The sequence below is a fragment of the Budorcas taxicolor genome, chromosome 1 (genome assembly GCF_023091745.1).
Source record: "Budorcas taxicolor isolate Tak-1 chromosome 1, Takin1.1, whole genome shotgun sequence".
Classification (NCBI taxonomy): domain Eukaryota; kingdom Metazoa; phylum Chordata; class Mammalia; order Artiodactyla; family Bovidae; genus Budorcas; species Budorcas taxicolor.
The window spans coordinates 52,453,939-52,598,117 of NC_068910.1; the positions used below are offsets into that span (position 1 = coordinate 52,453,939).

Genomic DNA, 144,179 nt, shown 5'->3' on the forward strand with positions numbered 1-144,179 from the left:
AACTATCTACACTCCCTTGGGCTCAGCTTTCTACCTCTTTGAGTTTATTTGTATCAAATTACAGAGTTGGGCTGAATCAGTGACTTTCAAAATTTCGAGCAGCAGAATTCCTTCTTCAGACCAATGATATCGGAGAGGGGCTCAGGGCACAGAAGAGATGCTCCGATATATAAGGGAGATGCTCCAGCTGGTTGTGCAGGTCCTGAGTCCCACCTGGTGGGCCTCTCTTTTCTCCATTCTGGAGCCCTTCGGGATCGCTGGAACACAGGCTGAAACCCCTTGAACTGAGAGTATTAAATCCTCACTGAATCCCAATCTATGTTATTGTCATTGCCAAGTTCTTGCTTGCATCACCTCAGCCACCATCACAGGCTGTTTCACTGTGGTAAACAGGTCAGACGTACAACAGTGAGACCTTCCTGACAAAAATTCATAATGATCCCTTCACTTTTGATGACCCCGCACGGCTCAGTGAGGGTCCGTCAGCCCACGGCGCTGGAGCAGAAGTGACCCACTTCACAGAAATCTGCTTTCGAGTGGGGAGACTTGGGCAAGTGACTTGAGATCCGCAGTGGTAATCCAGACTTCCCCACAAACACAGAGCACCTCTCAAATACAGGGGTTCACCCCACTGCCGCCAGGCACTAGTGGAAAACACAGAGACTAAGCTGAGTTCCCAGAGGAAGTCACCTCCAGTGGGACACATTCAGCTCTGAGTATCAGGTACTGATGGGAGCACCCAGTGACTGGGGGTGAGCAGGGTGAGTTCCACCCTGAGGTCCAGAGCCTCAAAGCCAACTGTCCTGGAGGGGGCGGAGCCACTGTACCTTCCATCCCAAGGGCACGGTGCACCAATGAGAGCCTCCAAAACTCCGGGGGCCCGCTGATCCCTACAGAGTCTCTGAAGATTAGGGAGCCCTTGGTCAGGAAACCAACTGGAGCAAGTGCCTGCAGGCTCCACTACTGTCCCACCAGGCAGACAAGTTTCCATGTGATACGATGAGGAAAGACTCCTCCCCTCCTTCAACAGAGGCCAAATGCCTACCACGTGCCCTGACATGCGCCAGGAATTAAGCCACAAACAAGACAAATATTCTTTGCAAAGCCACCAAATCCAATAGACACTTATCAGTCCTCATGTCACGGAGCTTCTCAGCATTTGATGCAATTGACCAGCCCTTTCATGGATCACTGGTTTTCCATAGATTTTTACAGACAAAACTCATTTTTCCTACCTCCCAGGACTCCCTTCTAGGCCTTTTCAGCCTTTTCCTCCCTTGCTTATTAGCCCAAGACACTACCCTAACATCTTAACATACTCTCTTCCTCTAGCTCGAGACCAAGGGTCTTACCCTGGGGTCCCCAAGCCCCTTGTAGGGGGGTCAGTGAACCTGAATGTGAAAAAAACTGCAACTTCCTTTTCACTCTCCTCTTACTGAAAGTTAGCAATTCTTTCAATTCTGAATGCAAATTAGCAGGACCTGTCACCTCATCCCCAAGAAAAATCCCAGGGATCTTCATCCCACACAACGGTTGTTGCAGTTGTCTCAAAATCTGTATCCATCACTACTCTGCAATTAGAGCAATTATCAGAACTGCCACTGGGTATCGTTATTTAATGAGTTAATAAAGAAGCATCTATACATCTATATCACAAACTTATTTTTAGTTATTTTGATAGCTGTGTTTCAACATAATTGGTCTCCATTGTTACCTTCTACATGTTATGTCACACATTTAAAATCACAGGCATACCCAGACTGCCAAAGGAATCCAAAGCACACAGAGAATGAAGCGCTGCCACCCGTGGGGGACTAACATATGACCTTGGCTTTAGATACCAGCATCTCACACAGGTCTTTGGCTCAGACCCCTCCTCTGAATGCCAACCCTGAAAAAATGCCTGCTCAAGAGAAACTCTGAATATCTCCAAGTTACCCTAAACTCATCATGTTCAATGCCAAGTTCCAATGGCCCCCAGGACTTCCCTGGTAGCACAGTGGATAAGGATCGGCCTGCCAATGCAGGGCACATGGGTTTGATCCCTGATCCAGGAAGGTCCCCCATGCTGTAGAGCAACTAGGCCCACATGCCACTATGCTCCAGAGCTCAGGAGCCGCAACTAGCACTGAACAAGCTCTCTAGAGACCGTGCTCCTCAACAAGAGCAGTCACCAAAATGAGAAGCCCTCAAACCACAATGAAGACCCAGAAAAGCCAAAAATAAATCAATTGATTTTTTCAAGGCAGCCCCCCACTCAGAGAACCCCCAGTGCTAACTCCCCAAGCCTGCGCTGTAACAGAGTCCAGCCGCTCTCTCCCTGCCCTCCAGCCTTCCTTGTCAGTCATTCGTACCCCACCTTCTCCCTGCCCCCAGACGTCTGGTCACAGAGGATCCACCCTGCCCCCTCAGCCTCTGCCTAGTTGACATTGAGTTTTCACATCTCAGCCCTCAGCAAAGCCTTCCTTGCCCTCCCTACCTATCAAATCCCCCATGGCATCATATAACCCTCCTTTCAGAACCACCTCTACAGCAGTTTTACTTGTGCTTTGTAATTACTTATTCTGTGTGTGTGTGTGTGTGTGTGTGTGCTGTACCATGCAGGATGTTGGCTCTTAGTTCCCCGTCCAGGGACCGAACCGGCACCCCCTGAAGTGGAAGCACAAAGTCCTAACCCCTGGACTGCCAGGGAAAAACCAGTAGTTACTTCTTACCGTTGGTGCCCCCAACTGATCATAAGCTCCCTGAGAAAGGAACTGGGTCTGTGTTTATCACTGCCCACATCCCCAGCACAATGCCTAGCACAGAACTGGCATTCGATAAACATTTAGTAAGTAGATGAGTTAACTAAAGTCCGTGGAGTCTACAGGCTATGAGAAAACAGATATGACACAAACATTCAAAATAATAATCATTTAATGCCAGTTGTTGTAAGTGGTACTGAGTAAAGAATGATGTGCATCGTGAGCAGATTAGTCAGTGAACATTTTCCCCAAAAAGCAACATTTGAGCTGAGACTTGAAAGATGAGGACCAACTGTTCAGCTGAATGAAGGAACAGCATTTTAGGCAAAAGGATCGGCCTGTGGGTAGCCTCTGGAGCAGGAAGAGCTGGGCAGATTCAGAGATGGGAAGGAAGCTTTTGGGGCTGGAATGCCAAGAAGGAGAGAAGAATGCCAAGAAGGACAGGACCAAATTACAAAGAACGGCACAGGCCAGGGTAAGGGTTTGGGGCTGTGGTTGGTTGCAAAAGTGGCTACAGAACTTCTATGGTGGTCCAGTAGCTAAGACTCTGCGCTCCCACTACAGGAGGCCCAGGTTCGATCCCTGGTGGGAGAACTATTAGTAGATCCCACATGCCAAAGCTAAAGAGTTCACATGCTGCCACTAAAGATCCCTCATGTGGTAACTAAGACTGCCACGACCAACCAACCAAACAACAGCAACAAAATTTAAGTGGTCTCAGCTATTCCCCTACAGGGATCTAGCCCCTCCACAATGTGGTTTTGTGGTTCCTCCCATCAAGAAGTAGAATCCACTCCCCCACCCCTTAACTCTGACCTGGACTTTTTTCTTGCTTGAGTCTAAAGAATGCTGCTGCTGCTGCTGTTGCTAAGTCGCCTCAGTCGTGTCTGACTCTGTGCGACCCCATAGACGGCAGCCCACCAGGCTCCTCCATCTATGGGATTTTCCAGGCAAGAGTACTGGAGTGGGCTGCCATTACCTTCTCCCTAAAGAATGCAGAGGAAGCCATATGCCAGATCTGAGCCCAGGCTTCTGGGTACCTTGAGCCTCTTTTCTCTCTCTCTCTTTCTCTCTCTCTCTATTTCTCTCTCTATCTATCTCTCTCCCCCTCTCCCCTCCCCTTTCTCTCTTGGAACCCTTCTCAGCTCCTGCAGATCTTATGTAGATCAAAGTCCAGCCATCCAAGCTGACTCCCTGCTAGACCGGCCCCTTCCCAGCTGACCCACCAGCTGACCCCAGAATTATGAGTGAGCCCAGACAGGTCCAGAAGAACCACTCAAGTGAGTCCAAACCAAGTTACCAATCGTAAGCCATAAACGCCTGTTAGTTATAGCCACTACGTTTGGCATCATTTGTTAGGCAGCAAAATCTAAGTGATATCACAGCTTTCTCCTGAGAACCAAGGGACACCTCGGAAGAGACTTAATAGCTGAGTGCCAGGGTGAGATGTGCCCTTGTAAGATCTCCTCTGGCTGCTGTGTGAACAATGGGTGGAGAAGGGGCAGGACCATCTCAGAGACCAGTTAGTGGGTGCTGCTGCCACCGGGGGCGTGGGGATGACCCCCTGACCTAGGAGGTGGTAGTGATGTGATGAGAATAGGCAAGAGTGCTTCAGGAAGTGATATCCAAGGATTTGGTGGTTGATTCAGTAACGGGGCTAATGAGAGGGAATGACGCCTCCATTTCTACTTAAGCTGCTAGGAAGGCAACTGTATTAGTCAGGCTTCTCCAGAGAAACAGAATTAATAGAATGTGTATATATAGAGAGAGAGAAGGAAATTTACTATAAGGAACTGGAGCATGAAATTATGAGGACTGCAGTACAGACCTGCAGTGTGGTCGGGCAGCCCTGAGACCCAGGAGAGCTGACAATGTGATGAAGTCCGACGCCATCTGTTGGAGAATTTTTTTACTCAGGGACACGCCCATCTTTTTTATTCCCTGGACCTTCAACCAGTTGGATGGGGCCCACCCACATTACGGAGGGCAATCGGCTTTACCAATGAAAATGTTCATCTCATCCAAAAACATTCTTGCAAAAACATCCAGAAACATGACTGGCCAAATATCTGGGTGCCCTGTGGTCAGGTCAAGCTGGTACTTAAAATTAACCATCGCACTGGTACTGTCAGTGACTGAGACGGGGAGGCTGAGAGGAGCAGGCTTGTGGGCTAAGGTGCCGAACTCAGGAAGTATGAGGTTCACTGGACAGAGGCTGCTCTGGATGGGACCAAGGCCACCCAGGGACGCCTGAGCAGTGAGACTGGTTCCTCCCACCCCTGCCACCATTCGATCGTGATGTGACCCTGAAGAGACCATGGAGAGGCGGATGGCACAGCACCCATCTAGAGATTTGGACAGTCCAGTTAGAGGAGCAAAGTGGAGCTCAAGGAGAATGGATTCCAGCCGGACTCGTGGAGGAGACCCTGGGGCCACCCTTCCAAAGCAGGCTCCACTGCAGCTCTTGCAGTGGGCAGCCCAGCTCTGTTACTGCCCCGCCTCATGGCCGTGGGCCTGGGTGCTCCAGGGTCTGAGGCCTCTCTGCCTGCTGCTCCACTCGCCTTCCCCTCACTCCACCCTTCCAGGAAAAGAAATTAGAAAAGGACAATGATTAGGAACATGGGCTTTGCCTTAAGGCTGCCTGGGAGCAAACCTTCAGCCACTGGTCAAGGGCATCTCTTCCAGGACAAGTCACTTAACCATTTCCCAGTGTCCTCATCCATGAGGTGGGGATAAAACAGGGCAGACTTGCCTCTGTTGGAAACTAACTGAAATAACACTTAGCACAGTATCTGGCACTTAGTGAGGATGCAGTGAGTGGGATGACTAATTCTTGCTATCATCATTATCATCACTGTGGGCTTCAGATTCTACAAGCCTGGTCCACTGCTTATTAACTACTTTTTTAGAATATTCATATCCATTTCAAACTATTTTATTTTTTTAATATTTTTGCTTTTTTTTTTTTTTTTTTTTTTGGCCACACTGTGTGGCATGTGGAATCTTAGTTTGCTGATCAGGGACCAAATCCACACTCTCTGCATTGGAAGCACAGAGCTTTAACCACTGGGCTGCTGGGGAAGTCTCTAAACTACTTACTAACTACTTAGATAGTTAAGCCCCTTAATCACACATTCACCTACTGAGGTGAATCCTGGATATGTCATTTGACCTCCCAGTGCCCCAGGCCCTGAATGGTGGGATAAGACACTGGTTTTTCATTCTCAGAGGTTCTCTGAGAACTAAGATGGACCATTGAAAATACTGAGAACCTTCCCTGCAGCTTGATAAGTGAGTGGCATGCTTTAACCAGGAGTAGCGTGAGGGATGGAAGCTCTCAAACTGTGTCATGCTGCTTGGCTCCCCTGTGACTTTTCTGTGCAGAAACCCTTATCCATTTGTCAAGCATCACTCATCTGTGAAGCCTGCACAAGCCTCTGTTCCCCCTAGAAGTTTCCCAGATACTTGTCTCGGCCCAAGCACCCTCTGCTGGGCACACCTGCTGTGAAGGATATGCTTCTATCAGTGCCTGGGTCTCCTCACATCCAGAGCATCTGCTTACATCTCTGATCTCCACACGCAGGTCCCAGAATGGAGCAGAAGTTCCACAACTGCTGGTGAATTTCCCAGGTGGTCCAGAGGTTAAGAATCTGGCTGCCAATACCGGGGACATGGGTTCCATCCTCAGTCCAGAAGATCCCACGTGCTGCAGGGCAGCTAAGCCTGTGCCCACGCTCTAGAGCCCATGCTCCACAGCAAGAGAGGCCACTGCAGTGAGAAGCCCACACACCACGATGAGAGTAGCTCCTGCTTGCTGCAACTAGAGAAAGCCCACATGCAGCGACAAAGACCCCGTGCAGCCATACATAAAATTTTAGATGTTTTTAAAAGATCTAAAAAAAAAAATGCTGGTGACACTGAACCAACTTGGCCAGAGAACATTCTGGATTGACAGGAGGTCTACAGCCGCAGATCTGCAGCCCCTCGGACCTGAGGGTCTCTGAGAAAGGCAGGGAGTCACTGAGGCTTCAAGCAGGCAGGCAGCCTGGGTGCCACCTTCTCCCTGCCACCCACCCTCTTTCCTCCAGTAACCCCTGGCATCACCACCCCAATCCCCAGAGAACAAGAGGGAAGCCATGAAGAAGTAAGAGTACCAGCAGGTGAGGACACGCCTCAGGGCCTCTCTCCTGCTAAGTGGCCTGAGTTTGCAGGTTTCCTGTGGCTCCAGCCCAATCCTTAATGAGTTGGCAAGAAAAGATGTCTCAGCTCAGGTTGCTGCTCCCGCCAGCATCAAAAAATGCTAAACACCCTCTCTCTGCCCCACCAGGCAGGAGGGTCACGCCAGGCCTGCCATGTGTGCTAACACGCCAGTCCCCTGGGACTTGTGCGAACCAGGGCGCACCCTCCCACCACCTGCACTGGCCATAACTGGCAAGACTCTCGAGCTGGCCCTGTCCCCAGTGCTAACGGCCCCCAGCCTGGCCCACCGGCAGCTCTGTGGGTTCCCCCACCCAGAGCCCACTGTTAATGCAAAGCTCCTCGTGTCCACACAGACTCCAGGAGGTGGGCCGAGAAGTTGCAGGCTTCACACCAGAAGCTGCCCACCCATCCTGTTAACTATCTCATCCAAGCTGCTGTGTACGGGAGGGAACCAGGGGCTGGGTGGAAGAGGGCAGAGAAAGACTAGCTATTTTCTTGAAAAACCTCACACAAAACACAAACTGCTCGTTCGCTCGGGTATTCTTTGGAAATTTACTGAGTGCCCACTAAGTATCAGGTTCCGAGTTAGGCGCTAGACTCCCGGTAGTCGCCCTGGTGGGATCCGCTGCTACTGGGGCCAGATTTGAATTAAGGAATCACAGAAATGAATGCTTGATTCTGCTGTGCAAAGCTGCTACAGACTTGAGAGTGACGGCCCATGTCCTATGGAGAAGGGGCTCAGACCGAGTTGGGGGCTGGGGGTTAATCATCTCCAGAGATGCTTAAAAGGCATTTATTGATGGCTCAGCGGGTAAAGAATCTGCCTACAATGCAGGAGGCATGGGAGGCGCAGGTTAGATCCCAGGGTTGGGACGATCCCCTGGAGGAGGAAATGGCAACCCACTCCAGTATTCTTGCCTGAAAAATTCCATGGATAGAGGAACACCAAAGGCTGGAGTCCAAAGGATCACAAAGAGTGGGACACGCCTGAGCAACTAAGCACACATACACGCGTACATTCTTAGGATGATTTCATTCGTAATAAAGAGAGGAACCTTTTCACCGACTATCTTATAAACCTTTAGAAACAGTTAGTTGAGAGACTTCCCTGGCCATCCACTGGTCGGAATTCGGTGCTCTCACTGTGGGAATCCCAAGTTCGATCCCTGGGTGGGGAACTAAGAACACACAAGTTGTGCTCCACAGTCAAAAAATAAACAAGGTCAGTGGTAAAATGCTCCATAAGAAATAGCTGTCCCCAAGTTTCATCCTTTCCTTCTACAGTAATCAAATACCTGAATATTAGCAGGGGACTTGGCAACCTAGAACAAAACTACATTCTCCCAGGTGAGTGTGTAACTACATTGCACACAGTGGGATATAAAGCAGAAATGGTCTGAGCAACTTCCTGGACGTACACTTACAGGGAAGGAGAATGTCCCTGTATATTCCCGTCCCTCCTTTCTGCTACTAGAACAGTGCTTATGGCTCCCGGAGCTGGTGCAGCCACCTGGGACACAAGCGGGAAAGGAACTTAGAAGATGACAGAACAAGTCACCCTACCTGAAACAAAACTTGTTTCCTGCAGGTGGGGAGCCTCAGGTAGCAGAGCATAAATGAGATGTTTTCCAGGCGGAGCTGGTGGGACAGCCCACGGCAAAGGCGCAGACCTGCCGGACTTCCCTCATGGGCTAGTAGTTAAGAATCTGCCTTGCAGTGCAGGGGACAAGGGTTCGATTCCTGGTCTGGGAAGATTCCATGTGCCACAGGGCAACTAAGCCCTCACGTCACAACTACTGAGCCTGCGCACCACAACTAGAGAGGGTGTGAACCAGCAAGGTCCACATGATGCAACGAAGGTCCACGTGCTACAACTAATGCCTGACGCAGCCAAATAAATAAATGCATTTTTTTAATTAAAAAAAATTTTTTTAAGGTACAGGCCTGATATCTTATTACATTCTAAGGTGCACATTCTTTGCCCATTTTAACATCTCTGAAGTTGATTTTCATCTTACAATGAGGGTGCACTACAATAGCCATGTGTCATGCTTTACATTTTAACACTGTTGAGTAAGAGAGGTACCCAGCAATGATGAATATCTCGCATAAAATACGGCCTCACAAGCTGGTCATCTGAGCCCTTGCTATTCCATGCAAAGCTCTTCATTGAACCATCACTGGTGGTTTCTTGGAAGATAGACAACCTGCCAGTGAAGGTGAAGCCCTGGGGAAAATTCCAATTTTTTTTTTTTTTTGGTATTTTGAGTATTTATTACCTTTGTATAAAATTTATATTTTATCTTTAACTTGTAATACTTTAATATTGTGATGGTTTTTGCCATGTAGCAACATGAATCGGCCATGGGTATACATATGTCCCCTCCCTATTGTACCCCTTCCCACCTCCCTCACCCCCCACCCCTCCAGGTTGTCACAGAGCGCTGGTTTCGGGCTCCTTGCGTCACACTGCAAACTCCCACTGGCTATCTATTTTACAGATGGTCATGTGTACGTTTCAATGCTATTCTCTCAAATCATCCCACCCTCTCCTTCCTTCACTGTGTCCAAAAGCTTGTTCTTTATGTCTGTGTTTCCTTTGATGCCCTGCATATAGAATCATCAGAACTATCTTTGCAGATTTCATATATATGTGTTAATATACAAACGATGGGAAAAAAGCATGCTGTCTTTTTCTTTCCTTCCACCCAACGTTACAAGAGTGATGGACTCAGCAGAGAGCCAGCCAGTCACAAACACAGATGGAAGGGGATATAATTCTGCTAGGAGAGGGACTTTTTGTCTGTGGCCAGCAATCTAAGTTGACTGGAAGTCAGTACTTTTATGGCCTTGAAGAATAAAAGATAAGAAAGAAAGTTTCCCCAGGCAGAAGTGGGAATTTCAGAGGACAACGCATTTTTCCAGGGAGCAGAAAAAGGTGGTCCACATGGACTCAGCAATGAAATGTGTTCCACAGACAGAAAAGGGAACATTCGCCACGCTCAGTCATGTCCGACTCTCTGTGACCCTGTGGACTGTAGCCCACCAGGCTCCTCTGTCCCTGGGGATTCTCCAGGCAAGAATACTCGGGTGCATAGCCATGCCCTTCTCCAGGGGATCTTCCCGACCCAGGGATGAAACTCAAGTTTCTTACATTGCCTGCACTGGCAAACAGGTTCTTCACCCCTGAGCCACCTGGGAAGCCTGAAGTCCAGTGTAATCTCTGCCATGGACCAGTGTCTATCATATTCCCCATTCTCCCCTTCCAACATGCGGTGGGGTTCACGTTGTCTTAACTTGCGTCCACTGAGTTACCACATTTTGGCCGTGCTGTGATTAGATCACTTCCCTTTTCGTTCAAAGACCACCAGATCAAGGAAGACTATGTTTTTTCGCTGGTGTGGGGGGAAATGTTCTGAAGAAACAGCCTGTTTTTCTCTTGGTCCTCAGATATCTCCACCAAGCGAGTCTGTATGATTCGTGCTGAGACATTCAGAGCCAAAGTTCTTCAGTGAAGAGCTGAATATTTTATTTGTAAAAAGTTTAAAGTTCTTCATTATTTTCACTCCTAGTATATATTCTTACCTCTCTGACATAACTAACCTCAATCATAATTTTATTTAAAAAAAACAGAAATTTGACAAAATAAATTATGATTCTAAACTTGATCTTATATTGCGGATTGAAAAAACAATCTCTTATAAAATGAAGATCAGACCATCTGACAATTTCTGAAAAACAAATCAGGAGGAAAACTATCTTCTCTTTTTTAATATTTCTTTATTTGGTTTCTCCAGGGCTTAGTTGTGGCACACAGGGTCTTTAGTTGCAGCATGCAGGATCTAGTTCCCTGACCAGGGGTTGAACCTGAGACCCCTGCATCAGGAGTACAGCGTCTTAGCCATCAGACCACAAGGGAAGTCCCAAGGGAAGACTGTCTTGATCTGATGGGCAGGACCGTGCCTCACCCAGAGATCCTGGCCTTTCACACAGAAGCAGAACCAAATGGGACTCTGCCCCCAGTTAAGGGGTGGGGAGGCTCTATATAGGGAAAAGATACACAGATACTTGACTAGCCGAAGGAATTGGCTATACCAAAGGCTATTAATGATGCATGCTTCCCTAATGTATTATAATAGATAAATATCTATTTCAATTTTTAAACCAACCTCATGTTTAATGGGAAAACACAAGAAGCACTCCACGAAAGCCAGGAACAAAACAAGAATGTCCACCACAGTACATGCGTGCTAAGTCGATTAGTGGTTTCCGACTCTTTGTGACCCCTGGACTGTAACCCTCCAGGCTCCTCTGTCTATGGGATTCTCCAGTCTAGAATCCTGGAGTGGGTTGCCATGCCCTCCCTCCAGGGGGTCTTCCCAACCCAGGGACTGAACCTGAGTCTCTGACATCTCCTGCATTGGCAGGCAGGTTCTTTACTATAAACACTACCTGGGAAGCCCATTATTTACAATGGTTCTGAAAATACTAACCAATGCAATCAATAATGAACAGAAATGGAAAGTACAAAGAATTTAAAAGTGGAAGCAAAGTTATTTGTCTTTGTAGTTGGTATGATTACTGACTAATAAAAGCCCAAAACAATACAAATTTTTTGTAGGTTGGATGACTATAAAATTAATAGAAAGAATTTAATAGCCAGTTAGATTATTAAGGAAGAAGATCTCATTTGTAACAACAAAAAAGGATAAAATATATAGAAATAACCTAAATGTGCAAAGTTGATGTGAAAAAAATTAAAATTGCCCCTGAGGGATGCACGTCAAGAAAGGACTTGTACTAATGAGAAGATGTAGCATATTCTCAAACAGGAAACCCCTCATATGCAGAACAAAAAAAAGCAAAATCCAAGCAGACTTTTTAAGAAAAGTCTTCATGTCAATGTATGGCAAAACCAATACAGTACTGTAAAGTAAAAAAATAAAATTTAAATTAAAAAAAAAAAAAGACTTTTGAAAAGTAGACATTTGAAAAGACTTCCCTGATGGTCCAGTAGTTAAGAGTCTGCCTTGCAATGCAGGGGCCATGGGTTCAATCCCTGGCTCAGGAGGATCCCACGTGCCTCGGAGTAACTAAGCTGGATGCCACGACTACTGAGCCCACATGCTAGGGCCCATGCTCTGCAACAAGGGAAGCCACTGCAATGAGAAGCCTGTGCACCCCAACAAAGTGTAGCCCTCACTTGCCACAATCAGAGAAAGCTCATGTGCAGCAATGCAGACCCAGGGCAGCCAAAAATAATCTAAAAAAATTTTTAAAGCATGTGAAAAGAGAAATAGACGCACAGACACAGAAAATGAACTTACAGTCACCAAAGGGGAAAGAGGGGAGAGGGATAAATTAGGATTAGGGGATTAATGTACACTCACTGCTATATATAAAACAGATAACCAACAAACACTCTATAGCACAGGGGACCATATTCAATATTTTGTAGTAACCTATACACACACATACACTTATATGTATATATGTTTAACTGAATCACTGCACTGTACACCTAAAGTTAACACAACACTGTAAATCAACTCTACTTCAATAAAAAATAAAAGTAACATGAGAGGACTGCCAGATATTAAGATACACTTTAATACTATGGGGCTTGCCAGGTGGTGCTGGTGGTAAAGAATCCGCCCGCCAGTGCAGGAGTTGTAAGGAACCTGGGTTCAATCCCTGGTTCAGAGAGATCCCCTGGAGTAGGAAATAGCAATCCATTCCAATATTCTAACCTGGAAAATTCCAAATGGATAAAGGAGCATGGTGGGCTATAGTCCCTGGAGCCACAAGGAGCTGGATATGACTAAGTGCGCACGTGCACGCACGTGCGCACACACACACACACACAATACTACAGTGATTAGGTTAATATGGTACTGGCACAGGAAAGGATAAACAGATAGATTAAAGGAACAGAATTTAAAGCCCCCCTCCCCAAAAGATTCACAAATAAATAGACATTTAACATACAATAAAGATGATATTGTGAAATAGTAAGAAAACAACTGTTGCAACAAAATAATGTTACATGTTAGTCGCTCAATCCTGTCCGACTCTTTGCGACCCCATGGACTGTATGCAGCCCACCAGGCTCCTCTGTCCATGAGATTCTCCAGGCAAGAGTACTGGAGTGGGTTGCCGTTTCCTGCTCCAGGGATCTTCGTGACCCAGGGAGGAAAAACTAAATTACCAGAGAGCAGGGCTGCCACACTGCAAATATTTTTTCCTAATCTGCTGGGTTTGTTTTTTTTTTCACTTTGCATATGGTGTTTTTTGGCAATGCAGGTGTTTTCTATTTGTATTTTTGCTTTATGTAGTTAAATACATCCATCTCTTTTCTTATGACTTCTGGGCAAGTCTTGTCCACTTTGAGATTAAAACCATTTTCATATTTTCTACTAATACTTTATGACCTTATTTTTTTAATATTTAAATCACTGTTCCACCTAAATCTTATCTTGATGGAAGATGCGAGAGTGAGGCCACGTTTATTTCTCCTGGTGTGATTTCTCAGAGAAAAAAGGTGAGTTCAGAGAAGAAAAGTGAGTCTAGGGAATTCCCTGGCTGCCTAGTGGTTAGAACTCCATGTTTCCACTGCAGAACTGCAGCAGACATGGGTTCAGTCCCTGGTGGGGTAACTAAGATCCTTCATGCCTCGAGGCATGGCCCCAGAAAAAGCAAAAGCAAAAAAAAAAAAAAGTGATTCTTCCTTTGCTTCTAGGACAAAAGCTAGCTCCCAACCGCAGGGAATCAAATAGCTTGCGCTGGTCAAAGTCGCTTCTTCAGCTCCAGTCCTGAGAACCCTCACAATAAAACGTGCAGTCACCAGCGGCCCTGCACTGCCTCCAAGATAAAGGTCAAAGGCAGGCTGAAGGCACTTGGGACCTGGCCCGGCTTTTCAGTGCAATCCCCCTCTGGCTCACTCCCTGCCCCAGAGTGCCCTCACTGATTATCTGGGTGAAAGAAACACCTTGTGCGTACTGGAATTCACTCTTCACCACATTCCTCATCTGGTTGACTCATTTTTCAAATCTAAAGCCAGTCATTACAGGGAACTCCCTGGTGGTTCTGCGGTGAGGACTCCGTGCTGTCACTACAGGGGGCACAGGTTCGATCCCTGGTCAGGGAACTGAGATCCCACAAGGCTCACGACTCGGCCAATTAATCCGTCACAATCAATCAGTCAGAAATAAAAAGAAATAAAATAAAGTCAGTCATTACCTACCCCTGGGATGCCTTGCCTTACACAAGAAACACACACACACACATACTCCACCCACATCCCTCTTCCTGGGCCAAGACCCCTCCACACATATCACTGCCACAGCAGAAACCACAGTCCACGCTGGGCTCTGCTGTGTACCTTCCCTGCTGGACTCCAGACAAATGTGCCCAAGGCTTCCGCCCTGCCCCGACCTTGTGCACAGAGATGCCAAACGAATGATTCCAGAATGAGTGAAGGTCTTCCAACCCTGCTCCCCTGTATAAGCATTCTTCTAATGTCAAGAATGCTAAAATCATCAGGAAGAACATAATATATTCACAGCAGTAATATATGTAATGTCCAGAATAATACATACCATAAATGCTTCGTTTCTAACAGAGTGACACTTAGTCTGCCATTCTGATACACAACAGCCTGTTGGTTTTTGCAAAAATGGCCCAAGTATGCTCCTCCCTGTATCCATACCTCTTTTCAGTGTGATAGCGCAGCATCTTCCTTCCAGAGGTGGAGAGTATTTCTTTGTCCTTGAGGCTGAACTTGGGAATTGCTTTGGCCAATTAAGTGTGGCAGAATTGACATCATTCCCATTCCAAGCCTGGGCCTCAGGAGTCCTTGGGTGGTTTTTTGCTCCTTTTTTATGGAATGCGCATCGAGCCATGTGGAAAATTCCATCTAGCCTTCTGGAAGATGAAATACATACGGTCAGGTCACCTCTATCACCAAGGGGACCTGCAACACCCAGAGGCAGACAGTCTAACTGACCGGCAGCAAAGCAGACACATGACTGACCCTAGTCAGGACCAGTAGAACCGCTCAAACCCCAGCAGAAATTGCAGAACCATGGAATCATGAGCTTAATGTGGTGGGATGTATTTTTTTTAAGTCACTATGCTTTGGAATGGCTTACTACGCACTTAAAGCTAATTTACAGGGGACTTCTCTGGTCCCCTGCATTGCAAAGCAGATTCTTAACCACTATCCCTGGTCAGGGCACTAAGATCCCCCCTGCCGCGGGGCAGCTAATCTCATGCACTGCAACTAGAGAGACTGAGAGCCACAGTCTGAGCCGGTGCACTCGTGGGCCCGAGCACTAAAACAAGAGAAGCCCTCTCGCCACAACAAGAGAAGCAGACTGCAACGAAGACCTAGTGTAGCCAAAAAAAAGGCCTATTTACAACTGGTTATTGAATTGTTGGGCTTCCCTGGTGGCTCAGACAGTAAAGAATCTGCCTGCAATGCAGGAGACCTGGGTTCGATCCCTGGGTTGGGGGATCCCTCCAGAGGAGGGCATGGCAGCATGGCAACCTACTCCAGTATTCTTGCCTGGAGAATCCCTATAAACAGAGGAACCTGGCAGGCTACAGTCCATGTGATCGCAGAGTCAGACACGACTGAGCAACTAAGCACAGCGTTGAATTGCTGCCATCCTTCTATATCAGTTACTAAATATTCATACCAAATCCCCCACCAGCAGCAAAGAGACCCCTGGCTACTCTACAAACCAGCAACAATGGCGAACGCCAGGCCCAGCAGGGGTCTTAAGTACATACTGTGTCTCTATAGCCTGGTCTCTCCTGACTTAATGATATTAATGAGGTATCAGCTGTTAAACATTAACATCTGATCAAAGGGGAATAGCTAAATGAGCTCTAGCATATCAGAATATTACACTGTCACTAAAAATAATCATATGAACTGTCACTCCATTAAGCCCTGTCAGTAAGATAATGTTAAGTGGAAAAGAACAGATCACTACCGACTGGGACGCACCCACTGTAGTCACATCAAACACCCATGTGCACAATGACAAAATAGAGAATTGATATTATAGTACCAAGAGCTTGGTGTTTTTGTTCCCTGTAACTATTTTATTTTAGTGCATAATAAGAGAAAAGCAACTCTAAGTAGAATACATTTGGCAATTTGTCTTCTTTGAATTGAACTATCTCAGAGCAAAGCCCTGATGTTGAGTAGAATGCATTAAGAAGAAATATTTCATTTCTTATAGGTAACATATCCTAAATGTCTATTTAGATTTCTAACTTATTTTTAAAGGGGACTTCCCTAGCAGTCTAGTGGTTAAGACTTCCTGCTTCCAAAGCAGGGGGTGCAGGTTCAGTCCATGGTGGGGGCATAAGATCCCACATGCCACAGGGCATGGCTATAATAAATAAATTAATTAAATAGCCTATTCCCAAGCTCTCTTTAAAAAATAAAAAAATAAAGTGATTTTTTAAAAGGTTAAGATGTTACAAAATAAGAACAAATCAATATGTTCTAGAATGAATCATGCTTGTTTAAGTAAATACTAATTCACATGAGGGTTAACTTTGCTCCATCAGCTTCTCTCCCCCAACCCAACATGGACAAGAGCCTTGTTTCTTCCAAACTAGATGCCCAAATTCTTGTGATACAAAATCTAGAGGTTGTGTATACCAGACATTGCCAAATTCTTATACAATATCTATTCTTTCTGTCTCTATTAACTTGACCCTGATATTTTTTTTCTCAGGGTTGGAAGGTGACAACTTAGTTCCCCAGGATCCCTTGCTGCTAGTGATGGCCATGTGACCATTTCTGGCTAATGAGATGCAAGTGGCAATCTAATGCGTGGGGCTTCTGGGAAAGTAATTGTCTTCCTGATATAAAGAGATACAGAAGTTCTGTGTGAGGTTCTGTGTCATGCCTTTGTAACTGTAGTGAGCTTTTTGAGGATAAGGGCTGCATCACTATTTTAAAGTCCTCCTCTACACTGTTTTTGCTGAGCACACAGGAGCTTGATTGAACAAACAAGAATTAAAATGACATCAAATAACTTTGCGGGTGCAAGGTTTGAATTTTAGAATGTGGATCAATGATTCTCTGAGTTCCTATATGCTTTATTTTAAGAAATAAAGAAGATGTAGTACATATATACAATGGAAAATTACTCAGCCATCAAGAAGAACCAAATAATGCCATCTGCATCGACATGGATGGACCTAGAGACGATCATACCGAGTGAAGAAGTCAGACGAGAAAGACAAATTTCATATAATAACACTTATCAGTTCAGTTCAGTTCAGTCGCTCAGTCGTGTCCGACTCTTTGCAACCCCATGAACTGCAGCAGGCCAGGCCTCCCTGTCCATCACCAACTCCCGGAGTTCACTCAGACTCATGTCATCGAGTCGGTGATGCCATCCAGCCATCTCATCCTCGGTCGTCCCCTTCTCCTCCTGCCCCCAATCCCTCCCAGCATCAGAATCTTTTCCAATGAGTCACCTCTTTGCATCAGGTGGCCAAAGTACTGGAGTTTCAGCTTTAGCATCATTCCTTCCAAAGAACACCCAGGACTGATCTCCTTAAGAATGGACTGGTTGGATCTCCTTGCAGTCCAAGGGTCTCTCAAGAGTCTTCTCCAACACCACAATTCAAAAGCATCAATTCTTCGGTGCTCAGCCTTCTTCACAGTCCAACTCTCACATCCATACATGACCACAGGAAAAACCATAGCCTTGACTAGTCGGACCTTTGTTGGCAGAGTAGAATCTAAAATACAATGCTGTGGGCTAAGTCACTTCAGTTGAGTCTGACTCTCTGCAACACTATGGACTCTTTGCAACAGTTGAGTCTGACTTTTTGCAACGCTTTGTAGCCCACTAGGCTCCTCCAGGGGGATCTTTCCAACCCAGGGATCGAACCCACGGCTCTTATGTCTGCTGCACTGGCAGTGGGTTCTTTACCACTAGCACCACCTAGGAACAAAGCAGAAGCAGATTCACTGAGGTAGGAAAAAAACTTACGGTTACCAAAGAAGGAAGGAGGTTGCTATCCAATAAATGAGGAAGAACTTGGAATTAGTAGGTACAAACTGCTGCTGCTGCTGCTGCTGCTGCTAACTCGTTTCAGTCGTGTCTGACTCTGTGAGACCCCAGAGACGGCAGCCCACCAGGCTCCCCCGTCCCTGGGATTCTCCAGGCAAGAACACTGGAGTGGGTTGCCATTTCCTTCTCCAATGCGTGAAAGTGAAGTCGCTCAGTCGTGTCCAAGTCAGCGACCCCACGGACTACAGCCCACCAGGCTCCTCTGTCCATGGGATTTTCCAGGCAAGGGTACTGGAGTGGGCTCCCATTGCCTTTTCCCACAAAGTGAAAGTGAAGTCATGTCCGACTCTTTGCGACCCCGTGGACTGTAGCCCACCAGGCTCCCCCATCCATGGGATTCTCCAGGCAAGAATACTGGAGTGGGTTGCCATTTCCTTCTCCACGGGATCTTCCCAACCCAGGGATCGAACCCAGGTCTCCCACATTGCAGGCAGAGGTTTTAACCTCTGAGCCACCAGGGAATACATAGACAACAAGGTTCTATTGTATAGCACAGAAACTTAATTCAATAGCCTGTAATAAACCATAATGGAAGAGTATGTGTGTGTGTGTGTGTGTGTGTGTGTGTGTGTGTGTGTGTGTGTGTGTGTATACTTATACGTTTATGTATTTATATTTATATATAAACATGTTTCGTTGCTCAGTTGTATCCAACTCTGCAACCCTATGGACGGTAGCCCCCCAGGCTCCTCCGTCCATGTGATTCTCCAGGCAAGAATATTGGAGTGGGTTGCCATTTCCTCCTCCAGGACATCTTCCCAACCCAGGGATCGAACCCAGGTCTCCTGCATCTCCTATGTTGGCAGGCGGATTCTTTACCACTGAGCCACCTGGGAAGCTCTGTGTGTGTGTGTGTGTGTGTGTGTGTGTGTGTGTGTGTGTGTGTGTGTGAGTGTGTGTGTGTCTGAATCACTTTGCTGCACACCAGAAACTAATACAACACTGTAACCACCTATACTTCAATAAAAATAATAATAATAATAAAGAAATCATTAATCAGGCATATGTCTTCTGCCTTCAACCATTTCCCCTCTTCTGGTCTGGAATGCAAATATGATGCCTAAAGGTGCAGCATCCATCTGTGAGAATGAAGAAAGCTGCTGCTGCTGCTGCTGCTGCTGCTGCTGCTGCTGCTAAGTTGCTTCAGTCGTGTCCGACTCTGTGCGACCCCAGAGATGGCAGCCCACCAGGCTCCCCCACCCCTGGGATTCTCCAGGCAAGAACACTGGAGTGGGTTGCCATTTCCTTCTCCAATGCATGAAACTGAAAAGTGAAAGTGAAGTCATGTCCAACCCTCAGCAACCGCATGGACTGCAGCCTACAGGCTCCTCCATCTGTGGGATTTGCCAGGCAAGAGTACTGGAGTGGGGTGCCATTGCCTTCTCCTACACAGCCTCAATGGCAGAGCAGAAAAGCAGAAGGAGCTGCTGCTCCAGCTGCGGAACACCTTGCTATAGACTTTTCTGGAGGGAGAAAAAGAAACCTTGTACTTGTTTTAGCCATTGTAGTGAGGTTTCTGCAACATGTAACCAGACACAATCATGACTGATATAAAGGTGGGACGGGCGCTGAGAAAGAGGAGGAGACGGGGGCTTTGGACAGAAAGGCCAAGCCAGTCCATTTCAGAAAGAAGTAGATGGGAGGAAGGAAGGAGCAGGAGAAGACCCAGCCCCGGACTGCGATAAGGGAGCCAGGTAGGTGTTGGCACCGAGATCACGTGAGAAGAAAAGGCCTTTGGAAGTGTTATTAGAGCTTAGGAATCACAGCCCCTGAAAGATCACCAGCAGGGTCCTGTCAGAATGGAATTCCTTCTCAATACCTCTGGCTGCTGCATTTTATCTTTGTGTATAGTCGGGGGAAGAGTGTCTCTGCAGTGACCCAGCCAGGTGGAGCCCCAATATTTACTCTGGTGAATAAGCATCAACTCAGGCACATTCTGAAAGAGCAGGCACAAGGCAGCAGGAGGTGTGAGGTCAATCATCCTGTCACGATTCGCTACGGAATCTCAAGCCAGTATGCTGCCATGCGTGGCTTCAGGCTCGCCTTGGGGAAGCAGGGGAGCAGACCAAATGTGCGGGGAGAAGCCTTTCGGCTCAGTGCCTATAGTAGCCCAAGGGTTACTGCAAAAGAGCATACCTGGACTCCTAGAAGGATATCCCTGCTTTGGGTAGCGTTCCTTTTGGGCTTTGATGGCTGTACAGGTTGTGAAGGCAAGAACCACGTGCAGAAAGAATGAAGGTCATCCTAAGTCATGAACACCTGTCCACCAGCCACTCTGACTTGAGCACTCTGATGAAGATAGCCTAAAGAGATGTCGGAGCTCTGTAGCTGGGCTACAGCTGAGCTCTGTAGCTGGAGCTCCGTAGCTTCCCCAAAGCCCTTCCCACCTGGCCAGCTTAGACTCGGGGCCTTTCTTCCCGTTTCCCACATACATCCTCCTGTCTGGTTCCCAAGACCCCCACAGAGTCCTCAGCCTCTTATGATACTCCACACTGCCCTCTCTCTCATCCAGTCCCACCCTCTCCCTGTAGGAGATGGCTTCCCTTTTTGACCTGGAAAACTCCTACCCATCCTTCAGGGCCCAGATCAAGTATTTTGAGAAAAATGAAAGCAGCCCTGGGAGCTTTCAGCTAGTCACTGTCCCAGCTGCTACCAGCTAGGTCGTGATGTCCCCTCAATAAACAGTTTCACAGAATATCAACACCAGTTGAGAACTCAGACAATGATACCACATGGATATCATACCTGAATAGAGGGAGGAACAGAGACACTGTGCAACCAGGAAAAGGACCACATCTCCCCTCCTGGGGCTGAAGAGAGCTACCATGGCTTCTTTTTCAAGAATGTCTCTATTCCCCACTCCATTCCTCCCGTCTCCTACACGAAAGGTATTAAGACGCCCAGTCATCAAACTGCCCCTCTTTCTAACAACACTATCCCAGAACAGACCTCACTTCCTTGTACTCAAATCACCAAACACAAGCCCAAAGCCACCGTGAAGCCCCTCGGAGCCATTCTTACCCAGCACTGCACAGCTCCCTGGGGTGCGTGTTCTCTCTTCACGCAACAGCTTACAAACCCAAGTCCAACTCCACGTGCTTTCCTGGGGCCCTTGGCAAGTGGTTGGCGACAACCTCTTCCTCTTCGATCTGATTCAGTGCAGCAGAGCTAATCTCCCCTCCCATTGACATCTACTATCTGGAACATTTCTCCTTGGTTCCACCGTCTTGCTACCTCTCTCCCGAAGGGCCTGCTCATTCCCTCGTGATGGGGTCCACGTCTTCCTCTGCACTGAACAGGTCCCTTGGGTGTCTTTGGAACAAATGCCCCAAGACCAACCACCACTGGGAGTTCCCTGGCAGCCCAGTGGTTAGGACTTGGCACTTTCAATGCAGTGACCCGGGTTCAATTCCTGGTTGGGGAAGCAACACCCTACAAGTGCCACACATGGCCAAAAAAATTTTTTTAATGAATGCGAAGAGTTGACTCATTGGAAAAGACTCTGATGCTGGGAGGGATTGGGGGCAGGAGAAGAAGGGGATGACCGAGGATGAGATGGCTGGATGGCATCACCAACTCAATGGACGGGAGTCTGAGTGAACTCCGGGAGATGGTGATGGACAGAGAGGCCTCGCATGCTGCGATTCATGGGGTCGCAAAGAGTCAGACACGACTGAGCAACTGAACTGAACTGATTCTTTTAAAAGACCCCACATCACAAAGCAGCATGGCTAGGCCTCTAAGAATCTCAACCCTAAGCACCAAAATGTTCCTAACTCTTCCCCCTTCCCAGCGCACACATCACGTGGAACCACAGGACGGGAATATTAGAAAGTCTTCATCAGCACTTGCCCTGCTGCTTTTCATTTTTGCCGTGTGCGCTCTTCTTAAATTTGCAACCTTGCCATCACTGCCGATGGCCCGTCGAGGCCACCTCTGTGACTGCAACCTCCCCTGACAGCGAGATGCTGCGTTATTGCAAGAAGAGGACTGCGACGGCAGGCAAATAATAGGAGCACAAGTTAATGAGTTGAGAGTACTGAGCTCCTTCAGCAGAGGAAAGAAAGGAAGAGTCCTGAGGATTAAATCACATCCATAAAGTGTCTGCAAAGAGGCGTCACAGGGGCTACTGGCAGCCTAGGGTTGAGGTTTAACATGCACCAGTAGCAGTCCCACGAAGCAGGCTTGTGAAGTGCAGCATTTGCTAAAGTGCCCCTTTCTATTTCTTTTCCAGTTTAAACACACGGACGTGCAGGCCAGCTTCACTTCTCCTGGGCCTGGCTCGACAGGACACCGCAAGGAAAGGCGGCCACAGTCTATCTTCCAAGGTTCTCTGCACGAAACTGCGACTGCTTTCACAAGGAAAACGTGATTTTGCTCAGCCTTATGGAATGTGGAGCAAATTTTTTTTCCAAAGACAGCTTAGGTGCAGTTTTTTTCCCCTCTCTGAAATGGTTCCCTATATGACAAGGGTAGTACAAACAACACTCACTCACCAAAATTTAAAATGAAAACTTAAGTCAGACAGAGAGACAAATATCATATGATACCGCATATATGGGGATCTTAAAAGGGTGATACAAATGAGCTTATATACAAAACAGAAAGAGACTCACAGACATAGAGAATGGACTGTGGTTACCAAGGGTGAAAGGGAGTAGGGGAGAGATAAATTAGGAGGTTAGGATTAACAGATACACACTAATATATTAAAAATAGATAATCAACAAAGACCTACTGTATAGCACAGAGAACTCTATTCAAGATCCCATAATAACCTACAATGGAAATGAGTATGAAAAAGAATATGACTATATACCTATAACTGAATCTCCTTGCTGGATGCCTGAAATTAACACAACCTTGTAAATCAACTACACCTTAATAAAATTTTAAAAAAAAAACAAAATGTCTTCTCTGCTCCCATTTCCCCACTCCCTCGTACAGTATCAGACCCCACAGCCCAGCACCTTGCTCTCATCAGAAAGGAAACAGGGTCACAGACACACAGGAGAGAAGGGGCCCAGCAGGACTCTCTGGAAGAGAAGAGACTTTTTCTTGTCGTCTCTTTTGCCATAGTTGAGGGGAGGTTGAAATAGAACAAAATGGCCCCTTTCTCTTTTTTTTCCAACAAAAATTAATTCTGCAGCCACAGGAAGGGTTGTAAACCCTCAATAGTTTAAGAAACATGTGACCTGCAGAATCACCTCAATTTTGTCACCTGGAAAGTAGGGTTCTCTTACCTGACCTGAACATCAAAGGGATGTTATAAGAAACATTCATACAATATCTTTAAAGTCCCTGTGATTTCTCAGAGGAAAAAAGAACTGAATATGAGGTGAGACTGTCAAATATAGTGTAGGCATGTCCAAAAGTGAGTGAAACAAGTCTTAGCACTCACACCACAACTCGCCTTGCTGCTCAGAATGCCAGCCCAGCCAGGACCGATGGTGGCGGGGGGAACACCTGGGCTCCTGCCGGGAAACTGCCCGGTGTCGTGTGTTTCTCTGCACCTGACCTGCACTGGAATCGGGGACACACCTAGTTCCTGAACTTGGTCCTGTTTTATCTCACAGCGTGGAGGGCCTCCAGGGAGTCAGAGGGAAGGGTCGGCCCTCCCACCCCACCATGCAGTCCTCCTGGAGCCTGAGGACCATCGCTGCCAACCCATCACCCCACCATCATTACCAGCTACTCATCACCATTCCCTGCCTAGACCTCCATCACTCAACTCATACCCATCACCACCCACTGGACTACCTTCACCCTCCCACCCCCACGAGCACGTGCTAGTGTTACCAACCAGGGTTCCTGGCCTTCCTCAATCAATAGAAATTGATCGGAGGCCAGACAAGAAATTCAGACGAGGTTCTACTGGGGCCCCTGCTGCAGAAGCGGTGGGGCAAGAACAGCAGTCCCTTGCTCTCTCAGTCCCTTGGTGGAGCGGCGGCGTGGCAGGGGGAGGCGAGCTCATTCCTTACATGGCGTGAGGGTAGGGGTGTGTCCAGGGGTCAGACCAGAGGGGTGCTTAGATGGTTTGCCCACCCTCTAGGTGGTGTGTGCAGGGGGCATGCACAGTACCTGCTTTTGCTCCAAGCTCTTCAAAAGCGGCGGTTGGGTTTTTCAGTCTCTCTGTATCTTTTATCCAGAATTTGCCCTAACTGCATGTGCAACACAGTTATTTTTAGCCCCACATAGTTTCTTTGTATTTCGATGCTGGAGGAGAGGTGTGGCCAGGTACAAACGTGCATGTGCGCTCAGTCGTGTCCGACTATTTCCAACCGCGTTCGCTGCAGCCCTCCAGGCTGCTCTGTCCATGGGCTATCCCAGGCAAGAATACTGCAGCGAGCTGCCACTTCCTCCTCGAGGTGATCTTCCTGATCCAGGGACCAAACCCGTGTCTCCTGCACTTGTAGGCAGATTCGTTACCACTGGCGCCACCTGGGAAGCAAGTGCAGCAAAGGGTCCCAGGCCTGTCTCCCTGTTTCGAAAACTAACCTTATACTCAGAGGGCAGAGAAAGACCAAGGAAAGAGGCAGCCACTCCAGGTGGGGAGGAGGCAGGCATGACAAGCCAGGGAACCTACACACGAGGCTGGTCTGGGGCACCGCAGTCGAGGGCATCTCCCCGCCCACCTGCCAGAAGCTTCCAAGTTTAAACAGAGGCCTTAACATACACCGTCCAGATGACCCCAATACCTTACTCTCTCTCAAGGCTGTGTCCTTGAAACTGGCTCCCCTGAGGGGCCGTGGGCGGAAGGCACCTCCCAAGGACAAGGGAAGATGGGAGGGGGTGGCAGTGCTCAGGTCAACCTGCGGGGAGACAGCGTCCACGGAGCTACTGGTCTAGACCGTCCAGTAGACCCACGCAAACCTCTGTATTTGTCATCAGGGAACATTTAGCAAGTCGCCTAGGACAATAACAGGATAATCATACTAGCTCATAATTCTGAGTACTCACTGCGTACCAGAGACCATTCTAAGAGCTTTTCATGTGTCAGCTCATCATCACTTCATGCAGGAAGTGTTACTGGACCTATTTTCCATCTGGGGGAGCTGAATCACAGAGGCCAAGTGATTTGCTTCAAGTCCTACAGCGAGTAAGTGTCAGACCCACCGAGAGCCCATGACCACCGTGTCACACTGTTATCCCTCAAAATAAATACAGGGCACGTTAGTGAAGGGCTCTGGTTAAGTTCCCCGGGTTACAGGGGTACCCGGGCCAGAAAGCCCAACTGAAGCTGCAGCCACTCATACTCTGGGCCATTTGCTCACCCCAAGTACACCACACACTCAAGGACAAAGCTATGGTCCTCAGTGATAACAGCCAGGCATGGTGCTAGCCACGTACACCCTTGGTTTTCTTCATTCTCACAAGAATCTCCTGAGGTAGGTATAATATCTTTCTCATTTTATACAAGAGGAAACTGAGGCTTGGAGCAAATCTACAACCTGTCTGACTGGCATGCGGTAATACATCTGAAAGAACCATGTTCAGAGTGGTCACCTGGACCCGTGTGCAGAGTTCTGTATGAAACTAGAAGCCACAGCCCTTGGGTCTCTGCTGTGGCTTCAGCATCCAGGATGGAGCCTGAAAGGTCAGCTACGGTAGATGAAGACACCCATGCACGCCTGAAGGAAGCAGTGACTGAAAGAAACAGCAGTGCTCGTAATCAAAATAACAGCCAAATGTATCCAGGACATGGAACAACAGAGTGGTTCCAAACAGGAAAAGGAGTAAGTCAAGGCTGTATATTGTCACCCTGTTTATTTAACTTATATGCAGAGTACATTGTGAGAAATGCTGGACTGGATGAAGCACAAGCTGGAATCAAGATTGCTGGGAGAAATATCAATAACCTCAGATATGCAGATGACACTACCCTTATGGCAGAAAGTGAAGAGGAACTAAAAAGCCTCTTGATGAAAGTGAAAGAGGAGAGTGAAAAAGTTGGCTTAAAGTTCAGCATTCAGAAAACTAAGATCGTAGCATCCAGTCCCATCACTTCATGGCAAATAGATGGAGAAACAGTGGAAACAGTGGTTGACTTTATTTTTCTGGGCCCCAATATCACTGCAGATGGTGACTGCCGCCATGAAATTAAAAGACGCTTACTCCTTGGAAGGAAAGTTATGACCAACCTAGACAGCATATTCAAAAGCAGAGACATTACTTGTCAACAAAGGTCCATCTAGTCAAGGCTATGGTTTTTCCAGTGGTCATGTATGGATGTGAGAGTTGGACTATAAAGAAAGCTGAGCACCAAAGAATTGATGCTTTTGAATTGTGGTGTTGGAGAAGACTCTTGAGAGTCCCTTGGACTGCAAGGAGATCTAACCAGTCCATCCTAAAAGAGATCAGTCATGGGGGCTCATTGGAACGACTGATGTTGAAGTTGAAACTCCAAAACTTTGGCCACCTGATGCGAAGAGCTGACTCATTGGAAAAAACCCTGATGTTGGGAAAAATTGAGGGCGGGAGGAGAAGCGGGTGACAGAGGATGAGATGGTTGGATGGCATCACCGACTCAATGGACATGGGTTTGGGTGGACTCCAGGAGTTGGTGATGGACAGGGAGGCCTGGCGTGCTGCGATTCATGGGGTCGCAAAGAGTCGGACATGACCGAGCGACTGAATTGAACTGATACCCGGAGACACATGCACCCCAGTGTTCACTGCAGCATTATTTACAAGAACCAGGACATGGAAGCAACCTAAATGTCCACAGACAGAGGAAAGGATAAAGAAGGTGTGGTATGTATAGGCAATAGAATATTTCTCAGATACAAAAAAATAGCAATAATGCCATTTGCAATGACATGGATGAATCTAGAGATCGTCACACTGAGTGAAGTCAGAGAAAGCCAAATATCATATAGTATCACATATGCAGAACCCAAAAAAAATGGTACAAATGAACTTACTTATGAAACAGAAACAGTTACAGGTGTAGAAAACAGTCTTACGGTTACCAGGGAGGAAACGAGGGTGAGGGATAAATTGAGAGATTGGGACTGACATATACCCACTGCCATAAATAAAATAGGTAACTAATAAGGACCTACTGTATAGCATTCCACTTAATACTCTGTAATGACATTTATGGAAAAAGAATCTTAAGAGTGGTTATGTGAATATGCATAACTAATCCACTTTGCTGTACACCTGAAACTAACACAACATTGTAAATCAACTATCCTCCAAAAAACATTTTTTTTAAATCGTGCTGATATTGAACCAAAAGGGATGGAGTACCCATATTCCTAGGGATTATTCAATATTGTGATATTAAATAAAGCTAATATTTTATAGGGCTTCCCTGGTGGCTTAGACAGTAAAGAATCTGCCTGCAATGTGGGAGACCTGGGTTCGATCCTTGGGTTGGGAAGATCCCCTGGAGAAGGGAAAGGCCACCCATTCCAGTATTCTTGCCTGGAAAAGTCCATGGACAGAGCAGCCTGGTGGGCTACCATCCATGCAGGGTTGCAAGGAGTCGGACACAACTGAAGCGATTTAGCACAGAACAGCAATATTTTATAATTTTAAAATGTAATAACAGCCAAAAATCCTTAAAGGTCAGAAGAGCAGGGAGAGAGAGCGAGCAAACACGTTAATTTTAGAGTCACTGTGGCAGGTCGCTGGAGCCCAGAGCCAGCCTCTGCGGTAGGGACCCCACCCACAACATCATTTTCTTCCAGTCCCACCCTACTTCTATGTGGGGGCAAGTGAAGGTTCGCATAGCTGTTCCTCTGACCCAGGCTCATTTGTAAAAGTGGCTGCTGCCCTTTACAATGAGACACTCAGATCTTCATTCTGAGCCCTTAAATACATCCAGTGACCTATGTGCTGAAGTGTGTGGTCAAAGGACATAGTGTAAGATTGTTCCCATTAAAATCAGCCCTGGGGTAACCACCATGTCACCAAGTTGCAGGCCTGGCTGGGTCCCGGGATTTGTTCTAGAATCATAGTCTCTCTGTGCCTATAAAGTTCCGGTTGTATAAAGACCCTCCCAGAGTCTGGAGGAAAATGGATACACGTTTATGTGTGGCTGAGTTGCTCTGCTGTGCAACTGAAGCTATCACAACATGGTTAATCAGCTATACTCCAATATAAAATAAAAAAGTTAAAAAGAAATAAATAATAAAGTCCCTCCCTCCTACTCCATCTCCCGCCTCTGCCCTCCCCTCCACACAGACAAGTGCAGCCACTTCTGACAGCCGCCAACTTAATGAAAACCCTTCAGCTTTGTTTCTGTCCTAATGGAGGGTCTGTTCCTACCAGAACAACAAGACAAGTATACTCTCTGCTTCGTAAATTTGGTTGTGTGTTTTGTTTTCTTTTGTTTGCAGGGTTGGGAATAGGGAGAGACAGCAAACAAGCTGTGGGCATTAAACAAGTTCTCATCTGTAGGAGACTCGGTTTTCCTTATCACATCTTCCTAGACTCACAACACCTAGATGCCTCAGCTCATGGCGGGATATCAGCTTTAGCACCTCATCACGGGGCCTCAATTACATTGTTAACAGTAACGAAAAAAACTGGAACCAATTTTAGAACAAGAGTTAAAAGAGGAATAAGAAAAATCCCTGCTGTGATCTTTTAAAGCATTAGTTGGGAAATAGTTCCCTCCTGTGGTCTAAGTGGAAATTGCCGCTCTTACTCAGAAAGCTTTCCAGTATCTAGAGGTTAATACATTTTCTTGTGCTGCTGTGAACCAAATGGGCAGTCAGGCAAAGCCTATAGACCTCTTCCTAAATTCATAAAGCAAAATATATAGAGTTACAAAGGGAACCAATTCTATTTAGATTTATTTTCCAATTATTATAAACAAGTGGGGTCTATACTAATATTATATGTGCTTTTTTGACAGTAAATAACAAGACCTCATGGCAGGTCTATTTATCATAGATGCAAAGTAGTGATAAGTATAAATGACATCTTGAAAAATCAGTGGCAACTGTAATACGATATACAAATACCTAGGATTTCAAGAAGAGATATATCACAGGTACCAATAACACCACACTGGTCAGGATTTGACCTTTTGTTGTCATTTATAATTGGAGGAAATTCTGTATTTCAGTTGTGCGCATGCTCAGTCGCTCGGGCGTGTCCAACTCTTTGCTATCTTATGGACAGTAGCCGCCAGGCTCCACTGTCCACAGGGTTCTCCAAGCAAGAACACTGGAGTGGGTTGCCATTCCCTTCTCCAGGGGATCTTGCCGACCCTGGGATCGAACCCCATCTCTTGCATCTCCTGCATGGGCAGGTGGGTTCTTTACTATAGAGCCACCTGGGAAGCCGTATTTCAGTGAGAGCTTAGTAAATACAAAGCTCCAATTTTTCTCATTCTAGTAGAGGATTCTACTTCCTGAATTCCATCCCCTTGAGGACACTTTGGGGTTATGGGACCCAAGTAGTTAATCTACCTTAATTTATTCATGGAGTGGTTTACCCTCAGGAGGCATGGGGTTTACCAGTTTTGTAGTATTTCAGGGGGAAATGCTAGTGTTAGCTCCAGGGTGTGAGAACTGAGGAATCTGGATGAAACGGCCAGTGAAACAACACTACTCTAAAAAGCAGGACACCAGCTTCCTGTTGCATCCTGGCTAAACATGCCAGAAATGGACGTGAACTACAGCCAAATAGAAATAAGCCTGAAGCCATAGAAATGCCAACAGTTTCACCAAATTCTCCCCAAGTGATGGAGAGTTTGTGTTCGAAACCATTACAACAGCCAGCAGCACCTACCCGAGCAGGTGTTGGGGACGCTGCTCCTTTCCTGCCATCAGGGAGGCAGAGGCTTACAGCCCAGAGTCCCGCCCAGAATCACATAGGACCCAGCCCAGGTCAGGCTGCTTCTACCAACCAGTCTTCAACCTCCGCTCAGTGCTGCCGGTGGTTTGAAAATTGGGGACTTCCGGATGAAATCAACAGCCACTGTGAGAAGGCCCCTGACCCCAGGAGACCCCAGTGAATGAACCCAGGGGTTAGCCAAGGACCCCAACTTGGAATGAAAAGTTGAAGGGGAAGCCTGACCTCTGGGAAGGGCAGCTGTGAGCAGGACTCAGGGGTTAGCCAAGGGCTACCCCCTAATAGTGGAGAACGACCCAAGAACATGACAACAAAGGACCCCTAGTCCAGAGTGTCCAACCCACTTGCCACAAGGCTCTCATCTACCAAGCAGTTCCACGGCACGTCCAGATGCATCCCTTCTCCCTGCTGGGCTCCCCAAACCTCACGTGGCTGCCCCTCTCCTACCCAAACCCTCTTGGGACCTCTGTTGCCAGCGGGGCTCCCTCGCTGCCACCCTTTCAAACCCCTGGACTCCCCACATGTGGCCTTCGTCTAAACACTTCACTGCTGGGGCTTCTCTGGTGGTCTAGCAGTTAAGAATCCGGGCTTTCCGTGAGCAACAACTGCTGAGCCCCTGCTCTAGAGCCTGCAGGCCACACCTGGTGATCCGGAGTGCCTAGAGCCAGTGCTCTGCAACAAGAGAAGCCGCCACAGGGAGAAGCCTGCACTACACAACAGTCGTGCCCTCTCGCTGCAGCTAGAGAAAGCCTGAGTGCAGCAACGAAGACTCAGCGCAGCCAAAATCAAAAAGAAAAGAAAACAAAAGAATTGTGAGGAATAACATAATTCAGAAGGACATAAAGAACATCTAAAAAAAAAAAAAGAATCCGGGCTTTCATTGCACAGGTCATGGGTTTGATCCCCAGTGAGAGAACTAAGATCCTGCATGCCACCAAAAAATGAATAAATAAACACTTCACTGCCCAACCACACACACACACACACACACACACACACAGGTGAAGAGGGGTCTCCCTTGGCCATCTAGACACAGCGGGAAGGGGTGGAGGAGATAAAATGGCTGGTGGCAAGACTTGAGCTCATCTGCTGCCAGGAAAACCCCCAAGTGACAACTAACTGCAGAACAACCACAGACAAAAAAAGACTGGAACCTACCAAAAAAGATCCCTATCTCCAAATGCAAAGCCACGATGAGACAGTAGAAGGGGTGCTTTCCCAATACAATCAAATCCCACACCCACTGGATGGGTGACCTGCAAACTGGAAAAGAATTCTGTCACTGAGGTTCTCCCACAGGAGTAAGAGTTCTGAGCCCCATGTCACACTCCAGGGACCTGGGGGTCTGGCATCAGGAGGAGGAACCCCGAGAGCATCTGACTTTGAAGGCCGGTGCAGCTTGAGTGCCACACAGGGCTAGGGGAAGCAGGTTGAGAGACTTCATTGGTTTTTTGTGGGGGTTTTTGGCTTTGCTTTTTATGGAGGTTTTTTGTTTGTTTTTTGCCACACTGCCTGGCTTGCGAGATTTTAGTTCCCCGAGGACCAGGGCAACCAAGGGATTGAACCCGCAACTCCTACAGTGGGAGCAAGAAGCCCTCATCACTGGACGGCCAGGCAAGTCGCCAGAGACTCGAACCTTGCGGGGCATACGAGGCGTGTTGTGCGCTGGGACTCGGGGCAAAAGCAGTGACTCCAGAGGAGCCTGGGCCGCGCCTACCTCGGGTCTTGGAGGGTGTCCTGGGAAGGCGCGAGCAGACACTGGTGGTCGAGCCACGGGGAAGGCTCCTCAGCGTGAGCTCTCCGCAGGCCGCCGTTTGGGCGCTGCGACCTGGCGGGCACCCCCAGCCCTTACTTAGGCTCCGGTGCGGGACCCTTCAGGACCAACAACCAACAGGACGGGAACGCAGCTCCATCCATCAGCAGACAGCCTGCCTCAAGTCGTCCTGACCCCGCAGCCCCCGCTAAACGAACACGTCTGACGTCCCGGCCCGCCAGAGGGATGGAGCCAGCCCCGCCCGCCCGGCAGTCTGCAGGAGCCCCGGACCACGCCCATCCACCCCGGGTGGTCACCAGAGCCAGAGGAGCTACCGTCCCGCGTCCTGCAGAACCGAGACCACAAGCACAGGAAGTGAAGCAAAACACCGCAGTTCCTGACAAAGGCACGGGATAAAACCCCAGAAGAACTGAGGTGGAGACAGGCAGTCTACCTGACAGAGAGCTAAGAGCAATGACCGTAAAGATCCGAGCCGAGATCTCGGGTGAACGCAGTGGAAGAACCAGCAGTGGTGTCCCATTGCCTCCGCCCTGCAGGCTCCTTCTGGCTTCTTGACCATTCCAAGCCCTCCTCGGCCATCTCACCAACTGCAAGTTCTGTCTATGGCTGAAAACCTGTTTAATGTCCCAGGTCTCCCCACAGCATGCAGTGGACTCGTCAGGACACTCTTTCTCAAGCAGGGTGTCCCTTACCTGCCTCACCTCGCTGTCCTTCCTAAGCAGGTCTCTCCCCAGGGTGCCCAGGCCACGCCATGAGGATGGACCGAGGGTCACCCTTACACTTGGGATGCAGGCTCCATCCCATTTCCCGAGGGTCTGAGGCACATCCCCATGTGTTGGCCTCTGGCAGAGCCTGGTTCCCCTCACTCACTAGTGCCAGCTTTTACAGCATTGGTGCCTGGAGAAGGGATGAGGGTGAGGGTGGGTCACACAGAGCTTGGGATGGAAGGTGCTGCTCATGTCTGTCAGCACCTGTCCTAAGTGTCTGTGAAGTCCAGAACTCTCTGCGGAAGGCCCTTCTGACCTCTCCTGACCGGTGGGTGTGGACACTTTCCAGCAGGCCACTGTGTGTTTGCAAGGGTGCAGCCCCTGGAAGCTGAAGGGGAGTCTGCCTCACCCACTGAGCCTCCTTTGTTCTGAGAGCACAGCCCTGGGGCCCCTGGGATTTCATTTACACCTATGGTTTCTCAACCACCAACCTGCTGCCTCAGGAATGAGCCATGAGGAGATGCAGACTCTTCTCCTGGGACCAAGTTGGAGCTTCATCTTTCAACATCCACAGCTTCTAGTGGGCTCATTGCTACCACAGCATGACAGGCTTCCCCACAACTGAGGCAACCCCTTGGCCTGGGCCTTACATGGCATGACTGGGCTGGGGCCACCTTAGGATTCAAGCAGAGAAACATGAGTCTCCGCAGCACTGTCTCATGGGTGCTTTACCTTCCCTCCATCCTGCCAACCGTGTATCTGACCAGCAGGTGAAAGCATTCAGATCACTCTTTTGAACACCAGTAGAGGCTTCCAGGGACTTGGCCAGTGACTCAGAGGTAAAGAATCTGCCTGCCAGTGCAGGAGATGTGGGTTCGATCCCTCAGTCAGGAAGATCCCCTGGAGGAGGAAATGGCAAACCCGCTCCAATATTCTTGCCTGGAGAACCCCATTGGACAGAGGAACCTGGTGGGCTACAGTCCAGGGGGTCTCAAACAGTCAGACATGATTGATCAAGAAGCTTCCAGGAGCCCTGCTATTTCTGCTCTCCAGTTCTCCAGTGGGGCCTCAGCCAATCCAACCAAATGAATGCAGTGTTGTTAGCAGAAGGGCCTTTCCTAGAGTTCTAGACTTCACAGACAAACCTGGACACTCAGACCATGGGTGCAAGTATGAGTGGCATCAACATCCCTTGCTCTCCCAGAGATGGCCCGAATGCAGTAGGCAGCTATGAACTGAAGCTGGCACAGGTACAGAAGAAATACCTACTGACTGAAGTCATTCATTTCTGACTCTGAGGCCCATCCCACAGGGTGATGAGAAATTCAGTCTGTCATTACTGACTTCCCACACTAACACCCAAGGCAGTGGCAGGTCCTGGGTTACCACTCCATGCTGTCCAGCCTCACGGTCCCTTCAAAGACAGACGCTTCGCCTCATCTAGAGCATGATACCCTCTGGGCCCGCTGTGACCTTCTAAAAATGCTGTCCTAAAACCTATCCCCTTGGGGCTGTTGCTGCTTCAACTCCTCGCCCCAGAGACTCCAGCTTCTGCCCCCCACCCAGCAAACCAACCCTGGGTCAGAAACATGCAAAGCGTTTAAGCTACCTTGTGGCACTGAGAGGAGGAAGGAAATGGGAGAATTCCCACAAATTCACACTTAAACCTATTGTTGTTCCCAGTTCAATTTCACTCTTTCCCGGAATATAAATTCCCTGAGGGCACAGCTGTATTCCCAGCACCTAGTCAATAGCCTTTTGATATTTAATTTTTAATTATTGGGGAGAAAAAAATGAATAGGTGAATGGATAGATGGATGTAAGAAATGAGAGCAAGTGCCCTTTAAAACAATGCCAGACTTCCCTGATGGTCCTGTGGCTGAGACTCTGAGCCCTTCCAGTGCAGGGGACCCAGGTTCCATCCCTGGTCAGGGAACTAGATCCCGCAACAAAGACTGAAGGCCCTGAGTGCCGCAACTAAGGCCCAGTGCAGTCAAATAAGGAAATTTAAAAATAAAAAGACTCCAAGGGACAGGAGAAACTCTAGAAAGCCTTTAACTTCTGGGTTTTCTTTTTAAATTAATTCTTATTGAAGTATGTAGTTGCTTTACAATGTTGTGCCGGTTTCTACTGTATGACCCAGTAAACCCACTACTGGGCATATACTAAGAGAAAACCACAATTCAAAAAGATACATGCACCCCAATGCCCCAGTGTTCATAGCAACACTATTTACATGGTACCATGCCAGGACATGGTAGCAATCTAAACACCCATCAACAGAGGAATGGGTAAAGATGTGGCAAGCATATACAGTGGAATATGACCCTTTCCGTTTTTGTGGATTGTTTTGGTGGGTTTTTTTGCCTTTAACTTTTCATCTCAGTGAGATCCCAGCTCCATCACCAGCCAGCCCCAGGACATTCAATCCTTCTGTGCCCTGTTTCCTCCTGCCCTGCAAAATGTAATGAAATTAGTGGCCACCTCAATACTGACTGCTCAACTAGAGTAAGTTGCTGGATCTGAACTGCTTAGAAGAGGGCCTGGATCGTGGCGAGCACTCAGCAGACGTGAGCTCTTTTCAGCGGCAGTGCCAGCGCAGGGAGAGGCCGTCATTAATTGCTCAGATCACAGGTGGCTGCGCAAAGAGCCCCAGCTCAGCTACTCGGCAGCTGTGTCACCACAGGCAAGCTGCCCAGCTTCTCCAAGTTGACTTCCCTGTGTAGAGTGAGTATGAATAAAAATACCAATTTCACGGGGTTCTTCTGCAACAAATGAATTCTTAAAGACTCAGTAGTCCTTAGAACCAGTAAGCACATAGCTTGATGCTGGGCAAGTTGATACGTGAAATAAGAGGAGGCAACCATGACGTCAATGGAACACAGCAGCAGTGGACTAGAGACAGAAAGGTAAATTACTAAAGAGTGCATCAGAGAGATGAGATGTGGAACCACGGGACAAAGTTCCCCAAACTGGAGACACAGGTGAAGACACAGCATCACAGGTTACTGGGAGCAGAAGCCACTGGAGCCAAAATCTGGGAGGGAAACAAACTTGAGCATGAAACAGCTTTATTCGTCATCATCAGAAACCAGAAGCAACCAAGCTAACAATCCAAAGGTCATAATGTAAGAATACTACTACATTAACACTAAGTCCAAACACTGTTTACAAACGTATATTTAAAAAAAAAAAAATCTTCCTGGGGATGGGAAGGAAGAAAATAGTAGTAGTGTTCCAATTACTAGAAAAAAGACAACACAATCCAAGCAATGAAAGACTGGAAAAGGAAACAGAAAAAATACTCACTCCAAACACACAAAATGTCAGAAGATCACATAACTATATTAATAACTTTAACCTAGTTGTAAATTAAACTTTCCTCTTGGATTGCCAAAAAAAAAAAAAACCATAACTAATACATCCAGAAAGAAAAAACCAGTGGTATTAATAGTAAAATATATTAAAAAGTGAAAATGGAAGATGGTCATTACATATGAATTACATGGCTTAAAAATGTGTAGAGACTAAAACAGTTATAAATACAGGAAAACTTAAAAAGAAACACAAAGGTAATAGACTTGACCTATTTACCTGCTTCACTTGGTGTCATTGATTAAAAAGGACATAAGCAACTTTTAACCAAAAAGGAAGGCTTTCAGGAGCCACAGAGCTGACACAAGCCAGGGTCCCTTGTGGGCAGAGTGCTGAGGCAGACGACTTGGATGTGACCCAGATGGATAATTAACTACAAAGGCAAGGTCAGTCAGTGGATGGGGACCCTCATTAGCAGGGGCCAGGCGCTCTCTGGGGCACTGGCTCCAGCCAAGTTCCTGTCTGTACTCAGGCCAAGCCCACCCGCCCTGCAGTCGTTAACAGCCCCAGCGCAGAGCTGCTTGTAGTTCAGCTGCAGGTGAACCCCAGTTCTAGGGAGGGTCCGTTAGATCCCCACTGTCCTCCCACCCCACGCATCTAGGTTCCCAAGCCCCTCAGGGAGAACTTGGTAGTCTCCAACCTAGAAGCCAGGTAAGTGAAAACCAACCAACAAAGATTTTACACGTATTAGGGATTCAGCTTCTCAACTCATTCCCGGAGCTAGTTTGTTCAACTCCAACATAGTTGAGACATACAAAATCAACACATCCTCAGATAAACTGCGTATTCTGAGCTACACACTAAAACAGCTGCATCTGATCTTGAAACAGGGAAGAAGGAGGAAGAAAATAAGAAAATACAAACGTTTTCAAAGATGACCACTTTTCACCATCCCCTTTTCCCTGACCAATTGACCGTGGTAATCTTGCCAAACAATTCCAAAAAGTAACCCCTAAAATGACACCTGAGGAAGAGACTGCGCCATGCTGCGCTGAGTCGCTCAGTGGTGTCTGACTCTTTGCAATCCCATGGACTGCAGCCTGCCAGGTTCCTGTCCATGGGGATGCTCCAGGCAAGAATACTGGAGTAGACTACCATGCCCTCCTCCAGGGGATCTTCCCAACCCCGGGATCAAACCCAGGTCTCCCACATTGCAGGAGGATTCTTTATCAGCTGAGCTACCAGGGAAGCCTGAAGAAGAGATTACTCATCTGAAAGATCTGGGTTCAATCATAAGGGACGTTTGAAAACCATGATCATCTACAAGGTTGACAGCTGTAAGAAAACACTTAAACACTGTCGTCTTTTTTATAAGTCTCATGCGGTTAGTTCAAGTGGGTTATTTTTTTAATTTCCCAACCCACTGTTCAATGAAGAAATTAAGAGAAATATAAAAGCTGAAGGATAAATATTTTAAATAAGAATTCATACTACAAGGAAGTAAAAATCTTTCAACTTTTATTTCTAGGATACATTTCATCTGGACCCTTTTCTTTACAATTTTCCCCCTAAGAGAAATGAATACAATAAAAAATATAATCCAACTACCAGCAATGTTTGTAACCAGAAAAGAATCTAAATCTCTGGCGTGATAATATAGGATTTCTTTTAAAAAATATAAACTTCATACCAGAAATAAAGCCTGAATATTCTCTTTTTCTTTAAAAATATAATTTTTCCTTCTTTGCCTTTCCATGTAAATCTTATAACCAACCATTTAGTTCTAAAGTCTATTTTTAAACTTGTAATTAAAATGCAGTTTTTCTCCTACTTTGTATCCTGTTCTGCACTGTGAAGCAACTAATAGCTGCAAAAGTGTCACAAAAAAAAGAGATGGCACTAGGTTGTAGCCAGGTTCTTCTAAGTCATACTGATCATTTAAAAAAAAAAAAAGCTCCCCATTAACAAACTGAAACCTACTTAACGAAGTGCATTTTGCTATGTTTATGAAACTAGAAATTGTGTACAATGCACTTTTGCAAACTGTAAAGCTCTAATGGAAAACATTTTTTAAATCTGACTAGAAAGGTTGCTGACTGACACAGAAAATCAGTGACCCTTTTTCTCTAACTACTTATATTTGGGGAGAGGAAGACTAGAAATTGCAAAGAAGTTGGGTACACAGATCTCATAAAGATTGACTGGCTTGCAATGGCATATGACTATTATTCTTAAATGAGAATAAAAACGGAGGGGCACAGGAGTACACCATTATTTGACACCAGACTCAGAAATCAAGCCATCTGTCTCAAACTAAGAGTAAGAAATGTTAGTTTTTTTCCCCACTTCAGACCAGCTTTTCAGATCATTACTTACAGTCCATTTTAAAATAGCATTCCAAAGCCCAATATAAAGAAGTAAAACAGAAATAGTGTGCTTTAGGAAATCAAATAGCCTAACTATAAACATAGGTACAACATACCTGAACCAGAGTGACACTCTCCTTCCTTTAAATAAAAAGCATTATCCATAACTTTGTAGGGTATTTTCTGGAACACAGAAAGCAAAGGATAAAAAAGTTTGGCAACAAAAATAATTCCAGTGAGGGCTTCCTTGTTTGTTATGATGCAAAATAGACGAAAGAAAAACTTTTCACGTGTCACCTTAGTGGAACTAGACAGCTCCATGAAGACACATCGAGCAACGAAGGACTGTGAAAACCTGGTCACCTGTGGACACAAGTGACCTGAAGAAAGCATCTGCATCCTCTAAAGGAGGAGGGAACAGACAGGAGGGAATGGGCAGGGAGCCGGGGAGGCTGCCACGAGGGTCTATGGAGGCGCCTTTTCTAAAGTTTCTGAACCATCTTCCTGTGGCTCTGAGAACAAGCCCAGCCCAGCACAGGAAATGAGCCAAACAGCTTTGTAACTTCTCTTTTGGCCCTCTGATACACTTACTCTTTTCTAATAGTGCCTTCTTTCCCCAAGAGAATATTCAGGCCAATTTTGTTTTTTGGTTTTTTCTGTGTTAGTGAGAATTATAAACTAGCAATTTGGGATACCCCTAATCTCACTGAGTATCTTCTGTTGGTGATGGTACCTTGAATAATAAGGAGGAGGAACTTAAGTGCCATTTACACAAGAGTCAAACAAGTCCATGTCATATTCTGATGATTCCATATTAATAGAAGTCAGCTATGATATGTAAAAAACTATTTTGCCAAGGTTTCAACTACTGAACTTTAAAGCAATTTCAGTATTGCATGTGAAAGTCATTTATACTGAAGTAACATGCCTTCATGTTTTCTACATACAACAACAAAGTAAGATTTTTTTAAATATACATATATTTTAAACCAATTAGCTCCCTTTACAATCACACCTTCAGCCCCACATTTAAAAATATAAACCCAAACTGTCAAATGAAAACAACAATGGACCAACTGACAGCATCATTTAAATGAAACAACAATTCAAGAAAAGGTTAGCATTAAAACTTTGAAAATAAGCATAAACAGATTCACTGGAATGCTGCTCGGATGTCTGGTATGTTCAGATATGAGCCTCACATAGAACAGACCCCACTGGGGTCTCAGACAGCTCCTTCCTCTCTCACTTTCTCATTCCACGATGCACGTCTGTGCATTCCACCAGGCAAGTCTCACTGAGGTTTATACAGCACTGAGTTATCCGAACAGCACAGACTAGTATTAAATACACAGACTATTCCAGAATTGGCATATGCTCCCAACAATTGTTTTGTGTACTCCCTGAATTATAAAATAGTCCAATCTTTTAGGAGCATAAAAATGAAAGGGCTTATCATATCTAATCATACACATTGTGCATTAAATGTTACTAGGTTAAGACAGTAAGGTAAAAAAAAGGACAGAAGGGTACAGTAAATTTTCTTTAAACAATTCCATTACATTAGACAGTACTGTTAATGACATGTATTTATTTTAACCAGATTATGAAAAAAAGAAAAAATTTTTTACCAGAATCTGTATTGATTTCTTGGAGAAGTTAGTAATAAAACATTAAATATACATATTCACTTGAATATTTGAAGAATCTTTGGTAGCAATTGTTTCTTCCACATTATAAGATTTTTCAAAATAAATGTCAAAATTAATTTACTAATCAGCAAAAGAAAGATAAATTATGGTTATTATTCTTTTGGTTTTCCTATAAGATATATTGAACCTGACTATTAACTTGCATTAATCATGCACTTAACACAGGATCTGTTTAACTTATGTACACATAAAATGAGAGACTAGTACTAGGAAGAAATTAGACAGCAATGGGAATCAATGACAAAACATAACAATAACAACTGTTCTTAAGGAATTTATTTTTAAATTAAAAGATTTACAATGTTTTGATTATGCAAAATAGCGTAAGGAAAATCAAACCAAATCAATAAACCAAAAGAGAAAGATAACTTAGTTTTCTTGTATATCCGTACTTAAACCATTGTTGTAAGCATCTGATGTTCCAATCACGTACTTAAGTGTAATAATTTCAAACGTTTCACCAGTGGGTTTAATTTCTCATTTTCAACTTTTATGAACTGTAATGTAATTTAATTCAAATTCTATTATACTTAGTGTTTACACTGCAACAGCAGCAAATCGCCCAAGTTCAATCAAGTGTGGAACTGGGGCACAGCTTCTAGCTGCAGACAGAAATTATACACTGCATTCAGCACAGTAGAGGACGTTATAGTAACCAGAGCGTAGAGTTTAGTACACTTATTGCAGGGTTGGTATTTCTTTCCCTTTGAACTGAACCAGCTGAGCTTCTGAGCTGACATATTACTGCTGTGGATAGTAAGACTGCTGTGGGGGCTGAGGGAAGGGGTATGAAGGCTGCTGGGGTCCCGGGTACGGAGCCTGCCCAGGGCTCTGGTGATACACTGGTGGATACGGCATATTATACTGGCCATACGCATAAGGATTGTAGCCCATGGGCATGGGCATTTGGCAATACCTGATGGGAAGAAGAACAAAAAAAAGCTGCATCGGTAAACCAAATACTAGAAAATGAACCATACAGTAATTATTCTAAAATGAAGTTTTTTTCAAGAAAACCACATTTTCCTCTCTTTCTCAGTCTATTAGAGAACAGTGGAGAGGGAAAAAAACAGCTGTTCCTAGGTACTTGCTAGAGAAAAGAGTTCTATCCTGTTATTAACTGAAATGAAAGAAAAAAGTACTTAATACTACCCAAGTAAAGACTCTTGAAGGAAATAAGATTAAATATTCAACCATCACCAAGAATAAAAACAGAGACTCTTCATTTTACTGTGGCAATCAAAGTCCATTTCTGTTTTACAAGATTCAATGTTTACTGTAATGCTCATAGATTCATACTGGTTTCACAGGTTTAACATTTGGAAGATACAATTTACTTCCTAAGTCTGGCAGACACCTTAAAAGGAAGTTAACTGTCTGGATTTTTAAGATTACAAAAATAACAAAGACAGCTGATCTTTAAGTATATGCCATAATTAGGTAGATTCCTGGTTCAAGAGCTGATAGGAATGTCAAGACGTCAGAGTACAGGTATGTGAAGAAGGCCTTATCAGTCTTGCTAAGTCCAGAAAAGGCACCTGTTTATCACCTAAATAAAGATGACCAAGGAAGCACATTCTGAATTCCATACCGAAGGTATGTTTACTATAAACCCAACACGTAAAAACTAAAAACAAATTAAATAAACCTGGGAAATGGCTATTCAACTGCTCAAAGTGACTATAACTCACTGCATTTCTATGTGAGCTGACAATGTAGTCTATGTGGCACCTCCATTCAGAGAATGGGTGACCTTGCTTTTAAAAGACTAACCAGAGTTAGCAACATTAGCCAATTCACTAGGACATACAGAGTTTCAGTCTTACCCAGGATACCCTGGATAGGTGGGGTATGGGGGTCCTTGGGCCTGAGGCAGGGGAGCTGAACCAGGAGTCTGTGATGGAGCTGGTACAGTGGTCCCAGTGCCTGCCGGAGCCGGGGCTGGAGCTAGAGCCGCAGCCGGAGCTGAAGCAGGAGTTCGATTTGCTGGCAGCACAGGAGGTGGAGGCCGGGCTGGGGGCTGGGGCTTAGTAGGCTGTAAGAAAAAGTCGGCACTGACTACAACACAGGTCAGCTTTCTGTCAAATTGCTATCAATTAAAATGAATGAGAGTGTACGAGAAACTCCAGAATCCAACTGAATGTATTTCTAATTCCCATTCTTTAATGTGGGCTCACCACTCCAGGAATGTACCACAGCTGAAAAATAATTCTCCAATTTGTGGATATTCCATTGCACTGCTCTTTTCCTGATGCCCAATATTTAATCATTTACTGCTCCCATCTGTGGTCACACATTTGAGGGAGGAGGAAGGAACGGGTCAGATAGCGTTTTTCTCTCTTATCTCCTCCTGGCCCCATGATTTTTCATATTAAAATTTCAAACACCAGAAAACTTAAAAGAGTACTATCATAAATAATCACATAATTACCAATTAAATTTATTAATTATTAACATTTGGCCAATTCTGCTTTACCTATAATTATATTCTTATATTTATCTCTACATATTTGCAGGACCATTTGAAACTTAAGCTGCAAACTTGAGGACACTGGACTTAAAGATTTCAAGTATACAAGTCCTACTATTCTCCTATATAATCACAATACCATTTCACCCTGAGAAAATTAATAGTTACTCCAAAATTAATAATTATTCCCTAGTATTACTGAGTATCCACCCTACATTCAAGTTTCCTTATTTTTCATAAAAACACCTATAAAAGTTTAAACCAAGATCCAATTGAGGTTCATGTACTACATTTGATTATTGGGAGTCTTTCCTCTCTTTTAATCTAGAAGCCCTCGCCATCTACCTTTTCTCTTTCTATAATATTCGCCTTTAGAAAACCAAGACAAGTGTCTCAAAGAATGTTCCTGTTCTAGGTTGTCCAAGTGTTTGCAACAGCACGATTTAATTTATGGTTTTATCACTGTCTTTGCTATAAACTGGAAGTTGGTTCCAAAGACTTCATTAAACTCAAGGTAAACATTTTTTAGCAAAAATTCAGAAGTGATCCATAAATAAAGAATGCGTATTCTTCATACTGCAAAACATCAGAAGGCTGGTCACCTGATCAAAGTGGTGCCCACCAGAGCTCTACAAGGTAAAGTCTGTGTTATCCTTCACAGCTAGCAAAGTGTCACAAACACGTAAAACTTCCATCTTAGAAGGTAATGGTTGCTTACTGACCGGCATGGTTCTTGGTGCTGGAGTTGGCGGCGTCGGTGCATGCCCCCCAGCTGGAGAGGACTGATACGTGGGTGTTGGGATTGAAGGAGCACTCGGTTCTCTGGCAATGCTTTGTTGCAAGTCCCTTATTAAAGACAGAAGCATTAGAAATTAACACAATTTGTGTCCCTTATTAAAGACAGAAGCATTAGAAATTAACACAATTTTTGTCCCTTATTAAAGCCAGAAGCATTAGAAATTAACACAATTTTAAAAACCAACATCTGTAAAATCCAGATATTTTTCTTTCTTTTCTTCATGTATGAAACACAGAAAATAGAATCAAAACAATGATAGTATTTTAAAATATACTTTATATTTCTGTTCTTGGCAAGAACTAATTGAAATCATCTTTCTTCCTACTACTAAATAAAATAAAGTTAGTTTTATTCGATTTCTGAAGATAAGGGGAAAAGGTAAACTTTTCCAGAGCCCATAATTATAGCCAGAGTAAGGAACATGTTAAACTGAGCAAGCAGTCCTAAGAAACTGCCCTCTCTCTAGTAAGAGGTCAGCCCCTAGATGAGAAACTCCTAACATAAAAATCTAAAAATGATCAGAAAACCACAACTGTTTACAATCTCCTACCTAATATTTTAATCACTGTATATCAGTGTTTACAGAAAACAATGGAAATTTCTTGATGAAAATTTTCTGAAGATATCCAAAACATGGCACTGAGATACCTCATGTTAAAAGATACCTCACATAGGTAATCTCATTAAAGACAGACGTTGAAAGCACCACTAAAATACAGCATCAAAACTTTTTTAAAAATTTAAAGACTCCTCCAACAGTAAATTGGAATCTATCCCCAAATCCCGATAAACAAAACCCTAAAGTAAAATACACTCTTATGAAATATTTGGTACTGATCAACTTCTCACTGTGCTGATTCACAAGCACGGAACAACAAACACAACATGCCCTCAAGTGTCTGCGGCAGGCCCTGCTGTCCTGATGGAACAATTCCAGCAAGTATCCCCAGACCACACTTTCACTCTCTAAAACAATCCCAGTTGAAAATAAATTAGACACTCCATATATAAAAAAGATGAACACACATTCATCAAGAAATCACAAATACTTCCTAAATGTTTATAATCCGTAATAAATGCTTACAATATAAACTACAAGCTTTTAGCCCATATTAAAATTTTAAAAGGTCAGATTCTGAAACATTTAGTATATGTGTGTCTGTATATGTATCCCATATATAGTAAATATAATACATTTAATAGTTTAAGTATTTTACTCATCTATAATTATCTTAATAATTACCTAATTAGTTGAGTATATTTAATCATAAATACAATATCTAACACAAATATAGATATAAAACGTCTTTCTTTCCTTTGAAAAACCAGACACGGTTGCAGTAATTAACACATTTAAAGGACAAATGAGAGTTTCCTAGCCACTATATGAATTTCCTAGCCACTATATAAATTTCCTAGCCACTATATAAAACAAAGCTAGTAAATCACAGATCCATCTTTATCTGTTTCATGAACTGGGCTTCTCTACTAGACTGAATCTGAACCAAGAGTTCAACATCCTTGGGGGCCAAGGATGGGAACACAATCTGAAAAATAAAATTACAGACTACTTGATGGTGACTATAAAAATAATTCAGAATCTCCATAATTATTTAAATTTGGTACAATTTTACGAAACGGAAATATATTCACTTGATTCAAAAACTGACAGACCACTATCTACAAATTCTCATTCCACCATTCACTCCCACAAACACACAGACACTATACTATTCTTTCTTATGAACCTGTCCAGAGCTTCCTGATCAGAAATAAACCAATCCAAATGTTCATTTTTATTTTCTCCCTTTTTACACAAAAAGCATATTTTACACTAGTCTGTAACCTTATTTTTTTAACATAAATTATTCATCTTAGAGATTTTTGTATATTGGTAAATAGAAAACATCCTTTAAAAAGAAGCTGGATTAAATAATGTATGGGTCTGCAATTCAGACCTTACTGTGTCCCACAAAAGGGTTGCCCCACTGTGCACTCCCACAGCAGAATGAGACTTGCTCCCCAAAGTGTGCCGATAAAGCACGCTATCAAACTTCCAAATTTTGACAGTCTGAAAAATGCCATTTCAGAGTACTTATATTTATATTGAATGAGGGGAGGTATTTTTTCATATGCTTAACAGTCACTTTTATTTCATCTGCAGAATTTCTGTTCACATCCTTTGCCAATTTTTCTATTGGGTTTTTTCCCCTCTTCATCAGTATCTCAGAGTTCTTTATAAATTTGGTAAATTTGCCTATTGTCCCGGGAATAAGTTTCAAACACTTTCCACCAGCTTATTACATTTTGACTCTGCTGATCATGTTATGGTGAACTTACTCTTTTTTCTTTAATGGCTTCTGGATTTTATGTCAGAATTACAAAGACCTTTCCTATTCCAGCTTTACTAAAAATTTCTCTCATTTTCTTTTCATTTCATTTTATACATTTCAAGTATGATCTGTTTGGAACTTATTCTGTTGTAAAAATAACTTTCATTTCCTAAATGACTAGGCACTTGTTTCTTAACTTCTATGATTTAGGATTTTTTTTTCTTAAAACACTAAATTCACTTAATGATTTAAATATCTTCCTATCTTCTGTCTTTAGTCTAATGTGCCAGTACTGTGTTTTAATTAGAGACAATATTACATATATTAAAATCTGGTAAATTAGTTTCCATTACTGTTATTTTTATGCAGTTTTTCCTGGCTATTCTTGACTTTTTTCACCTTGAGCTTTAGAACAACTTGTCTACTTTTAAACGAGTATGTGGTTTTTTTTTTAAATCAAAATTATGTTGAATGGATAAATTTATTTAGAACTGACATTTTCATGAAGCTGTCTCATCCTATCTAAGGACATGATATGTCTTAGAACTTGCTCAAATCCTCTCTTGTGTCCTTGAATAGTGTTTCAAAGCTTTCTTCATACAGGTCTCATATATGACAAATCTATTCTTATGTATTTCACTTTCTCGTGAATATTTCCCTCCACTGTATCTTCTATGTCTTTACTTGTATGAATGCTATTGATGGCTACAAATTATTTTCACAATCACCAATTCTTTTATTATTTGCAGAGTCTGGCTGCTGATTCTTTTAGGTTTCCAAGATGCACGATCATAAAGTCTGTAAACAGTGACAGTTCACGATTTTTGTATCTCTCATCGCCTTTTGCCCAATGGTGCTGGCTGGTGCTGCCAATAGAACACTGAATGACAGCACTGACAGGTGGCGCTGGTCTTTAGGGGGAATGTACATAGTTCCTCATGCTTTTTCCTCATCTGTGAAGACCATCTTTTTCTCCTTAGGTGTAAGGATACTAAACCAATCACTGTATTCATGGAATAACCACCCACTCCTTGGTCATGCTCATGTTCCTTCATTAGTTAATATCCCGGAGAATACAAACGGCAAGCATTTTATTTAGAACTTTCACATCCATATTCATAAATAAAACTGGTCCGAAGACTGCTCTGTTTTACTCTTTTCAGATTTACTTACTACTAAAACTAATTTGGGTTTGTTTTTAACCTCTAAAACCGTTTTTAAAAGATTTTAAATATTTGCTTTTTAAAGGTTTAGTAGAAAAACTGATAACAAATGGCCCTGCTCTGTCTTGGGGCTGGAAGGAAGTAGCTCTTAAGCTCTCCCCATTCTTCTACAGGAAACTGTTTTAAGCACGGACAAATGAGAATAATGGTGAGGTCATCTGAGGGGCTCAAGAAAGGCTCCTGAGTAGTAGTCTCTGGGTTCTTAATATTCATCGCTAATGACCACCTGACTTTGAATATACCTGAAGGACAGGCTGGCCGGATATAAAATCTTTGTCTTATATTTGCTTTCCTTGAGTTTGAATAGCAATCATTCCATTCTCTTCTAGCATGCAGTGATGCCAGCCTAGGTTTTTTTCACCTTTTTATAAACTGAGCTGATCTGTCTGCCTGACTGCCTTAATAGGATTCTGCCATTTTCTTTTTTAAAGAATATTTATTTGGCCAGACCATGTGCATGTGAGATCTCAGATCCCCAAGCAGGGATCAAGCCTATTCCCCCTGTGTTGGGAGCACAGAGCCTTGACCACTGGGCCACCAGAGAAGTTTGGTCATTATCTTTGAAGGCTAGTAATGTATATGCCTTAATACAAATAAGTGTTAACAGTTCTTACTCGTTTTTCCTGACCAAATGACGTATACCCTTTCAACAGGACTTATTCTAAGAATATTCTTGAGTAATGTCATTAAGTATTTGTTCTGTTCACTGTTTGGGATTTTCTTCTTTGAAGGGAATTCAGTTTTACGTATGTTAGATCTTCTTTGCCCACCTTCTCTACTTTTTTTTAATCCTGTTCCTTGCTCTGGTTTCATTTTCTTTGATTCCTTCTTTGCTACTCTTTGCTCCTGTGTTTTCTTCGCTGTCTTTTCTTGCTTTGGCTCCTCCTCATTTCATCTCACATCTGTGATGGTTCTGTTCTCTTCCAATTGTGCCCTAAATCCTGACACTTCATATTTTATGACCTCTTGTTTTCCTACCATCTTCCTTGAGTACTGGCTTTGTTCGTGGTAATCCTTAGTGATTGTTTCCTAACCTTTTTTTTTTAATTCACAGTAAAATTTCACCTGTTCTGTGACAATGTTATTCTGGTGAATGTTCTTCATCTATTAGTTTTGTTAAATTTTGCTCTCTTTCTCATCTTAATGGGTACAATGCTGAGCCGGCTCTCCATTACTCCACGCAGAGTGAGTCGTATGTTGCTTGCCCAGTAGGCCCTATAGAAAGTGCTTTTGCTGACATTTTCTGAGCTGTAAATCCTCTCTCCCTCATGCTGTGCCTGCAGCTCCATTCAAGGACCCCATCTGCCTCTTCAAGGTGAACTGCTCGTGTTTACTGGCATTCCCTGAGATCGTCACGTGAGCTGTGCTGCCATCACTTCTGTGACATCACTATTCTCCCTTCATCTAGTTTGTGCTCCTTTACATCCTGTTGTTCTTGAATCATGCAGCTGGTTGTCTGTTGCTTTGTAAACCACCACAGAGGAAATGAAGGAAATTGCTAACTCACACTGCCAACCCACCACAAGGGTATCCACATGTGATTTTTCTAAAAGAGGTAGCAAGAATATAATTTTTTTTTAAGAAAAATACTTCAAAAGTACAATTTGATACAGAAAATAAACTTACTTTAAGAGCTCATCCCTTTCTGTCTTCCGTGCAAACACTATATCACTGCATTTGTTCTGGAACCTGACAAGTATTTCAGTCAGCTCATTGTAAAACTACAAGCAAAGAACAAACATCAGTGACAAACCAGAACAATTTTTAATCTAAGAGGAACACAATTTAAAGCTCATTTGTCAATAACAGTTAAAGAACTAAAACCCTCAGCATGAGAGACAGTCACACCACTTAAGTCCAGTACCTTATTGTTAAATATGACCTAAGATATTTTGAAAAAAATAAATAAAATAATGGTTAGAAAGTGCTGTCACCAAAAATTCAGTGACAAGTTAAGTTTCATGATTGTGAACAAGTTCCCAATTCCTAGAAAAAAATCTACTACATAATAAAAACAACCTATTTAAGTGGAAACATTAGATTTGCATGTTCATTTCAGAAACGCAGGCATCATTTCAGAAACCTTTCGAAGGATTTCCAAAAGCACTCTGGAGAGTTTTCTCAGCTTACCTATTTCAACAAAGCATTTTAAATCAAATTAAAATGGCATTTTACTATCCTCTCTCTTTGGAAGGTTTTGGCAGTATTTCTATGCTCTCTTTAGAGGGTTTTACATTATACCTACTGTATTAAAATCAAGATAACTTTATTCAGTCATCATTGTGGAGTTAAAGTACCAAAAGGAATTATGTACTTGAAAAACTTAAAAAATCACTTGCTCCCCAAAATTGGTCAAACCAAATATAAGCATTTCCCCAAAAATATTTAAAGGAAAGGCTAGAAAATACTGAAACATATTCAGTAAGCACTCTAAGACACAAGCATATCACAAATTTATCATCACCTAAACCATCAGCAGAGACTATGAAAGTCATACCAACCCCCTTCCCCATCACGTATCAGCTCTGACTACAACTCCTATTCCCTCATAATTCACTCAGATTGGCCGACTTTCTATCATGTAACAAAGTATTGCTGATTTTTGCTAAATCTTGCTACCTGAAATGAATGAATACGCATACTCATTCTGCAAAGTTCCCATGAAATCCACCACCTTCATTAAGCTTTCTCCCGCTTATAACAAAGCTCTCGGGGGCCAAAGTCATGAAAGCTAAAGAATTCAAGATGAAGAATGATTTGGTCCAATTGGAAATACCAATTAACTTCTCAAACTATATCCTCACGGCCACACTGGTCAGTTAGCTCTTATTTTTTGTGTGCTTCATACCTTTGTGCCCTCCTTCAGATTAGCCACAAGTTCAACAAAGTTGTCATACGCAGCAGCTAAATTCTTCAAGACTTCTTCTCTTAAATTGGCTTCATTATTAGATTGTTTCATTTTTGAAAATTCCTGGTGTGAGACCTTATGAAAAGAAAGATTTATGCAGTTATATATATTTATGAAATTAATATCACTCATGACATTTTTACTGATACTTTTCCAACTATGAAAATCACCTATGATTACACTGAGTTATTATTAGATATTTACCTAATATATTCCCTTTGGAGTAGCACAGTACTTTATAGCTTTCCATTAGTAAAATTACCCCAAATTCAGTGGGCATGAAAATATAACCAACGGTTTACAGGTTTCTGTTAATATGGAATACTTGCCAAAAACACAATCCTAAATAGATAGATTTAGCCCAGATTACCCCTCCTGTATACAGATGATCCCTTCTGTAATTTTTTAAATAAAAATCTTACTGAAGTATATAAACATTACCTGAATATTTTTAAGAAGTCCTTCCTGTTTCTTTAGAGATTCCTGGACTTTAGTTGTGAGACCCCCATAGATTCGATCCAGTTCGGTAACAGAAATAGCTTCTTCATTTATCACACCATCTTGAGCCAGAGCAGTCAGAAACTTGCTCGTCATGTCAAAATTCACTGATTTCAGGTCGTTCTCCAGCCCCTCTCTTTCCTTCTTTACTTCATCAAGATTTGTCAATAAGGATTTTAAGACATTCACCACCTATACAATTTAAAAAAACTTTTAGCTTAATTGCCCAAAAAACCAGAAGCCAATTACCAGAAGGGAATTATACAAAGGTTCACCAGGGTCAGGGAGAGATGATTTCTCAGAGAGCCAAGTATAATTCAGACATCAGGTTTACTTACATACAGACACTGCTGTACCTTTAGTGGTTCAGCCTGCAATGGCAGCAGCAATAATGAAAACAGATTTACTGAACATTTATCATGCGCCAGGCACAATCCTAAACACTTCACAGATCTAATTTAATGCACTCCTTACAATATCCCATAGAGTATGTATTTATTACCTCTATTCCACAGATGGAGAAACAGAGTCTCAGAAAAATTAAGTCACCGGCCTGAGGTTACACAGTTACTAAAGGAGCAGAGGTGAAACCTGAGACCTAAGTCTGCCTGACTCCAAACCACTCTCTAACCACATTTTTTTTTTCTTTTATTTTTACTCTATTTTACTTTACAATACTGTATGGTTTTGCCATACACTGACATGAATCCCCATTCTAACCACATTTATACTTTACTGTGTCCTCACGATGATGTAGAGGAAGGTGTGTTTTGTCAAGAGATACCCTATTTTGCCAACATAGTGAGATTGAGAGAGGGAGACATGGAGATAAAAATAGAGATAACGATACATGGAGACAGCACTCAAGAGGGGGAGACAAAGAGAGAGACAGAAAGCTCTAAGTCATACACTGATTTTAAACCCTGGGAGAGAAAGAAGGGGTAGGTCCTATCTCTCTTCACATCATGAGTTCTGCCTCTCATTCAGTCTCTGCCTAACAGCCACATGAATCATAAATGCCTAACACCCGTATGTGGTAATAGTGTTTCAGGGTTCAAGTGCCTGCCCTCTAAGGCCCTTGTGAGCTGCTCCCTTTCACTCACAGCTCTTCACAGTTCACCTGGGCAACCCCAAGCCCCCATTCTGCTTGACCAAGAATGCTCAGAGCAAGAAAGTGGGCAAAGAAGGGACCGTCCAAGAACCCCATCTCCACCCCTGACTCACTTCTTACCAGCAGCAATTTCAGCCCCAAAGGTCTCCTCATCTACTGCCCGTGCCTAAGAAGCTGCCCTGCTCTGCAGTCCATGCCCTTAGTCATCAGCTCCTTGACAGGAGGGTCCAGGGCGACCTTCCCATGTGGAAACCGAAACCTGAGGAAAAGCCTCAAGTTTCTTCTACATGTCAGCCTCTGGTAACCACCGTTTATCTCCTAGGTGTCCTCTCTTAAATGCAGAGTCTCTTAACATGTTCTAACGTGACTCCCAGAGGTCTAAGAAGCATCAAACCACAGACACTCTAAAAGGAAGAAGAGGGCAAAGAATCACGGCTGGATGGGCACAGCAAAGTCTATTAAAGGGGCCTAGCAGAATCTGACGTTAGACAAGCAGGTCAAAGTCTTGCTTGCAAATGACTTCCAGGACATATTACTAAATGAAAAAAGGTACAAAAGCATATACACTGTATGTCGCATTTTCAATGAGAAGGGAAATCAGAATATAAAGCTATACACACACATAATATATTCTGTATATCTGTGTGCATATGTATTTTTCACAAATACAAAAGCACTAAACACAGACCAGACACTAATGAATACGTTATGTATACAGAGCAGATGGGAATAAGGTGGAAAGAACAGGGCTGAGAGTTCTCTACAGGAACCTTCTGAACCATGAACATTCTTCTACCCATCCAAAACACAAAATTAAATCAAAACTGCAATACAGAAACGAAGGAATCTAGCTGTCCAGCAAAGTGAAACATGATGACATAGAAAAAATATTTCAACTCTTTGATTATACTCCCTTAGTGAATATCATGGGCTTTGTTACCGTATAACCAAGGACAGTTTACCTGGAAAATTCATCTGCAAAACAAGAATAATAATAGTACCTATATGTCAGGACAGTTGGAAAGACTGAAGTAAGTCCATATAAGTGCTTAATGTAATTTCTAACACAGGCTAAGTGCTCCATAAGTAGGAGCCATTATTATTAACTGTTGGTTATGTCTCACAGTTTAATTCTCTACTTTGCATGCACTGTGGACTAAAAAGACTTAAGCATATAAGCACTCAGACAAGAACAGAGGAAAAATGAGAAACAGACCAAGAATTAAAGTGTCCTTTATTCTGCTGAATTATAAGGATTTCTATAATCATGTAACACAGTTTGTGTTGGGGGATACAGTAGCATATATATTCGAAAAGGTTTTGATAGCTTTACCTCTTGATAAATTTAGATTGATAATGGAATCTCAACCTTTAACCCTATGTGAAGGTTGCTTGGCCATTAGGAAAGTAAGAAATGTCATTTTCTTCTATACATATGTTATGCCTAACAGAAGTTCAAAAATTTTATAGAAGTCAAGTGAAATAAAGCTAGGGGAGAAATAGGAATATGCAGAATTAATTTTTTTAAAAATAGTCTAGTAAATAAAGCTGAAAGTCAGGACTATCTTGAAACAGACTGTGTTATCTAGTATAGAAACTAACATCCTCTCAGTACCTAAAAACAGCCGCCCAAACAGAACAAAGATAAATAACTAGATAGTTGGCCTCTTCAGAAAGAAAGAAAAAACAGCCCTACCCATTATGCTTGGACCTCTTAATAAAACAGGTACCTTGTATCACGTTAATAATCAGCAATTCAAATGGCTGGGTGTTTCTCATAAGAACTCTGGCTAATGTGTCATCAACTGTGGTGACAACTATCTGAAGGAGCTTTAATAAATAAATGATGCTTGCCTTTTCTGATAAAGACACATGATGAATGAATATATACAGCACTGAAAATTGTTGGTTACCTCCATGCAGAAAATCTAGTTTCAATAAAATAACTTCATACTGATTGTCAAACTTTTCTTCCCCTATGTAATACTGTTCTGGATTAACAGAGCAGCTATTACAAATTTTAAAAAAAATTTTTTTTCCTTTTCTATAGAGAGCAGAATCAAAGAACGAAAGCCATGGAAGTTCTGAGTTGTGTATGTGACACTAAAAAGAAAAAAGGGGGGACATTAAAGAGAGTTCTAATAAAATCCAAAGAAGCCAGAACATGCTGCTGTTCTATGGGTGTGCAGTCTCCTCTTTACAAATTTAATATTTCAACCACCTTCCTTTTCTCCTCGACATCCTCAAAGCATCTGACTTCACAGTGGTTGTTCTCTCTGGCCCCCAACCAGAGATCCAGGGTCTGTGCATATCCCCTGACACCGTTTTCCCTTCACTTCAGGGGCCGGTTTCCACTCAACCTCTGGTAGCTGCTCTGCATACACTCACTCAATATTCTCGGATCCTACTCCTGTTCACCTTTCTGCCTGTCCACTGTTCTCATAATGTGCCAATGTCCTAAGAAGCCTCCTAGACAAGGGGCTCCAAATGCTGGAACGTTGAGAATTCCGTCACCTAAAGCCCCCAAACGTCTCAGTTTCTACCTGTATCCCGGTTTTCTCTGTGTATGTCTCCTCTCCTACGCCTGCTTGTGAATGGGGAGTTGAGGGCTGGCCATCATGTGTACCGAGCGCAGTGCCTTACACTCTTGGCTGAATGAATACATGAAATGCTTCTGAGCAAAGACAGATAAGAAATGACAATGATAACTTCTGAGAACTACTGTCACAGGAAATTCACCTTTTTCAAGAAGCTTTCAGCAGTATCTCCTGCCCTTTGGCTTACTTTCCTGTGTGCTTCAGGGCCCCTATCTCACCTCACAGTGATCAGTCACACCCATCCCCTTAGGGTCTCAGCCAATCACGCTCCCATGAGCCTGTAACCAGTAGAAATATCATGCCAATGTGATCCACTTATTAACATGCACACCTTGACAACCCTCCCTTCAGAGGTAGTCCCAGGGAAATATGGTAGAAGGTGGCATATAGAAAGGTGCAAGAAACAAAGAATGTGGTCAGAGGAGTATCTGGCCAATCCAGTCCTTCCCCCTCAAAGAAGTGCCTTTACTTTCAAGTTGCTCCCTTTTATCAAATTTGAATTAAACACTGTGAATATATACAGCACTGAGCTCACAGAGGAAACATTCAATAAATGGATAGTAATATAACGTTTACACAGTGTATATATATCATGTCGCTCTAAACACAACCACCTCCATGTACATCATTTTTTTTAAAAAAGGTCAGTAAGAAGAAAACTGGGCAATTCACTGTGTGTAATGGCTTGAACATAGCTGTCAGACGCGCCGGCCACCCACATCAAAGCGCACATCCTCACCTCACTGCCCTGCATTGTCTTCGCCGGGTTAGCAGAAGGGATGGCGGCATTCAGCTCCGGCTCCGGCTTACACAGAAGCGCAATGGTGTCTCGGTGAGCCTGGTAACGCTCCTTCACCTGTCCATCTGCTTGCACGGCTTTATCCAAAACGGTTCTGAAGTTGTTTCCCTCTGTAGAAGAAGAAAACAATGTTACCAGAGCACAGTAATGGTTTTAACAGTGAAGTACAGAAGCTGGTTGTACTTTCAATTTTGTTCCCCAATTTTACCTGTCTCCCTGCCAGCCCCAAAGCACCAGATGACAGAAACTGAGCTCCTGTCAGTCTTTGCATCTCTAGTGTTTTATAACCTTAAAACACCTTTGTGGTTACAATCCACTAAATAAAAGCCAACTGACATTAATCTTTTTCTACAACTCATGAATATAGAAAGATAACATTCACTCCAAAAACTGTTACAACTTATTTCAAAAATGTTCCTGTCTCAAAGGATCACTCTTTAAATCTGACTTATAAGAAAAGCAGATACATTTTTAGAAAATTCACAATAGTATTAAATACTTTTTACAGAGAAATAAAGCAAGTCTAGATATCATTTATCTGAACAAGCACAAAATCTTTATAATCAAAGTCTTAAAAATAATAATTTGGCCTCAGGTTAATTTAAAACTCATCTTTTACTACCTGGTAGTATCACTACTATGGAGAAGGCAATGGCACCCCACTCCAGTACTCTTGTCTGGAAAATCCCATGGATGGAGGACCCTGATAGGCTATAGTCCATGGGGTCGCTAAGAGTCGGACATGACTGAGTGACTTCACTTTCACTTTTCACTTTCATGCATTGGAGAAGGAAACAGCAAACCACTCCGGTATTCTTGCCTAGAGAATCCCAGGGATGGGGGAGCCTGGTGGGCTGCCGTCTATGGGGTCGCACAGAGTCAGACATGACTGAAGCGACTTAGCAGCAGCAGCAGCAGTATCACTACTAAATGAAATGAAATCACAACACCATGTATTTATATAAGATCTCATTTATCTTTTTTTATAATATGCAGAAAGCTTGGAACAGGAAGTAAGAGTTACAGGATCATTTTAATATTTTCACTTTCTTAAGAGTCTGAACTTATCATGGTGAATATCCTTGTTATTTTTTATCTTACATGGAACTGAAGCAAAACACGTGGATTTTCATATGGAGCCTAATTCAATCAAGCAAAAATTGTGGATACAAAATGAGAACTTACTCAAGTGAAAGTCACTTAGGGACATTTTTACCTGTTCTTAAAGGCTTATAAAGTTCATTGGATGGCGTTCTTTGCCAACGTTCCTTGAATTTTGCCCTTAAATCATTGTCAGTTGCTTCTTCTTCATCCAACAACCTTAATGACTTTTAAAAAGGAGGCAAAGCAACAGTGAAATATCATTTCTGGTGTAAAAAACTTTAGAACATTTTTAAAATGATCATACTTAATATAGGTGAGAATTAGTGAGCTAGGGCTATTCCTACAGTACTGGTTAGAATATAAATTAGTACAATAATTTCCATTGTAAAAATCCAAGTCATAATATACTGAACAAACATCTTGTAAAATTTAAGGCTAAGTTAGCCATTACCTTACTCAGTGAAATTAAGAGGACTAAGAGATTATGTACATCCATATACCAAAACTACTTTTAAATGATTTTTTTTAAGATTAAATAAACAGAAAGCCTTTAGAACTTTGAAGCCATAAACAAAACAAAGAGAAAACTGATTAAATCATACAAATAAAAGATTTAGACGTCAACCCAATACAATAAACTGAAAATTAACATTAAAAAAAAAAGCCTTTCAAATGCAGAGCTGAGAAAACAAGACAGTAGAGGCAGAAACGTAAGAAAGTGCTAATCCACCAATGGACTCAAGTGCTAGAGTCAATGGTACCTGTTAATGCCTGACCGTTTAGAGCAGAGATCTGCAAATCATGTGTCAAACGTTAGAGTAAATATTTTAGGGCTGGGGACTACAGTCTCACATATTCTTTTTTTTTTTTTAATAACTGTTTTCTAAAAGTGGTAAAAATCATTCTTAACTAGTGAACCATATAAAACAGGCCACAAGGTGGAGCTGGCCTACTGTCCATACTTCACCAACTCCACATTCTCCAGTGGCTCAGAGTGTACATTTAACAGGAGACAGGAAACACAGGTGGGGCTAATATGAGCAGGAGATCAGATCAAAGGCACTATCTTCCCTCAAATGGGGACTTCCAAATAGATGACACTCAGTGGATGAGTATTTAAAGGAAAACTGACCAACTCAAGGGAATCTGACCATCTGAACCCTGGCTCTATATAGAAAAGAAAAGAAGTATCACCTCAAGATTCCTAATCAAAAGCCTGAACTTAGGGCTGGAAACGACTACCTGTATGACACAAACTCCTAAAATGAATTTCAAAATAAAAGATTAACCACACACACACATACACACACACAAAACCCTCCCAAAAAAGCTTTAAAATACAGGAAACACACAAACAAAAACACTGAAATAAGAGGAAACAAACCGGTATGAGAAAAAATCAGGAAAAAATAACAAATCACAGAACCAAACCACAAAGACTACTGACCCTGAGAAAAGATAAAGAATATAAACTAAACATATTTAATATGTTTTAGAGTAAAAGTATGACAGGAGAAAGAAGATGAGAAGAACTGAAAAAGAGCCAAATAAAATTTCTGGAAATTAACGAAGTTATAAAATTAGGAAGCTAATTGATAGCTAAAAAACTGCTGGAATATAACTGAAGAGAACTAGTGAACTGGAAGACACACCAGAAGAAATCAGGCAGAAGGAAGCACAGAGCAACAGAAAACACAAGTGGCTGGAAGACCCAGAAAATAAACTGAGAAGATTCAACATCAGAGATGGAGAAAGACATAATAATGACAACTGGGAAAAACCAATATTCAAAGAAGTGAAAACTAAGAACTTTCCAGGATGGATGAAAGACACAATTTCTCAAATTCACTGAATCCCATGGAATATCAAGCAACTTAAATAAAAGAAAACCCATGCCCAGACACATCATAATAAACTATAAAAAAGAAAAGTAAGTATACAACTTTCATGCTGTTAAAAGGGGGGGGGGGGGTGAGAAAAAATGGAGGGAACTCAATAAAACCATAAAAAGTGAGGGTGAGGAGATACCAAAGAAAGAAACCAGAAATCAAAAGAGAAAGAGAAGTGTTACAGAAAAATATGGTTCTAAATATATGAATAATTTAACCCTCCAGAAAGAGATTGTCAAGCTAAAAGTAAAGGAAAAATCTTATTACCATATGGTATTTGCAAAAGACACAATCACAAAAACACACAAGTTGAAAGTCACACACACAAGAAAACTACAGACCAGTATCCCTTATGAATATAACTGCAAAATGCTCAACAAAATACTACCAAACCAGATCTAGCAGCACATTAAAAGAATTCTACACCATGACAAAGTGGGATAACCTAGGAATGCAAGGGTGGTTCACACTGAAGAATCAGTTAATGTAATACTTCATATTAGTAGAATGAAGGGAGAAAATCCATGTGATTATCTTGAGACACAGAAAAAATATTTGACAAAATCCAACACCCTTTTATGATAAAAACACTCAACTAATTAAGAACGGAAAGGAACTTCCTCAATCTGAGAACAGCCATCTATGAAAAACTTAGTAGCTTGACAGTGAAAAACTGGAATGTTTTCCCCGAAGATATCAATCAAGACAAGTCTGTGGACTCTCACTGCTTAAATCAGGATTGAACTAACTGGCGCAATTACAGTAAGAAATACAGGGCATCCAAGAGTGGAAAGGAAGAACTATCTCTAGTTGCAAATGATGACTTTTTATATGAAAAATCCTAAGCAATCCGTAAAATAACTATTAGAGATAATAAACAAATTTAGTAGAGTTGCAGAAAACAAAATCAACACACAAAATCAGCTGTATTTCTATACTCTCTCTAGCAATGAAGAATCCAAATAGGAAATTAAGATAATTCCATTATAACAGCATCAAAAAGAATAAAATAACTAAGAATCACTTTAATCAAGGAAGTAAAATATTTATAAAGTGAAAAGTATAAAACACTGCTGAAAGAAATCAAATGGAAAGACAGCCTCCGTCCATGGACTAGAAGCCGTAATACTGTTAAAGATCAGTAATATTCCTCAAACTGATCTAAACATTCAATACAATCCTCATTAAACTCCTACTAATTTTGGGATTTACTACATATAAGGTCAAATCAAATCATAGTAAGATACCACTTCATAGCCACAAGGATGGCTTCTTTCTCTTTTAAGACAATTATGAGGATTAGCAGGGATGTGAAATTTGGAACCTTCATACACTGTTGGTAAAATGTAAAAGGGCACAGCTACTTCTGCAAACCAGTTTCACAGTTCCTCAAAAAATTAAACACAATATTACTGTATAACCCAGTAATTCCACTCCTATGTATATAACCCAAGAGAACTGAAAACAGGTGTTCAAACATAACCTGTTCACAAATAACAGCATTATTCTGAAAAACCAAAAAGTGGAAACATCCCAAGTATCTATTCCTGATGAATGGATAAATAAAATACTTAACGATACATCCACACAATGGAATATTTAGCCACAAAAAGAAATGAAGTACTGACAAGTGCTGTGACATGAATGAACCTTCAAAAGATGCCAAGTGAAACGGGCAAGCTTAAAGGCATGATTCCACTTATCTGCAATGTCCAGAATGAATGAACCTATACAAACAGAAGTCAGATTTGTAGTTGCCAAAAGCAAGGGGAATGGGAGAAAGAGGAGTGACTGTTAACTAGCACAGGCTTTCTTTTGGAAGTGATGAAAATGTTCCAGAATTAGACTGTATTGGTGCTCATACAATATTGTGAATGTACTTAAAAACCACTGGATCGTACACTTAAAAGAGACCAAAATGGTGAAATTTTATATTATGTGAATTTTACCCCAAAAAAAGAAAAAAGACACATATAGATAAATGTAGGTGATTTATGAAAAGAACCAATTAAATATCCTTATTGTGGAAATGAAAAATGGGGGGGGATGCAATAGAGCAGCTGAAGAACACAAAAGGCAGGGCTACACAGGCGGTCAGTGAGCTGGGAGGCTAGCCTCAGACAGCCCCCCCGGAGAACAAGCGCCAGAAACGTCAGAAGGCACTGCCATCAGTCTAGCAGGAATTCATTAGGAGAGAATGGAGAAAAAAGAATAGCTGAAGAAACAGAACCCATGAATCTAAGATGGAAAGGATCCAACAGATCCCAAGCAAGAAAAATTTATCATTTAGAAAATACATTAGCGGACACTTCAAATTATCTGAAAACCAAGACTAGAATTAAATTTGCTACCAGAGACATAAACACTCAAAAACATTATCAGCTTCACAACTTAATAACTTATAAAATGAAACTACAAGTACAACAAAGAGAATAATAATGAGTCTAACTCATAAGGCTGTTAGAAGATAAAATAAATAAAAATACCTCATAAGAGAGGCAGAAAACACATATACCATACACACTAATAAAGCCAGTTTTTCCTTAATTATGAGATGAGATTTTTTTCACATTGATATTTGTTTTATTTTAGTTAAGCCCTTAAGTAAACCTGGAAGGTATATATTCTCATTCCCAAGGTTCACACTATCATAGTATATAAGTACTCTGTCTTTGCCCCAAAGTATTTGGAAACAGTGTAAATACAACTTCCTCTGATAGTTAACTGAAAGATTGAAACAACATGGATTAAAGCATTGATAACAGAAGTCACCTGAAAGAGACATGACTCCTCAACTGTCAAAAAACAAAATAACCAGTTTGAACACATTTATAGTTAAAGAAACAAATGTATCAATTAGTAGAACGAGTCAAAAGCACCTTAAAAGCAGAATAGCATTGGCAAATAGTTGACTTTAGCCAACAAACGTTAGTGCTACATTCCTATTGATAAAATGCCCTTGCCATCTGAAGATGAGCATGGTGGGCTTGGAAAACATATGATGGCCTAACTTCCTTAGTCTGATTCCTTGTTCACCAGACACTGAATCTTTCACAAGAAAAAAAAGTCCTTAATAATGAAAAAGTCTGAACAGTTTGTGTGATAGTAATTTCCCACAATATACTAGTTTCACACAATGGTCATGTAAGTTTTATGAATGCGCACTTATATACCCTTAAGACATATGAACCCATTCTCACTCAGAATTCCTCTTGAGGCTGAAGGGCAGACTATGGGCCCCAATAAATTCACCTGAATGATGAGTGCTACCCTGTGAAACCACAGGAAGAAGCCTCCTTTCCCAATCCCTGCTGGACACCAAGGGGCCAAAGAGTATTTTATTTACCTGAAAAGCAAACCTCTTAAAACATACCTCGTCAAGGATTTCTCTATTTCTTTGTAGAAGTTCAGGTAGCTCTTTGATCAACTGATCAACAGTCTGGATGCCTCCCTGTTCAATCACAGATGTGGACTTGGTCAATATAGACTGAGGTACGGTATCTCCAGATATATCTTCAATTGCTGCTGGAAGATTAAGGGAAGCTAACACCCTGAAAAAATGAGATACTATGTCATCTAAAGGTCTAATCCTTCTTTCAAACACTAGCAGCGGAGTTATCACTCCAAAAAAGTGGATAAGCCCTGTAAATGGAAACATAAAGCAAAGACAAAGGAAGAACAGAAAATCAGGAATTGATAAAATTAAATAAAACATCATTAGAGAATTAAGTTAGATTCACAATTCAGAACTGAGCACCAAAATGTTTAAATGTTACATTAAAATATACTAGATACCTTTGGCTCACTGGTTAAACTTCACTTCTTTCATCCTAAGCAATTAAAAGTCCAAAACTCTATTTTAAAAATGCGATCTTTTATCACACTCCTGATTGATATACTGTCAGTGACCAAAGAGAAATAATACACTAAATAGTTATAATTTCACATCAGTTCAGTCACTCAGTCATGTCTGACTGTGATGCCATGGACTGCAGCACATCAGGCCTCCCTGTGCATCACCAGCTTCCATAGCTTACTCAAACTCATGTCCATCGAGTCGGTGATGCCATCCAGCCATCTCATCCTGTGTTGTCTCCTCCTCCTGCCTTCAATCTTTGCCAGCATCAGGGTCTTTTCCAGTGAGTCAGTTCTTCACATCAGGTGGCCAAAGTTTTAGAGTTTCAGCTTCAACATCAGTCCTTCCAATAAATATTCAAGACTAATTTCCTTTAGGACGGACTGGTTGGATCTCCAAGCAGTCCAAGGGATTCTCTTAAAAGTCTTCTCCAATACCACAGTTCAAAAGAATCAATTCTCTGGCGCTCAGCTTTCTTTATCGTCCAACTCTCACATCCATACATGATCACTGGAAAAACTATAGCTTTGACTAGACAGATCTTTGTTGGCTAAGTAATGTCTCTGCTTTTTAATATGCTGTCTAGGTTGGTCACAGCTTTCCTTCCAAGGAGCAAGTGTTTTTTAAGATCATGGCTGCAGTCACCATCTGCAGTGATTTTGGAGCCCAAAAAAATAAAGTCAGGCACTGTTTCCACTGTTTCCCCATCTATTTGTGATAAAGTGATGGGACTGGATGCCATGATCTTACCTTTCTGAATGTTGAGCTTTAAGCTAGTTTTTTCACTTTTGACTTTCACGTGCATCCAGAGGATCTTTAGATCTTCTTCGCTTTCTGCCATAAGGGTGGTGTCATCTGCATAACTGAGATTACTGATATTTCTCCCGGCAATCTTGATTCCAGCTTGTGCTTCATGCAGCCCAGCTTTTCTCCTGATGTACTCTGCATAAGTTAAATAAGCAGGGTGACAATATACAGCCTTGACGCACTCCTTTCCCAATTTGGAACCAGTCTGTTGTTCCATGTCTGGTTCTAACTGTTGCTTCCTGACCTGCATACAGGTTTCTCGAGAGGCAGGTCAGGTGGTCTGTATTTCCATCTCTCTCAGAATTTTCCACAGCTTACTGTGATCCACACAGTCAAAGGCTTTGGCATAGTCAATAAAGCAGAAATAGATGTTTTTCTGGAACTCTCTTGCTTTTGCAATGATCCAACGGATGTTGGCAATTTGATCTCTGATTCCACTGCCTTTTCTAAATCCAGCTTGAACATTTGCAAGTTCACAGTTCATGTACTGTTGAAGTCTGGCTTGGAGAATTCTGAGCATTACTTTGCTAGCATGTGAGATAAATGCAATTGTGTGGTAGTTTGAACATTCTTTGGCATTGTCTTTCTTTGAGACTGGAGTGGAAACTGACCTTTTCCAGTCCTGTGGCCACTGCTGAGCTTTTCAAATTTGCTGGCATATTGAGTGCAGCACTTTCATAACATCATCTTTTAGGATTTGAAATAGCTCAACTGGAATTCCATCACCTCCACTAGCTTTGTTCGTAGTGATGCTTCCTAAGGCCCACTTGACTTCGCTTTCCAGGATGTCTGGCTCTAGGTGAGTGATCACACCACTGTGCTTATCCAGATCTTGAAGATCTTTTTTGTATAGTTCTGTGTATTCCTGCCACCTCTTCTTAATATCTTCTGCTTCTGTTAGGTCCATAACACTTCTGTCCTTATTGTGCCCATCTTTGCATGAAATGTCCTTTGGTATCTCTAATTTTCTTGAAGAGATCTCTAGCCTTTCCCATTCTATTGTTTTCCTCTATTTCTTTGCACTGATCACTGAGGAAGGCTTTCTTATCTCTCCTTGCTATTCTTTGGAACTCTGCATTCAAACAGGTATATCTTTCCTTTTCTCCTTTGCCTTTCACTTCTCTTCTTTTCTCAGCTATTTGTAAGGCCTCCTCAGACTACCGTTTTGTCTTTTTGCACTTCTTTTTCATGGGGATGGCCTTGATCACTGCCTCCTGTACAATGTCACAAACCTCCATCCATAGTTCTTTAGGCACTCTATCAGATCTAATCCCTTGAATCTATTTGTCACTTCTACTGTATAGTCCTAAGGGATTTGATTAGGTCATATCTGAATGGTCTGGTGGTTTTCACTACTTTCTTCAATTTAAGTCTGAATTTGGCAATAAGGAGTTCATGATCTGAGCCACAGTCAACTCCCAGGCTTGTTTTTACTGACTGTATAGAGCTTCTCCATCTTTGGCTACAAAGAATATAATCAATTTGATTTTGGTGTTGACCATCTGGTGATGTCCATGTGTACAGTCTTGTGTTGTTGGAAGAGGGTGTTTGCTATGACCAGTGCATTCTCTTGGCAAAACTCTGTTAGTCTTTGACCTGCTTCGTTTTGTACTCCAAAGCCAAATTTTCCTGTTACTCCAGGTATCTCTTGACCTCCTACTTTTATATTCCAGTCCCCCAAGCAATCCACAATTACAACTCGCTGCTGAACAACCGTCGACAGGAGAATGTTGGATGTCACCAAAAAAAGATACCCCACGTAAAAGGGCAAAGGAGAAGCCCCAGCAAGACGGTAGGAGGGGCAAAATCGTGTTTAGAATCAAACCCCATACTCACCAGACACACTCAGAGGGCTCAAACAAACCTTGTGCACACCAGGACCCAGAGACTTACACCAGAACTTAAACAGGACTGGGGAAACAGACTCTTGGAGGGTACAAACAAAACCTGTGCACATCAGGACCCAGGAGAAAGGACCAGTGAGCCCATAAGAGACTGACCCAGACTTCCCCGTGAGTGTCTAGGAGTCTCCAGCGGAGGCATGGGTCAGCTGTGGCCTGCTCCAGGGTCAGAGGCACCTTTTGAAGGAGGTCGCCATTATCTTCATTACCTCCACCATAGTTTGGCCTCAGGTCAAACAACAGGGAGGGAACACAGCCCCACTCATCAACAGAAAACTGGATTAAAGATTTACTGAGCATGGCCCTGCCCATCAGAACAAGACCCAGTTTCCCCCTCAGTCAGTCTCTCCCATCAGGAAGCTTCCAGAAGCCTCTTATCCTTCTCCATCAGAGGACAGACAGAATGAAACCCACAATGAAAACCACAGAAAACTAACAAAACTGATCACATGGACCACAGTTGTCTAACTCAATGAAACTATGAGCCATGCCATTGTAGGGCCACCCAAGATGGGCGGGTCATGATGGAGAGTTTTGACAAAATGTGGTCACTGGAGAAGGGAATGGCAAACCACTTCAGTATTCTTGCCGTGAGAACCCCATGAACAGGATGAAAATGCAAAAAGACAGGACACTGAAAGAGGAACTCCCCAGGTCAGTAGGTGCTCAATATGCTACTGGAGATCAGTGGAGAAATAACTCCAGAAACAATGAAGAGAGGGCGCCAAAGCAAAAACAACACCCAGTTGTGGATGTGACTGGTGATGGAAGTAAATTCCGATGCTGTAAAGAGCAATATTGCATAGGAACCAGAAATATCAGGTCCATGAACCAAGGCAAATTGGAAGTGGTCAAACAGGAGACTGCAAGAATGAACATCAACATTTTAGGAACCAGTGAACTGAGATGGACTGGAATGGGTGAATTTAACTCAGATGACCATTGTATCTACTACTGTGGACAAGAATCCTTTAGAAAAAAATGGAGTAGCCCCTATAGTAAACAAAAGAGTCTGAAATGCAGTACTTGGATGCAATAGCAAAAACGAGAGAATGATCTCTGTTCATTTCCAAAGCAACCATTCAATATCACAGTAATCCAAGTCTATGCCTCGACCACTAATGCTGAAGAAGCTGAAGTTGAATGGTTCTATGAAGGCCTACAAGACCTTCTAGAACACCCAATTTCACATCATCTAGGCATGATGTCAAGAGGACACAGTTGATATACATATTAATACAGAATTTCCATTTGTTTTATGGCACAGGAACTATTATTCTATTATTTCATCTACATAATGAAATCTTATGCTCCCTTCCTGCTGGAAAAAGAATAGAGGTCAAAACTTACTCATTCATCAAAATTAAAAACATGAAAAAGCAAACAAGACTAGGGAAAAAAAACTCAGTAACGTATCTGACAAAAGATTTACCTCTAGAATATCTAAAGAACTCTTTTAAGATTATTAAGAAGAAAACTGAGCAATAAATTTCAACACTTCATGAAAGACATGAAGGACTAATAAGCACATGAAGAGTTGCTCAATATCATTAGTCATCAGGGGGATGCAAACTAAACCACAGTGAGACACTGCTACACACACACTAAAATAGCTAAAATCAGAGACTGACAATGCTAAGTTCTGACGAGGTGCCGAGAAACAGCACTTCTCAAACGGCGCAGGGACAATGACTCTGGAAAACCATCTGGCCATCCCCTGTGAAATAAAATACACTAACTATACAACTCAACAATTCTGTAATTCTAGGTTATTTGCTCATAAGAAATAAAACATGTCCACACAAAGATGTGTACATCAATGTTCGTAACAACCAAAATGTCCATTTCTTGGGGACACTATATATTTGCTGTTTCAAATACCCTTAACATTCAGTTCTAAGCTCAGAAAAGTACAATGTTCATAAATAACCCACCAGGAAACATCAGAAATTTAGATAAACTTACGAAAGTTAAGCCCTACTTACCCATTTGCCAAAGTGGTGGCTTCTCTCATCTGAGCAATTGATCTGTTAACTAAATCAGCTTTCCTCTGATTATAGGCAGCCAAAGACTGCTGGACTGACACAGGAACCATCTTCTCAAACAGATCTAAAATGAGGAATCAATTTCAATAAAATTTTAAGACAAAAACTCAAACTGTAAAGTGACTATTCATATTTCCTTTCCAATATTCACCTTAAAAGTCTTCAAACATTTAAAGAACAAAACTAAATCTATTGAAAGGACAATGATAAAGAGAATTTTTAGAACACTGTATTCACAGGGAATGATAACGAAGGCTTTTCCCCGAACTTAATTTTCTCAAAGATGTGTTTATCATTAAGTTTAAGGGATCTCTGGGAGAAGAAAATCTACACAAGAGAAAATAATACTCATTCATTGATAAAATTGACCATAGTACCATGGTTTCCAGCTCTACCACTTCCTGGCTCTGCAACCTTGAGCAAATGACTACACCACTCTGCCTCAGTATACTCAGCAGTCAAATGGGGATAATAACCACACTTGCCTCATATAGCTGCTGTAAGAAGTAAATGAACTAATATTTTAAAGTGCTTAAGAGAGCTTTTGGCACATGGTAAACACTTTGAGCTTGTTAAACAGAAGTAAGTACAGTAGTCCCATGGTGTCCTCAGGGGACTGGTTCCAGGTCCCTCAGTGGGTACCAGACTCTGAGGATGCTCAAGCCTCTTACATGAAATGGCACAGTGTCTGCATACAGCTTACACATATTCTCTCATATACTTTAAATCATTTCTAGCTTATTTGTAATACTTAATACAATGTAAACACTATGTGAACAGTTGCCAGAGTACTGCAAATTCAAGTTTTACTCTTTTTGGAACTTTCTGGAAATTTTCTCTGTGAATATTTTCAGTCAGCAGTTGCTTTGAATTCATGGCTGTGGAACCACAGATACAGATGGCCAATTCTAAAATAACCATCCAATAACTTAGAAATATTAGATCCCTGGGGATCTAATATTAGCTAGAGGCTACCATATATTGCAAAGACCTATAATAGTCAAGGGTATGATGACATTTATTTATCTGATACAACCATGACTCCAGAAGCTTATATGCTTAGTCATACTTATATACATTTATTTTTAATATCAGAATCTTAAATAACAAATGTTAACAAAAAGACAAGTGCTCATTTAAGTCTTTATAATTACTCAGTTTCAAGTTTTCTGACTCTGTTGTATACTTTATGCTTTACTACCATTTACTGTCCATCTTAAAATTTCACTTAATATGAATAAAATTATATTCAAAGCATACAGTTGTAACTATGTGATTTTAGCTACAAAAAATAGATTAAACTGGAGAAAAAATAAATAACACTAAAGTGCCTCTGAATAGCTGACATACCGGTGAATTTCTGGCTGATGGGTACATTGACTGGAGTAGATTTCACAAGTGTGGCTTTGCCAATAGGGTCTAGATCTTTAAGGTCTGGAACTCGATCATGATAGATAAAGTCATTATCCTTCTTTGCTGCAGTAAGGGCACGGTTGATTTTGTCAGAAAATTCCTTCACGTTGACATATTCATCATAGCGAGATGCCACTGTTTTTATCAATTCTGCTGCATGCTAGCAAGAAAATGTTAAAAAAGAAAAAAAAGTTTTCTTTTCTTCCAACAAATATCCAAGCTTTGGTTTTTTTTTAAAAAATCTTTAAAGACTAGCATTACTAGCATTGTGAGCAACAGAATAACCTAGCAATTCTCTTATCAAAAAATACCAAAATATCAAAAATGAAGACTACACAGCAGACACCCCTCTAAGACACGGATGAATTACCAAGAGAATAAAAGAAATCAAAACTATAAACTGACATTGAGGAAAGCTGTCTCTGGCTGTTGGGTATTTCTGTATCCAAAGGACTAGCAATTAAAATGCATTAAAAGCCCTCAGGGAGACTTAGACGGGGTCTTGAAACTACCTAAGACAGCAACCTAGAAAGAAGAAACATCCCCCTTCACCGCCCCACCCCCACATGAAGGCAGAAACCTCAAAGGGCTACATGTGGGATGAAAACGGTGGGTCAGAAAAGAACTCTGCAGTGCAGGAAAACAACAAAGCAGCATGTCATGTCAGCAACAATCGTAATTTTTTCTTTAAAACTTGCCCTTGTGATACAAAAGATGAACATAAGCCTTACATAAACTTAGGGCTCAAATTACTTAGGTGATATTGGGTACAGTAACACCAAATAAAATAGACAATTTGAGGATACATAATAATAATTAAAATCTAAATAATAGATTGAGGATAAATGCAGTAATATAATGTTTAACAACTGACAATTTGCCAGAAAGATATAAACTCACAAATGTTGTATTTGAAAGGCTTTACGTTAGGTAGTTAGAATAGGAAACAGGAGTCCAGAATGGTGGTGGCTAAAAGACAAGGAAGGGAAAAGCCTACAAAAATAGAACAAAGGAAGGTCCGAGGACCGGAGTGAGGGCCTCAGGTAGAACAAACAGCACCTCTGGCTGGCCCAATTTACACAGGGCAGGCCCAGGGGGAGGGAAAACCATATAAAAAGAGAAGCCAAAGGGCCCTCTCTCTCCCCGGCCGCGCTGGGGCACATGCCCTCATGTCTCGAGGATGGATTTTCCTGCTATTATCTAAATAAAATAGAGCTGTAACACGGAGCTGTAACACTGATTTGTCTAAGAGCTGTAACACAGTCCGTTTGAGACCTGAGAGCTATAACAGTCTGTCCAAGACCCAAGAGCTGTGACACACAGAGGGCTTTAATGTCCATCACTCCAAATCTTTGTTGTGACGAGACAGAACCAAGGAGCATACACTCACTTGACATCTATGTAAACAATTATAATAAAAAACTGATAAATCTATCCATTTTATTATCATTAGAGTGGATGATTTTAACACTCTTTGTTTCAGCAATAAATGGACCAAGTAAACCAAAAATGGTTAAGATTGCAGAAGTTCTGAACAACACAATTAATGAGTTTGATTTATCAGACATGGAGAACCTTGCACTCCACAACTAGAGAATATATAATAGTCGCAAGCTTATAAAGAACATCTGTAGTGACCACATGAAGACATAAAAGCAAAAACACCGAAAAATAAAGTAAAAACATCAAAATTATAAGATTATAAGAATGGTTTAATGTTAAAAAACCTATTTATATAATTCTCCAAATAATAAATTTTAAAAAATTAAATTATCTCACAGATGTTGCAAAATCATTTGATAAAATATTCACTCTTGACATTTCTTAAATCTTTGTAAAATAAAAATAAATATCCAGTTCCTTATATGTTAAAATCTTAACCCTCAATGCTGATATCATGCTTAGCAGAAAAATAAAATATTCCTAGAGTTGAAATAAAACAAAGATCACCAGTATCATCATGAACATTGACCATGTGAAAATAACCAGACAAAAGAATGAAATTAGAAGTATAAAATTTAGAAAAGGAACAATTTATTATTTACAGGTGATATATTTATTTGCATGCCAGAAAAATCTAAAGGAACCAACTATTCTAAGTAAAAGGTAGTTTAGATACAAAATCAACATAGAAAATACAGATAAACCACCACCAATCTGGAAAGATAAACAAAAAATAATAATCCAGTTACTAGCAATGCAAAGAAATCTTAAAATATTTGTGCAAGATTAATATGAAATAGAAATAAGGATAACCAAAACAAAAGCTACATCTTTAGTGTAAACTAGGAGATGGGAAAACACACAAATTTAAACCACTTTTTAAATCTGTACATCAAATTTGACTTGTAAATGTGATCAAACAAACACTCTCCTTAATAGCAAAATTGGTATTAGGAGCAACAGAGCAGGAGAAACAAGGGAAGGCTAAGGGCCCACCCTGAGGGGAAAGTGCTTAGTTAAGCAAATCTGAAAACAATGAAATGCAATGAGGTGACAGCTGCCAGCTGATGATAAAGGAAAAGCCAAATGGCCTCCTGGAGCCACACAAGGGTCAAAGGAAAAACGGAATACTGAGGGGCCTCCTCCGAACAAGGCAGATAACGACAAGAACAGGGATACTGGGTAAGCAGAAAAGAGGGCAGAAAAGTGGGGAAGAGGAAAAGTGATGAGCACTCAGAAAACGTCCACAAAATTCAAACTGTTACAGCAGATAAACCACCTGGAAAAGCAAAGGCACAAAAGTGGAATCTTTCCTACAGCAGGCTTTGAGAACCAGAGGGGAAGGGCCCTACACAAGAAGGCTTGGAAAGATACCCAGTGTTCCCCCACCCAGGAACCTCTTCAACTAAAATCAAGCTCGTTCAAACACAAGTAACCAAAAAGGCATTCCATCTGCCTCAACACAAAGAAACCACAAGGAAAAGGGTGAAACTGAGCAGTGTAACTTTTCAACAGACAAGGAAAATTCACCAAAGAAAATGTTGCCACAGGAAATACTGGTGATCCAGTGGTTAGGACTCTGCACTTTCACTGCTGTGGCCCCAGGTTCAATCCCTGGTCAGGGAACTAAGATCGCGCAAGCCGTGCAGCACAGCCAAAAGAAAAAAGAAAAAGAAATGTTGCCACAAACAAAAGAACACAGCCTACTAAACAAGGCAAAATAAGCTAAAAGACGTAAGAATGCAATCGCAGTACCAGAAGAACACAAAATATGAACAGAGATGCTATTCAGATAGCAAGGTGACAGTGGGTGATACTCAGGTAACAGTGGGTGATACTCTGATAGCAGCAGAACGTGAAACGAGACCCAAAGTACTCAGTGAAGACAAATACGAAATCATTTAAGAAAAGAAAGACTGAAACATTTATGCAAAGAACATGAAAGGGATAATAGGTTTCACAGAAACCACTGTAAGAAACATACAAAACAAGAAAAAGTAAAGACAATTCTACATGGCAGTTGGGGAGCAGAGGCCATTACAAACTGAAAATTCAAGAGACGAATCAGCCAAACGCAACGTGAGGACTGCACATGAATCCTTATTTGAACAAACTATAAAACCACATTTTAGAAAGAAATCAAAGAAAACTAAACCAGGTCTGGGTAGTATTAGGTTACTAGCTTACAAACTGGAACTAACTGTACTGGATAGGATGACATTGTGGTTTTAATTTTTTTAAGTCTTATCTATCTTAGAGGCATATACTGAAGTAACTTAAGGATGAAATGATACGTGAGATAGCTGTAAATACATCAAAAAAATAAGAGGAAGGGGGAACTGATGAGACACAGAGAAAATATTGATAATCACTGAAACTACGTAATAGATATTTGATGATTCTTATTTATATATATATGTTTGAAGCTTTCCATAATAAATACTTAAATAAAATTCATACAGATGCATAAGCAGGAACAATCAAGAAAATTCAGGGAATGAGAGATGATCACCACCAATTAGGTATTAAAACATTCTTAAGTGTCAATGATTCAAATGGTATAGCTGGAACATGAACAGATAAAACAGGCCAATATAGCAGAATAAAAACAGACCCAAATACATATGAAGGATTTAGTAAGTGATAAAGTCAAAATCTCAATGCAATGGGGCAAAGAAAGTCATTGCAGTAAACGATCTGAAGACAACTGGGTAGCCATTTGAAAAAATAAACATTGCATCCATTCTTTACATCACCTATCAGGATAAACTCCAAGTGGATCAAAGATCCAAGAATTGAATATAATATACAATGAATTACAGATGTACTTATACTCTGATGTCAGCAATCCCTTTTCCAGGAATTTAAGATATACCTGCTGCTATGGACTGAACTGTGTCCCCACCCCCACCCCCTCAAAATTTGTATGTTGATACTCTAACTTCCCAAGAGATGGTACTTGGACATGGGGCCTTCGGGAGATCATGGAGAAGTCACGAGGGTGAGGCCCTTGTGAAAGGATTAGTGCCCTTGTAAGAAGAGACACCAGAAGCATGCTGTCTCTCCCTACCATAAAAGTACACAGCAAGAAGACAGGCTAGCAGTATGTAAGCCCACCATCCTGACACCCTCAGATTTCCAGCCTCCTGAACTATGAGAAAATACATTTCTGTTGTTTAAACCACCCAGTCTATGGTATTTTGTTATGGAAGCCTGAGCTAAGACAACTACTGAAATACAAAATGCCACTTTCACATAATTAATCACTGCAGTGTGGTTTGTAATTACAAATCTTGGAAACACCCAAGTATCCAGCAGTAACGTGTGGTTTATATAGTGAAGTACAATGCAGCTCCAAAGAGAAATGAGAAAGGCCTCTTTGCGGCTGTATGAAATGGAGAGGGCCTCAATGTGCTATATGAGAAAAATAAGATGCACAACGCTACGCACAGCATGCACGTGCTCAGCTGCTCTGTCATGTCTGGCCCTTTACGGCCAACAAGCACTGAAGCCTGCCAGGCTCCTCGGTCCATGGGATTTCCCAGGCAAGAATACTGGAGTGGGTTGGCATCTCCTACTCCAAGGGATCCTCCCAGCCCAGAGATCAAACCCACAATTCCTGTGTCTCCTGCACTGGCAGGTGGATTCTTTAGCAATGTGCCACCCATGGCCTATGATCTCTTATATAAACACCAGGAGAGTTAAGACTGTGCATTAAGTGTGCATGCACGTGTGTACATATCTGCTTATATTTTCAAAGAGAATTAAAAAAAACACTGAAAGGATTAAACATGAAATTACTTATGAGGCAGTGGGGGAAAAGGCTGTAGGGAGTAAAACAGAAGGGAAAAAGTAGAGATCGGCTAAGTGTATGCCTGTTTCCCCCAATTGTTATATTGAAAATGTTCAAGTTCACAGAAAAATTAAAAGAACAGAACAATTGAGAAAAAACACCTCCTCTGCCAAGTTTAACAACTGTTACCAATTTTGTCATATTCGCTCTCTTTCCCACATATACACAGACTTTTTCTTTTTAAATAGCTATTTGAAACTGAACTTCAGACATCAAACCCTTCATCCCTAAATATCTCAGCACGTATCTAAGGAGGACACTCTCCTTAATACCTACAAAGTAGTATCTAACAAAGAAAAAACAATATTTTCATAAAATCAGTTTTATCATCTTATTAGACTCATTAATGAATTAAATAAATATCTGGTATGTATCCATTTTATCTGAGTCACAATTTTACATCTATATAGAGGCATCCCTCAGTATCTGTGGGGGATTGGTTTCAGGACTCTTCACAGGCACTAAAATCTGAATGCTCAAGTCCTGTAGCTGGCCCTCTGTACCTACAGATTCTGTGTCTGCAGATTAAACACAGTACACGACCAGCAGTTGGGTGACTCCACAAATTCAGAAGCTGCCAGTATGGAGAGCCGAATATTTATTCATTGAAATACACCTGCATATAAGTTGACTTGGACAGTTCAAATCTGTGTTGTTCAAGGGTAAACTGCATTTTTATGTCTTTTTAAAAATTGAGCCTTGGTAGCTTTAGACACTCACCAGGACGATCAAGTAGACCCATCTCCTGGAGCCTGATGAACTACACTGTCCAAGAAGCACACTCATGAGCTGTGTAAGCCCAGGTACAATTTTTCTTGGCCCCAGAAGTGAATCACCCACAGCAATTTTCCCTTTGCTATCTTACCTATTGCTGTGATATTCCTGAGTCCTGCAATTTTGTTTTTTATTTCTGGCTTGCTCATGACTAAAAGCTTTCCCCATTACTGTTAACAATGACTGCAAAACTGACTGAACGGTGCGACCATCAGGTACGTGGGGAGTTCTGAGCAGGAGACGGCAGAGAATATGACTTACTGTTCATCTTTTTTATCTGTTTTGTTCTCTTTGCCTATGTCTCAGCTCAAATCAAGTAAGAAAATTATATCTCATGCCTAATGGAAAGAGGAACAGCCCCTGGAGACATGAATCAGTAAGTATTTATGTTGTTAACTTCTGACCTATGACTAAAGCTGTGTAATTGAAGCTATACACTCTTCAGGTATATAGCTGAAAAAAGTGTCTAAAAGTGAAAGAAGTCCTTATCTCCTGTGTGAATTTGAAATAGCTTCCTTTTTCCAAAGAGGTTTTAAAAATTAAATTAAAATTTCAAAAGGAGATCTTATACAACTGGTTTATAGAGAATACTCATTTGAATATAAAAGTTCCAGAATCTCCCCAAAATAAAGAAGCTATACTTCTGTAAAACAAAGACTAGTTTACCATCTAGTCAATATTCACTGAAGTGGCTGACCAACAGTGGACCCTGAGAGAGGAATTCAGGATTAAAAACAAGATGATGCCCTCCTTACGCTCTGGAAAAACAGGCCCCTCAGACAGATGTATATCTTTGGAAGAATGTTAATGAATCCAGATTCCTGTATCTTCCCATACACAGAAAAGCACTAAAATCATTAACCTGGGATATCTGTTCTTTGTGAATCTTTTACTGAAAGGTTTGCTTGACTGGAGGTATTCTCTCATCAAAATCAAATATGAGCGGGTTTCTCCCCTACCTCTTCAGAAAGGTTCCTCGGAGCTACTGAGAGGCCATCTCCCAGGCCACTGCTGCTGCTGCTGCTAAGTTGCTTCATTCGTGTCCGACTCTGTGCGACCCCATAGACGGCAGCCTGCCAGGAGCTAGCATGAGGAATCCCACCCATGGCAAAGGTCATGAGAAAGGAAGCCAGACAAAATGCAAAGGTGTGATCTGGCTTCAGGGGTTCCCCCTGAGTTTTCCTGAACATCTACCCCCAAAAACCAGAGTAGGCCTGATTTTATTGCACTGTGCTTTTCCACTCTTCTGACACTTCCTGGAAAAAGTTAACTTAGGGCTTCAGTCTTCTGCATTTGAAAGGAGTGTTTCAGCTCAAACCCTTCTGATGGCTCTCTAACTTGCCTTACCTGGACTTTTACAACTACGCATGTGATTGTTTACAGCCCCCCAGCTGTGAGAGGCACGGGAAGCCTCAAACATAAAGTCTTTCAAAGAGTTAAAAGTTATTACAGTAGTGCTGGTATAGGATTTCATTATTGGGCCAATGCTTGTTGCTAAGTTCCCATATCTCATCCACTGTACACCTGGGAGCACATTAGTTAACATAGTTAGAATGTAAGAAAAAACAAGTGTAGCCTTGAAAGTGACCACATTAGACTTTTGAGCTAATTGGTTCTTTCTTTGTTGTAACTTACTGCACTTTTGCTTCCTGGAAATGTAACTTTGTTTGATACTTCGACATAGATTAGAAATATAAAGAAAAAACACTTCAAGGGAAAATAAGTTTTCTGGTTGAGCAGCCTTCATCAAAAGAGGGTCTTAGAATGTTTCACAGGCCTCCAAGGCCAGAAGATAATGTACACAACATCATTTGTGGGAAAGGTATAAAGTCCTTTTAAAAAATAAAGTTATTGGGGCCTCGCTCACCGAAGCAGCTTGGTCTCCCCGTCTTCTTTATTTTCTGGCTCAATTCCCATCTGGGGCGTGGAGGCTCGCCATGTCTACTTACTTGCCCTGGCTTCTAAGACCCACGCGAGAGGGAGCCCAAGGCGGGGCACCCTCCACTATTCAAACGGGTGCCAGTGGCCTAACGTAAATGGTGCAAACCTCTTGTCTCAAGGTTTTATTAGTTCTTCACGTAAACCAAATTATTCAGCCTCTTTTCTCCACTAATTTTCCTACTACACTATTCTTTCCTAATCTAACCTTACATCTCTAATTAAATAAATCTCTCCTCGCCAACTCTGTCCACCCGTCGAATTCCCTGGATCCACCAGGGCTGGACCCCGACAGCAGCCCGCCAGACTCCCCCATCCCTGGGATTCTCCAGGCAAGAACACTGGAGTGGGTTCCCATTTCCTTCTCCAATGCATGAAAGTGAAAAGTGAAAGTGAAGTCGCTTAGTCATGTCCGACTCTTAGCAACCCCATGGACTGCAGCCTACTAGGCTCCTCGCCCAAGGGATTTTCCAGGCAAGAGTACTGGAGATCCCAGGCCACAGTCCTCCGTAAAGTCCCTGAATAAAACTTACACTCCGACTTGTATGCTGTGTGCTTTTCTTTCAGTCCATACTCCTGATACTTTAAATATACTACCCTGAAAAAACACTCCCTAGAAACCCCTTTCTCAGAAGCATATGTTTTCATCTGCTTCATATGATGCTAAGTTACTACAATCAAAGTGAATCCCTGGACAAATAAATGTTTGATAATCTGAGTGTGCCTTTCTCTGATTTTGTCAATGTGGAGTATAACACAAGCATCTATTTTATTTTTTCATAAAACTTGGGTTTCTCTTCTCATGAAAAGACTAATTACACTGAATTTCCTAAGTAAGATTTGCATTGTATCTTCTAATACTAGTCCATACTTAAATTTCCATAACAGTCATCTTCCTACCATCTGCTGACTAACTCTCAAACTATAAACAATTCGTATAACACCACTCGCCCCTGCTGCAAAGCTGCCCCAGATGTCATAGCAAGTTACTCACACACCTAGGGCAGATACAGCATAGAAGGTAGTCTGCTGATTACAAGATCTATTTATATAGATTACGCCTGTCCTTCTCAAACTATGGAATTGTATGACCCAATTATAGACAAAGGCTATGCCACAAGTTAAGCACTCCACATCCTTTCTGGAGCATGAAAATTAATTTAGAGTATTTTATACTAAAATAAACATGAGTAAATAAAAGAGAACTGAATGCAAAGTTAACATGAAATTTGCAGATAAAATAGGAAACTTCCAAAAGCACACAGTAGGTATGCTGTGCTGTGCTCAATTGCTCTGCCACATCGGACTCTCTGTGAGGCAGTGTACTGCAGCCCATCAGGCTCCTCTGTCCATGGGATTTCCCAGGCAACAACACTGGAGTGGGTTGCCATTTCCTCCATAGCCTAAAAAATAAAAACAATCACCCATCTTCATGGACAGGTGAAATGAGTGGGAAAGCTTTTTATGAGCAAACTTTGGAATCTCACTAAAAAAAAGAAAAAGGAAATCCAAGTATTCAAGTGACTTAAATATTTATTTCTAAGAAACTCACCTGTAGCCGTGCAATCTCTTCTCCAAATTTCTTCTGCTGTTTTGCCAGGATAGACTGGTGGTACTCAGCATAGGCCTGCATGATACAGTGCTTTGCAGCCAAGACAGGGAACACCTCCTGGAAATAAAAATACTGACCAGGGAGAGTCCAACCACACAAACCACCACAAACAACATGGGATGCAGGAAGAAAAAGGAAAAGGAGACAGAAATTAGAATCACCCCATTAATAGTTTAGAGATAGGTTAGTCATTAGGTGTAAACAGAGGAGACCACATGATTTTGTGTGGACTGGATTCAATGAATTCAGGGTTTTTTTCCTTCCAATTAGAATTAACAATTGGGTTTTTTAACTGTTAAATGTAGCCAATTTAGGTTTTTACAATTCTCTTTTAGCCATGAAGTCAACATTTTGTTTACAAAGAAAAAAGGAAAGCATGCATTAGAAAGAGAAGTAGAATGGACATTCACAGAGGAACATCAAGCACAGGGCTTTAGCAGCTTGCTCGTGAGCCCCTTACCCAGCTCTCAGTTAACTAAGACACCATTACTCACATATACTAATGAAACTGCTCTATAGCTGACTGTTTCATCATGTTTAAAAGACAAAAGACAGTGAAGTAAGTTCCCACTTAAATTCACAATCCAAGAGAATTTTAATAACTGATTTTTAGCCATATAAAAATTACACAGCATCACATAAAGACTAACATTTCAATAGCATACACTCAAAAACACAGAGCAGACAGAGGCACTGAGCTAACAACTGAAATGATGAAGCGTTACTCTGCCCTAATTTGCTCTGAAAAAAGTTCCAGCCAAAACTGATTTCAGAAGATCCAAAAACATGAGCCAAAAGAGCAGTAGAGGGTCTTCCAAAATATCAACCCCTACCCTATAAGCTCAATGTTTTTAGGAAGTACGTGCCACTTAGTACCCAAGAAGTATGCCAGACAATCACTGTCTAGACAAAAAATAATAGTAATAAGAGAAATGAAAGCTGAATGACTACCTCGTTTGCTTTCCTGTCTCCCAGTGAATAATTTCCTAGCTTCCTGGGTCACTACTTGCAGATATTCCAGTTTTATAACTAGAATATGAAAATACCTGATGAGCTTTATCAGTCAAAAGGCAAAAATAAAAGACATCTAAAATCTCAAACTGCGCTCATGCCAGTTCTCAAGGTTAAGTCTGGAGCAACTGGGTACTTAAATAGGAGATTTTTCATGGAATACCAGGAGTGGTGCAGAGGTAGTTTCCAAGTCTTTGTAGGTGACACTGTCTTCTCGCCAGGACAGGACTGAACTAATGGCCCCACAGGATTTAACAGTACACTGGGCAGCTGATCACGAGGTCTTTCAAATGAAGAAAAGGTGAGAGGAGATCCCAAGTCTCTTAACAGCAACACTATTACTACCCAAGAGTCCTAGGCAAATTCTTCTACTGATCTCTTGGTGAATTTTAAATCTCCAGCACACTTCAAATTCCTTGATGCTCATATTCTGCTTATTCTCAACACTCATATGTTGATGTACTTTCGTGCTTTTTTATTTTGCCACAAAACTGTCTGCAATTTCATAATTTATAAAGATTCCTGAATGACTTATAAATCATTTTCCCTAATAAAAAGCACGCAACAAATACCATTTGCTAGCATACAGACAAAATGAATTCCTTGAACATTTCTGAAAGAGAGCAGTTGACTCTTAAGACATTTCAATCTATAAGCTTCTGTTTTTAAGCAGACTGAATTACTTCTCAGTCTAATTGTCTGCTTTATCATTCACAAATGCTCGTCACGGACTAGTCTCTTCAAATGCTGCTTCAGAAAGGTTAACATTAAAACAATTAATACTTCCTGTGACACGAGGTTTTAGACGGCGGTTTTCCTGAGCTGTACAACAGCAGCCCAATTCTCTGTCCCTGCTGGCAAAACTCAATTCTAATCAAAGTACGGGGTGAATTTGTTAAGTTTCCTTTTCCTTTTGTCTTTATGTCTGTTGTGTGCTTTAAGATTCATCTTTAAGAAAACAGGACAATAATTAAAAGAGTGAATAATCAACATGCTCAAGTATCATGCTGTACCAAAGGACCAATGATTCAAAACAATGCCCTGATCTGATAAAATTACTGGAGATAGGTATTCACAGTTTTTCAGAAAGAGTTTTAGCTTGGAAAAATAAATATTGTAAAGAACAGAAGCAAAGGCATTCGCTAAATATGAAAGAGAAAGTGTCATGCATCTTAAATTAAAAACTATTTCTACAAACACATTCTTCAAATGCCTCCCCTTAAATTTCAAATCTCTTTAGAAATCGTAACTTTCAACTTGCTTAAGACACAAAAATGTCCGAATAGTTCCACATGCAAAACAACCAAGTATTTACAAAAAACAATAACTGACCTTGGGGAGAGTATCTTTGTACTGACATTGTTTAAAAGCATCACCAAAATAATCTGCAGCCTGATTAGCCAATTTAGCTATGATGGCATCTTTCATTTTATCTGGAATAAAATATTAAATTGATCATTTCAATGAAAATAAATATAAAATAATCTGATATGTCATGGTAACTCAGTGAGGACATTGAGATCACAAGTTCATACATTTGTCTTACAAAATCCTTGTTGATGAAACTGATTCTCCTGTGTACAAGTTAATTATTCCCTAGGCAGATCCAGAGAGTTGGGATAAATGAGCAGCTGTCAGAAGCCAAGGTTCACGAGGAGTGGAGAGTGACTGACAGTACCTGTGGCATTTCTTCGAGGGGTGGGAATGTTCTAAAGACAATTAGGGATGGCAGCAAAACTCTGAATGCCTAAAAGCCAAGGAACTGTATATGCTAAAAGGGTAAATGTTATAACTTATGAATTCTACCTCAGTATAAGCTGTTATCTTAAAAGAAACCCTTTTCCAGTTCGTTTAGCTTCCACCTGCTGGACTGCTCTCATGTTCAACCCCTCTACACTTGTACCTTCAGTCCTTGTTCTTCTCTCTCACACTAACGTACACGCCTTAGAACAAGTTCCTTATTCCCTCACTCGCAGGGCCAGGGACTCTGCTGGGATGGCTCCTCCTTGTTAGTTGAAGTCTAGTTTAAACAAGGAAATTCTTCTTGACTGAAGAATCTAAAAACAGCATGACTCCCCCTACATCCTTATCCCACACCCAGACCACCAGTCATCATCACATCTTATTTTGTTTATAGCAATTATCTCTCTCTAAAATTACCTTGGCTACTTAACTTCTTGCTTATCATCTCCCCCATGATAAACTGCAAGCTTCCTAAAAACAGAAATCTTCTCTGTCTGCTGACTCCATCTAGAGCCTATCACAGGGACCAGCATACAGCTGTACCCCGTAATTACAATATCTGATGAATGAATGAATTTTAAATGTTACAAACCTACATAATTACTACTCCAGGATTCAGTGTTTTAAGATGATAACTACACATTTCATAAAAGACTTCAGAAACAGCCTACATTCTGAACTATGTGTTTGTACCACCTTCAGGTCAGAAAAGGAAAGTTGAAATTTTTCCATGAACCACGGGTCAAAGATGCAAAGATGAAAGTTCTACATTGAACATATTATAATCACCTTATTTTAAAAGCCTGTCACTTCTTTTCCCATGCAACAAAATGGAGAACAAAGTGGAATTACCTCTTGCGGCTTTTAAAAAAAACACTTCTTGGGCCTGGGCCAGCATGATAAGGCTGAGGGTCCCAACAGTGTCTGGAGATATGTCCACAGTGGGCTCTCTATTCAAGGCAGATAAAACGGTCTCTTTAATGTGTAAAAAGGCACCACTAGCAAACTAGAGGAAGGAAAAGGAGAATTTCATTAAAATCTGTAAGAACTCAGCAAGACACAAAACCACTTCAAATGTTAACTCAGTTCAACAGTTACTGTATTTAAATTCTTACATTATGAAAAACAGACCTAAGACGTCTCACCTACCAATAAGAATATTTTTCTAAAAACACTACAGAATAAGATTTAACATGCATTAGACATTCAACAGCAACAAAGTAAACTGATGCGACAAACTGATTCAACTTTTGCAAATACTTCCTCAAAATCCAACCTGTGAACAGAGGCAGGGATATTATTAAAATGTTTTTAGTCCTAAAATGTTCTTGCTTCGGTCCCAAACTCATCTCTCAAATAACTGGGAACAGCAGGACGATCCAAGGCTAAGGATCTTTTATTTGGCTTTCAGAGCTCCCTGGTAAAACGTTTTCCATCAGATTTTTCTTCTGTTATATTTTGCTTAGCTTCCCAGGTGGCACAGTGGTAAAGAATCCACCTGCCAATGCAGGAGGCACAAGAGACATGGGTCCCATCCCTGTGTCAGAAGATCCCCTGGAGAAGGAAATGGCTACACTCCAGTATATCTTGCCTGGGAATCCCACAGAGAGAGGAGCCTGGTGGGTTGCAGGCCATGAGGTCACAGAAGAGTCAGACACAACTGAGCACTGCGCTGAGGTTAACACGGAAATAACTTTGCATTTATGAAACAACTGACCCCGGGAAAAAGAAAGACATCAGTCTGGGACTGAAAGGAGCTGTGGGTTATGCAGTTAAGCTACACAGAGCTAACTCAAGGTTAAGCTGTACCGAAGTGAACATCACATCTGCTGCAGTCAGAAAGCACCACAAAACTAGATGAATGTCTGCAAGGAGCTGACACGCTCAGTAAAGTAACAGAATCACACACTACAAACCAAGGGATCTGGTCTCCCATTCACAAGCAAGGACTGGAGAGCTACAGAGATTAAAGCACTTACCCAAGGGCAGACAGTCTTGGCAGCAAATGGCTTGGAGAGAGACTTAGCCTCCCCTGCCCTCACACTAGGGGCCTTGCTGTGAGCAGGAGGGGAATGTACCCTCGGTCATCCAGGATCCCCTCTAAGATCTCGCGTGCCAACAACTGGAGTTTACAACGAACAGAAAACTAAATAAAATTTTAATCATTTTCACATTTTAAAAAACCTGCCACTTATAGCCTCACAAAGGAAAGATATTTGCATCAGGATTGTCGTCTGTGCCCATCCAAAACTGGGAGCATGTTGTGTGGTTAAAGTACACTTTGCTCTCACTTTCTTAGAACAGCATTCTTCAACTCCCCTAAACAATGGAAAAGACCAAACTCCACCTCTGAAACAAGCAAACTTCAGAACCATGAGAGACAGTACAAGGACCATTTGGGATTCCCTAAACTTAGAACGCCTGAAACCCCAGGGGATCACTGCATTAACACTTCTGCCCTCTGGTCCCCTCATCTGGAAAACGAGAATGACATTATGCAGCGTGCATCACCAAGTGTGCAAGAGAACATGAACGTACTCTGTAAATGATAAAGCCACATAAAACATGAAAACATAATTATAGATTACCACTTCACAATAACCACTTATTTTTCCTTAAATTGAAGCATAAAAAGCTGAGTTAACACTACACTGTCGCCAAATAAGAGGCCATATTAGTAACTGACTGTATGCAAAATCTACATTTAGTTAAGAACATTACATGTCTGACCACATTTAACTATGACCTCTCCACAAGTCTCAGAGGTAAAATTTTCTTGCCAAGAGATCTTCATTTTTGTGACACTGGTGAAATTTTAACTATATCTCGCTAAGAAAAATTATGCAAAAATAATGTACAAATATTTTAAATGAGGTCACGCATTTAAAAGGGACTTGCCAAAGATTTTATCTCAAACGATTAATCATTTTTTCTCCCAACATTTATTGAGCCTTTATTACGTGCCAGGCACTGTGCTAGGTGCTGGGTGTACAACAGTGAGGAAAAACAGAGCTGGGTTTACAAGCACGTTCTTTTATCTAAGGACTTCAAAAAAATGTATCAATTCATTAAAAAGTACATTATTTTTCAAGGAAGCATCTGTATGTAAAGAAACATTTATAAACCCTAATCGCAAATGATTTTCAATTCAATCCAACTCAGTATTGACAGTGAGGTAGTAACTACTGTTCTGCGTACCTGATAATGTTTAGCAGCGATTTTCAATCCTTCATCATTATCCAGGTTCTGTTCTGCTGCAATCTGGCTAGCTAAGGCTGCACAATTGAACAACACACAGCTCTTTTCATATCCTAAGCTTGCAAGAGCTGTAAAAGATTGAGAAGGAAAAATTCATCAGATTATTTTTTTTCTAAAGAAAATGAATGTTTCAAAGAGAAATACTATGACCTCTATCCCACTGGCTCTCACAAAAACAAGTTTCCACACCTGTTTTCTCACCCATAATCTTCTCCCATATTTCTAGCTGCCCTGCCAGACATCTATTTCCACAACAATATTCTCATCACCTAAAACTCAAGGATCAATAAATTCATCTTTCCTTCCCTTTACATCCACACTATTAGATTCAAAATGAAAAGTCATTCTCACATCATTTCAAATTCAATTCAAATAAATTCTTCCCATTTTTCCATCAGCTCTCTCAAAATGATACCTTCCCATGACATTCAAACCAGTTTCTCACTTGGTACAAACTCCCACCTGGCCTTCTGTGTCTCACTTCCTTATGTTAATAATGTATCTCTCAGAGGACTAGAAGACTATCTGGTTAAAATACAATTCTGACTAAGACTCTACACATCTCACATCAATTGGGATAGCTACTATCAAACAAAATAGAGGACTTCCCTAGCAGTACAGTGGATAAGAATCTGCCTGCCAATGTAGAGAACACACAGGTTCAATCCCTGGTCCGTGAAGATTCCACACGCCATGCGCGGAGCAACTGAGCCCATGAGCCACAACCACCAAGCCTGAGGGCTGCAGCTCCTGAGGCCCACGTACCTGGAGCCTGTGCTCCACAAGAGAGGCCCCCGCAATGAGAAGCCCACTCACCCAGTGGAGAGTAGCCCCCGCGCACCCCAACTACTGAAAGCCCCCTCGTAGCAACAAAGACCCAGCACAACCAAAACTGAGTAAAGAAAAACAAAACTGAGTGGGACAGTTGTCAGCAGGCATGTGGAGAGACTAGGACCCTTGTGTACTTTGGTGGAGATGTAAAATGTTGCAGCCGTGTGGAAAACAATACAAAGATCGCTCAAAAAGTTAAGAAATAAAATTACTGCATAATCCAACAATTCCACTTCTGAGTATAAACCCAGAAGAAATGAAAGCAGGGTTTAGTCTCAGGGATATCTGTACATCATGTTCATATCAGAATGATTCACAGTAGCCAAAAGGAGGAAGCAACTCACGCATTCACTGATTCATGAACAGAAGCAAAACATGGTATAAACTTACAATGGAGTTCAGCTTAAAAAAGTAGGGAAATCCGATCACATACCATAAGATGGATGAATCTTGAGGACATTACACTAAGCAAAACATGCTAGTCACAAAAAGACAAACACTCTATGATCCCACCCACATGAGGCGTCTAAAGCAGTCAAACTTATAGAAACAGAAGGTAGAATGGTGGTCACCAAGTACTGGGGAAAGGGTGAAAAGGAAAGCTGTTATTTAAAGGGCACAGAGTTTCAGACTGGCAAGATCAGAGCGTTCCAGATATGTTTCACAGTGTGAATACACCTAACACCTCTGAACTATACACTTAACATTGGTTAAGAGCAGGAATTCCCTGGAAGTCCAGTGGTGAGGACTCGGTTCCACTGCTGGGGCCCAGGTTCAGCCCCTAGCTAGGGAACTAAGAGCCCACAAGCCACACAATGAGGGGGAAAAAAATTTTTTTTTAATTGGTTGTTGTTGCTGCTGCTAAGTCGCTTCAGTCGTGTCCAACTCTATGCGACGCCATAGACGGCAGCCCATCAGGCTCCCCCGTCCCTGGGATTCTCCAGGCAAGAATACTGGAGTGGGTTGCCATTTCCTTCTCCAATGCGTGAAAGTGAAAAGTGAAAGTGTAGTCGCTCAGTCGTGCCCAACTCTAGCGACCCCATGGACTGCAGCCCACCAGGCTCCTCCGTCCATGGGATTTTCCAGGCAAAATTGGTTAAGATAGTATATTTTATGTTATGGTTTTTTTTAAACACATATACACACACACACAGAAGAACAAATTCAATCATAGCCACATTCAAGATCTCACATAATGTGCCAGATACTGAAAACCAAGCAAAATAATCATAAGGCTTCTGACAAAACCACTGAACAAACCACCCAGGAAAATCAGAACAGCATTACAGCTGTGTGTTTGTGCCATACAGAAGTGTCATAAAGCAAAACAGTCGTTGCTATGTAGCACTTTAGTAGTCTCCCCTGTAATTACAGCCGGCTTTTAGCTTGCCCCCAACCTAATTCTAGCCTCTGCAGCATAAAGCAGACACACACACCAGCTACTCTAGCCTCAGTTCAGTTCAGTCACTCAGTCATGGCCGACTCTTTAGGACCCCATGAACTGCGGCACACCTGACTTTCCTGTCCATCACCAACTCCTGGAGCTTGTTCAAAGTCATGTCCATTGAGTCAGTGATGCCATCCAACCATCTCATCCTCTGTCGTCCCCTTCTCCTCCAGCCTTCAATCTTTTGCAGCATCAGGGTCTTTTCCAATGAGTCAGTTCTTCGCATCAGGTAGCCAAAGCACCGGAGTTTCAGCTTCAGCATCAGTCCTTCCAGTGAATATTCAGGACTGATTTCCTTTAGGATGGGCTGGTTGGATCACCTTGCAGTCCAAGGGACTCTCAAGAGTCTTCTTCAACACCACAGTTCAAAAGCATTAATTCTGCGACACTCAGCTTTCTTTATGGTCCAACTTTCACAGCCATACATGACTACTGGAAAAACCATAGCTTTGACTAGACAGACCTTTGTCAGCAAGGTAATGTCTCTGCTTTCTAATATGCTGTCTAGGTTGGTCATAGCTTTTCTTCCAAGGAGCAAGCGTCTTGACCTGCATACAGATTCCTCAGGAGGCAGGTAAAGTGGTCTGGTATTCCCATCTCTTTCAGAATTTTCCAGTTTCTTGTGATTCACACATTCAAAAGCTCTGGCATAGTCAATAAAGCAGATGTTTTTCTGGAACTCTCTCGCTTTTGATGATTCAACAGATGTTGGCAATTTGATCTCTGGTTCCTCTGCCTTTTCTAAAACCAGCTTGAACATCTGCAAGTTCACGGTTCAACATTCTGTTGAATCCTGGCTTGGAGAATTCTGAGCATTACTCTACTAAGTGTGTGAGATGAGTGCAATTGTGCAGTAGTTTGAACATTCCTTTGGCAATGCCTTTCTTTGGAACTGAAATGAAAACTGACCTTTTCCAGTCCTGTGGTCACTGCTGAGCTTTCCAAATTTGCTGACATATTGGTGCAGCACTTTCACAGCATCAACTTTTAGGATTCAAAACAGCTCAACTGGAATTCCATCATCTCCACTAGCTTTGTTCATAGTGATGCTTCCTAAGGCCCACTTGACTTAGCATTCCAGGATGTCTGGCTCTAGGTGAGTGATCACACCATCGTGATTATCTGGGTCATGAAGATCTTTTTTGCATAGTTCTTCTGTGTATTCTTGCTACCACCTCTTCTTAATATCTTCTGCTTCTGTTAGGTCCATACTACTTCTGTCCTTATTGTGCCCATCTTTGCATGAAATGTTCCCTTGATATCTCTAATTTTCTTGAAGAGATCTCTAGTCTTTCCCATTCTATTGCTTTCCTCTATTTCTCTGCACTGTTCACTTAAGAAGGCTTTCTTATCTCTCCTTGCTGTTCTCTGGAACTCTGCATTCAGATAGATACATCTTTCCTTTTCTCCTTTGCCTTTCGCTTCTCTTCTTTTCTCAGCTATCTGTAAGGCCTCCTCAGACTACCATTTTGCCTTTTTGTATTTTTTTTTCATGGGGATGGTCTTGATCACTGCCTCTTGTACAGTGTTACGAACCTCCATCCATAGTTCTTCAGGCACTCTGTCTATCAGATCTAACCCCTTGAATCTATTTGTCACTTCCACTGTATATTTGTAAGGGATTTGATTTAGGTCGTATCTGAATGGTCTAGTGGTTTTCCCTACTTTCTTCAATTTAAGTCTGAATTTGGCAATAGGGAGTTCATGATCTGAGCCGCAGTCAGCTCCCAGTCTTGTTTTTGCTGACCATATAGAGCTTCTCCATCTTTGGCTGCAAAGAATATAATCAATCTGATTTCAGTATTGACCATCTGGTGATGTCCATGTGTAGAGTGGTCTCTTGTGTTGTTGGAAGAGGGTGTTTGCTACGACCAATGGCGTTCTCTTGGCAAAACTGTTAGCCTTTCCCTGCTGCATTTTGCACTCCAAGGTCAAACCTGCCTGTTACTCCAGGTTATCTCTTGACTTTCTACTTTTGCATTCCAGTCCCCTATAATGAAAAGGACATCTTTTGGGGGTGTTAATTCTAGAAGGTCTTGTAGGTCTTCACAGAACCACTCAACTTCAGTTTCTTTGGCATTCGCAGTTGGGGCACAGACTTGGATTACTGTGATAATGTACAGCTTGCCTTGGAAATGACCAGAGATCATTCTGTCATTTTTGAGATTGCACCCAAGTACTGCATTTCAGACTCTTGTTGACATATAATAGCCATCTGAAGTAAATTCACCCATTCCAGTCCATTTTAGTTCACTGATTCCTAAAACATCAACATTCACTCTTGCCATTTCCTATTTGACCACTGCCAATTTGCCTTGATTCACGGACCTAACTTTCCGTGCAATATTGTTCTTTACACCACTGGACTTTACTTCCATCACCAGTCACAGCCACAACTGGGCATTGTTTTCGCTTTGGCTCTGTCTCTTCATTCTTTCTGGAGTTACTTCTCCACTCTTCTCCAGTAGCATACTGGGCACCTGCAGACCTAAGGAGTTCATCTTTCAGTGTCATATTTTTTTGCCTTCTCATACTCGATGGACCTGAGTCTGAGTGAACTCCGGGAGTTGGTGATGGACAGGGAGGCCTGGCGTGCTGCGATTCATGGGGTCACAAAGAGTCAGACACAATTGAGCGACTGAACTGAACTGAACTGTTCATGGGGTTCTCAAGGCAAGAATACTCAAGAATACTCTAACCTACTTTCTTAGATAAATGTATTAACAATGTACAATAACCAGGAGCGGAACACACAAAAAAATTAAGATCAAGGTGAACTAAAATCTGAACCCAAAATAAACAAAAACAATTCCAGTAATAGAAAGCAACATTTCCAAGATCCTCATGAGCATCCTTAAAAGAGACTCAAAGACATAAAACAAGTACAGGATGTTATTAAAAAAGAATAAATCCATGAAGAAAAAGCCCCTGGAAATGAAAATTTGATTTTCCAAAAGAAAGGTTAGAAAATATCTAAGCAGCCCATAAAGAGGGAAAGAAAGGGAAAATGTGAAAGTTTTGAGTGAGTAGCTCAGAAAAGTAGGCTCAATTAATTCAGTATTCCAAAGAGAAGAGAGGGAAAAAATGAAGAAATTATCAAAGAAGAAACATAATTCTAATTAATTCAACAAATATTAATATATATGCAAGCCAGTATAGCTGAAAAAAGGGGAGACAAGGGACTTTGGGAGGCAATGTTGTCAGGGAGGTAACAGAGTCAAGTTTTGCTGCAGTGCTTTCGCGTTTACTCTGAGGGAGGCGGGAAGTAAACAGTTTTGAAGAGAGGTGCACTCAGCCCACCCGGGGACAGCAGGCGGCAGGGAAGCAGCGCTCGCGGAAGCCAGGAATGAGGACAGTCAGCTGCTGCAGCAGGCGCAAGGGGTGACTGGCTCCGAACAGAGGGGACAGCAAAAGTGCTGAGAAGTGACTGTAGTTTGAATAACTTTCACAGAAAATCTGATAGGATCTGCTGGTGAATTCACTGAATGTGGGGAACGAAGTGAAACAATTTCAAGAAGGATGCCAAGCTTCTTGACCTAAGCACTAGGTGCCAGTATTTCAAACCAAATTCATGTGAGAACAAACCACAGACATTTTCACCCACGGAGAGATGCAGATCTTTGACCTTTTCTAAGACAGTTATCTAAGAATATATTCAAGGGACTTCCCTGGCCGTCCACCCACATGCCACGGGGCAACTAAGCCTGGGGGCCACAGCTACTACAGCCTGAACACCCTAGAGCCGGTGCTCCACAGTGAGAGAAGCCACAGCAAGGAGAAGCCCCCACTCACCAACCTATAAAAAGCCCGCACACAGCAGGATCCAGCACGGTCAAAACTAAAAATAAAACAAAAACAAACAAAAAAAGAACATAGTCCAGGGAAGGAGGAACACACAATATTCAGAAAACAATGATTCTAACCTAAAGGATAACCATCATAGAGCAGCTTTAGACAGCAAACGGCTCACACTCAAGAAAGAATAGAAGACACCAAAGGGAGCAGAGGGGAGTCGAGAGAGACAGATAATGAGACTGAGAGTTTGCAGAATCTCGAGACTATGATAAAAGCACAGAATGTATGTGTTGGTGGAGCAATTAAAACTTGTAAACGTACACACAGAGCCGTACAAGAAAGTGACAGTGTAAATATGAAAACAGCTCATCCAATATATGACCGTCAGTAGACTTCAAGAATGAAATATACTCCAAGCAACAGATAAAAGTAAACTTTTACAAAAATATATATCCCAGCCTATTATATTTCCCATAAACATTATCATCCCAGGTCGCAGTCTGCTATTTTATTTTGACAATTTCTTATCCAAGAAGCAGCAATCACTTTGGGTTTTATACAAAAGGTGTCCTAAGGAGACCAACTCTGGGGCCCCGAGTTATATAGCAGCTCTCACCTGTAACATGTCTTTTATTGGATATTCAGGGGACACAGGTCTACATGTCAACAAATATATATTTGTATTATCATTCTTAATACTTTAAATTACACAATATTCTAAGGAATGGGCAGCCCATGCTTCATTTACCCTAAACATTATTGATGGACATTGAATCCCCCATAACTGCTACTAGAAATGCCTTGATCTCTACCTCCCATTTTATATATGCACTCAATTCTTTTCCATCCCAGTTCCTCTAGGATCTCGGTTCATCAACTTTACCTATCTCACTTTAAGTGTCTCCTAGTTCTATTGATACCTGCTCCTTATTCCTAGCCAAAGAATCTGCTTGTCACAGCAGCATTGGAAGTCCTTTTCTTGATCTTGCCTCTCTCTCAGCATAATGATCCCTTTGTCCCCAAATCGTCACTGCGTATTTTCTGAACTGAGCTGTTCAGCACCCACATGTTGTTCGCATTTCCTAACTTCCGGTCCACTCCTCAACCCAACAAAACCTGACTTCAGCCTGCCCTAGGGAAACTTCTTTCCCTCCTGTGTTGTGCTGTGCTTAGTTGCTCAGTCGTGTCCGACTCTTTGCAACCCCATGGACTGTATCCCGCCAGGCTCCTCTGTCCACGGGGATTCTCCAGGCAAGAATACTGGAGTGGGTTGCCATGCCCTCCTCCAGGGGATCTTCCCAACCCAGGGATCGAACCCAGGTCTCCAGCATTGCAGGTGGATTCTTTATCGACTGAGCTAGAAAATTTTACAACCTTCTTTGACCTCCACCACAACTCTGTCAATGATGTTTCAACATGAAACTCACATGCAGGCATTTTCAAAGAGATGAATTCCAGTGGCCCACCCTGCAATGCCCTCCTTTCACATCTGGCATACTGTATCTTTGTCTGTAAATACAACCAGTATTTCTAACACTTTCCCCAGGTAGCTGCAACATGCAGCCAGGTTTGGGAACCACCAGACTGCACAACCTCTGAAACTCTTCTGGAATTCAATCCTGTCTCTATTTTCCCCTGGTTCTTCCAAGATCTGAAAGCCTTTTCTCAACCTCATTCCCAGGAAACTCTTCCTCTAATTTCCCCTGAAAGCTATACTCCCTAGTTTGGCTTTCATACTTTTCCCAACCTATAGTCTACCAGAGAAGACAAATTTATTATCTCTTAAGGAAACTGTTCCTAAATCTACGTCTCCACCTCTTTTGAGTTTTAAATACATTACACCTAAATGCCAAAGAGAAATTTCTACCCAGATATCACACAAAAAAGTCAAACTTGACCTGTCTGTTGAAAAGAATAATTATCCACAGGTCAAACCAAGTTACAAATCTTGAAGTCAAGCATCAGCTCCTTCTGACAGAGAGCCAGCAGGTCCATCAGTTCTCACCTCTGAACCCTCTCTCAAGACCAACCCACGGACACAATACTTGGTCTAACCTCTTCAACTGGTAATTCTCCCTTACCAGTTTAATGGGTCTGTTTCTCTCTAGTCTCTGGATTTAGGCTTTTTGAGTCATATCTAGTTTCATTAAATCTTAGAAAGTCATTCATCTTTCTAAACCAGTTTTAGTAAGAATAGTGCCTTTTCTCACTGTGCTGAGAGGGAATTTAGTTAGATAATATGTATAAAGGCCTTTCACAGTGCCCAGGTGTAATAAGCTACGAGGGAAGAACACAAATTGATAGCACACTTGCAACTCTTCACAATCTGCTTCACCTTCCAAAATCCCCAAATCCCCCATAGTTTCAACTCTTAGCAATAATTATATTAATATGTATTAATATGGTAACTTATACTATATGACACTGTTATTTAATATTATATAGTATATATCCTGTAATGCATACACATTATATTATAGTTATATGTAATATTAATATTATTCATTGTAGCTAATATTTATTGAGCCTTGTTCTAAGGACTTTACATGTATTCCACTCATTTAATAATCCCACTTCAGAGATGAGAAAATTAACACACAGAAAGATTAACATGATAAGCTTGTAGATAAAAAAAGCCTCCACTCTTCTGACTTTTGGTTATGATATTCTACCTGTAACATTATTTTCTACCTGGAAAAAACAAATTCATCTTTCAAGGATTCATTCAAACATCACGTGCATTCAAGAGCAGAATTAACTAATTCCTTTTCTAGATGCCCATAAGTTTCTTCAGAGATTAGTATACTTCCCACTATACTTTAAAATGATCACCTATCTTCCAACCAGACTGAATACAACTATCTTGTTCAGTTTCAAAACTAGCAGAATGCCTGGCAAGACGTAGGCTCTCTACAAGTACTTGGAAATTTCATTAAAAGTGGAAGTTAAAAAGAAAATGAAACATAAAAATTTTCATTATTTACAAAGAGTCATTAGGAGAGCAATTGTGGAGACTAAAACAACCCAAAATAGTTAGAACAAATTTCCTATCATTTTTATTTAAAGATTACATACCCAATTTTACCGATCCTCCAAAAAGTGAACCTTTATCAAAAGCATCCTTCCACGTAAATGTCAAGCAGATCTTGATAGAAAGAGGGGGGAAAAAAGAAAATTATGTTACCTTCCTGAATCTCACTTATTAACTCTCTTTCAAAAAAAAAATCCACAGTGAAGAAAAGGACAAAAGCTTCAATCTGTCTAAAACACTATCTTCTCTAACCACTCAACTCCTTTTCCTTTTTCTGAACCATGAAATGTTCTTTTCTGGAAGTAAAATCCGGGCAGTAGGATATCTGCAATGTCGCTCTCCAGCAGGAGTCACACACACACTATCTTCTCCAGGAAACACGGCCTTCCTCGTCCTTACAAACGCACGATGACCTGAACATAACAAGCACTGGAGGAGGAGAATTTCCAGGATGACATAAAATTTTATCTCTTCATTTGGGTGGTGGCTAGACGTGTATGTTCACCTCGTGACGACCCAGGCTATACACCGTTTGTTAACTGTTCCGTGTGTGTTTCATACACGAATAAAAAGTTTACTTAATTAAAACCTGCATCTCACTCTAAACTATTCCACAGTGTGAAGGTTAAAAAGAACTTAGGCTCTTTTAAATTATGTATTGCAATCCAATACAAAATTTTTCAACTATGGCTGAGAGAAATTTTCAATACATCTGAAAGGAGAGACAAGAACACAAGGAACTCCCATACACACATCAGTCTTCTGCCCTTCCCTGTTCATCTACCCACACTTTCCAATCCAAACACCAACACACACATACTTTTTCTCTTGGGGTATTTTAAAGCAAGTCTCACCACATTACTTGACTTGTAAAAACTTTATGCTTAAAGTATTTTGTACAAACTGTTTTAAAATTTAGAAATGTCACAACAATTAGAAACTTTTAACAAGTCTCCCAAATATAAGTGCAAGAAATCATCAGCACTTTCAGTATCTATCTTTAAAGAGAAAGACTGACATTCCTACAGTGTAACACCTAATCATAACAGTATTTGCAAGTTTATATACAAACGCAACTTGGGCAAATAATTTTTAAAGCACATAAACTGAAATTAAATACGTCCTGAATCATATAGTTTCCTACTTTATTCTGTAAAAACCAAAGCAAAGGACATCACAGGTTATCTTGGTCCATACTTCCTACAGATAAAAAATAAGAAAAATGCAATCCAATGCACTACCTGATCACAGAAGTGATTCAGGAACGGCATAAACAGAATTTCCAAGAGACACTTCAAAGCAGCACAGACTCATAACAGATGGGCTTAAAAGTTTTTCATTTTAAAAGTGTTATAAAAACCTAGAGATAGTGAAGAGGCACCATTTATTTTAATAAAATACCATGGGTAAGAGGAAATGGGTGATTTACCATTATCACACGTAACTTTAAAACAAATTAAAATTAATGACTTACCTGGTTTTCAGAAAATGGAAATTTGGGTTCAATGGAACAGATCTGATCATAGTATCTGAAAAAGAGAGCAAATTTGTTTATTTTTACTTTTGTTTCCCTTGACTGAGGAGGCATAAAAAGATATTACTAAGACTCATACCTAACAGTGTATTTTGTTTTCTTCTAGAAGTTTTATGGCTTCAGCTCTTACATCTAGAAGTCTTTAACCCATTTTGAATTAAGTGTGAGAAGTAGTCCAGTTTTTCCAACACCATTTACTTTAGAAGCTGTCTTTTCCCTATTGTATAGGAGATTAGGCGTACAAATGTCTAACAGAAAATAAATGAGCCACAGATATGGAACGTACAGTGCGGGGAATGTGGTCAATAGTTATGTAGTATCTTTGTATGGTGGTGAATGGCATCTAAACATACTAGGATTACTTTGAAATGTACAGAAATACTGAATCACTATGCAGTGTGACAGAAACTAACACAGTGTTGTGGGGCAATTCTACTTCAAAAACACACACACACAGAAAAAGAGATCCGATTTTCGGTTACCAGAGGTGGGGACTTGAGGGGAGGAAGAACTGGATAAAGGCGGTCAAAAGGTACAAACTTCTAGTCGTAAGGTAACTACTGATACCAGGGCTGTCAAACACAGTGTGATACATACAATTAACAGTGCTTTATATTATATATGAAAGTTGTTAAGAGGTAAATCCTAAGTGTTCTCACCACAAGGAAAAAGATTTCTATTTCTTTAATTTTGTATCTATATAAGATGATGGATATTCACTAAACTTAAAGTACTCACCAGTTCATGACTTACATCAAATCCTTATGCTGTACTACACCTTAAACTTACACAGAGCTAAGTGTCAATTACATCTCCATAAATCAGGAACAAAAGGAACGATAAAAAATAATTAATCAATATAAAAACCAGTCAAAACCTAAAATTACCAAAGCTAAATATGACACACATTTATATAAATACAACTGGTTTAAGAGTAGACTTAAAATTATGCATGCTTACTTTGAGTGGCCCACAAATTACATTTCAGTCAGCCATTTTAAAATTAACATAGTTTTTTAAAGTGTAAACCTGTAGCTAAAATGCATGCAATGAAAAAACTGTTAATAAAAAACTCTTAGCACGAAAGGAAAATATTTGTCTATTATTACTGTCTAAAAGGAAACTAACCTCTGCCTAGGTAACCAATGCATTTCTTAAAATACTATTTCCTATTCAGGATGTAATTGTTTACATCCACTGGACAAATTAACACCTCTGGTAAACTACTGATTAAAAGCAGGTTTGCTGCTGCTGCTGCTAACTCGCTTCAGTCGTTTCCAACTCCGTGCGACCCCACAGACGGCAGCCCACCAGGCTCCCCCGTCCCTGGGATTCCCCAGGCAAGAACACTCGAGGGGGTTGCCATGTCCTTCTCCAACGCAGGAAAGTGAAAAGTTAAAGTGAAGCGGCTCAGTCGTGTCCGATTCTTCGCGACCCCATGGACTGCAGCCTACCAGGCTCCTCCATCTGTGGGATTTTCCAGGCAAGAGTACTGGAGTGGGTTGCCACTGCCCAGGTTTCAGTTCAGTTCAGTCGCTGAGTCGTGTTCGACTATTTGCGACCCCATGAATCGCAGCACGCCAGGCCTCCCTGTCCATCACCAACTCCCGGAGTTCACTCAGACTCACGTCCATAGAGTCGGTGATGCCATCCAGCCATCTCATCCTCTGTCGTCCCCTTCTCCTCCTGCCCCCAATCCCTCCCAGCATCAGAGTCTTTTCCAATGAGTCAACTCTTCGCATCAGGTGGCCAAAGTACTGGAGTTTCAGCTTTAACATCAGTCCTTCCAAAGAACACCCAGGACTGATCGATCTCCTTTAGAATGGACTGGTTGGATCTCCTTGCAGTCCAAGGGACTCTCAAGAGTCTTCTCCAACACCACAATTCAAACGCATCTATTCTTCAGCGCTCAGCTTTCTTCACAGTCCAACTCTCATATCCATACATGACCACTGGAAAAACCATAGCCTTGACTAGACGGACCTTTGTTGGCAAAGTAATGTCTCTGCTTTTGAATATGCTATCTAGGTTGGTCCTAACTTTTCTTCCAAGGAGTAAGCGTCTTTTAATTTCATGGCTGCAGTCACCATCTGCAGTGATTTTGGAGCCCAAAACATAAAAGTCTGACATTGTTTCCACTGTTTCCCCATCTATTTCCCATGAAGTGATGGGACCGGATGCCATGATCTTCGTTTTCTGAATGTTGAGCTTTAAGCCAACTTTTTCACTCTCCTCTTTCACTTTCATCAAGAGGCTTTTCAGTTCCTCTTCACTTTCCGCCATAAGGGTGGTGTCATCTGCATGTCTGAGGTTACTGATAGCTTTTTTTTAATTTTTATTTTACTTTACAATACTGTATTGGTTTTGCCATACATTGACATGAATCCACCACGGGTGTACATGCGATCCCAAACATGAACCGCCCTCCCACCTCCCTCCCCACAACATCCCTCTGGGTCATCCCCATGCACCAGCCCCAAGCATGCTGTATCCTGCATCGGACATAGACTGGTGATTCGATTCTTACATGATAGTATACATGTTTCAATGCCATTCTCCCAAATCATCCCACCCTCTCCCTCTCCCTCTGAGTCCAAAAGTCCACTATACACATCTGTGTCTCTTTTGCTGTCTTGCATACAGGGTCATCATTGCCATCTTTCTAAATTCCATATATATGTGTTAGTATACTGTATTGGTGTTTTTCTTTCTGGCTTACTTCACTCGGTATAATCAGCTCCAGTTTCATCCATCTCAACAGAACTGATTCAAACGTGACTTCAGCACACCTGCCCATCCATTTCCACCAACGCTACACAGTGTGTCAACATTTCCCCTCTCCCCTGAAAGCAGACTAACCCACAAGTTCCCCGCCAGTCACCTTGTCTCTTCTATCTCATTCTCTTCCATCTGTTCTCCATGTAGCAGCCAGAATGATGGTGAAATGTGATGCAGCCCTGCCCATCACACTGACCTTTGAGCTAGCAAGGTGGGGGTTAGGGGGTGTCCAAGGCCAAGCTTCTAACTGGCCTCTAATCTTTCTTCCTCCCCTTGTCACCTCCCTGCCCATCCCCTCCCACGAGTCATCAGGGCTGACTGCAATTGTTATCTCTGAAGCCTAGTTTTTAGGAGGGGTGGGAGCAGACAGGACAAATCAGAGATCAAGTTTATGGCTGCCATGGCTACAAGTTTGGTTACAAACAGGAAGAAAAGAACAATTAAATAAATACACTGAAGATAATGGGAGTCAGGTTTCTAACTGCCTTGGAAAAAAAGAGTTACAAATACGGGATGGTGGACAACTAGAAGAAACTGGCTTTGGACTGGAACTGGAGGTATCAGTGTGAACTCATTTCTAACACAGTGTAATACAGATACAGAAAGTGGTATAAATGTGTGTATTTCCTAAATGTATATGCTGAGAGGTTCTAACAACAATAATACTAAGTAGCAAAAAGCACACCAGAGAAATAATGCTCTGCATTAAATGGAGCCAGCGTTGGGACTTCCCTGGTGGGCCAGCGGTTAGGACTCTGCACTAAACTGCAGGGGGCACGGGTCCCATCCCTCGTCTGGGAACTAAGATCCCATAAGCTGTGTGACACAGCCAATAAATAAATGAATAATGATTAATAAATAAACAGAGCCAGTGCTCCTTAGAGAAACGACGGACCCCACAGCTGAGAATGAGAAAATTCAAGTCAAGCCTAAACATCCAGCTATGCCAGAAAGTTAAGGAAGTACTTAAAACATGAGGAGGAAACGTCAAAAGTACACAGGAACTAGCTGGGAGCAGCTCCCAGTAGCCAAGTGCAGAATAATTCAAACCAACAGCAAATCATAATCCACTGAGGAAAATAAGATCATTCTAAAGTAAACAAACAAGTTAATAGGGAAAACTCGACCCTAATATGCAATGCCAACTAATGAATCTAGAAGAAACAATGAAGTGAGCAAAGTCACAACGTGGCCCCTTTCATAACATAACAGCTGATTCAGGTAAAATCATTAACAGAAGCTAAAACCTAAGTTTGATGGAAACAGGATCTCCCCACAAGACACTTACTACTTAGTGTAACTTATTAACTATAAGGTCAAAAAAATTGGCAGACACCATCTTAACAAAGTGATAAACATCCCAGCACTGGGACAAATCAACGTCATGCTTTTCTTAATGTGCATTAAAAAGAACACAGCATCACTTGGGTTGGTACTACAGCCCCACCATGCCTAAAATCCAAGAAAACAAGAGGCAAGCCCTTCTACTGAGGGACATTCTACAAAGTAAGCAGCTTGTACCTACTCTTCAAAACCTGGTGAACTGTTCCAGATTGAAGTAGACTAAAGAGGCAATTAAATGCAATGCAAGATCTGGGATTAGATTCTGGCCCTGTAAACATTAACAGGAAAGTCAGCAAAATTTGAATGAGTACAACAGATTAAATGGTAATATTTCATCAATGTCAATTTCCTCACTTTAAAAGCTGTACTGTGGTTATGTAGGAGTATTCTTGGATTCCCACTATACTTATAATTCCACCCAAAAATTGTGACACCATTCATTACCCAATTTTCCAGCCTCTCTAAGAATATTCACTACACATTGCAGGCGTTAAGATTCTGTGCTCTCTCCTGGCTCAGGGCATTCACCCATTTTCTTCCCCTTCACCTGGAAACTTTCCCATCACAATTTCCCATTTTTCTTGTCCTCATTCATTCACTCTTTCAACAAAGACATACTAACGGTTTGTATGTGTGCCAAGTCACTTGAGTCGTGTCTGACTCTGTAACCCTATGGACTCTAACCTGCCAGACTCCTCTGTCCATGGGATTTCCCAGGCAAGAATACTCGAAGGGATTGCCATGCCCTCCTCCAGGGGATCTTCCCAACCCAGGGATCAAATCCGAGTCTCTTATGACACCTGCGTTGGCAGGCGGGTTCTTGACCACTAGCACTACCTGGGAAGCCCATGCTAACAGTCTGCTATGCACCAAATAGTTCTACAACAGGAATTCAGTATATAAATATTAAAAAATCTGCACCTTTGCAAAGCTTACTTTTAGAGGTGGAGGCAAAACAAAATTAAGTAAAAATGCAGAATAGGAGATAGTGCTAAATGCAATAGAAGAAATAAAGAGGTGAGAGGGGTAAGGTCATGTGTATGGGGTGACGTGAGAACGCTATATATAGTTTTTTTTAATAACATGGTCATTGGACTACATAAAAGTAAAACAAAAAAATTTTTAATGTCATGTATAATAGAGAGGGCATGAAGGAAGCGATGGGATGTGGGGAAAAGCATCACCAGTGAAGGGGAGAACAAGTGCCAGGAATCCGAGACAAGCGTGTGCCTGCAAATCCCTCTGCACAGTAAGGAGGATACGGCTGGAGAGCAAGCACAGGAGAAAACAGCAGGAGATGAAACCAAGGAAGTAATAATGCCTCGAATGTGATCTGTAGGACTTGCGGCTTCTACTACTGCGTAAGAGGAGGAACCATCAAAGGGTTTGGACAAGAGTAACATGAGCTAATCTATTTTCAGATTCACCCCAGACGCTCTGTAGAAAACTGACTCACAGGTGTGCAAAGGGCAGGAGTCCAGAGAAGTCAGGAAGCTACTACATTGATGCAGTCAGGAGGTGATGCACGGTGGTGGCAGAAGCAACAGCAGCAGTGAATGTCATGCCTTTTCCAAATGCGTCTCCATTGACAATCACTTCACTTCAGTTCAGTCGCTCAGTCGTGTCCAACTCTTTGCAACCCCATGAATCGCAGCACACCAGGCCTCCCTGTCCATCACCAATTCCTGGAGTTCACTCAAACTCACGTCCATCGAGTCCGTGATGCCATCCAACCATCTCATCCTCGGTCGGCCCCTTCTCCTCCTGCCCTCAATCCCTCCCAGCATCAGGGTCTTTTTCAATGAGTCAACTCTTCACATGAGGTGGCCAAAGTACTGGAGCTTCAGCTTTAGCATCATTCCTTCCAAAGAACACCCAGGGCTGATCTCCTTCAGAATGGACTGATCGGATCTCCTTGCAGTCCAAGGGACGCTCAAGAGTCTTCTGCAACACCACAGTTCAAAAGCACCAATTCTTCGGTGCTCAGCTTTCTTCACAGTCCAACTCTCACATCCATACATGACCACTGGAAAAACCATAGCCTTGACTAGACGGACCTTTGTTGGCAAAGTAATGTCTCTGCTTTTGAATATGCTATCTAGGTTGGTGATAACTTTCCTTCCAAGGAATAAGCATCTTTTAATTTCATGGCTGCAATCACCATCTGCAGTGATTTTGGAGCCCAAAAAAATAGTCTAACACTGTTTCCCCATCTATTTGCCATGAAGTGATGGGACCAGATGCCATGATCTTCGTTTTCTGAATGTTGAGCTTTAAGCCAACTTTTTCACTCTCCTCTTTCACTTTCATCAAGAGGCTTTTCAGTTCCTCTTCACTTTCTGCCGTAAGGGTGGTGTCATCTGCATGTCTGAGGTTATTGGTATTTCTCCCCACAATCTTGATTCCAGCTTGTGCTCTTCCAGCCCAGCGTTTCTCATGATGTACTCTGCATAGAAGTTAAATAAGCAGGGTGACAATATACAGCCTTGACGTACTCCTCTTCCTATTTGGAACCAGTCTGTTGTTCCATGTCCAGGTCTAACTGTTGCTTCCTGACCTGCATATAGTTTTCTCAAGAGTTGAACAGTTCTATGAAGACCTACAAGACCTTTTAGAACACCCAAAAAAAGATGTCCTTTTCATTATAGGAGACTGGAATGCAAAGCAGGAAGTCAAGAAACACCTAGAGTAACAGGCAAATTTGGCCTTGGAGTACGGAAGGAAGCAGGGCAAAGGCTAATAGAGTTTTGCCAAGAGAACGCACTGGTCATAGCAAACACCCTTTTCCAACAACACAGGAGAAGACTCTACACATGGACATCACCAAATGGTCAACACCAAAATCAGACAATCACTTAGGGCCCGGAATTTTCCCTTCACAATTTACCGCAGTCAGTTATGTATTAATCAGTTCTAAAATCCCTGAGAGCAGGAACTGGATCGTATTTGCTAAGCTTCATTGCTAGCTCCAAACAAAAGAATCAGCAAAATGCAAAGTTTTCAAAAAGCAACTTTTTTATCTCTGAAAAGTAAAACCTGAGAGTCTGTTTTGAGAACAAATAGGAACTCCTAAAGAATGTGTCCATAAAGAGAGACAAGCAAATACAGAGACTCTGAGGCCACAGAGCCCCTAAGGGCGAGCCAGCACAGCACGGGGCCCAGCAGGGCTACAGAGCAGGGACCCCACACTTGGTCTTTGGGCTTCCCAGGCGGCTCAGCGGTAAGGAATCCACCTGCCAGTGCAGGAGACATGGGTTCGATCCCTGGGTCAGGAAGACCCCATGGAGGAGGAAATGGCAACCCTCTCAGGTATTCTTGCCTGGAGAATTCCAGACAGAGGAGCGTGACGGGCTACAGTCCACAGGGTTGCAAAGAGTTGGACATGACTGAGCACATCCTAGGCCTTGCCAGAACAAAGGCAAAAATCAAGGCTAATATGCAGGTACCTGTTACCAAATAACAACAGAGAAAACATCTGCCCTGCCCTGCACCCTTTCTACCTGCTTGGGCCACCTCAGATGATGGGATCTCTAGGGACAGGTATCTAACTACCATCAGCTGAAGTTCTCTGAAGGAAGAGTATTCAGTCAGGTGGTGAGAAGCCCAGGAGACAGAGGTGGGTACTGGTCAATGCAGTCAGTTTTGATCTCTGCCCCGGTGACACTCAAATTATGGCATGCCTTCCTCCCTTGCCAGAGTCCAGCCATCTCAACCTGGACAGCTGGCAAGAGATAAGGCGACTTGCTGAGTCACCAATTCCTGGTTCGAGATTACATCATTCACTGCCAAGCAGAACACCCAATAGTGACACCTAAGCAAGTCCTGAGCAGCAGTGAGACCTGGCTACCGGCCAGGGAGGCGGACACTGAAAATAAAAGGGATGACGGTGCAGAAGGGAGCACCCTACCCAGCTCTCCAAGGCTCCCAGTGCCAACCCACTAGAGAGTGCCCCAGACCATACAAAAGCAGCTGGGCAGGCCTTCATTTGCTGCCCTCTGCTCTAAACTGGAAGCAGCAGGAGGAGATGAAAATACTCGCTCTGCAAATGGATCAAGGAAAAAAGAAAGGCTACACAGAACATACCAAATTTCTTTATATCTATTTACTCCAAAGCTTTTGGGGTTAACTCTCAAAATTTGACTTGTGTGGGTAACAGTACATTTATATCCTACATTTAAATGCCTAAAAGCTACGTGATGGAATTCTCAAAGTAAAATAAGTGTCTTAGGATAGGTTGGCTTCCTTTGTGGTTGAGATGGTAAAGACTCTGCCTGCAATACAGGAGACCCAGGCTCGATCCTCGGGCCGGGAAGATGCCCTGAAGGAGGAATGGCAATCCACTCCAGTATTCTTGCTTAGAGAACTCCATGCTGACTTCATGGTGTCGCAGGGGGGACATGGCTCTGACATGAACCAGCAACTGGTGACTCATAAAGCTGCCTTATCTCCTGCCAGCTGTCCAGGCTGAGATGGCTGGACTCTCTGGCAAGGGAGGAATGGCCTCCCTGGGGGCTCAGCTGATAATCTGCCTGTAATGCAGGAGACCTGGGTTCAATCCCTGGGTGGGGAGATCCTCTAGAGAGCTACCCACTTCAGTATTCTGGCATGGAGAATTCCATGGACTGTATAGTCCATGGGGTCACAAAGAGTCGGACATGACTGAGCAACTTTCATTTTTGGATAGGTTATATAACATGAAATTTAAGTATGAAAAAAATGAAATATAAGTGCAGTAGTCACTGGAAATCATTAATACCTGATTTTATAGTATGGAGTAAACTCCACAAAGAAACTTAACTCTTTTCAAAAGAAAGGAGACATTGCTAACCACAGGTTCAGTTCAGTGGCTAAGTTGTGTCCGACTCTTTGGGACCTCATGGGCTGCAGCACGCCAGGCTTCCCTGTCCATCACCAAAGCCCGGAGCTCACTCAAACTCACGTCCATTAAGTCGGTGATGCTATTCAACCATCTCACCCTCTGTCGTCCCCTTCTCCTCCAGCCTTCAATCTTCTCCAACATCAGGGTCTATTCAAATCAGTCAGTTCTTCCCATCAGGTGGCCAAACTATTAGAGTTTCGGCTTCAACATCAGTCCTTCAAATGAATATTCAGGACTGATTTCCTTTAGGATGGACTGGTTGGATCTCCTCGCTGTCCAAGGGACTCTCAAGAGTCTTCTCCAACATCACAGTTCAAAAGCATCAGTTCGGCGCTTAGCTTTGTTTATAGTCCAACTCTAACATTCATGCATGACCACTGGAAAAACCATAGCCTTGACTAGATAGACCTTTGTTGGCAAAGTAATGTCTCTGCTTTTTAATGTGCTGTCTAGGTTCATCATAACTTTTCTTCCAAGGTGCAAGTGTCTTTTAATTTCATGGCTGCAGTCACCATCTGCAGTGATTTGGGAGCCCCCAAAAATAAAATGTTTCCATTGTTTCCCCATCTATTTGCCATGAAGTCATGGGACCAGATGCCGTGATCTTAGTTTTCTAAATGTTGAGTTTCAAGCCAACTTTTTTACTCTCCCCTTTCACTTTCATCAAGACTCTTTAAGTTTTTCTTCACTTTCTGCCATAAGGGTGGTGTTATCTGCATATCTGAGGTTACTGATTTCTCCCAGCAATCTTGATTCCAGCTTATGCTTCATTCAGTCCAGCATTTCTCATGATGTACTCTGCATTTAAGTTATATAAGCAGGGTGAAAGTATACAGCCTTGACGTACTCCTTTCCCAACTTGGAACCAGTCTGTTGTTCCATGTCTGGTTCTAACTGTTGCTTCTTGACCTGCATACAGATTTCTCAGGAGGCAGGTAATGTGGTCTGTTATTCCCATCTTTTGAAGCATTTTCCACAATTTGTTGTGATCCACATAGTCAGAGGTTTTGGTGTAGTCAATAACGCAGAAGTACGTGTTTTTTTGGAATTCCTTTGCTTCTTCTATGATCCAGTGGATGTTGGCAATTTGATCTCTGGTTCCTGTGCCTTTTCTAAATCCAACTTGAACATCTGGAAGTTCTCAGTTCACATACTGTTGGAGCCTTGCTTGGAGAATTTTGAGTGTTACTTTGCTAGCGTGTGAGATGAGTGCAAATGTGTTAGTTTGAGCATTCTTTGGCATTGCCTTTCTTTGGGATTGGAATGAAAACTGACCTTTTCCAGTCCTGTGGCCACTGTTGAGTTTTCCAAATTTGCTGGCATGTTGAGTGCAGCACTTTCACAGCATCATCTTTTAGGCAACGAAATTACTCATTAGTGTATGAGATTACCCAGCCTATAAAAACTAACCATGCCACATTCTGCAGCACTTGCTCTCTTAATGGCCCACACTCTGTCTGTGGAGCATGTTTCTCTCTGAATCCCAGTAAATCCATTTCTTACCCATCACTTTGTCTCTCACTGTGTTCTTTCTGCCACAAGGCAGCAGGAACCTCAACTTCATTCAGCACTAAAACCAGGTAGTGTGGGTTTTGGCTGGGTTCAAGGCCCAGCACATGGGTTCTAGTCCCAACCTGAGACGGTTTCAGACACACAGCACATGTTGGAAAAACAGGAGCTACAGATTCTTGTTTTGCAAATATGCAGAAGTGTTTTTTATATTCTCTAGTATTTTAAAAACTCAATGGCTCTAGAGCAAATAACTAAGAACTCAACTTTTTAAATCTCATGGGAAAAAAAAATAGCAAACGAATATATTTCTTTTAATATACCAAAGATAAAACAAATTTCCATTCAGTTCAGTTGCTCAGTCATGGCCAACGCTTTGTGACCCCATGGACTGCAGCACACCAGGCCTCCCTGTCCATCACCAACTCCCTGAGTTTACTCAAACTCATGTCCACTGAGTCAGTGATGCCATCCAACCATCTCATCTGTTATCACCTTCTCCTCCTGCCCTCAATCTTTCCCAGCATCAGGGTCTTTTCAAATGAGTCAGCTCTTCCCATCAGGTGGCCAAAGTATTGGAGTTTCAGCTTCAACATCAGTCATTCCAATGAACACCCAGGACTAATCTCCTTCAGGATGGACTGGCTGGATCTCCCTGCAGTCCAAGGGATTCTCAAGAGTCTTCTCCAAAAATTCTAATTAAAAAAAACTTTTTAGGGGGATGGTATGGAGACCAAGAACAACCAATCCACATTAGGAAAGTGATACCGCAACACAAACTCACGTAAGCCATTCAGTTCCAGTCAGTACTGAGGGCTGGGCAACTCCAAGCCCACCAACCAGATTCAGAAGACCAGGGAGCTGGGCCAGACATTGATTAGAGTCAGTGGATGCCTCCTGCACCTTATTTTCACACTTCCTTCTTTGCCCAACCTATCTCATGAAGAATCACTTACAGAAGCACTGCTGCAGTGGAGTATGGCAGCAAATTCCCTCCAGGTTTACAAATAATGAAGACAGTCCTGACAAGCCATTTTTTTAATCAAACAAAGATTTTAACTCTTCCTGTTAAATTTGTGTTTATTCATTTATGTAGCATAAATAAAATTAACTCATCCAAACTAAGGTCTGGCAACTACAAGTACTCCTTGAGATCAAAGGTCAAGTATTATTTATCTTTATATCCACCATACTCGATTTGATTAACAAATTGTAGCAATGTCATTAGGGCTAATATTATCTCAATACCTTCACCACCAATCAGAATGTAAGCAACAGCTGAGAAGTAAAATGGAACAGCAATATTTTCTTTCTTGATTTACAAAACACTAGTGCTTGGGAAAATTTCCAGAAACTATGAAACTAGTTCCATCAACTTTATTTTACAAAGAAAAAGACAGTACCATAATGCAGCAAACTACATATTAAGCCACAAAAAAGTGACACAAATTTAGAAATTTTACAAAATCTATATAAAAGACTCACATTAAAGAAAACTAAAATTACAAATTACTTTTAAAATGTCCACAAGAATACTACATACCAAAACCAGTTGGATCAGATTCAGAAAAAACGTACAGTCCTAAAATAGATGTATTAGAAAAACAAAAAAAGATGAGAAGCTAATCATTCTATACAAAAAGAGGAAAAAGAAACAAGTCAATGACAGCAGAAAACCAAAAATTAAGCAGACTTGGTTTAAAAAAAAAAAAGATGGCTCTGAACTTTCAAGAGATCTGATTGGGGGGTGGGGGGTAATCATATGCAACATCAGAAATAAGAAAAAAATTGTAACAACAGGTTTTGAGGAGAATAAAACACTCTTCAGGATTCATTACTCGTTAAAACTCTGAGCTTCCACTGCAGTGTGTGAGGGTTGATCCCCGTTTGGGGAACTAACATCTCATATGACAGGAGGCAAGACCAGTGAAAAAAACTGCAAGGACTTCTGTGTGACAAAAGATACCATAAACATAAGAGACAAAACACAGATTTAAAGATGATATTTGTACTATAAATAACAGAAAAAGGATAAATTGCCAGAAAATGTACAGAACTCTTAAAAATCAGTAAGGAAAACACAATGTAGAAAATGGGCAAAAAGAAGGACATGCAATTTACAGAAAAAGAAAAGTGGCCAGCCAGCAAACAGAAAATGCTGGATCTCAGAGACATCAAGGCAATGCAACCTAAAACTGGGTACCATCTCGCACCATCAATTCAGCAAAAAGCAACTTATTTAAATTATTAATCAGCGAGTATTCCTGAGGATGTGGAGGGAAAAAAAATTACTTGCCAAGGAGAATGCAAATTGATATAAATACAGAAGAAAGCTGAAAATGCAAATACGCTATTTGCTAAACAAAGAGATCTGAATAAACAACCTTCTCCGCTCCCTCTCTCAAACTTCCACTGGAAAGGCAATAAAAATTAAAAAGATGTGACTGCACTAGGACAGAAAGAATGGGAAAGGGCACAACAGCATACAGGAAGCTCCAAGGACATTTCCTAAAAGGTGGAAGGAAAGTGAGTAAATGAAGCAGACAAAGCGGAAAAATCTAACTGCCTGGAGAGAAAGCAGGAAAACTGTGCAAAGCAGCCAGACAGGAAACTTGAGGGGACTTTCCTGGTGGCCCAGTGGTTAAGATTTGCCTCCACTGCAGGGGACATGGGTTCCATCCTGGTCATTTGAAGATCTTTGGAAGAAATCTTGAGGCTCCCAGACCCTCCACTACGAGGACAGGTTCACTCTCAGGAAAATGTTCAGGACACCAAGCACAGCTCAGGTGGGCACCGAGCGCAGCTAAGTGGGGACAAAGGTAACTGAGAGCCTATTGAAAGTGAAGCCAAAGTGTGAGTTTCTCAGATATGTTCCCTCAGGTTCTCTGTCCATGGGGTTCTCCAGGCAAGAATACAGGAATGGGTTGCCATTCCCTTCTCCAAGGGATCTTCCTGACCCAGGTCTCCCATGTTGCAAGCAGATTGTTTACTGGCTAAGCCACCAGAGCCTACTGATGGTGCTAATCATCTACATCATTACCTATCCTTCCTTCCTAAGAAAATCACATATTTTAGCTGGGTATATGCATGCCCTTGGAGAAGGCAATAGCACCCCACTCCAGTACTCTTGCCTGGATGGAGGAGCCTGGTAGGCTGCAGTCCATAGGGTCACTGAGGGTCGGACACGACTGAGCAACTTCACTTCCCCTTTTCACTTTCATGCATTGGAGAAGGAAATGGCAACCCGCTCCAGTGTTCTTGCCTGGAGAATCCCAGGGACGGGGGAGCCTGGTGGGCTGCCGTCTATGGGGTCGTACAGAGTCGGACACGACTGAAGCGACTTAGCAGCAGCATATGCATGCCCTTAATAAAAATTCCTCTACCTCTCCTACCCTTCTGAGATGTGGACTTACAATGGCTAATAACATAAGAGGAGGGTGTTGTGGGGCAGTTTCCAGGTAACATTCTAAAGGCTGAGCCTTCTGCCTCCCCCCTCCCTCCCTCCATTCTCGTCTAAAAGTTGAGTATAACTGCTATCTGGACCCTGGGAACGAGGACTCTAGCTTTTACAGAGTGGCTACCTGAAAGAAGCCTGAGCCTGATGGCTGTGCTGTACTTAGTCATTCAATCATGTCTGACTCTTTGTGACCCCATGGACTGTAGCCTGCCAGGCTCTTCTGTTCTTGGGGATTCTCCAGGCAAGAATACTGGAGTAGGTTGCCATGCCCTCCTCCACGGGATCTTCCCAACCCAGGGATCAAAACCAAGTCTCCTGCATTGCAGGCGGATTCTGTACAGTCTGAGCCACCAGGGAAGCCCAAGAATACTGGAGTGGGTAGCCGATCCCTTCTCCAGGGGATCTTCCTGCCAGGAATCAAACCGGGGTCTCCTGCATTGCTGAGCTACCCGGGAAGCCCATACCATCCCTAAGCTATCTAAACTACCCTTCTACCAACTTTTTACACAAGACTAAAATCATAATTTAACTCACTGATAATCTGAGATCTCCCACATACAGTTGAATTCAACCCTCATACAGCAACATATATGATATAAAACTAAAATAGGCTGACACAGAAAACTCCATACATGAATGCTGCTCACCCTCCATTTTTTCAATCAAATTTCAGAAAGCTGACAACCAGGCTTTTTCATGGAAGGAGACTGTAAGCTTTCTCTACAAAGAAATTAATCACCACAAAAGACTGGTATAAGCTGGTTATCTGGAGCTTCCCTGCCCAAAAAACCATCCCATCTGATCACCTAGTATAAGATTCAATATTTACTGAGGCACTCCTAACCAATTTGTACTTATAGTCACTTTACAAAGGATAACATTCACTTTTAATATTACAACACATAAACATGTATTTTAGGAAATTTTAAGAGTTCGTCTAAAAACAAAAAGACAAGTCCATCACTGGACCTATACATGTAGAGCTGTGTGCCAGTACTTACCAAGCTGGTTTCTATTCTTTAGGAATTAACTTAAATCTTCTTTTTCAAAAAGTTTATTAAGTTAAAATATGTAAATTAATGCTCAGTTTATATGATTATCAAAATATAATTATTAAAAGCAAAACATTCTGCTAACTGGATGAACCCCGCCAATAACAGGATGCATACCAAAGCTACTTTTGTACATAGCTCCATTATAAAATATAATACTGTATTAATATCTATCAGCTTACCCTAACGCCACTGGAAAAGCAAGAATGTGCTAATGTGAGGACAATGCAGAGATGACTAAAGAAACAGTTTCAAACAAACTATCTCTGCAAGAGCCCTAAAATGTAGGAACAGTTGTCACATTTACGCCTGGGAAAATACTAAAAGAATGAACAAATGAAAACAGTTTTAAACCTCACATTACCAATATTCACTATCCTTTCTTGTCTATCAAGTCTCTGAAGACTCCACTGCTCCTTAAGTGTTGAGACCAAACCTAACGCATTCTTGTTTTCATTATACCATGACCCATGCTTTTTAAATACTGCTGCTGCTAAGTCACTTCAGTCGTGTCCGACTCTGTGCGACCCCAGAGATGGCAGCCCACCAGGCTCCGCCATCCCCGGGATTCTCCAGGCAAGAACACTGGAGTGGTGGACTGCAGTCCACCAGGCTCCTCAGTCCATGGGGATTCTCCAGGCAAGAGTACTGGAGTAGGGTGCCACTGCCTTCTCCACTTTGAATACTACTAGTGAAAAATCCTCACTGAACGCTACTCAGGTCTAGGTAAGAATTGCTTTGGAAATATTCTTAAGTATGTTAATATAAAGAATGTCTAAGCATTCATAGGTTAACTTTTTAAAACGCTTATACTAAGTATCAAGCTAATGATCTTTGAAACCCAAGTCTTATCATTTAAAATTTACCACCAAGGGGTCGTAATCTATTCAGTACCCTCCTTCTGTAAAACTGACTCCATAATAATGCTACTTTAATCCATGCTGCACGGAGAAGTTAAACCAGCAGAGTGACTCAGAGGAGGGCGATTAGGCCATTTCCCACCATTGCACATGGGCACAAGCCAATCCAATCAGAGGCTTCCGTGGACTTTTGCCAGGGCGCAGGAGAAAAGCACTCTTGTGTAAGATCCTGACTGTTAAGACCACCGTAGTTACAGGAGAGCCAGTGGCCATCTCTCCGGATTACAGGAACAAAGCTCTCCTAAGAGGAAAACATCCTGGAGGCAGAATCATCTCCAGGAATGCCTAAAACTAAGCAAGCAATATCCGTCGCCTTTTCAGTTAGTGAGTTTAACCTGAGCGGCTCCTACTTGCGTCCTAACATAGCTGTGTTTTTCCTGTGAACTGAGACTACATTAGACACAGGAAATGTGATTAAAAGGTGGGCGAAATAATTTTTTTTAACCATAAAGTGCTATAAAAATGTCCTGCCATTCTCACTGCAAAGTTCTACAGAAAAAAAACTCTCATTAAATACATCCTGAGTTCAATAAATATTTACTAAGATAACAAACTTACTCCATTATGTGCCTACCTGTTTGTGAACAAACTGATTAAAAGGAACCTATCTGGACCGTTCTGTCATTCAAGTTTTAATTTTAAATAATGGCAGCTCCTAACCAATGGAATTCTCCATCTGTCGTTAGGTTGCGATGAACTTAGGAAGAGGGCTCATTTCAAAGTGGACAGTATGGAGTAAGTAACAAACATGAGTTCCAGAGCCCCAATTCTGCCACTTCCCTCAAGCCAATTACTATTATGAAATTCCAACCTGGCCAACAAAGTTTTGCGGTGAGGCAAAAATGGAGGAAGGGAGGTGTTTCACAGACAACCTCCCCCCCCCCCCAAAAAAAGTGAAGAAAACTAGTTCTGAGTAAATGTGGCGAGAGAGAGTGAATACGTGGTGGACCGTTCCTCGCGGGTGGCCGGTGGACCGGGCCCCGGAGGACCGCGGCCCGCGGCGGACAGCCAGGGGAAGCGGGTAGGGTCACCGGGGCCTGCAGCAGGAAGGAATGCAGACCACACCTACGCGCCGGGCCGAGCCGGGGTGGGGCGGCCGGCCCGGCCGTGGGTGTGAAGGAGTCAGGAAGGGCGGAGGAAGTAAGGCAAGCGGCAGGCGGCCGACAGCCTCCCCCTACCCGGCCCCAGGCCCACCTCAGCAGCGTCTCGAGCGCGCCCTCGTGCTTGTCCAGCGGGCGGCCGAGCGCGGCGCGCCGCAGCTTGCTGAGCTCCTCGGCCGCGCGGCAGTACTGGGCCTGCTCCTCCCCGCCGCTCGGGTACGTCTGCTGGATGAACTTCACCAGCGGCTTGGCCAGGTCCACCTCCGAGGTCTTTTTCAGCTGTACTGAGATGAACGCCGCCATGGCGAGCGCCTCGGCCGCCCTTCGGGCCAAAGACACCACGGGACGGCGACGAGGGTCGAGGCGCGCGGAGTACCGGGCCGGCGGCCGGGCGGACTGAGCGGCTGACGGACGTGCGCTCCGCTGGCGCTTCGGGTCCGGCCACTTCCGGGAGCTCCGGCGCAGGCGCACTCGGCGCGCCGCCCGGGGTCACGTGAGGGAGTCGGGGAGTCCGGGAGCCGGCTGCTCACCTGGGCCCCACTCGTCCTGGGCTGAAGGTGCCAGCCTGCCCCACCTGTGGAATTTTCTCTTTCCTTCTACTGCTTCGGCAATTGGGCCGAAAAATTACTTGCGTAAAAATGACTTCCTGCACTAGAACGATTTCCCAGGGAAGTACTCCTATTACGGGCACTGACGCGAGTTTGCGGCCACCTGCCCAAGACCCGGCTGCTTCAGGGTTATTGTGACCTATGGTGATTCAGTCGGCGGCGTGCTGTGCACAGATGCTGTGTTCACAGTGAGTCGAACAGGCAAGGCCCTTGCACTTGTGCAGCTTACTGTCAGGTATGGACACAGATACTAAGGCGGACCAAAAAAGTATCTTGGGGGTCTTCCCAGATGGCACTACTGGTAAAGAATCACCTGCCAATGCGAAAAAAGTATCTTGGTACGAAGAGCAAGGTGCTTGGGATGTAGGGTATGAAGGTCCCTCCAACGAAGCTAGTTTAAGTAATTACAATTATTAAATAATTAGAGACAGCTTTTCTAAGGAAGTGAACTTTAAAAGACCTGCAGTTTGAGGGACTTCCCTGGTGTTCCAGTGGTTAAGACTGCATGCTTCCACTGTAGGGGGCTCAGGTTGGATGGAAGATGCCAAGTTAAGTGGCAAAAAAAGTTAATAATAGTTATATGAAGTATATATATATATATATATATATTTTTTAAAAGGGCGTACAGTTTGATAAGATGCTTGACGTTAGGAGGAAGGAAGAGAAACGGAGAAAGTAGTGGCTGGGGAGAGTCGCCCAGACCACGGGGCAAAGGTCCTAGAAGGCAAGTACTTCCGCTTCCCATGTTCAGGGAGTGGAAACAGCGTAGCAACAATTTTAAAAAGCAAGCAGAGACTGGAGGAAATTAAAGTGGAAGAGTAAGGCATCAAATCTTTCAGACCATTGTGAGCCAAGTTGAAGAGTTGTAATGTAGAATAAGTAGGAAGCTATAAATGGCATTTAAGCAATGGTGACATGATACCATTCATGTTTAAAAGACCACCCTGTGCATCAACCTCGTGGGGTGTCGTATGAAGTATACAATATCCTCATCTGTGATCTAGTCCAGTCAAAAATGTTTAACTTGACTCTCTCAGTTCTTCGCATCTAACACAATTTATGAGAAATGCAGGGGATAAAAGAGCAAACTAAATGATACCATACAAAGTAACCAAGCAAATCCAGAAGGTGGAACATTGTGCAGAAAAACTGATCCCATCTCTTTAAAAATTTAGAGTTGAGGGGGAAAAGCCCCTGCTCTATAAAAAGAAATATGAGGGACATAGGGTCCAGATTGAATCCTGATTTGAACAGACTACCTATGAAATTTCAGGACAACTGAAGAAATGTAAATATAGATGGACTGAGTATGAGCTGGAAACACAGTGCCATGGAAAGGTGGAGTTGGTTAACTGAAAAGGGCAGGTCACAAAACAATACGTATGTTACAATATCATTTTGATTACAAAATGCATATATGTATATTTATGTAGTATGAAAAAAGATCTAGAAGGATTTTATGTAAGTTGTTAGTGTTGCCAAAACGTGGCCATCTCTTCACAGAGACAGGGAGGCAGAGTTTTGGGTGAAGTAGAAAGAGTAGCTTTTATTGCTTTGCCAGGCAGAGGGAGCCACAGTGGGTTTCTGCCATCAAGACTGTGTGGCCCACTGTGGAGGGGGTAGTGAGGAGTTTTACAGTGGCTAGGGAGCAGGGTGTGATCAGCTCATGGACAGTTCTTGGACTAGTTGACATCGAGGTGAAATTTCAAGCATCATCAGTCCAGTCTAGAGCCCATGTTCTTGTGGTCAGCAGTTTTCATCTGGAGGGAGTCTGCTTCCTGTTACAAAATTTAGGAATATGTGTCAGGCCTTTATCTATATCTTTCAGGAAACTTGTGAGTTCAGTGATTCTGCCATGTGGCTGCATTATAGTCTAAATTGTTACCAGTTCCCCAGCCCAATAGCTATTCTTTGTTTCTACATCTTCACATCTCCCAATCATTAACTCTCGAGTCAGCCTTTTACTTCAAAAGAAAACGATGCAGGGGCTTGTACACAATTTCATTAGCAGCTGTACTCTTTGGAAGTGAAAATGTTTACATATTTTTGTTTATTTTTTATTTTCTTTATTTTTGCTATCTTTTGTGTAATATTTTTAAATTCATTGATTTATCTGACTGTGCTGGATCTTAGTTTGAGGATCTTTAGTTGTAGCATGCATAGTTTCAGTTTTGACATGCGGGATCTAGTTCCCTGACCAGGGATCAAACCTGGACATGATGCACTGGAAGCACAGAGCTCCAGTCACTGTTCAGTTCAGTCGCTCAGTCGTGTCTGACTGTTTGCAACCCCATGAACCGCAGCATGCCAGGCCTCCCTGTCCATCACCGGCTCCCAGAGTTTACCCAAACTTACGTCCATTGAGTCAGTGATGCTACCCAACCATCTCATCCTCTGTCGTCCCCTTCTCCTCCTGCTCTCAATCTTTCCCAGCATCAGGGTCTTTTATATGAGTCAGCTTTTGCATCAGGTGGCCAAAGTATTGAAGTTTCAGCTTCAACATCAGTCCTTCCAATGAATATTTCAGGACTGATTTCCTTTAGGATGGGCTGGTTGATCTCCTTGCAGTACAAGGGACTCTCAAGAGTCTTCTCCAACACCACAGTTCAAAAGCATCAACTTTTCGGCGCTCAGCTTTCTTTATAGTCCAACTCTCACATCCATACATGACCACTGGAAAAACCATAGCCTTGACTAGATGGACCTTTGTTAGCAAAGTAATGTCTCTGCTTTTCAATATGCTAGGTTGGTCATAACTTTGCTTCCAAGGAAATTTTCCTTCCAGTCACTGTACCACTGGGGAAGTCCCCTTTTTGTGTAAGTTTTACAGTATATATACTGCTTTTGTTATAGAAGTTTGTTTGGCCACAATTTCTTTACTTTTTTAAAATTTATTTCAGTTAAAATGTTCTGGGTTAAAATAAATAAAATAATCATGTAGAGAATGTATTAGAGGAAGGTACGGTAGAAGCAGAGAGCCAAATCATAAGACCATTTCAGAAATTCAGGCACGAGATCATGAAAACTAGCATTAACGGTAGTGAGCCAGGCTCCCAGATTTGGGGCCTGAACCTCTGAGCTGTCAGTGGGATCATTGCCTGATATATTAAAAAACAAAAAACAAATGAGAAATTTCTTGGCAGTCCGTGGTTAGGACTCCGCTGTCACTGCCTAGGTCCCAGGTTTTTTCCCTGGTCAGGGAAGGAAGATCCCAGAAGCCCCATGACGTGACCAAAAAGAAAAACAAAAAACTGATGGATAATCCACTGATGGGCTCAGAAGATGGAAAGTGTTTCTACCAAGCCTTCAAATGGAGTCCCTAAACTGACAATTGGGTATATGAGATTTGAGCTCCAAGAAGACATCTTATTTGGGAATCAACAGTGAGAATACAAATTAATTGTAAACCTCTGGGACTAGAAAGGAACACAAAGAAACTGAAATAGATCAGAAGCTGTGCTGGGCTGTGCTTCGTCACTCAGTCGTGTCCGACTCTTTGAGACCCCATGAACTGTAGCTCAATACGCTCCTCTGTCCATGGGAATTCTCCAGCCAAGAATACTGGAGTGGGTTGCTATGCCCTCCTCCAGGGGATCTCCCCAACCCAGGGACTGAACCCAGGTCTCCTGCACTGCAGGCGGATTCTTTACTGTCTGAGCCACCAGGCAAGCCCAGGAAGGAACACAAATCAAAATAGATCAGAAGCTGTCAGGAAATATAATACCAGATTACGTTTTTCTTAAGACAGAAATAGAGTATTTTGTACACTGGCTGACAGGACTGATGCACTGGGGAGAGGATGAAGATTCAGAAGAGCTGAGGAGGATCAAAGGAGCCAAGTGCATGAAAAGAGGAGCAGAAAGTGTGACCAGAGCAGGGAGGGTCTAAGAAGAGGGATTAACTGTCAGAAAGATGAGGGATGTGTCCTTTGTTGAGGCAGATGGAGGGAAAAAGGAAATGAACATTGGTGTGGTTGTCTGGCATTGATCCCGGGAAGATTAAGTTGATCGTATCTGATAGAACCTGATCTATCTCCGTATATCTCTCCAACTTTGTGTTTTCTGCTTGTTCCTCATTTATTCCTGTCCAGTCACATTGGTCTTAGTTCCTCAAACTCTAAGATCTTTCTTTCCTCATGTGACCTGGAATACTTGACCCCTTTCTTCATATGCTGGAAGCAATGCCTCCTCCCCAGCACACCGTCTAAATTAGAACCGCCACCGCTTGTTAAGGTCCAACTCAGCCATTGTTTATTCGCTTCATAACACTTATCTCATAGCAAGTATTTTGTTACTTAATTTGACTTTTTCTGACCATTATATAAGCTCTTTAAGGGCCAAACATTTTTGTGTGTGTTTGTGTGCTATTAATCTCCAGCTCTTAGCACTTGGTAGGCAACTCAGTGAATATTTTTGAATGAGTGAATGAGTTTCACTACTTGCAAAAAAGAAAGAAAAAAAAAGTCAACTATCAAAATAACACACTTTCCATGGACTTCCCTTCAGTGGTTGGGACTTCATCTTCCAATGCAGGGGCTGCAAGTTTGATCCCTGATCTGGGAACTAAGATTCTCACATGCCTCTTGGCCAAAGAACCAGAACATAAAACAGAAACAATGTTTTCACAAATTCAATAAAGACTTAGAAAATGGCCCATATTAAACACACACACACACACACACACACACACACACACACACACTTTGCCCTCAGTAGCCTGTACCCCCATTTATTAGGCATTAGGCCAATGGCCAAAGAAGGAGGGTATATAAGCATAGGCCAGCTCATGGTCTGATAATAAACAATTTCAAAAATCTCAGCATCTTAACATAACAAACATTTGTTCCTTGCTCCTGCAGAGTCTCCTGTGGACCAGCAACTCTCCAGGGTAGGTAGCTGTCCTCTAAGCAGTGTCTGTATAGTTCAGACTAGTTTGATCCTGCAGTTCATCCGTCTCACCATGAAACTCGTTTCAGAGGGGCAGAGGGGACTTGTCACACCAGCAGCTGTCCGCTGCCTCAGCCCTTTCACTTCCGTTACCTTTCGTTGGCTAGAACACCTCACGTGACTCCATCACACCAGGAGCGGTGGTCTTTTGTATGCTCACGAGGGCCCAGAAAACCGGATGTTAGGGAGCCCTAGTGATCCTTTCTGAAGTTGTTTCACTGCTTCCAAACTCACAATAACATTGATTTTCCATGTGTGTAATGCTAGGTCACTTCAGTCATGTCCAACTCTTGGCAACCCACTGGTCTGTAGCCCGCCAGGCTCCTCTGCCCATGGGATTCTCCAGGCAAGAATACTGGAGTGGGTTGCCGTGCCCTCCTCCAGGGGTTCTTCCCGACCCAGGAATCGAGCCCGTCGTCTCTAATGTCGCCTGCATTGGCAGGCAGGTTCTTTACCACTAGTGCCACCTGGGAAGCCCTCTGTGTAATGAAACTCCATACAATTTCTTACAGTGTATCCACAGTGTAACATTTTGGGGAATATTAAATCAATAAATTTTTCCTGCCTGATGATCCCTGGTTCTGGTCCGGCCCATCATTACCCCCACTGCTGAACTAATGGAAATCATCCTCTTTGGACAGACAGAATCCTGCTGAAAAAACCTTTAAGTTTCAAAATAGAGTCTTTCAAGTCCATGTTGAAACAATAGCCTGAAAGTAAGTGCTTGTGGTTTTTGGAAGAAGTGGAAGCCTTGTGGAGGAGAAAAGAAGCTTATAAAAGCCAAGCCCAGAAGACTGTAAGAAAGAGTTTTTATAATAAATGAGAGAGTAAATAGGGCAAGGATTTGATGTAAGGAAAGTCCATGCAATGCAAGAAAGAGAAAGCCCTTTTTGTTGCTGAGAGGAGGAGTCTAAGAAAGTGAAGGACAAGGTAAAGGAGGTGTCCTCACTTCTTTATTCAACACTCTCAGGGTAAACTTTTAAAGTGTTGCAGGGGGGTCACAGGAGGTGACTTAGAGGGAAGGAGGCATGGAATAGAAATGTTCAAATAGACTTGCTGAAAGCAATAACGTTAAGGATGAAGGGAACTTCCCTGGCAGTCCGGAGGTAAAGACTCATCACTTCCACTTCAGGGGACATGAGTTTGATCCCTGGTCAGGGAACTAAGATCCCACAAGCCCCATGGCATGACCAAAAAATATATTTTTTTTTCCTAAAACCAAAAAAATTAATAAAAGAGCAAATCAGCCACACAGGCAGAAACATAATAAAAATAACAACAGAATAAATATAGCACAGAATGATATGCCAAATTGAGATCAAACCTAACAGTCATGTAATAAATGTAACTGGGTTTAAAGCAACATCGAAAGAAAAAATATTTAGATTGAATCAAAAGGAAAGCCCGAATGTGATAGATTGTAAAAACTGGCTACGACTTCTCCCTTCAACTATGACTTTGCAGCGTGGTGTTAGAGATCATCTCATCGAGAACTGGAGTCTGTTTCTCCATCCTTCTGGAGAAGGAAAAGGCCACCCACTCCAGCATTCTGGCCTGGAGAATTCCATGGACTGTATAGTCCATGGGGTCGCAAAGAGTCAGACACAACTGAGCAACTTTCACTTCACTTCACTTCTCTATCCTTAAGCCCGGGTTGTTGATATAAATTGCTTCGGCCAATAGAGCATTAGTAATTGTGACGCAAACAGACACTTCAGCCCTCGGAGCTTGTCCTTTCTGACTGAGCTAGAATCATGTCCTCCCTGTGTGTAGGCTAACCTGCTGCATTATGAAAGATTGGCCCAGTCATCCCCCTCGCCCTCACCAATGGTGTGCTAATCATCACGTGTGGTGTGCTAAGTCACTTCAGTTGTGGCTGACTCTGCTACCCCATGGGCTGTAGCCTGCCAAACTCCTCTGTCCATGGGATTCTCCAGGCAAGAATACTGAAGTGAGTTACCATTTTCTTCTCCAGGGGATCTTCTCGACCCAGAGATCAAACTATAGGATTCTCCAGGCAAGAGTACTGAAGTAGGTTGCCCTTTCCTCCTCCAGGGGATCTTTCCCACCCAGGGATCTTACCCGAGTTTCTTACATCTCCCGCATTGGCAGTCGGGTTCTTTACAATTAGCACCACCTGGTGAATTAGGGTATTTTTAGATCATTTGGCCACCAGCCACCCCACAGCTGATGTTAGTTACTCACCAAGCCCATCAGTTTTGCTGAGCCAGCCTAGACAGCAAATGCCCAACCCACAGAACCATGAGCTAAACAAATGACTCTTGTTTTAAGCCACCAAGTTTCATTACAGTTTGTTGTGCAGCAAAAGCTAACTGATACACCAACATGCCACATACAAGCTACACCTAAAACAAAGTGGTTCAGAAAGGATAAATAGAAATAGACAAAGATACACCAGCCACATGAAAACAGTAAGAATGCAGAAGTTCTTATCTTGATATCAGACAATTGAAGCCAAAAAAAAGATTTAAATATGATTAAGGACACTTCATAATGCTAAAGAATAAAATTGTCCAGAAAAAAAAAATGTACCTAAAACGACAATATAGCTTTTTAATACCTATGTATCAGGTAACCCAAAATATCTAGGTATCGAACTAATAAATTTCAATCTTTTGGTCAAATGCTTGGGTAGTTAAGAGAATTAAAGGAATATCACTCAGCGATGATGCAAAAAAGACACATTTGGAAGCAAGGTAGGTGGGTTAAATCCACTCTGAATAATATGTAATACTATGTAATGTAAAGCAACCTCATTTTAAGAGATGTGGCCTTGAAAATTATAGGGCAGATGAAAAAGTATATATTTTCCACTTTGTGGTTAGGCTGTATTCTCTATAAAAAGTAATATTTGCCTTTGGGAGATGGTGATTCAACAGTCCCCTGTAGCACCTTTCATAGAAACAAAAAGAATCTCATCTACAACTCACAGTAACCTGGAGTTAATTTCCCTACCTTGTACTTTGTAGGATCTGAGTAGTCCAAGTTCCCCACCCTGCCCTCACCCACCACACTCCCTCCCAGGGTCTTCCGCTAGCCCTGTGGTTCTCAACTTCGGGTAATTTTGCCCCCAGGAGACGTTTAGCAATGTCTAGACACACTTTTGGTTGTCACAACTTTCAGGGTAGGGGAGTGCTACTGTCGGACAGTGGGTGAAGGCCAGCGACGTTACCTCCCAACACACAAGACAACCCCACGCAACAAAGAGATGTCCTGCTCAAAACGTCAGTTGTACCCAGGGCGAGAGTCACTCTTGAAAAGCGTGTGGTCGTGCAGTCAACCCGCTGTATCCTTGCGTTCCTCATCTATGGATTCAACCAATAGTAGATTGAAAATATTTGGAAAAAATTTTCCAGAAAGTTCAAAAAAAAAAACTGGGATTTACCACAATGGCCACTGTTTACATAGTGTTTACATTGTATTAGGTATTATAAATAATCCAGAGATGATTTAAAGTATATGGTAGGGGACTTCCCTAGTGGCCCAGTGGCTAAGACTCTGTGCTCCAGGGCAGAGCATGCAGGTTTGATTCCTGGCAGGGAATTAGAGTCCACATGCCATTATCTAAGAGTTCGCATGCCAAAACTGGAAAGATCCTGCATGCCCCAAAGAAGATCCCACCTGCTGCAACTAAGACCTGATGCCAAACAAATACATTTTAAATTTTTTAAATAATAATTATTAAATAAATACTTTCTAAAATAAAGTATATGGTAGGATGTGCATAGGATATATGTAAATCTGCACCATTTTAGATGAGGTACTTGATCATCTCTGAATTTTGATATACATGGGGGTCCTGGAATGAATTCTCCATGGATGCTGAGAGACCGCTGTAATCTGGTGGACTTTGAGGTTATCCTGCTTCTCATATACCCTCACCCATTCCCCTTCTCTAAGTATCCTGGTCCTCACCTGGGTATCCTCACTTCTCTCTATGTCCTTTTTTCTTTCGTCCTTTGTCTTAGGCCTTAATGGATAATGATGTGGCTTAGGCCTTAGCTCATTACTGCAATCCCATCCTCAAGCCCCAGTAATTCAGAAAAAAACAATTGACCCAATTCTGGCTGCTGAGATATAAAGAGGTTTGTCAGAGGTCTCAGAGAAGGAAAGTTCTTCGCTATTCTGAGAGAATTTCTGCAAGTGACCTTTCCTTCCCTAGATGTGGATGAGGGAGCATGTTTCTGTACATCAGGGTTTTTTCTTGTCTGCAACAGAACTGAACTGTGTATAGTTTAAGCAGAAAAGAATGTATTAAAGGATATGTTGTTGTTGTTCCGTTGCCCAGTCATGTTCGACTCTTTGTGACCCCATGGACTGCCGCATGCCAGGCCGCTCTATCCCTCCTCATCTCCTGAAGTTTGCCCAAGTTCATGTCCATTGCATTGGTGATGCCATCCAGCCACCTCATCTTCTGACGCCCTCTTCTCCTTCTGCCCTTAGTCTTTCCCAGCATCAGAGACTTTTCCAATGAGTCAACTGTTAGCATCAAATGACCAAAATACTGGAGTTTCAACTTCAGCATCAGTCCTTTCAGTGAGTGTTCAGGGTTGATTTCCTTTAAGACTGACTGGTTTGATCTCCTTGCTATCCAAGGGACTCTCAGGAATTTTCTCCAGCACTAAAGTTTGAAAGCATCAACTCTTTGGTGCTCCATCTTCTTTACGGTCCAGCTCTCACAACCGTACATGACCACTGGGAAGACCATAACCTTGACTATATGGACCTTTGTCAGCAGACTAATATCTCTGCTTTTCAACACCCTGTCTAGGTTTGTCACAGCCTTCCTGCCAAGAAGCAAACGTCTTCTGATTTCATGGCTGCAGTCACCATCCAAAGTGACTTTAGAGCCCAAGAAGAGGAAATCTATCACTACTTCCACCTTTTCCCCCTCTATTTGCCAAGAAGTAGTGGAGTCGGATGCCATGATCTTAGGGCTTTTTTAATATTTAGTTTTAAATTGGATATCAGTTCAGTTCAGTTCACTCGCTCATTTGTGTCCAACTCTTTGCGACCCCATAAACCACAGCACACCAGGCCTCCCTGTCCATCACCAACTCCCGGAGTTTACCCAAACTCATGTCCATTGAGTTGGTGATGCCATCCAACCACCTCATCCTCTGTCCCCCCCTTCTCCTCCTTCCCTCAGTCTTTCCCAGCATCAGGGTCTTTTCAAATGAGTCAGCTTTTGCATCAGGTGGCCAAAGTACTGGAGTTTCAGCTTCAACATCAGTCCTCCCAATGAATAATCAGGACTGATTTCCTTTAGGATGGACTGGTTGGATCTCCTTGCAGTCCAAGGGACTCTCAAGAGTCTTCTCCAACACCACAGTTCAAAAGCATCAATTCTTTGGTGCTCAGCTTTCCTCACAGTCCAACTCTCACATCCATACATGACTAATGGAAAAACCATAGCCTTGACTAGATGGACCTTTGTTGGCAAAGTAATATCTCTGCTTTTGAATATGCTGTCTAGGTTGGTCATAACTTTCCTTCCAAGGAGTAAGCGTCTTTTAATTTCATGGCTGCAGTCACCATCTGCAGTGATTTTGGAGCCCAAAAAATAAAGTCTGACACTGTTTCCACTGTTTCCCCATCTATTTCCCATGAAGTGATGGGACCGGATGCCATGATCTTCATTTTCTGAAAGTTGAGCTTTAAGCCAACTTTTTCACTCTCCTCTTTCACGCTCATCAAGAGGCTTTTGAGTTCCTCTTCACTTTCTGCCATAAGGGTGGTGTCATCTCCATATCTGAGGTTATTGATATTTCTCCCACCAATCTTGATTCCAGCTTGTGCTTCTTCCAGTCCAGCGTTTCTCATGATGTAGTCTGCATATAAGTTGAATAAGCAGGGTGAGAATATACAGCCTTGACATACTCCTTTTCCTATTTGAAACCAGTTTGTTGTTCCATGTCCAATTCTAACTGTCGCTTCCTGACCTGCATACAGGTTTCTCAAGAGGCAGGTCAGGTGGTCTGGTATTCCCATCTCTTTCAGAATTTTCCACAGTTTATTGTGATCCACACAGTCAAAGGTTTTGGCATAGTCAATAAAGCAGAAATAGATGTTTTTCTGGAACTCTCTTGCTTTTTCATGATCCAGCAGATGTTGGCAATTTGATCTCTGGTTCCTCTGCCTTTTCTAAAACCAGCTTGAACATCTGGAAGTTCACGGTTCACGCATTGCTGAAGCCTGGCTTGGAGAATTTTGAGCATTACTTTACTAGCGTGTGAGATGAGTGCAATTGTGCAGTAGTTTGAGCATCCTTTGGCATTGCATTTCTTTGGGATTGGAGTGAAAACTGACCTTTTCCAGTCCTGTGGCCACTGCTGAGTTTTCTAAATTTGCTGGCATATTGAGTGCAGCACTTTCACAGCATCATCTTTCAGGATTTGAAATAGCTCAACTGGAATTCCATCACCTCCATTAGCTTTGTTTGTAGTGATGCTTTCTAAGGCCCACTTGACTTCACATTCCAGAATGTCTGGCTCTAAATGAGTGATCACACCATCGTGATTATCTGGGTCGTGAAGATCTTTTTTGTACAGTTCTTCTGTTTATTCTTGCCACCTCTTCTTAATATCTCCTACTTCTGTTAGGTCTGTACCATTTCTGTCCTTTATTGTGCCCATCTTTGAATGAAATGTTCCCTTGGTATCTCTAATTTTCTTGAAGAGATCTCTAGTCTTTCCCATTCTGTTGTTTTCTACCAGATATATTGAAGGATATATCCAGTGGCTAACACTCCAAGCTCCCGATGCAAGGGGCCTGGGTTCAGTCCCTGGTCGGGACTGAACATGCCGCAACTAAGAAACAGTGCAGCCAAATACATAATTTTTTTTTTTTAACATCAGGACCTCCATGGAATCTCTGGGACAGCCAGAGAATCCTAGGACACAAGGCAGAATATGTCCTATTGCTGCAGAGAAAACACTACTGCTTCCCCACTGTGTGCAACCCTGCTGGTAGAGAATGTGGGACCGTTAGGGATCACACCTGAACCCCCCCAACTGCTGCCCCTGAAGGTAGTCCTGTCACCTCTGCCAGAAGAGTCTGTGTGGTTTTCATCTTCATGTCACCAAGAACCATTTGGGTATATTAGTAGAGCTACAAGAAAGCCTGGGAAACAGAATTTCTGAATTCTGCATTGGTGAAGCAGGAATCAAGAGATGGAGAAATTCCCAACCCCAGGAAAGGTTTCAAAGGTGCCTTGCAGGCAATAAGAATGCATATGTCCACTATGCCTTGGAAGCTGTTGGCAACCATCTTGTGGCCTTGATGGAGAATCAACCTTCAGATGAAACCGATATGCCAGAGGTCAGAAAGGAGAGCCAGAGGGAAACTGGGTCAACAGTGATGTCACTGAGATGCTGAATCAAACCAGAGCTAAGCCCACCCTGTGTCTTGAGATCTAGGTCCGTGACCAAGTAAACCCCCAGGATTCTTTAAACTGAAGGCAATGGCACCCCACTCCAGTACTCTTGCCTGGAAAATCCCATGGATGGAGGAGCCTGGTAGGCTCCAGTCCATGGGGTCGCTGAGGGTCGGACACGACTGAGCGGCTTCACTTTCACTTTTTACTTTCATGCATTGGAAAAGGAAATGGCAACCCACTCCAGTGATTTCATGGCTGCAGTCATCATCTGCAGTGATTTTGGAGCCCAAGAAAATAAAGTCTCTCACTGTTTCCATTGTTTCCTGTCTATTTGCCATGAAGTGATGGGACCAGATGCCATGATCTTCGTTTTCTGAATGTTGAGCTTTAAGCCAACTTTTTCACTCTCCTCTTTCACTTTTATCAAGAGGCTTTTTAGTTCCTCTTCACTTTCTGCCGTAAGGGCGCTGTCATCTGCATATCTGAGGTTATTGATATTTCTCCTGGCAATTTTGATTCCAGCTTGTGCTTTACATGATGTATTCTGCATATAAGTTAAATAAGTTAGATGACAATATACAGCCTTGATGTATATTATAGGCATAATCAATAAATAGTAGGCATAATCAATAAATAATTGTTTTTAGCTATGTTCTCCTCTTTGGAGGCTGAGGGGGGAGGCTGGAAATTACAAGTTTCGAATCCTAAAGAATCTGCCTTCCAATGAAGGGGACATGGATCTGATCCCTGGTTGGGAAACTAATATCCCACATGCCACAGCGCAACTGAGACCACTTGCTACACCTAGAAAGTCCGTGCACTGCGACAAAAGATCCCACATAATGCAGCAAAGATGCTGTGAGGCCAAAAATTTCAAAAAAAAAATTTAAAACAAAAGTGATACTTCTCCAGTCTTCTTCAGTTCAGTCGCTCAGTCATGTCTGACTCTTTGCAACCCCATGGACTGTAGCATGACAGGTTTCCTGGTCTGTCACCAACTCCTGGAGCCTGCTCAAACTCATGTCCTTTGAGTTGGTGATGCCATCCAACCATCTCATCCTCTGCAGTCCCCTTCTCCTCCTGCCTTCAATCTTTCCCAGCATCAGGGTCTTTTCAAATGAGTCAGTTCTTCGCATCAGGTGGCCAAAGGATTGGAGTTTCAGCTTCAGCATCAGTCCTTCCAATGAATCCTTTAGGATTTCCTAGTGTTCTTACCACTTAGGAAATCACAATAGTTTTAGGAATTCCATGTCAGGAAATGGGGACAGACACCAAGATACATAATTTCCATTATCTCACAAGCACTGTTTGACTTTTCTAAGTGTATATGTGTTATTTCAATAAAATAAAAATTAATTTAAAAAATTTAAAAAAAAAAAAGCAGTGCTGGAGAAGACCATGAGGTAGACAAAGGAAAGAAGACCTCTAGTACCTGGGCCAGGGTCCTTCCAGTGTTCAGAGCTCAGGAAGATGATGTAGAGGAGCGAGCAAGCAAGGCAGAAGGAGCGACTGGAGCCACAGGAGGAGGACACAGAGAGAGGGGTGGCCTGGAGGCCACGTGGGCAAAGCAGTTGAAAAAGGAGAGAATGATCAGCTATGCCAAGGGCTATCAGTTCAAATGAAACTTGATGAAAAAGAATGTGTGTATGTAACCGAATCACATTGCTCACAGAAACTAACACAACATTGTAAGTCAACTATACCTCCATTTAAACAAAGAGAATGAAAATTTGATGGTTGAGTTTGGTATCGTCCAGGCAAGGGTCATATTTTGGTGGAGTGAAAGCCTGACCTGTGTGAGTTCTGTGGTAGGGTATGTGCGGATGAAAAATGAAAGCGTCAAGAGCGCAGCTCCCTGGTAAGGAAAAGAGGAAGGGCATTTGCATATCAACAGGGAGTTGTGTGCATCTAAGTGTGAGCCTCTGTGTATGGTTTCAAATGAAGCGATATGAATGTTGATGGGAGTGACTGCTTATGTTATAGGGCACGTATGTGATTTATATACATATTATGGGCTTCGCAGGTGGTGCTAGTGGTATACAACCCTCCTGCCAAAGCAGGACGCTTAAGAGACATGGGTTCCATCCCTGGATTGTGAAGATCACCTGTGGAAGGGCATGGCAACCCACTCCAGTATTCTGGCCTGGGAAATCCCATAGACATCCCTGGCAGCTAAAGTCCACAGGGTTACAAAGAATCGGATGCAACTGAAGCGACTTACCATGCACACCCACATGCCTAAAATAGACTTCCCAGGTGGCACTAGTGGTAAAGAACTCGCCTGCCAATGCAGGAGACATAAGAGATGTGGGTTCAATCCCTGAATTGGGAAGATCCCTGGAGGAGGACATGGCAACCCACTCCAGTGTTCTTGCCCGGAGAATTCCATGGACAGAGGAGCCTGGCGGGCTATGGTCCATAGGGTCACAATGAGTCAGACATGACTGAGTGACTTAGCATGCACACACAATAGTTTAATATGATCCTTTGTTATTAATAATATAAATGTAATATAATTTATTAAATTTTATCATTTTTGCATCTATGTATAGTATGCTGCTGCTGCTGCTGCTAAGTCGCTTCAGTCGTGTCCAACTCTGTGCAACCCCATAGATGGCAGCCCATGAGGCTCCCCTGTCCCTGGGATTCTCCAGACAAGAACACTGGAGTGGGTTGCCATTTCCTTCTCCAATGCATGAAAGTGAAAAGTGAAAGTGAAGTCGCTCAGTCGTGTCTGACTCTTAGCAACCCCACGGACTGAGGCCCACCAGGCTCTTCCGTCCATGGGATTTTCCAAGCAAGAGTGCTGGAGTGGGGTGCCATTGCCTTCTCCATATGTATAGTATAGGTTTGGACAAATAAGCTAGTTTTCCCAAGAAAATTGGAAATGTATTTATTATCCTCTATGTTCAAAAGAGAACTTTCAGATGTACAAACTGGATTTAGAAAAGGCAGAGGAACCAGAGATCAAATTGCCAACATCCATTGGACCATAGCAAAAGCAAGAGAATTCCAGAAAAGCATCTACTTCTGCTTCTTTCACGACACTAAAGCCTTTGACTATGTAGAACTGGTTTCCACAACAAACTGTGGGAAATTCTTCAAGAGATGGGAAGATAGGACCACCTGACCTGCCTCCTGAGAAACCTATAGGCAGGTCAGGAAGCAACAGTTAGAACGAGACAAGGAACAATGGACTGATTCAAAATTGGGAAAGGAGCACGTCCAGGCTGTATATTGTCGCCCTGCTTATTTAACCTATATGCAGAGTACAGCATGAGAAATGCTGGACTGGATGAAGCACAAGCTGGAATCAAGATTGCAGGGAGAAATATCAGCAACAGCCTTAGATATGCAAATGACACCACCCTTATGGCAGAAAGCCAAGAGGAACTTAAAAGCCTCTTGATGAAGGTGAAAAAGGAGAGTGAAAAAGCTGTCTTCAAACTCAGATTCAAAAAAACTAAGATCTTGGCATCCAGCGCCATCACTACGTGGCAAATAGATGGGGAAAAAATGAAAACAGTGACAGACTTCATTTTCTTGGGCTCCAAAATCACTGTGGATGGTGACTTCAGCCATGAAATTAAAAGATGCTTGCTCTTGGAAGAAAAGCTGTGACGAACCTAGACAGCATATCAAAAAGCAGAGACATCAATTTACCAACAGAAGTCTGTCTAGTCAAAGCTATGGTTTTCCCTGTAATTGTGTACAGATATACGAGTTGGACTATAAAGAAGGCTGAGCACCAGAGAACTGATGCTTTCAAACTGTGGTGCTGGAGATGACGCTTGAGTCCCCTGGACGGCAAGGAGATGGAACCAGTCAGTCTTAGAGGAAATCAACCCTGAATATTCATTGGAAAGACTGATGCTGAAGCTGAAGCTCCAATCCTTTGGTCACCTGATGTGAAGAGCCGACTCACTGGAAAAGACCCTGAGGCTGAGAAAGACTGAGGGCAAGAGAAAAAGGAGGCAACAGAGGATTCGATGGTTGGATGGCATCACCAACTCAATGGATGTAAGTTTGGGCAAGCTCTGGGAAATGGTGAAGGACATGGGGTCGCAAAGAGGCAAACACAGCTGAGCAACTGCACAACAGCAACAAATGTTCAAAAGCTACACAAAGGTGCTAAGTTATCTTTCATTAAATCGGCTGACCAAGTGAAGAAATACAGTTAAGAGAATCCACCAAACTTGGGTCCTGCTCCAGCTCTTTCACAGTAACTGAGATACATACAGCTGTATAACACTGGACAACGTTACCTCTTATATATATCTATATTTGGCTGCTTTGGGTCTTGGTTGTGGCACACGGGGTCTTCATTGTGGTACACAGACTCTCTGGTTGTGGTGCGCAGGCTCTGAAGTGCACAGACATTTCTTCTTTGAACCTCAATTTCCCTTTCTGTAAAATGGTGTTAATATCTAACTCATATTGTTGTTGAGGATTAAATAAGATAATTTATATTAACTGTTCAGCATGGCACTAAAATATAGTGAATGTTTAGCGAGACCGTTAATGTAGTTATTGTCATTAATGATCAATTAATGATTTTTTTCCTTTAATTTTTTTTTCAATTTTTTCTGTTAGTTATTGACCTGTTAATGTTTTTTTACATCTTCTTGGGTTAATTTTTGGAAAGGGCTTTGGTTTTGATATCAGGCTGGGAATTTTGAGCTCAACTACAAGCAGCAGGCCAAAAGTTAGCAGAGAGAGAGAAGGAGGCCAATGGAATGAAAGGAGTAATTGATGAACCAGAGTCTACAGGGAGAAGGGAGGTCAAGCACAAAGATCTATGTGTTGAGCAAACATGCACCTCTACTGAGGCTGGCACAAAGGGATGGATTTGTGTAGAAGGTATCAAGTATGCAGGAAGGAAGAAAAACAGAGTTTCATGTTAAATGAACATTCTAATTATTCAACACAAAACCTTTAAATTACGTTTTATGGTCTCAAACACTGTGAAAATGCATTTATTTCTCTAAACTATAGTTAGTTCAGTTCAGTCGCTCAGTCATGTCCGACTCTTTGCGACCCCATGAATCGCAGCACGCCAGGCCTCCCTGACCATCACCATCTCCCGGAGTTCACTCAGACTCACGTCCATCGAGTCCATGATGCCATCCAGCCATCTCATCCTCGGTCGTCCCCTTCTCCTCCTGCCCCCAATACCTCCCAGCATCAGAGTCTTTTCCAATGAGTCAGCTCTTCGCATGAGGTGGCCAAAGTACTGGAGCTTCAGCTTTAGCATCATTCCTTCCAAAGAAATCCCAGGACTGATCGATCTCCTTTAGAATGGACTGGTTGGATCTCCCTGCAGTCCAAGGGACTCTCAAGAGTCTTCTCCAACACCACAGTTCAAAAGCATCAATTCTTTGGCACTCAGCTTTCTTCACAGTCCAACTCTCACATCCATACATGACCACAGGAAAAACCATAGCCTTGACTAGATAGAACTTAGTCGGCAATGTCTCTGCTTTTGAATATGCTATCTAGGTTGGTCATAACTTTTCTTCCAAGGAGTAAGCGTCTTTTAATTTCATGGCTGCAGTCACCATCTGCAGTGATTTTGGAGCCCAAAAAACTGAAGTCTGACACTGTTTCCACTGTTTCCCCATCTATTTCCCATGAAGTGATGGGACCAGATGCCATGATCTTCGTTTTCTGAATGTTGAGTTTTAAGCCAACTTTTTCACTCTCCTCTTTCACTTTCATCAAGAGGCTTTTTAGTTCCTCTTCACTTTCTGCCATAAGGGTGGTGTCATCTGCATATCTGAGGTTATTGATATTCCTCCCGGCAATCTTGATTCCAGCTTGTGTTTCTTCCAGTCCAGCGTTTCTCATGATGTACTCTGCATAGAAGTGTTATAATATTGTACTTCAAAGTACTTACTTGTGACTGGTGTAAAAAAAAAAAAAATGTGCGCTTCCTAGAGAAAGTAGTGTGGGGAAAATATACAGAAGACTGTGCCACACACTGAGAGAAAGTAAATGCTAATTCATGAGCACAAACCAAAACATTTCAGCAAAGCACATCATCTTCCAGGTGTTTTCATCATATCGAAAGAGGAAAAGATCTCTGTAGGAATAGAATCACAAAATATATACTATGGTCTTGCTATATTTATTAAATAGACAATTTTATTGACAAAAATACTTACAGAATGGACATTGTTTTATTATATTCAGAGTAGAAAAACTAAAAAAGCAAGAGAAAGTTTGTTACTTTACATGAATATGTCATGGTTAAGGTGGCCACCTCTGAGGTTTCCTTGTGCATGGATTACCAAGCGTTGAAAGATCACATCTGCTACCAAAAAAAGCAGATACCATGACTGTATCAACTAAATGTTAGCTGGGAAATGATTTCTTGTTATGTGCAAGTCATAGGTCATTTGTTATATATGTTATATAAGAGAATCTTTATCAACTAAGTGTTAATTAGGGGGTAATTCCTCTCTGTGGAAAATTCTGAAAGAGATGGGAATACCAGAACACCTAACCTGCCTCTTGAGACATCTGTATGCAGGTCAGGAAGCAACAGTTAGAACTGGACATGGAACAACAGACTGGTTCCAAATAGGAAAAGGAGTACGTCAAGGCTGTATATTGTCACCCTGCTTATTTAACTTCTATGCAGAGTACATCATGAGAAACGCTGGACTGGAAGAAACACAAGCTGGAATCAAGATTGCCAGGAGGAATATCAATAATCTCAGATATGCAGATGACACCACCCTTATGGTAGAAAGTGAAGAGGAGCTAAAAAGCCTCTTGATGAAAGTGAAAGAGGAAAGCGAAAAAGTTGACTTAAAGCTCAACATTCAGAAAACGAAGATCATGGCATCTGGTCCCATCACTTCATGGGAAATAGATGGGGAAACAGTGGAAACAGTGTCAGACTTTATTTTGGGGGGCTCCAAAATCACTGCAGATGGTGACTGCAGCCATGAAATTAAAAGACGCTTACTCCTTGGAAGAAAAGTTATGACCAACCTAGATAGCATATTCAAAAGCAGAGACATTACTTTGTCGACTAAGGTCCGTCTAGTCAAGGCTATGGTTTTTCCTGTGGTCATGTATGGATGTGAGAGCTGACCTGTGAAGAAGGCTGAGCACCGAAGAATTGATGCTTTTAAACTGTGGTGTTGGAGAAGACTCTTAAGAGTCCCTTGGACTGCAAGGAGATCCAACCAGTCCATTCTGAAGGAGATCAGCCCTGGGATTTCTTTGGAAGGAATGATGCTAAAGCTGAAACTCCAGTACTTTGGCCACCTCATGCGAAGAGTTGACTCACTGGAAGAGACTCTGATGCTGGGAGGGATTGGGGGCAGGAGGAGAAGGGGACGACTGAGGATGAGATGGCTGGAAGGCATCACTGACTCAATGGATGTGAGTCTGAGTGAACTCCGGGAGTTGGTGATAGACAGGGAGGCCTGGCGTGCTGCGATTCATGGGGTTGCAAAGAGTCGGACACGACTGAGCGACTGAACTGAACTGAATTCCTCTCTATATAACAAGTTCTTATCAATTTTGCAGTTATCCACAGTGAACAAGAAAGTAAGCAATTAACCAGTGGAAGGAATGGATAGAAAATGGAGACATTTTGAATAATTGAAAAGACCAACCCCTTTCTTTTCATTTAAGAGTAAAGACTTTCTTAGAAACCCAAATTATAAGAAATTAAGTCTACTCATTTTCCATATGTAGTGGTAGCCTAGACGATATTCAACACATATTGAACCTTAAACCTAATCATAGAAAAATGTCCATTATAATGGAAAAAGTATAGGATTAGGAGACAGGCAAAATTGGGTTCAAATACTAAGTCAGTTACCTACTATCTGGGTGACTCTAAACAGGTTTTATTTAAGTTGTCCAAGCCTCAGTTTCCTCAGCTAAAATTTGAGCATAGAAATATTTTCCTCACAAGACTATTTTAAGGACTTAATAAAAATGACAGCTATTATTAAGAGAAGAAAATAGAGTCTTAAATCTTAAAAAACTGAGAATCACTTTTCTTAAATTTTCTTTTTTGATGGTTTTTCTTATATACTATTAGCTGCTTTAAAAATCTTCTAAAAATCCATTAAAGCAGGATCCATTAATTACAATTTCTAAAATCTTCAGGCAATTTTTCCTATAAAATTGGCATATATAATTTCATTATGTACTTCCTGTATGTTGATTTTTATGAAAAAAAATCATTTTTCATGGTATCTTTAGCATTGAGGTAAATTACCTTTTCAAAGCTATAGTTTGCTAAACTACTTTTGTGATAAGCAATTATCAACTTGTTATTCTATTATGACAAATCATGTTGGTCCACTAAAGCCTGTTTTACAGCCTTCAGATGGATCAATCCTGGCCTCATGTACCATATTGATGTAACTATCGCTGCATAACAAATTACCCCCAAATTTAGTGGCTTGAAACAATTAAATTGATTATCTTACAGTTCCTATGGGTGGCCAGGCAGAGTCACCATGTTTGTTTTATGACTGAGCCTTGGGAATCACGTACCATCACTTCTGCCATATCCAGACCAACCCTGATACACTGTGGGAGGGGGCAACACAAAGGTGGGAATACCTGGAGGTGAACATTACTGGAAGGCCATCTTCAATGCTTGCTACCCTTCCTCACATACAGGAGTAAATGTTCTGAAGAAATGCTTGTAACAGTGAAACTGCTTCTAAAGGCAGAGCATTTTGCCTTATACATAAAGATGCTCAATAATTAATTGAATAGATAAAGATTCACTCTTATAACCTAAAAAGAAAACAATTAAGTGAATAAATCCTTTTTTTTTTTTTTTTTGCTTGAGCTTGGATGCCGATTGGTTACCATGCACAGTTTGGCCATCTGTGTCTTTCGGATGGTGGTCAGCAGGAGTGAGGAAGATGGTTGATTGTCAAAGGTGTTTACACTAAGGAGAGACAGAAGGAAGATATGGCAGAAAGTCTCCATAGCACCTGGTAGCTTTGGTCTTGGGGTGTGGTAATCAAGGAAAATGGTCTTTGGAGGACACCAGGGACATCACAGTCAAGAGGTGATACCCGAGGGACTTCCCTGGTGGTCCAGTGGCCAAGACTCCATGCTCCCAATGGAGGGGGGCCTAGATTTGATCCTTGGTCAGGGAACTAGGTCCTGGGCTTCCCTTGTGGCTCAGCTGGTAAGGAATCCACCTGCAGTGTGGGAGACCTGGGTTCAATCCCTGGGTTGGGAAGATCCCCTGGAGAAGGGAAAGGCTACCAACTCCAATATTCTGGCCTGGAGAATGCCATGGACTGTATAGTCCTTGGGGTTGCAAAGACGAAGCGACTTTCACTTTCACTTTCACTTTCTTTCAAGCTCAGAGTCTTTCCTCTGCCCTGTCCAGTCCATTAATGAGCCCATCAAAGGCACACTTCATTTCTGTTACAGCATTTCAGAGAACTAGATCCCACATGCCGCAGTGAAGATTGAAGATCCCAACTGCTACAACTAAGACCCACTGCAGCCAAATAAATAAATATTTTTAAAAAGGGGAAATACCTGAAAATACACAACAACTTGCATATCATTTCTTCCTTATGAATGTCTTTCTAGTTGTAATAGATATATTTTCCTCCTATTTTCAAGATTTCATCAGATACACGCCATTTTCCTCTATACAACCATAATTCTCATTTGCAGGAAGCTGAGGGGACCCATCCTAAATCTCAGACCTGCGGAGATGACATTTTTTGCAAACAGCCTCTCAAGCTAAAGCCAGTCAGCCTATGGAGGAACCAGAAATGAAATGATCAGTTTCCCGAAAGCCTCTATCTTGGGAACAATCCTGATAGTTCTCATCCTTCTGCAAATGGTGCTTAATAGATATTTTTAGATGAATAAATAAAAGAATGAATGAAAGTGCCCACATATGAACTGAAGTTTTTACGTTATTTGGCGGGAGACTGAGTCAAGCAAGGATATGTATAGGGACTTCAGGATATCAGCCTGATGCCTTTCCATTCAGACCCAAGCTTCCTGATGCCGTGCCCCATCTGCCTAATGATGAATACCTTGGGAAAAAGTATCACCTTCTCCTGGAAAGCTGAAGAGCTGGCAGGATGTTTCTTCTTTTGAATTCTAGCCCGCAAACAATGAAGCTTCTTAATGGATGGATACTGACTATGAAATGGTGTCACCTAAATGATTTAGTATCTATAAATTCCCAGGTGTGCTAAATAGCTCAGTCGAGTCTTTGCGACCCTACAGAGTATAGCCTGCAAGGCTCCTCTGTCCATGGGATTCTCCAGGAAAGAATACTGGAGTGGGTTGCCATGGCCAACTCCAAAGGATCTTCCCCACTCAGGGATCAGAACCACGTGTCTTACATCCCCTGCATGGCAGGCAGGTTCTTTACCACTAGCACCACCTGGGAAGCCAGTAGTGATAAAGAATAATCACTAAACTAAAGAAAAGGCTGTCTTCTTCATCTCATTCCCTGCTGATACATAGCAGGCACTCAGCAAACATTTCTTGAATGAATAAATGTTAGGCCAGCTATTTCTTCTGCTCTGCCAGTATAGTCTCCACAACTGTTCTGTGCTGTGCCATGCTTAGTCACTCAGTAGTGTCCAACTCTTTGAGATTCTATAGACTATAGCCTGCCAGGCTCCTCTGTCCACGTGGATTCTCCAGGTGAGAATACCTGGGGAGTAGGTGGCCGTGCCCTTCTCCAAGGGATCTTCCCAACCCAGGGATCAAACACAGATCTCCTGCACTGCAGGGGGATTCTTTGGTGTCTGAGCCACCAGGGAAGTTTCCATAACTAGTTTACCAGAATTGGAACTGTACTGGAAAGCTCCTATATCTTTTGAAAAAATAGTGTTGTTTATGTGAAAAGAAAACAAAAGCATGAACCACACTAGGAAGGGTGAGGTGGTGAGAAACTTTTAAGAAGTTTAAAAATTGAATTAGCTAATGACAGGCCACGTGGTAATTATGAATGAAGTTTATACCCAAGGAAATTATGGACTTAAGACAGAGACGAGGTAGTTCAACCAGTTTCAGGAGCTTTAAAGTAAACCGTTTCGACCTGGCCCCAGGAAAGATTGTGAAACTGGATTGGTCTGTCTGTGTGATCCCTAGACCTCAGCTCTTTCCTTCAGCCCTTCTCCAGACTGACAATCCCCTCAAGTTTTCTGCACTCCCTTCTGCCCAACTTTTTTTTTACATTTCAAGGAAAATACAGTGGTGGTATGTTGAAATTAGCTCCCCAAATACCCCTAATTCCTGTAGTGAAGTGGCCTCAGGACAGATATCCCAGGCTATAAACAGTAAATGCATCACCAATGATTTGAAATAAAATCCAGTATTTTTCCTAGAAGAGATGGGGTTTCTTGCCTTTATTTCCTACTCTGTTTTCCAGAAGTTTGCTTCTTGAAAGCCCAGCTTCCTCCTTAAGTAGTGTAGTTAGAACTTGACATGGATTGGTTAAGGGAGGCAGTGCAGAGAAGTATAACTCTTTAAAATGTTTGAGTTCAGGGATTTTTCAATATGTAATCAATAGCTCCAAAAAAACATTTACTTAGTCAAGAAAGTAATCTGATGCAAATGGAATTGGGTATTTCTTTGGGCAATTTATTTAGAATCTTTGGTCCTTTCATGATTCAACCTGCCCTTTTTAAAACTATGAGTCACCAGGATTCTCATTCTGACCAGTATTTTTCTGCTTCGTTGCTTGGAGGTAAATGAGTATTGCATTGTGAATCCAGCACATTTTATCTCGTATACTACTAAAACGAGTTGTTGAAGGCTTGATAAATTGCAACGCTGCAGCATGACTAAGACAGTCTTTTCACATTGTATGCCTGGGTCTGACCTCTGGAACTGCTGCAGCCATCTTGTGGCCATGAGGAAAGGGATTAAAAAATTTTTTTTTGCTGAATCTTGAATATATGTATTCAGACTTGCTCACTGTGTAACCCTGAGCCTGCAATATTGGCAAGGAATCAGAGCAACTGCTTCCCCAGAAGAAAGAACCAGAGCAACTGTTTTTCAGAAAACTAGTCAATCAGTAGAAAAGCAACCTTGTAAGGAATTTGTGACTGTACTATCTAGACTCAACAAACTGACTTGGGGCATAACAATCAGCTGTGCCAAGCTCTACTGTAACTAACCAACTTAGAACTTGCAATCAAAGGAGTTTTTGAAACCAAGAGATCATTATTCTCTGTGAAAACTTGTGACTTCTGCCTTTATAGGTCCTGCCCTTGCCCTTGAGAGACAAGGGACCCTGTCATCAGAAGGCTGTTTTCTCTCTTTTATACCTGTTAGATAAGTAAGTCCTGAGGACTTCATGCTAAATTTGTCTCCAAAGTATTTTTGGAGTATGAACACTTCACTCTGCCTCAGGATCTTTGTTTCATTTTTTAAAAGTCTTTATTGAATTTGTTACAGTATTATTTCTTTTTTTTTTTAATGTTTGTTTTGTTTTGGCCACTAGGCATGTGGCATCTTAGCTCCGCAACTAGGGATTGAACCCCTACCCTCTGCACTGGAAGGCTAAAACTTAACTACTGCACCACCAGGGAAGTCCCTATTTGTTTCTTTGGGGGGCAGGTCAAAAGTGATACACTAAGGATGGCATAGCAAGAAGAGAGCAAGAACCTGGTTCCTTGGAGATGTCTTTATTTTACTAACTTTGGAGCCCTCATGCCTCTAGAATTTTTGTTATGTGGTATAATAAATTTCCTTTTTTGCTTCAACCACATTGAGTTGGGTTTTGTTTACTTGTACCAAAAGTAAAATAACTGATACAACGTCTCTCATTGTTCTTTTAAAAATAGTGCTCCTGCCTTATCACAGGCACCCTGATCCTCCTTGTTATATATTTATATCTTTGTTTACTTGTTCACTGTCAGTGTCTCCCACTAAAATATAAGCTCCACGAGACAGGGAACTTGGTCTGTTCAGATGCCTGTCTTGAAGTTCTAGCACATTACAAATGCCCATTAATATTGGCTTAGTATATATTTGTTTAATCCATAGAATTATACATGGTCTCCAATAAAGTTTTCTGGAAGGAAAGCCTGAGACAGGGGTGCACAAGCATGTTCTTTATTGAAGGCGTGATCTTTGGAGAAAGGTACTGTGGGCAGCAGGGTAAGGCAGGAAGGGGAACTCAGGAGGGATGTGGTCTCAGCTGCAGTCTAAACTCGGCCTGCCCTGGAGAGCTGTGGAGCATGACTGGCACCACAGAGTTGCTACCATTTTGAAGCAAGGGAGTAAGCTTATATTTTCCACCCAGATTAAAGTCATTAGTTATTGACTACGAGCTGCTTGGTTGAGGCGGAGAATGTTGTCTCCCAGGCAACTCAATTCCCATCCATCCAAAGGCAATTCCCCAGCAAGCGTGCTAAGTCGCTTCCGTTGTGTCCAGTCCTTTGTGACCCTATGCACTGTAGCTTGTCAGGCTCCTCTGTCCGTGGAATTTTCCAAGCAAGAGTACAGGAGTGGGTTGCCAAGCCCTCCTCTAGGGGATCGTCCTGACTCAGGATGATCAAACCTGTTTCCTGCATCGGCAGACAGGTTATTTACCCATTAAGCCACCTGGGAACGCCCAGTTCTCCACAGAAGGGGCCACCTGTCAGTAGTTAGTAATCGACAGTCACAGCCCCTGGGGGATGGGTGCGCTGGGCTTGTAAAGGGGATCTGAGTGGGACACCGATAGTGTTGACGGAGACTTCCCTGATGGTCCAGTGGTTAAGACTTCATGCTCCCTGTGCAGGGGCGCTGGGGACAGGAAGGGGGCAGATTCAATCCCTGGTCGGAGAACTACATCCTGAATGCCACAACTAAGGCCCAGTGCAGCAAAATAAATAAATATTTGTAAAAAACAGTGTTTACAATATATATCTAGAAGGAAAAAAAAAAAACCTAGAGAATTACTAAAAACTATTAGAAGCAACTGTGGAATTCATGAAACTGGAAGGTTATACATGTTGTATATAAAAATGAGCGACATATCCCTAATCAATGACTCAGAAAATTTAGTGGAAGAAGCCATTTTATTTTAAAAACTGTAAACTGATCAACTGTCTTCGCATTCACAAATGAAAAATGTATAAACTTGAATGAAAACTTCAAAATTCTATTTGGGGACATGAAAGAAGGTAAGTAAATTGAAAGACATAACATTTTTTGGATCAAGGGACTAAATATGTTAAATATAGAAATTCTTCCTAAATTGTCATCCTAATTCAATCCAACCCCAATTAAAATACAATGGATTTTTTTAATCTTGAAAAACAATTCTATAATTCATGGTAACCAGGAACATTCAAAACAAAACATGGGTGGGAACCGGTCCAACCACAAACTGAAACTATAATAATGAAAGTACTTAAAAACTTGCAAAGAAATAGGCAGATCCATGAAACAGAATAAAGGGTGCAAAATAGACCCAAATACACATGGAAAATTAGTTTGTCATAAAGGTATCATGTCAAATTGATGAGGAATGAGAAATTATATATATTGCATCAAAACAACTAGATTACTATATATATTTGGGGGAGAAATACTGAATCTTTATTTCATTCTTTAACCCCAAATAAGTTCCAGAGGGAGCAAAAATGTTATGCAACCAATGAAAAACAGAAACTTCTAGAAGAAAGCATGGGAACATATATTTGCTATTGTAGAATAAAGAAAGCCTTACTAAGTAGTACCTAAAGTCCAAACCATAAATCATAAACAGTCAAAGGTCAAATGACCGGGAAAAATATTAGCAACATATTTGACAAGCTAATGTCCAAACTGCAAAGAGCTCTTATACGGCAGATAGTTCAGAGAAAAAGAAATACTAATGATCAATAAACTCATAAAGAAAGGGATAACTTCAGCCGCAATTAAAGAAATGCAAATCTAAATAATGGAAGATATTTAACACCTTTTGGGTTGGCAAAATTGATAAGTTTAATGGTATCTAGTTCTAACAAACGTGTGGGAAGGTGGGGATGTCCACATAGGATTGGTAGTATTATAACTAGCTGGACTTTTGTGTACGTGATTTAGGGTTGCTGTCAGTGGAGAATGCACATATCCTTGGTCAGTCAAGCTCACTGCTAGAAATATTCCATAAGATCATACCTGCCAAAGTTCATCAAGATAGGATGTATACAGGTGTTTAATGAAGCATTATTTATAGTTGCAAAAAAAAAAAAAGACAACCTGGAAATAGTTAAATTGCAATTAATAGGATATGAATAGGGTATTGGTGTAATAACTAATAGAAAATACTCTGCCGTCTTTTTTTTTTTTTTGTGCTACACAGCTTGCAAGACCTCAGTTCCCTGAGCCTGGGCCCCTTGCAGTGGAAGCATGGAGCCCTAACCACTGGACCATCAGGGGATTTCCTTGTAGTCATTTTTTTAAAAAGTAGGAAGTAAATTGAAAATGATATGAATGGTGGGATTGTTGCTGTTGTTCAGTCGCTAAGTCATGTCCGGCTTTTTGTGACCCCCTGGAGTGCAGCATGCCAGGCCTCCCCGTACCTCACCATCTCTGAGAGTCTGCCCAAGTTCACGTTCATTGAATTGGTGATGCCATCCAACCATCTCATCATCCTCTATCACCCTCTTCTCCTTCTGCCTTTCAATCTTTCCCAGCATCAGTCTTTTCTAGTGAGTCGGCTGTTTGCATCGGGTGGCCGAGGTATTGGAACTTTAGCTTCAGCATCAGTCATTCCAGTGAGTATTCAAGGGTGATTTCCTTTAGGATTGACTGGTTTGATCTCCTTGCTGTCCAAGGGACTCTCCAGCGTCTTCTCCAACACCACAATTCAAAAGGCATTCTGCCTTCTTTATGGCCCAACTTTCACATCTGTACATGACTACTGGAAAGACCATAGCCTTGACTATATGGACTTTTGTCAGCAAAGTGATGTCTTTGCTTTTTAATACACTGTCTAGGTTTGTCATAGCTTTCCTTCCAAGAAGCAATCGTCTTCTAATTTCATGGTTGCAGTATTTGGTTTAATTAACTAGTGTTTTTGTTATTATATTCACCACTCACAAATTAGAGTAACAGTGAAATGTGTGCATGACATTAAGTTCCCTAAATATATCCTTTCTGTTCATTGCCTCAGCATTGTCATTTAAGTATCACAGTAGTGGCAAAGCAAACGCTATCACAGACTTGTATTTGGGGACAGAATACAACAGTGATTGAGAACACAGACTGTTAATAATCTAGCACTACGTAACAAGCTACTCAAAACATGACAGCTTCAACAATAAATATTTTCTCATAATTTCTGTGGGTCAGAAATCTGGGAGTGGCTTAGCTGGATGGTCCTGGCTCAGGGTCCCTCTTGAGGTTGCGGTCACCCTGTTAGCTGTGACTGTGTTCATTACAAGGTTCAAATAGGGCTGGAGAGTCTGGCTTAGAGTTATCTCATGCCATTGTTGGCGAACCTGAGCCCTGGGCTGGCTGCTGGCTGGAGGCCTGCATTCCTCACCACGTGGGACCCTCCGTGGAACTGCTGGACATGGCAGCTGGCTTCCCCTAGAGGCAGGTAATTCAACAAAGGGAAAGTCACCCAAGACAGAAGGCACAATCCAATCTCAGAAGTGACATAGCATCTTCTCCACCGTATGCCACGGGTCTCACAGATCCACCCTGGTGTAACATGTTGGGGAACTTGCACAGAGGATAGATATCAGGAGGGAGGGCACAGGGCCCCTGGGAGGCTGGCAGTCAGACTCCAAGGTTTAAATCATCCAATCACATTTGCCTCAGTTTATACATAGGGAAAATGGGAATAATAAGATTATCTGCTTTTAAGGGCTAAAATAGCTAATATATTTTTAAATTAAAAAATATATTTAAGATAGTTATGAATGAGTTATAGGACATCTGGCATTGGCTTTAAATACTTCAGGAAAAAAATTTGAGGGAGAACAGTGGTGGTAGATAAAACATATAGGGCAAAATGTTAAAATGTTGATGATAATGATTTTAAATGGGTGCTACATCAAATGAACCTATCTACAAAACAGAAAGAAAGTCACAGGGGGAACAGCCTTGTGGTTGCTAAGAGTCAGGGAGCAAGGATGATGCATTGGGAGTTTGGGGTTGGTAGACACAAACTCGGAGAAGGCAATGGCACCCCACTCCAGTACTCTTGCTTGGAAAATCCCATGGACGGAGGAGCCTGGTGGGCTGCGGTCCATGGTGTCGCTAGGAGTCAGACACGACTGAGCGACTTCACTTTCACTTTTCACTTTCATGCATTGGAGAAGGAAATGGCAACCCACTCCAGTGCTCTTGCCTGGAGAATCCCAGGGACGAGGGAGCCTGGTGGGAGCCTGGTGGGCTGCCGTCTCTGGGGTCGCAGAGAGTCGGACACGACTGACGCGACTTAGCAGCAGCAGAAGCAGCAGACGCAAACTATTTACATTTAGGATGAATACACAACAAGGTCTTACTATATAGCACAGGAAACTATATTCAGTATCCTAGGATAAACCGCAATGAAAAAGAATATTTTAAGAAAGAATGTATATCAATGTGAATCTGCCATAGGTGTACATGTGTTCCCCAGATTTATGTTGGTGTATGATAAAACCAATACAATATTGTAAAGTAATTAGCCTCCAATTAAAATAAATAAATTTATATTAATATATATATATATACTTTGAAGAAGGAAAATCTTAAAAAATAAAAATAAAAAAGAATGTATATATAATTGAGTCCCTTTGCCATATAGCAAAGATTAACACAGCATTGTAACTCAACTATACTCCAATTAGAAAAAGAACAATAAAAACTGGTGTGCAAGGCATACATAGAGGTTTTTTCATGCTTTTTATTTCTTAAGCTTAAAATTTCCCATAATAAAAGGTTACATAATTCTCTACATAAAATGTTTATAACAGTAGCCGAAACTTAGTAAACACTCAGTGCTAAGTCACTTCGGTTGTGTCTGACTCTCTGTGGCTCCTCTGTCCATGGGATTTCCCAGGCAAAAATACTGGATTGGGTTGCTATGCTCTCCTCCAGGGGATCTTCCTGACCCAGAGATCGAACCCACGTCTCCTGCAGCTCCTGGACTGCAGGTGGATTCTTTACGGCGAAGCCACTGGGAAGCCTAAGCACTCAAAAAATGCTGGTTATTATTTTTGGGAGAATAAACAAGTTAGCTTTTTCTGTGTTCAGTTGGTATAATTCTCTACATACTGGGTATTTTATTTATTTATGGCTGTGCTGGGTCTTCATTACCGTACGGGCTTTCTCTTAGTTGGCACGAGCGGGGGCTACTCTTTGTTGCTCAGGCTTCTCTCACAGCTGTTTCTCCTGTTGCGGAGGATGGGATCTGTGTGTGCTGGCCGCAGTAGCTGCAGCACGTGGGCTCAGCAGTCCCGGTGCATGGGCTTAGTTTCCCGTGAAATCTTACCAGACCAGTGATGGAACCTATGTCTCCCAATTGGCAGGTGGATTCTCTCCCGCTGAGCCACCAGGGAAGCCCCACACTGGGTCTTTTACAGATGTATCATTCTGGATGAAATAAGTTAACTTAGGTCTTTGCAATGCTTCCTTAAAAATTATCATTCCATTCAGCTATAATCGTTTTTTCTACCAGGGCCCAAGTAATCTTGCAGCCGCAAAAATGAAAATAAAAGTTCTTAGATCTTGTATAGTATAGCCCTACCCTATGAACCACAAGAGGGAGCCCATGTCCAGAAACAAACTGAAAGTAACAAAAACTTCAAATGCACTTATCACTAAGTTGAAAGGAGTCTGCTTTGCAATATTCTGGAGCTGTGTATCAGGGTAACCAGGAAAGGCAATAGGAAAGGCGTGTATGATCAGTCACATGGCAGGTACAGTCCTGGGAGGATACCTGGGTGGGCCAACCAGAGGAGCTGAAGTGAGACACTGCTCTTTTCAGCCTGCCTCAGACTGAGTGTGAAAAATCACACTCACACACTGCTTATAAATAGATCATTTGAGATTTGCCTCATTTTTATAATCTAGGAGTCAGTTGCATTAATTTTCAGCTTTGTAACCCAAATTCCACTTTGTAACAAAGCTTTGTGAAATATGCGCCGGCTTGGCTATTTTGAGACAAAAAAACTTTACACTTTTCTCATGTCTTCTGATCACTCAACATTTTTTTCCCTTTTATAAATACTGACTTCCATTACAGAATTATGGACTTTGGTGTTCTCTGTAGGATGCAATTTTCCTCTTAATATTAATAAATAGGAATTTGGCCAATCTGTTTAGAGATTAGGATCTGACTTGGTTACAGTAGAGCCCTTTTTGCAAACATTCAGTATATCAAGATCTAACTGTAGTGCACAACCGAGTATGGGAAACATGTTAAGTCCCTGTCAATGTTACCCCCATTTATTTTTGTTTTTTGACTGTGCGATGTGAAATGCCAGATCTTAGTTCCCTGGTCAGGGATGGAACCTGTGCTCCCTACATTAAGAACAAAGAGTCTTAACCACTGAATCACCAGGGAAGTCCCACCTCCATTTACAACTGGACATGGAACAACAGACTGGTTCCAAGTAGGAAAAGGAGTGCATCAAGGCTGTATATTGTCACCCTGCTTATTTGACTTATATGCAGAGTACATCATGAGAAACGCTGGACTGGAAGAAACACAAGCTGGAATCAAGATTGCCGGGAGAAATATCAATAACCTCAGATATGCAGATGACACCACCCTTATGGCAGAAAGTGAAGAGGAACTCAAAAGCCTCTTGATGAAAGTGAAAGTGAAATTGGAGAGTGAAAAAGTTGGCTTAAAGTTCAACATTCAGAAAATTAAGATCATGGCATCCGGTCCCATCACTTCATGGGAAATAGATGGGGAAACAGTGGAAACAGTGTCAGACTTTATTTTGGGGGGCTCCAAAATCACTGCAGATGGTGACTGCAGCCATGAAATTAAAAGACGCTTACTTCTTGGAAGAAAAGTTATGACCAACCTAGATAGCATATTCAAAAGCAGAGACATTACTTTGCTGACTAAGGTCCGTCTAGTCAGGACTATGGTTTTTCCTGTGGTCATGTATGGATGTGAGAGTTGGACTGTGAAGAAGGCTGAGCACCGAAGAATTGATGCTTTTGAACTGTGGTGTTGGAGAAGACTCTTGAGAGTCCCTTGGACTGCAAGGAGATCCAACCAGTCCATTCTGAAGGAGATCAGTCCTGGGATTTCTTTGGAAGGACTGATGCTAAAGCTGAAACTCCAGTACTTTGGCCACCTGATGCGAAGAGTTGACTCATTGGAAAAGACTCTGATGCTGGGAGGGATTGGGGGCAGGAGGAGAAGGGGCCGACAGAGGATGAGATGGCTGGACAGCATCACGGACTCGATGGACATGAGTCTGAGTGAACTCCGGGAGTTGGTGATGGACAGGGAGG

General features: G+C 42.3%; 1 protein-coding gene across 2 annotated transcripts; it reads right to left on the minus strand.

The window, feature by feature from the left end:
• Positions 1-40,004: 40,004 nt before the first annotated feature.
• Positions 40,005-111,183, minus strand: PDCD6IP (programmed cell death 6 interacting protein). Of its 2 annotated transcripts, none has more exons than XM_052640548.1 (18): positions 110,897-111,183; positions 93,704-93,758; positions 92,274-92,343; positions 83,066-83,193; positions 80,720-80,873; positions 79,457-79,557; positions 77,054-77,170; positions 67,431-67,653; positions 66,021-66,144; positions 60,845-61,022; positions 55,695-55,806; positions 54,419-54,588; positions 49,915-50,163; positions 49,414-49,548; positions 48,192-48,286; positions 42,933-43,056; positions 41,567-41,775; positions 40,005-40,656 (listed from the first exon to the last, which is right to left on the minus strand). In XM_052640548.1, exons 1-18 carry the CDS (start codon positions 111,103-111,105, stop codon positions 40,482-40,484), a joined length of 2,628 nt encoding a protein of 875 aa, XP_052496508.1. In that variant the 5' UTR covers positions 111,106-111,183; the 3' UTR covers positions 40,005-40,481. The 2 variants fall into 2 exon arrangements, with proteins under 2 accessions (XP_052496508.1, XP_052496451.1); XM_052640491.1 differs by having other exon boundaries at positions 77,054-77,185.
• Between the last annotated feature and the right edge of the window lie 32,996 nt (positions 111,184-144,179).

What these genes read in the sequence shown, in the direction of transcription:
- PDCD6IP (XM_052640491.1), bottom strand. Translation starts at nt 111,105, where the DNA reads ATGGCGGCGTTCATCTCAGTACAGCTGAAAAAGACCTCGGAGGTGGAC. An exon ending in TTTTTTAAAAGCCGCAAGAG is followed by an intron (nt 79,558 to 80,719) that starts GTAATTCCACTT and finishes ATTTTATTCCAG; the next exon opens with ATAAAATGAAAGATGCCATC. An exon ending in ACAAAGATACTCTCCCCAAG is followed by an intron (nt 77,186 to 79,456) that starts GTCAGTTATTGT and finishes CTCCCTGGTCAG; the next exon opens with TATTTTTATTTCCAGGAGGT.